This window comes from Rhinoraja longicauda, chromosome 14 (genome assembly GCF_053455715.1).
Source record: "Rhinoraja longicauda isolate Sanriku21f chromosome 14, sRhiLon1.1, whole genome shotgun sequence".
NCBI lineage: Eukaryota > Metazoa > Chordata > Chondrichthyes > Rajiformes > Arhynchobatidae > Rhinoraja > Rhinoraja longicauda.
Genome location: NC_135966.1, coordinates 17,366,453 through 17,510,631, shown reverse-complemented (window position 1 = coordinate 17,510,631; position 144,179 = coordinate 17,366,453).

Here is a 144,179-nt window from a genome sequence, read left to right as displayed (position 1 = left end):
ACCAAAATTCAAGAGACAGCACTTTCCCATATAATCTAATTGTTTAACCAACAATTAGGCATAGTGATGAAGCTGGTAGAACTGCTGCCTCAGAACCAGAGACCTAGGTTCGATCCTGACCTCGGGTGCTATTTGTGTGGGGTTTGCATGTTCTCCCTGTGACTGCATGGGTTTCCTCCAGGTGCTCTGGTTTCCTCCCATATCCCAAAGACATGTGGGTTTGTATGTTAATTGGCATCTGTAAATTTACCCTAGTGTGCTGGAAATGTACGAGAAAGTAGGATAACATAGAACTATTGTGAACAGCAGATCGATGGTCAGTGTGGACCCTATGGGTTGATGGGCCTGTTTCCATGCTGTATCTTTCAAACAAAATGTGTTATGATGGGCCCTTTTCTGATTTTAATCTTTGTCTGGTCATATCCAATTTCCAGTCTTTCAATTCTCATCCCTGACCCTTCCGAACCAACCCCAACACCCACGCCAACAACTTTCTTTTGAGCACCAGATCTGTGGAATGTAGTTGAACTTTGGAGACACTGTTTTGTACATGGGCATCTTTTTTTTCCCCTCTTATCATTCATCTCTATTGATTATTCACTGAATCAAGTTTCAATCTTCACAACTTCCAATAAGTGTCCTATCTAAACAGTCAGTCATTCTGAGCAAATGGTGAGAATTGGACCCAAGTATTTCCCATTGGGAAGAGAACCGAGAGTAAATGTTACAGGCTAAAGATATCAACATGAAACGTTAATTCAGCTTCTCGATACAGAGTTGCTGACTCGCCTATTAGATATTTCTAGTGTTTCCTGATTTTTAAATCCATATGATCTGTTTTCCATCTAAGATTCAAAAGAATAGTAGCTTTAAGAGAACGTTTACATGGGAACATGATGCATCATAATAAAGGTACTACAATTATTCCAAAGGGTGAAATAAAAAACAACCAAGCAACAAATAAATAGCAATCAAAATAAAGAAGAATATTTCAATAACTACAAATATTTCAGTTTTTCATAAGACGTAATTAATTTTCTGCAGGAAGCAGTAATGTTCAATATTTGAAACAAAAATAATAAGGAATGGAATAAGAATATTTTGAACTATCCCTTCTATTCTCTTTGAAATAATTATCTGTGTTCTTAGGGTACCTGGTGCATCATATTTTGATGCTTAATAATTCTTTTCATTGCCATCTGGGTTCAACTGAACAAAGCTTGCTGTGGATTTCATTGATGTCCCACTCACCACTATCTGCCCTTTTTCACTCATGTAGTGCAATTCACCAGTTGAAAACACAACTATTCCACCCAGGTGTAAATACCTAAGTTGACGTGAGACAGGTGTGTAAAGAAAAGGAGGCAGGCACTCCCCTTGAAGTCTACAGTGTTTTCAATGTACTCCATGCATGTGTGGTTATGCTATTGTCATACTGGTAGTTTTCGATAAAGGTAATGCAATTATTCTAAAGGGTTAATCCCTTCAATAATAATGTAGGAAAATAACTGCAGATGCTGGTACAAATCGAAGGTATCACAAAATGCTGGAATAACTCAGCAGGTCAGGCAGCATCTCAGGAGAGAAGGAATGGGTGACGTTTCGGGTCGAGACCCTTCAGTCTGAAGAAGGGTCTCGACCCGAAACGTCACCCATTCCTTCTCTCCTGAGATGCTGCCTGACCTGCTGAGTTACTCCAGCATTTTGTGATACCTTCAATAATAATAGTCATAATTACACCATTGAGCAGAGTCAACTGAATTTATGAAAGGAATATTGTTTGACTAATCTGCTGGAGTTAATTGAGAGTGTATCTATCAGAGTTAATAATGAGGGACCAGTGGATATGGTGCATTTGAATTTGAAGAGGCTTTTTATATGGTCTCACACAAGGGAGATTGCTCAACAAAGTTCAAGCACAATACACTGATGTGGATTAGAAATTGATTAACTAATAGATAACAAAGACTTGGAATAAACAGATTTTTCTCAGGATGACAAGATTGTATGGTACCATTGGGAATGGTGTTTGGGGCCCATCTATGCATGATCAATATCAATGATTTAAATGAGGGACGAAATGGTTGCTCATGAAATGATACCAATTCGGTATATGAGAAGTAAGAGAATACAATGAAACTATAAGAACGTATTGACAAGTAATGTGAATGGGTAGCAGGATGACAGATACTTTACACAATGGATATACTTGAGATGATCCACTTCATTAGAGAGGTTGGGATATGTTGATGTGCAATGTGATTTGGTTGCCTCATGCTCCGGTCATAAACTAACTTTGAGGTCAACTAGACAATTGGGAAACCTGGGAGTATGCTGGCCTTTATTGTTACAGATTTAGAGTACAAGAGTGAAGGTTTATTAATGAAAATGCAGTTTGGTTTTGAGATACAGCATTGAAAAAAGCGCTTTGGCCCATCAAGTCCGTGCAAGCAATGATCACTCATGCACTAGATCTATCCTACACTCTAGTGACAATTTACAGAAGCCAATTAACCCACAAACTGGAATGTGGGAGGAAACCAGAGCACCTGGAGGAAATCCATGCGGTCACAGGGAGAACATACAAACTCTTACAGACAGCATGTATAGTTGGGATCGAACCCGAGTCTCTGGCACTGTAAGCCAACAACTCTGCCACTGTGCCACCCTGTATGAAGGGTCTTTTGGGAGACCACATCAGAATGTTTGTGCAGAAATCTGGTTGTCTTACCTAAATCATCCAACTCGCTGTAGAAAGAGTGCATCAAGGATCCATTAGACTAGTCCTTGTGATTTCAGGCCTGTCACATAAGGGTACACTGAGTAATACTGAGAACAGAGTAGTTCCTAAGGGAAAGATGAAGAGCAGATGGAATCAGATGGGGGAGGGAATAAAGTGAGTGAAGTGTGTGGGTAGTGGATGGAGGCAAACCGGAGGGTGGGGGTGGGTGAAATAGATGACGGGGTGCAAGGGGATACTAAGTAATCCTTAAGGGACTGATGAATGGCAGATAGAATCAGATGGAGGAGGGAATACAGTGAATAAAGGATGTGGGTGGCAGGTCGATGCAACTAGGAGGGTGTGGGGAGCAAAATAAGTGATGTGTGTGTGTAGGGGGGGGGGGGGTGGGGTCAGGAAAAGGAACAAAAATGGAAAGAGTGCAAGGAGATTTGAAGGAGAGAGAGAGAGAGTGCACAGGAGGTAAGGGTTACCTGAAACTGGATTAATTTAATGCTCATACCATTGGGTTGTGGACTATCCTGGCAGAATATTTGGTAGTTGTTCTACTGAGGTGCTGTGATCTTGTTGAATATTGAGGAATTGAATGGCCATGGCATGGCGGTGTAGGGGTAGTGCTAGTGCCTTACAGCTCCAGAGACCCCGGTTCGATCCTGACTATGGGTGCTTGTCTGTAAGGATTTTGTACATTTGTACATTGTTCCTGTGACCTGCGTGGGTTTTCTCCGAGATCTTCAGTTTCCTCCTGCACTCTAAAGACATACAGGTTTGCAGGTTAATTGACTTGGTATAAATGTTTTTTAAAATGTTCCCAGTGTGTGTAAGGCAGTGTTAATGTGTGGGGATCATTGGTCGGTGCAGACTCGGCAGGCTGAAGGGCCTGTTTCCATGCTGTATCTCTTGACTAAAAGTAAACTGAACTCCTAGTCCTTGCCATTTATATTTATGCAAGTCACCTCTTGCTCGCTACTTATTCTGTGTTTGGGTTAATAACGGGAGTTGCAACAAAAGACTGCTTTGCATGCATGTGAATGGCTCACAAACTAAGTGCGGCAAAAAGCCCTGCCATCTCCGGAAGCCAATAGTGTAATTTCAGATCTGCAAGGTATTTCAATTGTAGAAAGGAAGAGCACTGCACCTATGTGTACACGGCTAAACATAAAATAGCAAGTCAATGAGGTGACGGGAAAGTAATGTCCCCCAAAAGAGAGAGAATTGCATAACAGAACTGCAGGGAAGAAATCTACTTAATATGGTCAAGGACAGGCAGCATGAGAAGGGCATTTTAAATAGTGTATATGCCACTGGTGATGATACATAAAATTAAAGGAATAGCTAAGGCATTGATATGCATATTGAAACAGCCTCTGACTCTTGCATCTTGAGTAAAGCTATGTTTCCTGATCAGAGGATCAGGAAGATGCCACTAGCAAGAGGAATATTAAAGTTAACGTATACTAGTGAAACCCGGAGAATATCGGGAGAAACAGAATGTGTAGTCCTGCATGTAGAAGAAACCATCTAAGCTTCTGATAATGTGAATAATCCAACTCTGCTGGGTTGAGAATGGATTGGAGAGAGTATTCAGCAAGAATACGTCATGACCAAACTGTATTTAAAGAAGCTTCTGACCTGTTCTGAATAATTGTTTAAGAATTCATGCAGGAATGTTGAAGGATGCTAAGCTTGTGTGTACTAAACAAATTGCCAATCCGATCCATTGTAAATTTACACCTACGACATATGAGTGACACAGGGGATTGGTGAATGCGTCACTGCAGCAACCACAATGCTACCTTGAGCAAGTGAGACTGTTCCAGCTCACTGGAGATAACAAGTGATCCTGAATAGTGGTAGATAATATAGGAAGGCCTAGAGCAAAAAATGCATTAAACTGAAACAAAACTGGCATTGAAATGATAACGCAGCTGTACTGTAAAAACAGCTTTGTAACTTTCCTCCATAAACATGGTCAACATTTATATCCCAGCAAAGAATCACGAGGGGTTTTAAATACATTTTTTAAACAGACATATAAATAATTGTACGTTATTCTGCTCACTGTTTGTATATATATATATATATATATCTATCTTCTATCTACCTATCTATCTATCTATATATAATACTAAAACTCAGATCTTGTGTATATATTTTTTTGTGGTTTGGCCTGATATATTCGTAACAGCGATTGCAGCAAAACGGCGGACCGTAGCGCGACGGTTTTCACACCGCCTCAATCGCCAATCTCGCGCTCGCTCGGCCGTGATATTTTCATTTAATTTGGTCGCGTGTTTTTTAAGTTACAGAGGTTTTAAAGCGCTGTCCCCCCCCCTTTTTCAGGGGGGCGCTGCGGTGCAGATTTAGTTTTCAGCTTGTGGCTTGTGACGGCTACATTGTTTCGAAAGGTTTCCAGAAAAGCACTGATTGTTTTGTTATTGCAAGTCAAGTCAAGTCAAGTCAAGTCAATTATATTTGTATAGCACATTTAAAAACAACCCATGTTGACCAAAGTGCTGCACATCTGATTAGGAAAAAAAAAAGAAGGTTATAGTGGTCACTTGACATACACAGAACAGGAGGACGGGCCCAACGGGCACACTTGGAGAGTAAGAGTGGGGCTGGGGGAGGAGAGAATGGGGGGTGTGGGGACGGGCCCAACGGGCCCGCTTTGAACGGGCACACTTGTTCTAGTATAATACTAAAACTCAGATCTTGTGTATATTTTTTTTTGTGGTTTGGCCTGATATATTCGTAACAGCGATTGCAGCAAAACTGTGGACCGTTGCACGACGGTTTTCTCACCGCCTCAATCGCCAATCTCGCGCTCGCTCAGCCGTGATATTTTCATTTAATTTGGTCGCGTGTTTTTTAAGTTACAGAGGTTTTAAAGTGCTGCCCCCCCCCCCTTTTTTCAGGGGGGCGCTGCGGTGCAGATTTAGTTTTCAGCTTGTGGCTTGTGACGGCTACATTGTTTCGAAAAGTTTCCAGAAAAGGATTTAGTTTTCAGCTTGTGACGGCTACATTGTTTCGAAAAGTTTCCAGAAAAGCACTGATTGTTTTGTTATTGCAAGTCAAGTCAAGTCAAGTCAAGTCAATTATATTTGTATAGTACATTTAAAAACAACCCATGTTGACCAAAGTGCTGCACATCTGATTAGGAAAAAAAAAAAAAAAGAAGGTTTTCGTGGTCACTTGACATACACAGATCAGGAGGACGGGCCCAACGGGCACACTTGGAGAGTAAGAGTGGGGCTGGGGAGGAGAGAATGGGGGGTGTGGGGACGGGCCCAACGGGCCCGCTTTGAACGGGCACACTTGTTCTAGTCTATATACTACTAAAACTCAGATCTTGAAGCGGAGTTTGTATGTATATTCCACTGATGAGGCTGAAGGCAATTCCGGCAAAACGGTGAACCGTAGCGCCACGATTTTTGAACCGCCTTAATCAGCATGCGGTTCGCTGCTGGAAAATGATATTTTTATTTAATTCGGACGCATATTTTTGAAGTTACAGAGGTTTAAAAGTGCTGCCCCCCCTGATTTATCGAAGTTTTGACAGAAGGGGGGCGCTGCGGTGCGGATTTATTCTTCATTGTGATGTCACAATGCCCCTGTGAGATGAACTCGAGCAGACCCCCCTTCCCCCCCCCCCCCGTGGTATTCAGCGTGTGACGTCACAATGCCCCTGTGCCCCTCCCTCCCCCTTCCCCCCTCCCCCTCCCCTACCTCCCCCCTCCCTCCCCCTCCCCCCCTTCCCCTCTCCCTCCCCCCTCCCCCCTCCCCCCTTTCCCCCCTCCCCCCCATTCCGCCCTCCCCTTCCCCCCTCCCTCCCCTCCTCCCTCCTCCCTCCCCTACCTCCCCCCTCCCTCCCCCTCCCCCCCTTCCCCTCTCCCTCCCCCCTCCCCCTCCCCCCTCCCCCCCTTTCCGCCCTCCCCTTCCCCCTCCCTCCCCTCCTCCCTCCTCCCTCCCCCTTCCCTCCCTCCCCTCCTCCCGGTTACAATGGAATCCCTACGAGGACGGGCCCAACGGGGAAAGAGTGGTACTGGGAAAAGGGGAGAGCCCCCTCCCTCCCCCCCTTCCCCCTCCCATCCGCCCTCCCTCCCCCTCCCTCCCCCTCCCCCCCCTCCCCCCTCCCTCCCCCTCCCCCCCCTACCCCCCCTCCCTCCCCCCTCCCTCCCCCTCACCCCTACCCCCTCACTCCCCCTTCCCCCCTCCCCTCCCCCCCTCCCTCCCCCTCCCCTCCTCCCTCCACACCTCCCTCCTCCCTCCTCCCTCCCTCCCCCTTCCCTCCCTCCCCTCCTCCCGGTTACAATGGAAACCCTACGAGGACGGGCCCAACGGGGAAAGAGGGGTACTGGGAAAAGGGGAGGTCCCCCTCCCCCCTCCCTCCCCCCCCTCCCCTCCCCTCTCCCTCCCCTTCCCCCCACCTCTGCCCCCTTCCTCCCCCCCTCCTCTCCCCCCTCCTCTCCCCCCCTCTCCTCTCCCCCCCTCTCCTCTCCCCCCTCTCCTCTCCCCCCTCTCCTCTCCCCCCTCTCCTCCTCTCCCCCCCTCCCCCCCCCTCCTCCTCTCCCCCCCTCCTCCCCCCCTCTCCCCCCCTCCTCTCCCCCCCTCCTCTCCCCGAAGCGGAAGTGTAGTCGCCGTCGCCTCTCCCGCTGTTTGATTTCATTTATAACAAAGACATTTATTTTAAATGAGGAATGTGATTTTCATTAAGTTTGATTTTATTTATTTTTAAAAAGCTGCTGCTCTATAGATAAGTTTATTTCCTTTTCAACAAAGAACTTATTTTAAAGTAAAAACGCGTTTTTTTTCATTGGGTTTCACCCTCCCTGTTAGCGCCCGATTGGTTGGATCTTTACGTGGTACCTCCCCTCCTCCCTCCCTCCCCCTTCCCTCCCTCCCCTCCTCCCGGTTACAATGGAAACCCTACGAGGACGGGCCCAACGGGGAAAGAGGGGTACTGGGAAAAGGGGAGTTCCCCCATCCTCCCCCCTTCCCCCCTCCCTCCCCCCTCCCTCCACCTCCCCCCTTCCCCCCTCCCCTCCCCCCTTTCCCTCCCCTCCTCCCTCCACACCTCCCTCCTCCCTCCCTCCCCCTCCCTCCCCGCCTCCCGGTTACAATGGAAACCCTACGAGGACGGGCACAACGGGGAAAGAGGGGTACTGGGAAAACAGGTGTCCCCCCCTCCCTCCCCCCTCCACCCCTACCCCCTTCCCTCCCCTCTCCCTCCCCCTTTCCCCCCTCTCCTCCCCCTCCCCTCCCCCCTCCCTCCCCCTCCCCTCCTCCCTCCACTCCTCCCTCCCTCCCTCCTCCCTCCCCGCCTCCCGGTTACAATGGAAACCCTACAAGGACGGGCACAACGGGGAAAGAGGGGTACTGGGAAAAGGGGAGGTCCTCCTCCCTCCCCCCCTTCCCTCCCCCTTCCCCCCTCCCCTCCCTCCCCTCCCTCCCCTCCCTCCCCCTACCCCCTCCCTCCCCTCTCCCTCCCCCTCCCCTCCCCTCCCCCCTCCCATCCCACAACGGGGAAAGAGGGGTACTGGGAAAACAGGTGGTCCCCCTCCCCCCTCCCTCCCCCCTCCCTCCCCGCCTCCCGGTTACAATGGAAACCCTACGAGGACGGGCCCAACGGTCCCACTTGGTTTAGTATATTACTAAAATTCAGATCTTGTGTTTATGTATATATATGTCACTGATTCCGGCTGATTTCGGCAAAACGGTGAACCGTAGCGCCACGATTTTTACACCGCCTTAATCACCACGCGGTTCGCCGCTGGAAAATGATATATTTATTTAATTCGGTCGCATACTTTTTAAGTTACAGAAGTTTTAAAGCGCTGCCCCCCCCTTATTGAAGTTTCTATAGGGGGCGCTGCGGTGCGGATTTAGTCTTCAGCGTGTGATGTCACAATGGACAAGCAGCTGCTATTGGGTGTCTACTCTTTACAAATTTACATTTATTTATTTTTAACCTTTTTTTTCAAGGTCTTCAGCTTGTGACGTCACAATGCTTGTGTGAGATGGGTGCTACATTGTTTGGGTCTGAGAATGGGGACTGGGGAGGGGGACAACAGGGGTCGTTGCGGAGGGGGCTTGGTGGTGGGGGAAAGAGGGGTACTGGGAAAAGGGGAGGTCCTCCTTCCCCCCTCAACCCCTTCCTCCCCACTCCTTCCCACCTCCATCCCCACTCCCTCCCCCCTCCTCCCCAACTGCCCCCCCCTCCTCCCCAACTCCCTCCCCCTCCCTCCCTCACATCCCCCCCTAACTCCACCCCCTCCCTCCTTCCCTCCATCCCTCCCTCCCCCACTACCTCACCCCTCCCTCCACCCTTCCATCCCTCTCCCCCCTCCCTCCTCCTTCCACCCTCCCTCCCCCCTCCCGGTTACAATGGAAACCCTACGAGGACGGGTCCAACGGGGAAAGAGGGGTACTGAGAAAAGGGGAGGTCCCCCTCCCTCCCCCATTCACAACCCCCTCCCTCCCTCCCCCTTCCCTCCCTCCCCTCCTCCCGGTTATAATGGAAAGTCTACGAGGAAGGGCCAAACGGGGAAAGAGGGGTACTGGGAAAAGGGGAGGACACCTCCCTCCCCCTTCTGTCCCTCACTCCACCCTCCCTCCCCCCCTCCCTCCCCTCTCCCTCCCCCTCCCTCCCCTCTCCCTCCCACCTCCCCCCCTTCCCTCCTCCCTCCACACTTCCCTCCTCCCTCCCTCCCCCTTCCCTCCCTCCCCTCCTCCCGGTTACAATGGAAACCCTACGAGGACGGGCCCAACGGGGAAAGAGGGGTACTGGGAAAAGGGGAGGTCCCCCTCCCTCACCCCTCCAATCCCCCCCTCCCTCCCCCCACCCTCCCCCTCCCCCCTCCCCTCCCTCCCCCCCTACCCCCTCCCTCCCCCCTCCATCCCCTCTCCATCCCCCCTCCCCTCCCCCTTACCCCCTCCCCTCCCCTCCCCCTCCCCCCTCCCCCCTTCCCCCTCCCCCCTCCCCTCCCTCCCCCTCCCCTCCCCCCTCCACACCTCCCTCCTCCCCCCCTTTCCCCCTCCCCCCTCCCCTCCCTCCCCCTCCCCTCCCCCCTCCACACCTCCCTCCTCCCTTCCCTCCCCCCCATTCCCCTCCCGGTTACAATGGAAACCCTACGAGGACGGGCACAACGGGGAAAGAGGGGTACTGGGAAAAGGGGAGGTCCCCCTCCCTCCCCCTTCCCCCATCCCCTCCCCCCTCCCTCCCCCTCCCCCCTACCCCCCTCCCTCCCTCTCCCTCCCCCCCTCCCCCCCTCCCCTCCCCCTCCCCCCTCCCCTCCTCCCTCCACACCTCCCTCCTCCCTCCCTCCCCTCCTCCCGGTTACAATGTAAACCCTACGAGGACGGGCCCAACGGGGAAAGAGGGGTACTGGGAAAAGGGGAGGTCCCCCTCCCTCCCCCCTCCAATCCCCCCTCCCTCCCCCCTCCCTCCCCCCTCCCCTCCCTCCCCCCCACCCTCCCCCCTCCCCTCCCCCCCCCTCCCCCCTCCCTCCCCCCTCCCTCCCCTCTCCATCCCCCCTCCCCTCCCCCTTACCCCCTCCCCTCCCCCCTCCCCTCCCCTCCCCCTCCCCCCCCTTCCCCCCCTCCCCCCCTCCCCCCTCCCCTCCCTCCCCTCCCCCCTCCACACCTCCCTCCTCCCTTCCCTCCCCCCCACTCCCCTCCCGGTTACAATGGAAACCCTACGAGGACGGGCACAACGGGGAAAGAGGGGTACTGGGAAAAGGGGAGGTCCCCCTCCTTACCCATCCCCTCCCCCTCCCTCCCCCCCTCCCTCCCTCTCCCTCCCCCCTCCCCCCCTAACCACCTCACTCCCTCTCCCTCCCCCATCCCCCCCTCCCCTCCCCCTCCCCCTCCCCTCCTCCCTCCACACCTCCCTCCTCCCTCCCTCCCCTCCTCCCGGTTACAATGTAAACCCTACGAGGACAGGCCCAACGGGGAAAGAGGGGTACTGGGAAAAGGGGAGGTCCCCCTCCCTCCGCCCTTCCCCTCCCCCCTCCCTCCCCCCTCCCCCCCTTCCCTATCTTCTGTGGGGGGGGAGGATAAGGAGGGTTGAGGGGGATGGAGTGGGGAGGGAGGGGGTAGAGGGAGGGGGGAGGGGTAGGGGGGTAGGGGGAAGGGGGAAGGGGGGGAAGGGGAGGGAAGAGGGGAGGAGGGGAGGAGAGGGTGCTGCACCAATGCAGGAGAGGTTTGGGTCCAACGGGTACACTTGGTCTGGTGTCATTTATATGCAGGCACCTTTGCATATAAGGTTTGATATGACTTGACTTGATATATGCATTTTTGAAATAACATCCTTATTCCTTTAATATTAATTTAATATTGATATTTACACATTGGTATTTTTAGAATAACCAGTACAATAAACAAACACATAGTCACGTACCTGTTTAATTTAAGCATTTTTGAATTACACGCTGCTTTTCAACCACGTGGCCGTGCGTAAAATCCGAGGTGCCTATATATTATAACATGCTGAGGCCCAGCAATCATCCCTGTGGCACGTTATTGATTACATCTGGCCATCTAGACAAAAGATGGGCACTTTCTTTGTTTACTCGGAGCCAGTCAATCTTCTATCCATGCCAATATGTTACTCCTACATGATGAGCAGTTATTTTCCATAATAACCTGTGATGTGGCAAACGCCTTCTGGAAGTCCAAGTCCAGTGCATCCTTTAATTTCCCTTTAACATGACAGATAACTTAGTTGAACGGGATTTGTATTTCCTTAAACCATGTTGGCTTGGCTGATTGCCTTGATATTTTTTTGTCTTAAGTGCCCTGCCATAATGTCTTTAGAAATGGCCTCTAACATTTTCCCAATGACAGAAGTCAAACTAACTGGCATGTAATCTTCTTGCTTTCTCTCTGCTTCTATTTTTGAATAAATGAGCTACATTTTTTGATCTTGGGATTTTTCTAAAATAAAATGAATGCATTAACTGACTCATTGGTTAGTTATTTTAAGAACCTGGGATAAAATCACAGCCCTCAACTATTTCTTCAGCATCATTTCTGTAATCATGGTAATTTTCCTGAGATCCCCTTCCCTTCCAATTCCCAGCCATTATTTTCAAGAGGTTATTAATTTCCTGGTATAGACCAAAGCAAGACAATTTTCATGGTGAAGACCAAAACAAAATACATTTGTAAATCATCAGCAATTCCCTTGTTTTCCGTTAATTCCTCAGATTCAAGTTCTATGGGACCAAATGCTAACTTTATTAACTCTTCTCTTTTAAATAGGTAGATAAACTCTTATTACCTGTTTTCATGTTTCTGGCTAGCTCTTACTTATTCTCTTTTTCTTTCCTTCTTAATTTTAAGTCATTATTTGCTCTGTTTTATATTCTGCCCAGTCTTCCACCCATTTTTTGTGCATTTTATATGTATCAAGTACATATGATTTAATGTAAACCATATGTATTTGATGCCAGTATATACATAGAATCAGCCCCTACGATCCACTATGTCTATGCCTATGTTCAAATCTCTAACTATAGCAATCCCATTTCCCAACGTTTTGTCTTGACTTTCAAGTAATTGTCCAGATATGTTTTAAATGTTGTGACAGTACCTGCCCCCATGTGTTTAAACATACAGGGGATAATAGGTTAGTATTTCTACAGCACTTGTCAGTGCAATAATCTGTGAAAAGAACTCTAAATTGTACGGCTTTGTGATCTTGGACTAATTGTAAAAACCGTACAAATTTGTTCAGGTCAAATTCAGGAATTGTAGTCTTAGAGTTACTGGTGTACAATGCCAAACAACTGCCAATGCCTCAACAATTGTAGGCAAAATTTGCAGGGGAAAGGATTTTCGCTATTGTCATCCAGCTTTATGTAGTTCAAGAAGGCCAACAACAAATGGTAATTAACTCCCACAATGTTTGGGAATCGTACATCAAGTTAATGTATGGAGTCAGCCTTAATATTCCACACGACATTGAATAGGATGCTGTGGAGGACCCAATACTATTTGTGCAATAAGTACAGTATCTTAAATGCAATTACCAAGGAGAAAAGCCTTAAAACTCACAAGGAAGGTTTACTAAAAATAATGTCAAGCTTAACAAAAAAAATACAAATGTGCTTTTTTTACTGAAGGATGTGATTTGTAGACAAAAATGAGCAGCAGTAGGTTAAAGCATCAAAGGAAAAATAAACAATGTTATTGAACTTGATCATATATCGGTAATGATCCAACCCCTATGCCAAATGCTTACATGCATTGATTCCACTTCATTAGCTATTGAAGAATGGTGGTGGGGTAAATGAAGTCATGAAATCATTTCATTGTAGATGAAATTGGTTGATTAGTTTGCAGGCCTGTAATTAATGATTCCAAAGGAAATGGAATATTGGAAATGAAAGAACTCATGCAGAATATTTGGGTATTGTGCATACAAAGAGTGGCCAGAAGATTTAACAATAGATTGAGATTAGTTTATTGTCATGTGCCATGAAATTCCTTATTCATATGAAGTTCAGAGTACACAGTATGCATAAAGTAATAATAAATAGAACAATGAGTGCCAAATAGCAGAATGGTTCAAAATTGTAGTGTAATCTAATGTAGTGCAAAAAATAGTAAAGTACAATAATGGAATAATCAAATGAGGTGGAGGTAAGAGTATGTGGTCGTACTTCTTGGAAGAGGATGTGCAAAGGATGGTGGGTTCAAGAGTCTGATAGCAGTGGAGAAGAAGTGTTTTCCGAGCCTGTGTCTTTTGCTGGAGGCTAGAAGTGAGAAAAGACAATGGCCAGGGTGGCAGACTTTCTTGAAGATACTTCCGGCCTTCCTGATATAAAGCGTCACAAAGATAGACTGGATGAAAGGAAATGATGAGATCCGCATGTCTAGGCTGTGTTTCCCGCACTCTGTGTGTTCAGGCAGTTGAGCAGAGCAGTTGCCATACCAGGCTGAAAGGCATCCTGTCAGGTGACTTTCTGCAGCTCATCTGTAGAACTTCAAGAGAATGTTGGTGGACATGTTAAACCTTTTCAGACACCAAAGAGAGTGAGTACACTGATGCACTCTCCTGATCACCGCATCAGTATGAAGAGACCAGGTTAGGTTGTGGGTGATATGGATGAATAGGAACTTGTAGCTGTTGACTGTCTCTAGAGCAGCTCTGGTGATGAGGACAGGGTTGCGTTCATGCCTCACTTCCTTAGTTCAGCAATCAATTCAGTGGTCTTGCTGACATGAAAGGATAGATTGTTGTTCTGACACCATGATACAAGATATTCAATCTCTTTCCTGTACTTCCTCTTATCGTCATTGTTGATCCGGCTAACAATAGTGGTGTTATCTGCAAATTTAAAGACCATTGTACTTGTCCACATAGACATAGGTGTTCAGCTAGTATAGCAAGGGACTGAGCAAATTACCTCGAGGGGCACAAGTGCTGATCATCAGGACAGAGGACATGTTATGACAAATTGTAACTGACTGAGGTCTGCAGGTCAGGAGATCAAGAAGCCTTTTGCAGACCGAGGCCCCAAGGCCAAGTTCCAGAGGGTTAGGGATGAAAGTATTCACTATTATGATGTCAAAGACGGAACTGTAGTTAGTGAATGACATCCTGACATAAGTGTTTGTCTTGACAAGGTAATCCAGAGCTCGATGTAGTGAAGGAGCATCCTCCGTAAATCTATTTTTACTTTATGCAAATAGCACGGATCTAGATTGTCTGGAATATTGGTGCAGATGTAACCCTTTATCAATCTTTCAAAGCATTTCATTATTTTGAATATTCAGGGTTGAACTGAATATTCGTGGTTTTACATCCTAGAGAAAGGACAGGCAGGTGGGCAGAGGAGGTGGGGTAGTTCTGTTGGTGAGGGATGGAATTCAGTCCCTTGTGAGGGGTGACATAGGGACTGACAATGTAGAGTAACTGTGGATGGAGTTGAGGAATTGTAAAGGTAAGAAGACACTAATGGGAGTTATCTACAGCCCCCAAACAGTAGCCTGGATATAGGGTGTAAGTTGCAGCAGGAGTTAAAATTGGCATGTAACAAAGGTAATGCCACTGTAGTTATGGGGGATTTCAATCTGCAGGTAGACTGGGAAAATCAGATTGATTCTGGACCCCAGGAAAGGGAGTTTGTAGAGTGCCTGAATGAATTCTTAGAGCAATTGGTACTAGAGCCTACCAGAGAGAAGGCAATTCTGGATTTAGTGTTGTCCAATTAACCAGATTTAATAAGGGAGTTCAGGGTAAAGGAACCACTTGGAGGTAGTGACCATAATATGATTAGTTTTAATCTGCAATTTGAGGGGGAGAAGGTTATACCAGGAATGTCAGTGTTGCAGTTGAACAAAGGGGACTATGAAGGCATGAGAGAGGAGCTGGCCAAGGTCGAATGGAAAAGAATCCTATCAGGAATGACAGTGGAACAGCAATGGCAGGAATTTCTGGGCATAGTCCAGAAGATGCAGGATCATTTCATTCTGAAGAGAAATAAAGATTCTAAGGGGAGTAAGAGGCAACCGTGGCTGACAAGGGAAGATAGAGAAGGAATAAAACTGAAAGAAAAGATGTATAACATAGCAAAGAGTAGAGGAAAACCAGAGGATTGGCCAACTTTCAAAGGGCAACAGAAGGTAGCAAAAAGGGCAAAACGGGCTGAAAAGATGAGGTACGAAGCGAATCTGGCCAAGAATATAAAGGAAAGTAATAGCTTCTTTAGGTATGTTAAGAGAAAAAGATTAGTAAAGACAAAGGTAGGTCCCTTGAAGGCAGAAACGGGTGAAATTATTATGGGTAACAAGAAAATGGCGGAAGAGTTGAACAGGTACTTCGGATCTGTTTTCACTAAGGAAGACACAAACAATCTCCCAGATGTACTAGTGGACAGATGACCTAGGGAGACAGAGGAACTGATAGAAATTTGCATTAGACAAGAAATAATATTGGGTAGACTGATGGGACTGAAGGCTGATAAATCCCCAAGGCCTAATGGTCTGCATCCCAGGGTACTCAAGGAGGTGGCTCTAGAAATCGTGGACACATTGGTGATCATTTTCCAATGTTCAATAGATTCAGGTTCAGTTCCTGTGGATTGGAGGGTTGTTAATGTTATCCCACTTTTCAAGAAAGGAGTGAGAGAGAAGGAAAACGGGGAATTATAGATCAGTTAGCCTGCCATCGGTGGTGGGGAAGATGCTGGAGTCAATTATTAAAAGAGGTAATAGCGGCGCATTTGGATAACAGTAAAATGATTGGTCCAAGTCAGCATGGATTTATGAAGGGGAAGTCCTGCTTGACTAATCTTCTGGAATTTTTTGAGGAGGTGACAAGTAAAATGGATGAAGGAGAGCCAGTGGATGTAGTGTATCTAGACTTTCAGAAAGCCTTTGATAAGGTCCCACACAGGAGGTTGGTGAGCAAAATTAGACCACATGGTATTGGGGGTAGGGCATTGACATGGATAAAGAATTGGATGGCAGTCAGGAAGCAAAGAGTAGGAATAAACTGATCCTTTTCAGAATGGCAGGCAGTGGCGAGTGGATTGCCACAAGCCTTGGTGCTGGGGCCGCAACTATTTACAATATATATTAATGATTTGGATGATGGAATTAGAAGTAACACTAGCAAGTTTGCAGATAACATAAAGTTGGGTGGCAGTGTAAACTGTGAAGAGGATGTTAGGAGGTTGCAGGGTGACTTGGACAGGGTGAGTGAGTGGGCAGATGCTTGGCAGATGCAATATATAGATAAATGTGAGGTTATCCACTTTGGCGGCAAAAACAAAGAGGCAGATTATTATCTCAATGGTGTCAGATTAGGTAAAGGGGAAGTGCAACGAGACCTTGGTGTCCTTGTACACCAGTCACTGAAAGTAAGTGTGCAGGTGAAGCAGGCAATGAAGAAAGCTAATGGCTTGTTGGCCTTCATAACGAGACGATTTGAGTATAGGAGCAAGGAGGTCCTTTGCAGTTGTATAGGGCCCTAGTGAGACCACATCTGGAGTATTGTGTGCAGATTTGGTCTCCTAATTTGAGGAAGGACCTCCTTGCTATTGAGGCAGTGCAGCATAGGTTCACGGGGTTAGTCCCTGGGATGGAGGGAATGTCATATGACGAAAGATTGGAAAGTCTGGGCCTGTATTCACTGGAGTTTAGAAGGATGAGAGGGGATCTTGTAGAGACGTATAAAATTACAAATGGACTGGACAAGCTGGATGCAGGAAAAATGTTCCTAATGTTGGGGTAGTCCAGAACCAGGGGCCACAGTCTAAGAATAAAGGGAGGGGCATTTAAAACTGAGGTGAGAAGAAACTTTTTCACCCAGAGAGTTGTGAATTTGTGGAATTCTCTGCCACAGAAGGCAGTGGAGGCCAATTCACTGGATGAATTTAAAAGAAAGTTAGATAAAGCTCTAGGGGCTAGTGGAATCAAGGGGTATGGGGAGAAGGCAGGCACAGGTTACTGATTGTGTGGATGATCAGCCATGATCGCAATGAATGGCGCTGTTGGCTCGAAGGGCCAAATGGTCTCCTCCTGCACTTATTTTCTATGTTTTTATTATGGTCAATATTAGAACTGCAGGGCAGTAGTCAGTCAGACAGGTGACTTTACTTTTTCTTGGGGACTGGAATGATGGAGGTTTCATTGTAACAGATGGGGACAGTACGCTGTTGAAATGAGAGTCTGAAGGTGCCAGTGAAGATTGTGACCAGTTCATTGGCAGACAACTTCTGAAACCATCCAGGGTTTCATCTGGGCTACTTTCCAAGAGTTTACCATTGGATTTTGTTCATGAAGATCATCATCATCATCATATATATACAGCCGGAAACAGGCCTTTTCGGCCCTCCAAGTCCGTGCCGCCCAGTGATCCCCGTACATTAACACTATCCTACACCCACTAGGGACAATTTTTACATTTACCCAGCCAATTAACCTACATACCTGTACGTCTTTGGAGTGTGGGAGGAAACCGAAGATCTCGGAGAAAACCCACGCAGGTCACGGGGAGAACGTACAAACTCCTTACAGTGCAGCACCCGTAGTCAGGATCGAACCTGTGTCTCCGGCGCTGCATTCGCTGTAAAGCAGCAACTCTACCGCTGCGCTACAGGCAGCAGAGGATGGGGGTCACTCTGTGGGACTTTGTTTTCCACTTCAAAAGAGGCATAAATGAGATTGAAGCCATGCTAGAGATGCATTATTGATGGAGAGTGCCCCTGATTTTGCCTTTCAGCCCATGAAGATATTCAGATCCTACCACACTCACATGCCTTCCACTTGATCAAGTGGTTATTAGTTGTAGATTCAAGATTCAAGATTCAAGATTCAAGATAGCTTTATTTGTCACCCACAGTCCAACAATAAAAGCATTAAATTAGGCAGATTACACAATAAAGCATTAAAATAGGCAAATTACACAACCCCAAAAACACACAAAAAAAGAAACATCCATCACAGTGAGTCTCCTCCAGTCCTCTCCTCACTGTGATGGAAGGCCACAATGTCTTTTCCCTTCCCCTGCCGTCTTCTCCCGCGGTCAGGCTGTTGTGGTTGCAGGCCGCGCCGGATGGTCCGCAGCGGGCCGACCCAAGCCCCGCGATCCGGGGCGGGCGAACACGCTGTCGCTGCCGCTGTTGCTGCATGTCGGGGCGGTCGTGGCTCCAGCAAATAGAAACTGGAACAATGACATTCTTACTTACTGAAGATACATTTAATGCAAAAGCAACACTGAATATACAATAGGTTTTCAGTTGTTCTTTGTGTTGTCTAAGCTAGATTATGATAGTGCAAAAACCAAAGTACATGCAGCAATCATAATGGTGCAGTTTGCAGTGGTTCAGAAGGCTTGAGTTGGTTTGAGAAGAGCTGGGCTGTTCTAGAGCATGATGGGTGAAGGGAAGCAACTATTCTTGAACTTGGATGCAACAGTCCTCGGGCTCCTACACTTTATTCCTGGTTGTAGCAATGAAACATAGAAACATAGAAACATAGAAAATAGGTGCAGGAGTAGGCCAATTGGCCCTTCGAGCCTGCACCGCCATTCAATATGATCATGGCTGATCATCCAACTCAGTATCCCATACCTGCCTTCTCTCCATACCCCCTGATCCCTTTAGCCACAAGGGCCACATCTAACTCCCTCTTAAATATAGCCAATGAACTGGCCTCAACTACCTTCTGTGGCAGAGAATTCCACAGATTCACCACTCTCTGTATGAAAAAAGACTTTCTCATCTCGGTCCTAAAAGACTTCCCCCTTATCCTTAAACTGTGACCCCTTTGTTCTGGACTTCCCCAACATCGGGAACAATCTTCCTGCATCTAGCCTGTCCAACCCCTTAAGAATTTTGTTAGTTTCTATAAGATCCAATGAGAGGCGAGTATGGTCAGGATGGTGTGAGTCTTTGATGTTAGTTCCCTTCTTGAGGCAGCGGTGCTTGTAGATCTCTTTGATGGTGGGCTTGTCAGCACCCATTATGGACCAGGCAATGTCCATGACTTTCTGTAGCCTCCTTCATTCGTGACTGTCCAAAACAGGCCACAATGCAACCAGTTAGTATGATCCCCATTGTGTAATTGTGGATGTTCAATAGAGTATTAGGCGACATACTGAATCTCTTTAGAAACCTGAGGAATTAGAGGCATCAATGATTTTTCTTTGTGATTGCATCAAAGTGCTGGGCTAAGGATGTGTAGGCCCAGGAACCTAAGAAGACTGATGGCTTTCACTGTTGTCCTGATAACATTGTAGCTCTCACTGTAATAATTCTCAGCTGAAGTAAATAGGAGTCAGAAACCACATACTCAGTCGACTTTATCTCTGATCTGTCATCAGAGCAGCACCATTCTCCTAAGGTGTCTGGCAAAGCAGGCTCCTTAAAAGTAAAAGAATCACGTGAACTTCCAGGAAACAAGACACTGAGAAAATCATTGTGATGATGAACGATCTAGGAACTGTTTCTGCTCATGAAGAATTTGGAGTTTTCTGCAGAAGTCATTATGAGCATGAGTGTAGTCAGTGGAAGCCCCACTCTGAAAATGAGGAATGAGTTTAGTTTATTATTATTCTCACAAGTCCGAGGTACAATGAAAACTTTGTTTGTTGTTGCTATCCAGTCTACAGAAGACGATATGTACATATTTACAATCACGTTGCCCACTGTGTACAGATCTGCTGGAGTAGAGATTTAAAAGAGTGGAGTGATTGTAATGAATGATTGCAGATCCATCTCTCGGCCAGCTTGCAGAGAATCACTTGGCTTCAGTGTCATCTTGGACACTTTGGTGAGCAGAAAATAGTGACAAAGATGACTGGTAGCCACATGAAATGATTCTATGATAAGGAAATTATGAGCCTCCATCATCTTGACCAGAGTGAGAGCAGTCCAAGCCTAAAGGACCTGTCCCACTTAGGCAATTTCAAGGCGACTGCCGGTGACTAGGCTGTTGCCGAACGTTCGCCGGGGTGTCACGGGCAAGATCGTGAGGTGTCTTCAATGAATCGTAGCGGATCACGGCTTGTCACGGGAAAAATTTCCAGATAGAAATTTCTCGGCGACAGCTGGCTTGTCGCTAGGTATCGTAGCTTATTGCAGGCGCTGTCGCGTGCTGTCCCCAGGTTTGCTAGGTTGTCGCAAATGCATTTAGAAGCACGTAATATTAAATTAAGTAAAGGCATTTGAAGATACCAGAAAATAGTTTTGTTTAACCAATTTATTTACCATCAGGACATTTGACAGGTAGATCGGAGGCAACAGTTTGACGGTCAGGTAAGCGTGGGAATTTTGCAATGTTTCCGAAGACGGTGTAATCTCATAGCCAGGTGCTAGTTTCACAAAAAAAGTAACTTGTATCGACCTGACTCGGCATTGTTGTGGTCATCGTCGTAGGGTAAAATAAAATTTTAGCGATCTGCTATGATTTTGACAGTCGCCGGCAGTCGCCTAAAAAATCGCCTAAGTGGGACAGGCCCTTAGGAATAGGTCCCGAGGTTGTCATGAAGAATATCACATATCCCAATGATGCCAGCCTTTGAACTCATGCTACCCACACCTTGTTCCTCAGATGGGTTCATGTGGGATGTTGTGCATCTGAGAATATTGATATCTGCGCATGGTGTCCTGAGGTCTATGATGCTCCATAAATTGACTGCATTGCCCTTGAGCAACATACTGCATCAATAAAGCAGTTAGAACTAAGACTACCAGGACACCCAGAAATTATTTCTTCAGTAGTTACATTTTTCGAAAGGCAGCAATTTCAGCACTGTCCAAACAATTTAGCAGGTGTGTGGGCAGTCTCCAGTCAGTTTCTCAGATGTCTTGTGGAGACTTCCTTCATTGACAAGAGACTTTAAATGGTGGTTTGAATGTGGAACACAGAAGGGTGTGTAGAAAGGAAATGCAGATGATGGTTTATGCTGAAGATAAACAAAAGATGCTGGAGTAACTCAGCGGGTCAAGCCGCATCTCTGGAGAAAAACAATAGGTGACGTTTCGGGTCGAGACCCTGCTTAAGACTGAGACTACTGTAGGGTGCTTTTAAATACAATGCGGAAACAGGCCCTTCAGCCCGCTGAGTCCACGCCAACTAGAGATCCCCACATTCTAACGTTATCCTACACAGTAGGGTCAATTTACAACTGTATCGAGCAAATTGCCCACAAACCTGCATGTCTTTGGAGTGTGGGAGGAAACCGGAGATCCCGGAGAAAACCCACGCAGGTCACAGAGAGAACGTACAGATTATGTACAGACAAGCACCCATAGTTAGGATAGAATCCGGGTCTTTGGCGCTATAAGGCAGTAACTCTACTGCTGTGCCACCATGTTCTTGTTTATTTTGTACACCTCATTTCTGGCCATAGAATCGCCAAGGAAGGTTGAAAATGAATGCTGCACTACAAATATCATGAACATCTGATGCTGGGAAAACATCAGAGACTAACCTGGATCCCGATCAGAACTGCCCAGCCCAATGCTCTGCTTGATGTAATTTTCAATTGGAAATGAGCAATTGTGTGATTTCCACTGGATTAAATTGATTTTTAGAATTGTACAGTGCTGAAAAATGTTGCACTCTCTGATCTTATTTCTGTGAACATATATACTCAATAAACATTCTTGCTAACAAAACATGTGGAAATAAATCTTTTTGTGGGAAGGAAGTGTTCGAGACAGCCTGAACATGTTTTTGTGCACATTCTAGTATACAATTACTTAAAATAATAAATATTCTGATGATGGCAAAATGTTCTTTTCTTAATACATGCATGTTCTTTAGGCAATTTCATTAGATAATTTTCCCCCATTTGAAACTTCAAAGAGAACTAACAGCATAGTGAAGTAATACGCTACCATTCAGCTTTGGGATTGTGATTAAATACATTTGAAGTCGAACTAAAATGATTTTCTCCGTTACAATTCCAATGTTGTTTTGCCCGGACTGTGCCAACAGCCATAAATTGTGTCTAATTCAGAATTAAGTCAAACATTTTGTACAGAGGCCAAAATGGCTGTTGTGGATAATGAGAAACATCATCATTATTGAGGCAAGTTGGAGGAGGAAGGTGGGCAGGTAATAACTTTACTTGTTCTAAATCTGTGCCATTCCTGACTCAGTGCTTGATGCTAACATTGCTTGCTTGATGTTATCCATCACATTGAACAGCAGAACTGCTTTGTTTTATTTTAACAAGATACTGCTCATGCAATTTGTTATTCAAAGATCAAAAGAAAAAAATGCAAATGTTCTTATTAACATTGTGAAATGCCCAATGAGTTTCTTTTAAGACTTAATTATTTTAAGACTCCCTGCAAGTTTGTAGTAAGAACTTCCTTGAAACTGCTTCAAGAAAATGAATGTTGCACAATGATGTATTGCAACAATAACAATGGTTTCAATATGCAAATATGTTTTCTTAAAGGCAAAACTGTAGAAGTGTGTAGTCTTGGGCTTATTGCTTCACTGCTGCCACAGAAGAAATTGAGCAGTCAAAATAACCTGTAGCTTAATATTACCTTCCCAAGGTTCATAATGTAGGCTTGATCTTCACAGTGGGCAAGGAGGACACCTGCTGAAGGGCAAGGAGGACCTTCTTTGAATGCTTATTGACGCAGTTTTAAATGGAGACCTGGAACAGAAAGCTGTCATTACATCCTGTCCAAGCTGACTTGTGACAAGAAGACTGAAGACCATTGGAGTCACAGCAAGATAGCAACTTGGATTGACCTTTGCCCTAAGAATGCTAATTGCCTGTGCCATAGACACGCTGTTGCACCAGACATGAACATACGCACATTCTTCCACTGGGATGTCAGCTTGCCATCATCAAGGTGGTGGAGACCAGTGGCATTAACAGTGCAGCTTTGGTACCCAGTGAGATCTGCCTGCAAATACTCGGGATGTTAAAGTTGCCATTTGAATTGGAATGTTCATGAATATCTTGGACTTTCACAAACAACATAAATACAATGAGGATCTGATTGAGAATAAAAATAATACTAAACAATGAAATTATTAAAACAAGTTGTAGTCATACAGCACAGAAACAGGCCCTTTGGCCCAATTCATCCATGCTAACCAAGATGCCCCATTAGATCTATTTGGCCCATAACTCTAAATCTTTTGCAAACAATTTATTTAATCTTTGGTCCTTTAATTTACTTGTGACATTAATGTCTTAGCCTTATCACTTGTACCAATGCTAAATTCTTGGCGTCTCTCTCAATTTAAAAACATTAAACTAACTTAATTCAAACAATAAAAAGGTTTGCTTACATTTCTCCACACATCTGTTTATTTTTCCATTATGAAATCAGAGCATGTAAAGATTAATTGGATGGGTATTTGCTGTGAAAATTATCTTATTAGGCTTTGGGGAAAGTGCAGGGGAATAGGATTGGCTTGTCCAACAAGAGTTAGTATAGACTTGTTGGGTTGAATGGCTTTCTTCTGTGAAGTGCTTCTATGCCCTTTGTTCATTTTATTAATACTATCCTCATTTGGTAATGAATTTTTAGATGTTACATTGCTGTAGACTAAAAAAATTCCCTGTTATTACAAAATTATATGATGGCACACGTATGATGCCAGTCATTCTGGAATTTCATCAGAATGACCCATTTATCTAAATAATTGTAAGCTGAAGTGAACCATTTGTTTCTGAGTTATAGAGGTAGCACTTTAAAGCAAAAGAGGAGCATGTTGGTTGTTTGATGTTGGATTAGACCAATTTCACGCTAGATTCAAATTATAGTTTATGATGTTGTATCAAGATGATTGAAATACACTGAAGAACGTTGAGCAAACTTTGCGGGTCGATGTGACAGCAGGTAAACGTGTGAAATCAATTAAAATATTTCTAACCTTTTTAAAAGCAATCAGAAGCATGACGCAGTAAAGCTCTGATAATCCAATCCACTCAAGATTTTGGTGGTGGTGAATTAGCAAATTTCCAGACTATTTGAAGTTTTCCCTATTAATTTCCAATTTATATTTAAAGTCATGTGATAGGAGAAGAATTAGACCATTTGGCCCATCAAGTCTACTCCGCACTTTAATCATGGCTGATCGAAATCTCCCTCCTAACCCCCTTCTTCTGCTTTCTCCCCATAACCCCTGACATCTGTACTAATCAAGAAACTAACTATATATATATATATATATATATATATATATATCTAAAACTCATGTATGTGAGTTCCCAAAAAGGAAACGAAAACGGTATACGATAGTGCAACAATTTTAGGGGCACCTTACTCACCATTGGCCTGCAGTGTGCAGTAGCAAGTTTCGTTCAAATCGCTGTTATATTTTAAAAGTTATTCACTTTATACTGTGAATGGGCCCAGCAGCTCCACCTGCGGAGTTGGGGCCCATTGATCTAATACTTGTGTTCATCTTGCATCACAATGGTAAGATGGCCACCAGATCCGTTCGTGCGCAGTTGTGGGAGGGTTGCCAGGGAGGACCGGCGCCCATACCGGCGTGCCCCGCACCTGACCTTCGTCTCCACAGCCCCATCCTCCTGCTTTCTCCCCATAACCTCTGATACCTGTACTAATCTAACATCTACCTATCTCTGCCTTAAACATTACCACTAACGGCCTCCGCAGCCTTCTATGGCAAAGAATTCCACAGATTTTTCCAACTTGCATGAATTTGTACCATCCAGCTCATCAATTAAGAAAAATTACTGGTAACTTCATATACAATAATTACTTAATGGAAGACATCAAAGTTCTGTGTATTTAATTTGAAATATTAAATTACTGTTTGAGCTCCCTGGGCATTTTAAAAAAAAATCGTGACACCCAGCCTTTAAAGGTCAAGTAAGCAACAAGGAAAGGCAGGCATTATTTTGCCTTCATATCAAGTGCAAGCCATTAACCTCCTCTACAAGGCGATATGGAGCCCTTCCAAATCTGAAGTCATCAGATATCTGGGGAATAATCTTTTGCACCAAGAGCCTCTTTCCAACTTGAAGAAATCTCTCTGTTAGATATCAATTACTTCATTTTCAGGATATTGCTCTGGGAATTCCAGTGTCTCTTGGCTGACAAATTATCCTTCTGACCCCAATTAGTTAACCAAGGAAAGAAATGATTTCAAAGTATAAAGTATAGCCGTGGGAACCATCACATGTCTAAAACATTGGATAATGAGAATAAAGACCAGGGTGGGTGATCAGCAGTCAGAGAACTCAAATTATCTTCTCGAACTGTAATTGCAGAAGTCAATTGGATCATCAAAGTTGAGGTAGAACATTTGTCCTGGACTGAGTGCAGCTTTGTGTACAAGAGATCATTTCTCACAAATTTGATGGAGATTTTAAGAAGTAATCAATAAGGTTAATGGGGGAAGGATGGTGGGCACAGTCAAGATGGACTTTGACAAAAGCAAGGCTCTTGGTAAGGTTCCATATAATTGGCTGCTCTGGAAGGTTAGGTTGCATGAGATTCAGGGAAACCAGCTATTTGAATATTTGAATACATAATTGGCTTGATGGTAGGATGCAGAGAGTGATGGTGGAGGTGTTTCGGAGTGGAGCCCTATCACTGCTGGTGTGCCTCAGAGGTTGGTGCTGGGTCAATTGTTGGTTGTCATCTATATCAATTATTTTGGGGACTGGAGCACCTGGAGGAAATCCATGGGGGTTGCAGAGAGAACATGCAAACTCCGCACAGACGGCACTCCAGGTCAGGATTGAAACCGGGTCCATGGTGTTTGTTTGTTACATATATTCTTTTGATTCTAGCCTGGTCAACCCAGAACTCATAATTTATTAGGACATTACAAATATAATAAATGCATGCTCTTTCAATAAAATACCACAAGAAACTACCAAAAAATACATGATTAAAAAAAGCCCGACAAAATACCATGCTCTATAATGTTCTGTACTTATAGAATCTCACACAGCTTTATCTCTTAACAGTAAATGTAACTTCATGTAATTCTCTCTAAAGCAACTCACTCAGGGGATTACTTGAAGAAGCTCCATCCCATCTATACAGATGGTCAATGCCTCCACAGTTCCCCTTATAAACTGCCTTTTAGCTTTAATTATTACCAATTCTAGATGATTGTGAAAGTGAATAGTTGCAGTGAGCACTTGAATAAATGTGTTCCCATTCAGCCAGTGCATTCCAGATTCCAACCACCCTTGGTAAGAAAACATTCTTCCTCAAATCTCTGTTGACCCTATAACCTCTTGGTATTAACTGACGTCAAACAAAAGACTCTAAATGAATGTTCAGTACAACTTAATTTTTATTTGCATTCAAGCTACTTAAGCATGCATAAACTACTGACTTCAAATAATTTCTCATTTGATTTACTGTTCCAACTTAACACTTCTTACACTAAATCACAAGACTCATTACTTGGACACAGAGTGTAAGAAAATAACTGCAGATGCTGGTACAAATCGAAAGTATTTATTTCACAAAATGCTGGAGTAACTCAGCAGGTCCTTCTCTCCCGAGATGCTACCTGACTTGGACACAAATACTCCCCAAATGGATGGATAAGCCTGGTTCATTCTACTGGTCGGGGAGCAGTCTTCCCTGAGCGTTGCCCTCCTTGTATCAGCTGCTCCTGGGTTGTCATCACCAATGTCGCGGACTCCCCTTTTTTTCCCCTTCAATCTTCTAAAAGAAGCCCTTGTTCTATCCCAAGGCTCTCACGACTCTGAAGTCAATCGTTTCAAGTTCTCGCTCATCCAAAGGCAAAATTAACAAAACACATCTTCTTTGCTTATTAGGCTAGAGAGTTCTTAATTATCTTGCCTGTTCATATTTTCCTTCTCAAAACATATTCCCTTTGCAAAATGGCTGTTCTTAGACACCTTATCTCAAAGACACACTACATGGCCATGAAGTTATCTTCAGCTATGTGGCCACCACATGTCAATAACATGATCCTTTTCACTCTGCTTCTTTGTTTTCATGGTCCCAGCAACTTTTTCCCCTTGCTTGCAACATCCTCCCAAAGCCTGCTGGGGCACTTGACATCAAAGCTTCATCCACATCCTTTTTAAAAAAATTTTTTACGCCTTACCCTAAACTTTTGCTATTTAGTTTTAGATGTGCCTGCTATGGAGAAAATGTTTCCTAGTACCTATCTTTAACAAGTGCCTGTTTCTAGCAGGTTCTGTCTCAAACTTCTCTGCTCCAAGGAAATAAACACACCCTATTCAGTCTCTCCTCTCGCACCTTAAACATCCCAAGGCAACATTCTGTTGAATATCCTCTGCACCCGCTTCAGTGCAATCACATCTTTCCCACAGTGTGATGATCAGAAATGCACACAGACCTCCAACTGTGGTTGAGCTAATGATTTATAAAGTTCTACCAGAGACTCCCTGATCTTCACATTCACACGTTATAGGAGGAGAATTAGGCTATTTGGCCCACCGAGTCTACTCGGTCATTCAATCATGGCTGATCTCTGCCTCCTCATCCAATTTTCCTGCCTTCTTCCCATAACTGTTTATATATATATATATATATATATATATTTGGAATTTATTTATTTTATTTACTATATTTGGAATCCTTGCCTTTCCAATGCAGATTAATTCTGTTCCACAGAATCTTTTCCAATAAATTCAATGGACTCAAAGGCATGTAATTGCCTAGTTTATCCTGGTTGCCCTTCTTGAATAAGGTTACACATTTGTTGCCCACTGATCATCTGGCACCTCATCTCTGGCTAGTGAAGATTTAAAACTCCGTATTGTCTTTTGTTCCGATCCATCAACTTGCAAGGTGGGTAGTAGACATCAAGGAATACGCTCAAGCCTCAGTGCACAACATCTTTAAGAACACTCGTATAGCTGCAAAACAATTGTATAATGAGTGAATTGTCAAAATTAACATTGCAATACAATAACCATGATCAAGCAATCCTTCTGCAGCCTGCACTGTTACAAGGAAGCTTTGCAGTACACACAAAACTAACCTTTTGCAAGCATGAGCAGACCTAATACTCCCAAGCTTCACATCGAAATAAAGTAAATGTCAAACACAAACCTTATGGGTAACAAGAAGTCAAAAGAAATCTAGAATTACAAAGTGCAGTTAGGCTTCATTGTTTATTTCTTGGAACAAACCAGATTTGTTTCTTTCAGTTATATTGAAAGATGGACATCAAGTTCTGCACAGCCAAATTTCTAATCCAAATCCTCCTGGCTTTTATGTATCAAACTTTGCACTGATGCTCTTAACTTTAGAACTGAAAGCATCGTTGTGAAAAGGGGCAGAATAATTGCTACTACAGCATTAAATGCTTATATTGTTACATAAATGAAAAGTTTATTCCTTACTGCAGAAGTCAGCAATTGCTTCTGGTGCAAATTTATTGGTTCATAATAAATTGCAGATGCTGTCTAGTCTAGCGGTTCAAAATTAAAGCACTTTTTTTTATTAAAGAATGGAATTAGAAAGCCTCATTACCCAGCATACCATCTCTTCAGCAAATTTCCCAGTTTCTTTGTCACATTAAATGCAAGAAGCTCACACATTTTCTTTGCCTAAAACAATGGCAGCGATATTTATAGTACTGATGGAAGCATGAAATTACTAATACCCATTAATAGATTATCCAAATAGACAAATCAATGGCAAATGAGGCAGCAAAGACAAATGCTAGGTTATCCATTTTCCATCTAAAGATGAATAAAAAAAGCCCAGAAATTGATTTGCACATTACAGGGACATATTTTACAATATGTCAATGATTATTTTGGAGACAACCTGCTGCTAGACAACTCAATAAACACATCAGCCACTGATGATTGCCCCTTGTACTATTTTTTTGTGTACTGTTGATTGCAGGAATACACAGAGAAAAACTGGCAACTTTGGGACAGGGCTAGAAGCATGGTGGTTTGACAATAGACAATGAGGACCATAAGCTGGAGTTATCATTGAGGACATTCAGGGTATGCCTGGAATTCACAGCCTTGGATGATGTTTCAAGGCCCAAAAGGACTGGGACATTGTATCCCAATGTTAGAGGTTTACAGCTTCTTAGCCCTCTTGCCACTGTGAAGATCCGACCACAACCTGGTTCACCTTCTATCCAGGTATAAGCCAATGGTCCAGAGGTTGCCTGTGACGACAAGGTCAGTGAGGAGGTGGTCACAGGAGGCCCGTGACTCTTTACAGGGCTGTTTTTGAGGTCACAGACTGGGACACACTCGGTAGTCCCCATGGAGAGGACATTGATAGACACACAGACAGCGTTACCAGTTACATACATTTCTATGTGGATGACATTGCACCCGAGGAGACTGTACACGGTTTCCTCAACTACAAGCCCTGGGTCACCAGAAAGATCTGAAGGTGAGACTGAGACGGGGCAAGGATGACTACAGGAGGCAGCTGCAGATGAAGCATCAGCAGAACAAAACGAGGGATGTGTGGAGTGGTATGAAGAGCATTACAGGCTACAAGATGACCAGTGGCCTGCGGAGGAAAAGCAGTCAGGACTGGGCCAACGAGCTAAACCTGTTTTTTTTAAAAACAGATTTGATGGAGGGGTGTCTGCCCACCCTCCCCCCTGCTCCCTGAGAGACTCGCCCCCTCAATCCCCCTGGTCCACTTCTTCTGCCCTTTCTTTGTCGCACCTGACCATCAAGGCTGTGCAGGTGAGGAAAGGGCTGAGTAGACTCCACCCAGCCAACGCCACAGATCCCGATGGTGTCAGCCCTAGGGTACTCAAGGCGTGTGGCAGCCAGGTGTGCAGAGTACTCCAGCATATTTTCAACCCGAGCCTGAGCCTATAGAGGGTTCCTGTGATGTGGAAGACATCCTGCCTGGTTCTTGTACCAAAGAGGACACGTGCCAGCTTCTCCAATGACTGCAGACCAGTGGCACTGACTTCACACATCATGAAATCCCTGGAGAGGCTGGTGCTCACTCACCTGTAACCCCTGGTTAAACCCTACCTGCACCCCCTGCAGTTTGTTTACCAAACAAAGGTGGGGCTTGAGGATGTCATCATCTACCTGTTTCATTGTTCCTATGCTCACCTGGATAAGCCAGGAAACACTGTGGGAGTCATGTTTTTTTTTTAATATCTCCAGTGCTTTTAACACCTTCCAGTCTGCACTGGTAGGGAGCAAACTGACGAAGATGCAGGTGGATGCTCCATTGGTGTCCTGGATAACTAACTACCTGACTGGGCGACCACAGTATGACAGGCTAGATAACTGTGTCTCGGACATGGTAGTGAGCAACACAGGGACCCCACAGGGGATAGTCCTCTCTTCCTTCCTGTTCACCATCTACACCACGGACTAGATATAACTTGGACTCCTACCACCTGCAGAAGTTTAGGGATGACTCTGCAATTGTGGACTGATTCAGTGAGGGGAGGGAAGCTGAATACAGAGGTGTAGTCAATGACTTTGTTGAGTGGTGTGGGCGGAATCACCCGCAGTTCAACACCGACAAGACTAAAGAGTTAGTGGTGGACTTTAGGAGGAGAGGAACACCCCTGTCCCCTGTCTCCATCAAGGGTGTGGATGTCCAGTTTATATCATATCATATCATATATATACAGCCAGAAACAGGCCTTTTCGGCCCACCAAGTCCGTGCCGCCCAGCGATCCCCGTACATTAACACTATCCTACACCCACTAGGGACAATTTTTACATTTACCCAGCCAATTAACCTACATACCTGAGTCCAAATACCTTGGAGCTTACCCGGTCCAGGAACGCTGAGGGACAGAACCATCTGTACTTTCTGAGGAGGCTCCGCTCTTTCAATGTCTGCAGTAAGATGCTGCAGATGTTCTAAGATTCAGTGGTGGCCAGTGCCAGCTTCTTCGCTGTAGTGTTCTGGGGTAGCAGGGCGAAGGCCATGGACTCCAACAGAATAAACACTCATCAGGAAGGCTGGCTCTGTCCTGGGGGTGTATTTCAATTTACTGGCGATGGTCTTGGAGGGGAGGATGCTCCTCAAACTGCAGAACATCTTAAAAAACAGTTCACCCCCTCCATGCCACACTGGCCAACCTGAGGAGCACCTTCAGCAACAGACTGGTTCCACCAAGATGCAGCACTGAATGCCCCAGGAGATCCTCTTTCCCTGTGGCTATCAAACTGTACAACTCCTTCCCCCTTCTGTTGTGGGATAGACTGACTCCTCATCCCCATACCCCCCCCCCCCCCCCCCTCACCCTCACCAATCTTTACACATCCACAATTCTGGACCTATCATTAAATATTTCATGTATCTTGTTGTACTTTATGACTGTTGGCAGACCGATTTTCCTCCTGGGAAAAATAAAGTTCTAGCATATCGTATCGTAAATGTTGGAGGTTAAGGTAACCTAATTCCCCGGGCAACACTTCGTAGAAGCTTTGCATGAGAATTAATATCATCCCATGTGCAGTTGTGGGGAAAGAGCCCGGAAATGGAATAAATGGATTGCTCTCCCAATGAGGCACAATCTTTCCATGATTTTTGGATTGAAAATTATATCTATAGATACTGACAGAGTTATCAAGAACATTTACAGAAATTACAATTACATTCTTAAATTATTAGGACAAGAGGGTTTATTTAATTAAACATATTGAATGAATTCAATTACAGAGATACTTGATCAGATAAATTAAATATTTGGTTATTTTATAGCTATTTTATAGCAAAGAAGCATGGATTGTTCATTCTTAGCGACAATGTACCGATTGCAGTAGAGAAGAAAGGTATTTCTTTCATTTATATATCTACTCACTAAAACCTGTAAAGATGGAAAGGTAATTGAAGTTATTCTGAGATAAGTCATCAGGCCAGCTCAATTAATATAACAACACAACTATTAAATAACTTTTCAAATTCAACCACGCTGTACCCATGAATAGAATTTGTTTAATTATGTATCTACCAGTTGGTTTTGCAAGAAAATAACTGCCGATGCTGGTACAAATCGAAGGTATTTATTTCGCAAAATGCTGGAGTAACTCAGCAGGTCAGGCAGCATCTCAGGAGAGAAGGAATGGGTGACATTTCTGGTCGAGACCTTCTTCAATCTGAAGAAGGGTCTCGACCCGAAACGTCACCCATTCTTTCTCTCCAGAGATGCTGCCTGACCTGCTGAGTTATTCCAGCATTTTGTGATACCTTTGATTTGTATCAACATCTGCAGTTATTTCCCTACACACGCGAGGTCAAAATCAGTTAATTTGTTGCTAATTAACTGGGTATTCCTCACCATTCACAGGGTTGTAAAATGGTCCAGTGGCTGCCAATTGCAGGTGACTGATATTGATATAAAATCTTCTTTGAGAACAAGGAAAAGTGTTCCTCCTGTCACTTCCAGAACAAGGCAGCACAGTGGCGCAGCGGTAGAGTTGCTGCCTTACAGTGCCAGAGGCCTGTTTCGATCCTGACTATGGGAGCTGTCTGTACGCAGTTTGTATGTTCTCCCTGTGACCGTGTTGGTTTTGTCTGGATGCTCCGGTTTCCTCCCACATTCCAAAGACTTGGATTCTATAAGAAAAATGTCTCCAGTGTGTAGAATGGAACTAGTGCACAACTGATCATTGGTCGGCACGGACCCGATGGGCCAAAGATTCTGTTTCCACACTGTATTTCTTTAAAAAAAAGTAGTGATTCAAGAATTTACATGAGGGCCTGCGCAAGTGATTGTAATTGTAATTTTCTTATGGGGAACATTGCCTGTCTGGGGCTGCAGATATCGAAAGTTTATCCCAAGGACGTAATAGAGATAGAGACTTTAATTTTGGGCCTCACTGTTTGAGAGTGTTCTGAAACACAGCACTGAGTCCAGGCAATAAAATGAGCTCAAACTAATTTTTCAACACTAAATGAAAACTAATCAGCAATGATAATCATTGGATTGTGCACTGCTTTTATGACCAGAAATAACATTACTCTTACAAGAATTGTAAGTTGAGTCATGATGCCAGGATCAAATCTGACTAATTATTGTCTTTTATTATAGCCAAAATGATGCATTTCAATCTAAAGAGGTCTCTCCATTAACAATTCAACATTAACCTTGAAAACAATGTTGACATTCCAGGTATATAGAATAAAACCCAACGGATTTTTGATTTTTAATTTAATTATAATAAAGCAAATATTTTTTACATAATATAATCAAAAACCACTCAGAGCCACTGCCATCCTCTGTCAGGGAAAATACATTGGATTTGACCTTTCATTGCCATTGTTTTAAAGCAATATGTTATTTGTGTGACTTTGTCGTGTAATCACATACTTGTGGCAATCAACCTAGTCTCTTTTATATTTTTGCAACCCCATTAGTAAGATTACTTGTCACCTCGAAGGCAACCCTTCATCTCATGGATTAAGAATTGATTTAATGCTAAATGTGGCTTTCCACCACCTTAAAATATCACCTAGGCTCAGCTTTTCTTAATGAGCACTTTTTAAAAACTTTTGTTTCTACTTTATGCTGCACAGTTGATGCCAATTGTGTTAAAACAACACAATATTAAAACCCTTAAATACATTATCCATTGGGGATGAATGGAAGATCGATGGTCTATGTGATTCGGTTGGCCAAAGGGCTCATTTCTTTGCTGTATTTCTTTTCAAAAAAATGCATTCAGCTAGTTACCTTCTTATCCAACATGCTACTGTCAAAGATGAGTATAAGCACAGTATTTTGAAGGTACTTTGTGTTTTACGCCAGTTATGCCCTCAGATCCAATATGGCCTATGTGCTTCTAATGGCCACAAGGAGAAGGATTCGTTCACCAGTCTAGTGAGCTAGTGGAACCAGAAGAATCCCTTCTAGTTTGCAACAAAAATAATGTAATAAGTGATATAATCCAGTAAAACAAAAAACAAATCTAAACTCAAAGTACTATAGTTGTATTGTGGTCCATGTGCACATAATAATAATAATAATGCATTACATTTATATAGCGCTTTTCATACACTCAAAGACGCTTTGCAGGGATTTAAAGAACATAGGGGAGTAAATAAATAGATAAATAAGTAAACGAACAGAGAAAGGAGACAGAGGGTGAGGTGACCTTCAGTGGTTGAAGGCAGTGCTGAACAGGTGAGACTTCAGTGATGTTTTGAATGTGGTGAGTGAGGAGGAGTCTCTGACGGTTTGGGGTAGTGAGTTCCATAGGGTGGGAGCAGCGATGGAGAAAGCCCTGTCCCTCCAGGATCTGAGTTTGGTCCGGATGGGGGGGGATAGGAGATTTGCAGCAGCAGAACGGAGGGTGCAGGTGGGGGTGTGCCTGTGGAGGAGGCCAGTCAGGTAGGATGGGGCCAGGTTATGGAGGGCTTTGTAGGTCATGAGGAGGATTTTGTACTGGATTCTCTGGGGGATGGGGAGCCAGTGGAGCTTGTAAAGGACGGGGGTGATATGGTCACGGATCGGGGAGTGGGTGAGTAGACGGGCAGCGGAGTTTTGAATGTATTGAAGTTTACTGATGATTTTTGAGGGTGCGCGATAGAGGAGGCTGTTGCAGTAGTCCAGACGGGAGGTGATGAAGGCGTGGATGAGGGTTTCTGCAGCTGTGGAGCAGAGGGATGGACGGAGACGGGCAATGTTTTTGAGGTGGAAGAAGGCTGTCTGTGTGCTTCGAGCTACCACAAGTTACTAACAAGAGGCAAAGGTAGGAAAGTAAGATGAAAGGAGAGATTGGTGTCATAACATAATGGGTATGTGTGTGAGAGTTGATTTCAGGGGCACTCAATGGTATTGGGCTTCAGGGCAGCATCAGTTTAGTTTTGTTTAGAGATACAGTGCAGAAACAGGCCGCTCGGCCCACTGAGTCCACACCGACCAGCGTTCCCCATACACTAACACACTAGGGACAATTTTCAATTTTTACCAAAGCCAATTAAACTACAAACCTGTACATCTTTGGAGTGTGGGCGGAAATCGAAGCAGCCAGAGAAAACCCATGCAGGTCACGGAGAGAACATACAAGCGCCATATAGACAGCACCCGTAGTCAGGATCAAACCCAGGTCTCTGGCGTTGTAAGGCTGCAACGAAACCTCTGCACCACCATGCCGCTAATCGGTTGAGATGTAGTTCCACACATCAGAACACTTATTTTATCATGAAGTTTATCCTTCATCATTCATAAGCAAATCTTTGAAGCTAATTCTCATCACCTTTTCTTCAATTTTACTAGTTCCTGGCACCAAGAGTACATTTCCTCTTCATAACACCATATCCACCAAATTTGGCAAGATCAGAACCTACAAATCTAGACTAGCAATACCTCTGCATCACATTACAGCCTTTCCACCGCAACCAATGCACACATTTCCAGTTGTGATGAAGAATAAAGGCTGGAGACCTGACACCAATTAGTTCAGTAATGGTTGGCAGGCATGCGTATTGATCCACTAATGATTATAGCCTGTGCATTAATTGGATAAAACCAGCAATGCCCATTCAAAACAATGAGACATTTGCAATAAAGTCACCATTGACTGCTATTTCCCAGCTGTAGGACATAAATAGGCACAAAAAAAATAAGCATGGGTTTAGAACTCCTAATTAGGATCAATACAAACTGTTACTTTTTCACCTGTCTTGTGATGGAGGTTTCAACTCCACAATATTCTGTAAAAGAGTCGAAACTGCTTATGCAATTAATGAACCAAGTACCTAAGTCTTCCAGCCTCAGAGTATACCATATTTCAATTAGCCCCAACAAAGAGTGCAGATTTTTGTGGGAGTGAAACAGTGATCTTCGTTGTAAGATAGATTCATAAAAATTGCTTGGACAACCTGTCAATCCCATTCTCATTCCATTTGCAAGTTTGCAGGTGACACTGCCATCTTGGTCCAGATCACAAACAATGACAAAATAATGTATAGAAAGGATATAGAGAGCATAGTAATGTAGTTTCAAGACAACAACCTGCCTCAATGTCAGCAAGAACAAGGAGCTAGTTATTGACTTCAGTAAACGAGGTTGTGTATATGCCCCAGTCAGCATCGATGGTGCTGAAGTGGAGATGGTCAAGAGCTTAAAGTTTTGAGGCACAAATATCACCAACAATCTGTCCTGGACCATCCACATTGAAGCTGCAGTAAAGAAAACATCCCAATGCCTCTACCTCCTCAGAAGACTAGGAAGTTTAGCATGTCCCCAGCAGCTCTTTCCAATTTCAGATGCACAGCGGAAAGCATCGTATCAAGATGTATCGCAGCTTGATTTGGCAACAGCTCTGCCCAAAACTGCAAGGAATTTCAGAGAATTGTGGATGCAGTCCAGTGTATCACACAAACTAGTCTCCCGCTCTTCCTCATATTGACTCCATCTATACTTCATACTGCTTCAAGAAAACAACCAACATAATTAAGGTCCATTTACACCACAGTCATTCCCTCTTCTGCCCTTTCCTGTCAGGCAATAGATATAAAAGCTAGAAAGCACAAACCATAAGACTCCAGAGATTCAGAATTGGAATGGTCCTCTCATTAGCTTAGTGTGTAGTCCCAATCTCCCAACCTACCTCGACACTGCAATTGTTGCACTTTAAAACAAATCTGTTCTTTTTTTGTAACTAATGCTATCAAGCTGTAAAACTATATTCTAAACTCTGATATTTTTCTCTTTGCACTACGTTATAGTAATATATAGCTTGATTGTACTCATATATAGCTTAATTTGTCTGCAAATAAGGTTTTCCCACATCAAATAAGTTTTTTCCACTGTTCCACACATGGCAATAATAAAGCAAAAATAACCGATAATAATAATAACTTTTGGCAAATGTTGCAATCTTAATTTGGATTATCCTGCTAATGCCTGTGGCCTTTGGTTTAGTCCAGACTGAATGCGAGAGGAAGAGACTGATGGCTTTAAGGACTGTCATGAAGCTAGGAGATGCATGATTAAAATCAGCGAGACCACAGCATGCTGAATGATCTGTGCGGACTGATGATCCAAAACTGGTGGTTTGTTGCCTATCTTCAACCCAGAAAATAAATTCAATGAGGACCCTTCTTTCATACTTCCTTTTTCTAAATTGGGATAATTGCAAGAATATCTTGCATTTTTCAAGCTGATGACTCTGGTATTTCTTCTGGTTAATATATTTGATGGTTACCTTGAAGAATGCTTTGCCAAAACATCATCCAGCTAAATGTTCTCCAGTATCCATAAGGTAAGACAGCCGTGTGGTGTCTTTCATCATACCTAGATTCTCAAACCATCCCAGACAAAGTAATCTTCTTTATGATACCTTCATTCTCCATCTTATTCATCCACTCAAGCCATTGGCTTCCAGGTTACAGTATGTGCCATCTGCAGACACCAAGACTTTCTAACCAATACTTTCCAAACCCATGGACTTCACACCTAGTAAAACAAAGGTAATAAATGCATAGACACTTGGTCACTTCTAATGCTCTTTCAAAACCATTAGGTATCCTAACCTAGAGAAATACTATGCTTCAATCATTGTTGTGGGCTCAACATTCTGGCAAAGTATCCCTCACAGTCTTCCTTCATCACACCAAGGAGGCATTTAATCACCATCTACTCAAAGCAAAGAATGTTGGTTTGGTCAGCATAGTCCAAACTCCAAAATCCTTTTTTTTTTTCTAAATGAGGAAAAATAAGAAATTAGCAACTGCTGGTAAATTTGCTACAGGTGAAAATAATTCTGTAGCAACATCCTAGCACTAATTGTTGAATGATAGCATAAACTAGCTGTGATCATGTTGAAATTCAATTAGGTAGCACATTAGGGTAATATGCTAACGTTTGAATCATGTCTCTAGGCATCTGGAGAATTTATCAAATTGTCAATAACTTCAGTAATATTGCTCTATATAAATGTTTCTTTCAATTTTTATGGAAAGATTATGACAGAAGTTAAGGTATTATGAACCAGAAATCAATGGCATGTGTATCAACAAATCTTGTATCAAGAAATATAGCTTGAATGCCTTACAATCAAGCTGGAAATTTCTATTCTAATAGGACTAATCACATTTTTATATATTATCTGTAATGAGTTCTTTCCTTTTCTGATTAGTAACAAATGCAATTAACCTTTTTCATTTGACTCTTAATTGAACAATTTGTTTCACAAATGACAGATAATTATTTTAGTCAGTTTAAAAAAAGGTATTAAGAATAATGAAATACAGATGGGCATTGAAATATAGAAAATTAAGCACATAAATCAGAAGTCCTATGGTTTCGATTGAGATAGTTCAAAAGAAGGTAGGGTTTGCAATCTTTGAGGTCAAATAGCAAGTATGTTCCAATGGTGTCAGTTCTATCAGGTGATGATGATCCAGTGTACAGGTAGAGTGAACACCTGGTAGAGTGGTGCCACAACGACAATCTCTTGCTCAGAGATGTAATGCTGAAGCTCTTTAAGATGCTGGTCAGGTCGCATTTGGAGTATTGTGAGCAATTTTGGGCGCCATATCTGAGGAAGGATGTGCTGGCTCTGGAGAGGGTCCAGAGGAGGTTTACAAGAATGATCCCAGGAATGAGTAGGCTAAGATATGATGAGTGTTTGACGACACCGGGCCTGTACTCGCTGGAGTTTAGAAAAATGAGGAGGGACCTCATTGAAATGTACAGAATAGTGAATGGCTTGGATAGAGTGGATGTGTAGAGGATGTTTCCACTAGTGGGAAAGTCTAGGTCTAGAGGCCAGAGCCTCAGAATTAAAGGACGTTCTTTTAGGAAGGAGATGAGGAGGAATTTCTTTAGTTAGAGGGTGGTGAATCTGTGGAATTCTTTGCCACAGAAGGCTAGAAGGCTGTGGAAGCAAAGTCAGTGAATATATTTAAGACGGAGATAGATTCTTGATTAGTACAGGTATCAGAGGTTATGGGGAGAAGGCAGGAGAATGGGGTTAGGAGGGAGAGACAGATCAGCATTGATTGAATGGCGGAGTAGACTTGATGGGCCGAATGGCTTAATTCTGCTCCTATTACATGATCTTATGCTCAATATCAACAAAACCAGGGAACTAATCGTTGATTTCAGAAAGGGCAAGTTGGGTAATTAATTGCAGTTTAAATTTGTTTGCTGGCTGTGGAGAGAGGTAGCAATTTCAAATTCCCAGCCATTCGCATCTCGAGTGACTTGTTCTGGGTCCTACACATCGATGCAATCCTGAACAAGGCTGCAAAGAATGATGAACTAAATCCAGTCCATCATGGGCACAGCCTGCCCCAACATCAAGAGCATTAACGTGAGACACTGCCTCAAAAAAACACAATCTATCATCAAAGATCACCATTTTACAGACTATGGTCTCTTCTCTTTGCTACCATGGGGCAGGAGGCACAGAAGCCAGACGTCCTACCCCACAAGGTTCAGGAGCAGCTACATCCCTACAACCATCAACTTCTTAAACCAACCTGCACAATCCTAATCCTACCATAGCAATGGATCACCACAGTTCACGTCTTTGCCTTTGCTTCGTCTTTGCTTCACCACGGATTTGTTTTCAATTCTAATTATTTTCACTCTAATATTATATTTTTGCATGGTCTATCTTTTAGAAATATTTATGTGCAGTTTAGGTTTAATTTAGGCACTGTTTGTCTTTATATTTTAATTGAGACTCATGCCTAAGATGCTGCTGCAAACAAGATTTTTTATTGTACCTTTAGCTCATGGTACTTGTATATTTGACAATAAATTCAACTTGACTCGACTCAACTTGACTTGACTACTCCTTATACGACAAACCTGTCATCCCAGAAATCAATCTAATGATTCTCTAATGCATTCACTATATTACAAATGTCCGTTTCCTTTTCATTCCAAGTGCTGTCTCACCAGGGCCCTAAACAACTACTCGAAGACATCTTTGCTCTTATTTGCAAATCCATCTGCAAGCTAAAATATGCCAGATGTGACCACATATATTGCTTTAAAAGGGAAAGATTGGGGAAAGCGAAACCAGAGCTGCCTTCTTGTAAAAGGAGAAGGAGAATATTTCAAAACTTTTGTCAGATGAATCATTCAAATGAGACCCAGTTTGAATAAAGTTAGCCAAGAGCAGAGATGAAAAAAATATAAGACAGGCAAAGAGAGAATACAAGATGAGAATAGCCATGAGCACAAAAGCGAGCACAAATTCATTCTATCACCATGCAGAAAGGAAGTGTGCAGTAACTGAAGGGCTGGGACCAATTATGTGCTCAGAAGGCATGAAGGTAGAAAGGATGGCTGAAACAAATTAAAGTGAGATTTTTATAAGGGGTTTGGATAGGCCCCTAAAGAAAATATTTTGAAGGTTTATGGGTAAGAACAGTGAAATGGGACAAATTGTATTGGTGAGTAAAGTACTGGGGATAGATTTGTGGGCCAAGGACCTCCGCTTAATTATTCTGTATTTCTGGAGACATATATACATTATGCAAAATGCAATACTGTTCTTTAATCTATCTTGAATCTTCGAGACTGCAGAAGAAAGTAATATTACGTGTGATAGTATCAAGGAAATTGAATCGTTATTCATAAGAATTGTGAGCAGATATTTAATTCTACTATCAGAAAATCGTATTTCCATTGCCCACAGAGCAAGAATCAATGCTATCCTTAAATTTGTATTTTTAAACTGTGTTGGAAGATACACAGCCTTAGAGGGAGTACAGAGAAGGTTCACCAGATTGATCCCTGGGATGGCAGGACTTTCATATGAAGAAAGATTGGATAGACTAGGCTTATACTCGCTGGAATTTAGAAGGGGGGATCTTATTGAAACATAAAATTCTTAAGGGGTTGGAGAGGCTAGATGCGGGAAGATTGTTCCCGATGTTGGGGAAGTCCAGAACAAGGGGTCACAGCTTAAGGATAAGGGGGAAGTCTTTTAGGACCGAGATGAGAAAACATTTCTTCACACAGAGAGTGGTGAGTCTGTGGAATTCTCTGCCACAGAAGGTAGTTGAGGCCAGTTCATTGGCTGTATTTAAGAGGGAGTTAGATGTAGCCCTTGTGGCTAAAGGGATCAGGGGGTATGGAGAGAAGGCAGGTACAAGTTACAAAGCTGGATGATCAGCCATGATCACATTGAATGGCGGTGCAGGTTCGAAGGGCCGAATGGCCTACTCCTGCACCTATTTTCTATGTTTCTATGTTTCTATACCTGGTTAAGCCAAAAAATATAGAAATATATTTATTTAGTGCCTTTCCCAACATGACTCCCAAGATAAACACAGAGTGCTGGTGTAACTTAGCGGATCAGGCAGCATCTCTGAAGAAAAAGGATGGGTGACTTTTCGGATTGGGACCCTTCTTCAGACAAATGATTTGGAGGCAATTAAGTCAATATATCTTTCACTGTTCAAAGAAATATTAGATTCAATAAATATCCTTTTCCTGTTTGATGATAATTATTATTTCAGTTCTTACTTGTCAATTGGAGGCCAAATAGTGGAGAAGTTTGCTATTCATTTAAGTATTTTTATTTTAACTTGCGCTGAATAAAATTTAACTCTACGGATCAGGCAGGAACATCTCCAGCACTTTGTGTTCCATACTAAATCTATATCATTACCCCTATCATTCATCTAGATTTTAAAAAATCACAAATTTTATGGTTCCTTGTACACACCATATTTTTTTGCAAAAACTATCTTGCTGAGATCTTTTCAAGATATCATTTAATTGAAGTTATCAATCCACAGATTGTAGACGATTGGACAACCAGACTTGCGTGTGACACAGAGTGAATTTTATTTTGATGACTGTGACATTCAATTGTTTGTCAAGTGCATCACAAAATGAGAGATGCCCCCATGCTCTCGCATATCTGTTCCCTTTTTTTATTAAATATGAGACCCTGTAATAGTGTAGGGGAAGGTTATACATATGGGATTACACTTTCAAAGGTTTAGGAATTTCCACTGAGGGCCAGATTATTCTGCAGATGCACTGCAGCCTCTTAACGAGACCGAGCACTTAGATATGTCAGAGTCAGGACACACTCACATTATTAAACTCACTTTCCATGACTTCTTCCTTCTCATCTGCCCTTGAAGACGTGTGTCACAGTTTAAAACATATAAATTGCCAGAGCCTTTGCTCAAGGGTAAAGGGACATGGGGAAACTCAGTCTGCTTGCAGATACTTTTGCCGTACTGGAAACTGAAGTTTGCAAGGATATTTCACTGTCATATCTCCACAGCCTTACCCTACATTTTCCATTACCCTTGACTAAAGAGTTCTCCTTGGATTTACGAATGTGTTTTTTACCTGTATGCTGGTTTACCTCCATTAGTTAAAACCTACCTGTCAGCTGTACTAATGTGGTCTCTGAATTACAAAATATTTGGAGCTTTAAAACTACCCTCATTAAAAAGCAATTACACGTACAAGAGTCTTATAATCCATGTTTTGTACGTATTTTTCAGTATGCATCAGTGTTATAGAGCTATGCGGCAGAAACAAGCCCTTTGGCCCAACTCGTTCATGCTGACCAAATTGCCGAATGAAGCAGTGCCACTTGCCTGAGCCTGCCCCATATCCCTCCAAATATTTCCTATCCAGGTATGTAACGTCATAAGGAATAGGTGTAGAAGTAGGCCATTCGGCCCATCAAATGTATTCCACCATTCAATCATGCCTCATCTATCCCTCCCTCCTAACCCCATTCTCCTGCTTTCTCCCCATAACCCCCGATACCTGTACTAGTCTAAAATCTATCTATCTCTGCCTTAAAAATTACCACTGACTTGGCCTCCACAGCCTTCTGTGGCAAAGAACTCCACAGACTCACCACCCTTTGAATAAATACATTTCTTCTCACCTCCTTTCAAAAATAATGTCCTTCAATACCTGTCCAAATGCCAACTATATTCTGCACTCTGTATGTTGAATTTTGCTCTATCTATTGTACTTGTTTGACTTAATTGTATTTATGTATAATATTATCTGATTTGATAGCATTCAAAACAAAGCTTTTCACTGTACCTCAGTACACATGACAACAACAAACCCAATCCTAATTGTACCCACCTCTACCACTTCCCTTGGCCACATTCAATACACCCACTACCCTCTGAGGAAGAAAGTTGCTCTTCAGATCCTTTCTAAATCTTTTCTCTCTCACCTTAAACATATGTTCTCTACTTTTAGTCTTCCCTCCCCTGCAAAAAAACACTTTATCTATGCCCTTAATGATTTTATAAACCCTTATAAGATCACCGTTCAGCCTCTTGCAGGGGAAAAATATATCCTGCCTATCCAGCCTCTTTTTATTACTCATATTTTTCAGACCTGGTAATATCCTTGTAAATCTTCTTTACATCTTTTACTAGCTAAATGAAATAAAGTTGCCCCAGTGTGTTAGGAATTGAATAGGATTTTGACTTTCCAATATTACAGAAGAAAGCCTGCAGGGAGAGCTGATGGAAAGAGAGAGTCCGTTGTGCTTTTGCTCAAAATTGAGGAGTAAATTTCAAATCAAATCAAACATATTGCATCTCAGCATATTCACCAGGTTAATGCTTAGACTCTCTTTGATCTACTAAGCTGCGGTATTTGGGCGTCCTAGACAGAGTAAAACCTAAAAATGAATTTGAAGTGATTGATATAAAAGTAATAAATACAGGAAAATCATGCAAAAATACTTTAAAGCTGCAAAATCGAGCCATTCACAGTGTACAGATACATTCCTTTTATCATAGAAACATAGAAACATAGAAAATAGGTGCAGGAGTAGGCTATTCGGCCCTTCGAGCCTGCACCGCCATTCAATATGATCATGGCTGATCATCCAACTCAGTATCCCGTACCTGCCTTCTCTCCATACCCCCTGATCCCTTTAGCCACAAGGGCCACATCTAACTCCCTCTTAAATATAACCAATGAACTGGCCTCTGTACACTGTGAACCACTCGATTGTAATCATGTATTGCCTTTCCAATGACTGGTTAGCATGCAACAAAAGCTTCTCACTGTACCTCAGTACATGTGTTAATAAACTAAACAAAACCAAACAATATAAAAGAAAAAGAGGGCTACAGAATTTAGTCTTCGAGTTTGGTGAGAAAGCTGCTATTTCAGAGTTGAGTGCTTTTTACATTAAGTCGTAACAAAGAACTGCAAATGCAGGCTTATACCAAAGATAGACACAAAGTGATGGAGTAGTTCAGCAGGTCAGGCAGCATCTCTGGAGAAAAAGGATGGTTGACATTTTGCTTTCTTCAGACTGAAGAAGGGTCCCGACCTGAAACGCCATCCATCCTTTTTGCTCCAGAGATGCTGCCTGACCTGCTGAGTTACTCCAGCACTTTTCACATTAAGTCCGATTTTTAATATTTATATATAAAACGACAGCATTTGCTAAATCATTGGCTCCTCCCCTTCTACACCTTGGAATTGTAACATTACAATGGTCGCTTATTATTATTTAGGGAGAATTAGTTCACTAAGCACTACTGATATCAGTTAATTGAACACCTACTCATCCAGTTACTTTAAAACAACTATGATAAGGGAGTAATCTTCCTCTTGACAAATTCTTAAGCTGGGTGTAGTTATTTGTAACAGAAAGAGGCTGAAAGTGAAGTTATCATTTTATTAAAGCAAAGGACATACTAATATCTATTATGAAAGACAAGGTCACAGAGCTCCTGGACAATCATTACTTGAAAAGGCAATCTGAATTTATGAAATGAAAACCATGCTTCATAAACCTGTAGTTCTTTTGAGTTTTAACTAGTCAATAAGAGTGAGCCAATGTATAGGAGGCACAAGAACTTTCAAAGATATTTGATTAAGGTGACACACAAAATATTGGTATTAGTATTCATTTATTATTGTTATGTGTACAGATATACAGCAAAAAGATTTGTTTGCGTGCTATCCAGTCAAATCATGCTATACATGAGTATAATCAAGCTATACATACAACAGATAGTGAAAAGAAAAAAAACACTGGAGTGCCGAATATACTGTCAGAGTTTATTACATACTATTTTTACTATTTTCACATTCCATCTGTTCTTTAGGTCACAAATCCTCAGCTGGATCTCAGCCATCAGGTGCCTAGAGAGGTATTTCTTTTCCTCAAGACTTGGAGTTTTCTTTGTGTTTAGAGTTAATTAGTTCCTGGATCTCTGGTCATTCTCATAAAGAAAGATCAATTTCCTTTGGGCCGATGCCAATTATTGTTGATTGCAGAACATGAGTACATTGAGGATACTCGGCAGCTCCTCCTGGCTGGAGTCGACAGGTTGTGAGTGAGTTGACGTCTGGGATTACAACTGCCTTTGTCGGAATTAGAAAGCTCAACATTGATCATCTTGCATCAATGTATCTGTTGACCTTGGTGCTTTAGTGCCAGGTGAATGGAGACAGTAGTTAGGATTGGATGGTGGCCAGTCCAGCAGTCTGGAAAGGCAAGAGGCTCGGGAGTCACCTGAAACACAGAAAGTTAACAGATGAAACATACTGAATGTCTTTCCATTGAAGTGCAATTCATGAACATAAGGATAGAATAAATTGCTCCAGTTTCCTCCCACAAAGATGTATAGGTTTGTAGGGTAATTGGCTTGGTAAAATTAGGTTTAAAGGATTTAATAAGATAGAGATTAACAACCTTTAAATGTCTAAAGCAGATGAAAAGTAAATACATTTATAAACTGGTACAAATCTACATATTCATATTATCTAGAATTAATTGGGACCCTCCTTACTGGCATAAGTGAGGCAGGGTGGGAAAATATCTATTTAAAATTGGAGGACATTGACCTCTATCAAAGGACAATAGTGACAATCCTGCAACCTGACACCCCACTTACACTGTCGATGCTCCTAAGATTTAGGAGCAACGCAGTGCTATGATTTAGGAGCAACGCAGTGCAAAATGCAACATTTCTATTGATGAAGCTTAATTTAGTTTGAAAAAGGAGCAACTGTCTGAGTTTCCCTGAAATAAAATTACCACCTTAAAGGTACAGTCACTTTTTCCACTGTAGTCATAAATATCTAGATTGTAGAACTCACAGGAGCATCAGAGGTCTTCCAATGCTCTACAATCAAAGCACATCCTCCTGAGGCAAAGCTTTCAGTAAAGGTCTTGAATTGGGCACTTGGGTCTATATATACTGCTCCAGATGCATTGTGGGCATGACCTAGTTCTTTGCTGGTGCTGCCTGATTAATCTACCTTCCGTAATAGCCACCTGCAATGCTTCTTCCTCCTTAAGGACATAAATCATACAAAGTATATTTCTTAATGTGAAGCCTATTGTGTGACACTTGGACCTGAACTCAGTGATGGTGTTCAACTAAAATGCTTCAAGGATAATGCAGAATATAAGAGAATAAAATGGTTAAATATTTCTGGAATATCTGCAATGATTCTCAAGGCACTCCAAAGTCTCTACTGGCAACTTAGAATGAGCACTACCTCTATTAATCTTGATCAGCATTGCTCTGGCAATCTTCACCTTTTAAACACTGGCATATATTCTCAAAGATGAATGAGAAGGAGAAAGTCCTTCAATTTCAGATGGATGATATCATCTCATCGTCTCTCAGCCATTTACTGCAACTGTCACTGTGACGGTAAGTGTTTCTTCTGGCGATCGTGAAACTCAAGAGAATTTATGCCAGTGCTTCCTTGTAGAACTATGGTACACTCGGAAATGTGCAGCAAAGCAAATGCGGAATTTGTCAATTTTTGCTTCCTCCGGCAGGATTTCAGAATTGACGTCTTAACCCAGTCCGTGCCTCATCCTCACTCACCGCAAATTATTCCGTGAAGGCATTTATGGGTTCAATGATCCATTTCAGTTGGCTCACTGCTGTGGTTTCTCTTTGTGGTGGAGAGGCCCAATAACCGGCCTTGGGCAACGGTTGCTAAAGCCACATACCCAATCTGTTTGGTGGCTTTCAGAAGTTCAGTGATGCCTTTCCAGCTGTTTACAAATGTCTCTGCCAAAGGACATTTGTAAAGGTTAAAATATCTTTGAATTATTGCTAAATATGTACGGAGTTTGTACGTTCTCCCTATGACCTGCGTGGGTTTTCTCCAGGTGCTCCGGTTTCCTCCCACACTCCAAAGATGTATAGGTTTGTAGGCTAATTGGTTTGGTAAAATTGCAAATTATCCCTAGTGTGCAGGATAATGCCAGTCAATGGGGATAGCTGGCCGGCATGGACACGGCATCACATTGTATCACAAAACTAAACTAGACTATAGTGTTTTAGAAATAAAAAATTTAGGTGAAGTCGAATTTATGCCATATGCACGAGTATGGTGAGATACAGGTACAATTGAAATCTTGCTCACAACAGCACCACAGGCACATAGACTCAGATCACACACACAACATAATCACACATCCATTTGATATTAAATAATGACAACATTAACATTAATTAACACATTTAATCAATTATTAATCTATTAAAATATTAACATTAATTAACATCAATTTTTAAAAAAGACCAGCAACCTCATTTAAATGAGCTGCACTAGGTACGTACATCAGGCATGTCTGGAGTGATGCTGAGGGACCAGATATGAAGTGTGTCTGACCCAGCAAACTCTGCTCCAACGTTGAACTTTGCTCTTCCAGAGGAGCAGATATCTGATGTGCTGGCATCTGTACTTCTGCGCCACAAAATGTACAGGCAAGAGAGTCGGAAAACTGTGACCATGCCATACAGGAAATATGCATAAAACCACGAGGGGAATTGCACATGATCTATATCCTTCCATTCCCTGCATACTTACCTGAAAGTGCTTAAATACAACTATTGTATAAACGTCCACTACGTCCCCCCTCGGCAGCAAATTCCAGCCACCCTCCACTGTCTGTGTAAAAAAATTGCCTCACACATCTCCATTAAACTCTTACCATCTGACCTTGTGCTCTAGACCCTCATATTTCCACAACTGGTAAAAGTTCTGACTCTCTACCTTATCCATAGCTCACAATTTTATATCTTCTATCAGGTCTCCCCTCATTCTCTGACACTCCAGAGGAAGCAATCGAAGTTTGTCCAACTTCAGTTACAGCTAATGCCCTCTAATATGGGCAGCATTCTGGTAAAACTTTTCTGCACCCTCCAAAGGTTGCATATCCTTCCTGCAATGGAACAGCCAGAACTGCACACAATGTTATGTCACTCGGTCAATGCTAAGTCATCCAGACCTTTCTCAGCACCTACAGGAAATAGCTTTGTATCATTTAAATAACAGTGAAGCTTTTATGTTCCTTCATCAACATTGATACATTTCCATTTCCATCTAATAATTTCTTTATTCCCTCACCGCACTTGTTTATATCCTTTTGGAAATCTTTCATGTCCTTCTCACAATTTATATTGCCATCTATCTTTGTATTATCAGCAGGCTTGGAAACAACATATCCAGCCCTTCATTTAAATCATTAATACAGATTGTAAACAGCTGTGGCCCCAGCATTGACCCCTGAGTCATCTCACTATTTACAGTCGCTAACTTGGAAATGACTCTACTCAATGCTTTCTGTCAGTAAGCAAGCCCTTCACACATGCCATTAGCTCAATACCATTAGCCTTCATCTTGTGCTGTGACACATTATGTGGCATTATTCACATTATCCAGAATGCAGCATGCCTGAATCCCTATAAATGATGCACAAAGTTTCACACCCCAGGTGCATAGCTTGACAGTCTGATCACAAAAAAATACGGCATGAAATAAGTGTGCATATAACTTGGCTCTCTTGAATGAGAGTTAATACTTAACACCGCAGAATGTATTCTGAAGCCTATTTCTTTTAGTGCATCCAAATACATGTGAAGAAAACAACATCAAACATGTTGTAAATAATACATTTTCTTACAGCCCAGTAGTATGAATATTGATTTCTCTCACATCAGGTAGCAAGGTAAACCCTGATCAAGAATAGACCGAGGCTCACCAATGAGGTATTTTATGGTAGTAAAACATTCAAACCTAATTTAAACATAAATCTCAACTTCGTTTTCACGGACACAGTCTGAATGGCATTACTTAGAAAAAAACAATAACAATTCAGTGAATAAACTGTATTTTTCTTGTTAATCAATTTCCACTCTTATGAAATATGTATAAACAGTGACATTTGTAACTCACTAGAGCTGAATATAAACCTAGATTTGCTACTGGTCATTAGGTTTAAAAACTTTGTGAAAGTGTCTTAAGCCATTTGAACTAGAGCTGCTCAATGCCACTAAGGGAGCCATTATACCTTTAAGGAAAGTTTCTGGCATCTTGATGAGGTACACGTCTCTTTGGCTGTGACAGTGAAATCAAGTCACGTTTATTGTCAGTAGACACAAAATGCTGGTGTGACTCAGCAGGTCAGGCAGCATCTCTGGAGAGAAGGAATGGGTGACGTCTCGGGTCGAGACCCTTCTTAAGTTCAGTTTGAAGAAGGGTCTCGACCCGAAACATATCATATCATATCATATATATACAGCCGGAAACAGGCCTTTTCGGACCACCAAGTCCGTGCCGCCCAGCGATCCCCGCACATTAACACTATCCTACACCCACTAGGGACAATTTTTACATCTACCCAGCCAATTAACCTGCATACCTGTACGTCTTTGGAGTGTGGGAGGAAACCGAAGATCTCGGAGAAAACGGTAGAGGGCGGCACGGTAGCGCAGCGGTAGAGTTGCTGCTTTACAGCGAATGCAGCGCCGGAGACTCAGGTTCGATCCTGACTACGGGTGCTGCACTGTAAGGAGTTTGTACGTTCTCCCCGTGACCTGCGTGGGTTTTCTCCGAGATCTTCGGTTTCCTCCCACACTCCATAGACGTACAGGTATGTAGGTTAATTGGCTGGGTAAATGTAAAAATTGTCCCTAGTGGGTGGAGGATAGTGTTAATGTACGGGGATCGCTGGGCGGCACGGACTTGGAGGGCCGAAAAGGCCTGTTTCCGGCTGTATATATATGATGATGATGATATGAAAACCCACGCAGGTCACGGGGAGAACGTACAAACTCCTTACTGTGCAGCACCCGTAGTCAGGATCGAACCTGAGTCTCCGGCGCTGCATTCGCTGTAAAGCAGCAACTCTACCGCTGCATCATCTACATCATCCATTCCTTCTCTCCAGAGATGTTGCCTGACCCGCTGAGTTACTCCAACATTTTGTGTCTACCTTCAATTTAACCCAGCATCTGCAGTTTTTTTCCTACAAGTTTATTGTCATACTAGACCAAGTGGACCCGTTGGGCCCAAACCTCTCCTGCATTGGTGCAGCACCCTCTCCTCCACCACTCCCCCCTCCCCTCTCTCCCCACTCCCCCCTCCCCTCTCCCACCTCCCTCCCTCCCCCTCCCTCCTATCTTCACTCCCCCTCCCCTCCTACCCCCTCCTCACCCTCCCTCTCACCCCCCCTCTCCTCCCCTCCCCTCTCCCCCTCCACATCCAGTCCCTCCCTCCACCCCCTCCCTCCACCCCTCTCCCACTCCATCCCCTTATCCCCCTTCCTCTACCATCCCACCCTCCCCCTTCCTCCACCCCATCCCCGCTCCCTCCCCTTCCCATCTCCCTCCCTCCCCCTCCCTCCACCCTCCTCCCTCTCCCCCTCCCCTCTCCCTCTCTCCTTCCCCTCTCCCTCTCCCCTTCCCCTCCCCTCAACCCTCCTTATCCCCACCTCTTCCCCCCTCCCTTCATCCCTCCCCCCTCCCTCCATCCCCCCTCCCTCCCCACCCCTCCCCCCCTCATTCATTCCATCGCTCCCTCCCTCCCTCCCTCCCTCCCTCCCTCCCTCCCTCCCTAGGAGAAAGAATTATAACACCGATTTCAATGAAACTTTTCCATTAGCACCAAAGGGACGACGGTGAGTAAGGTGGGCCTAAAATTATCGTACTATCATGTACCGTTTTGGCTGTAGTTCAGGAACAAACAAACAAACAGAGTTTTAGTATATAGATGCACAAATACAGTGAGGAATAGGTACAATGATAAATGACCTTGTTGGCAGCATTATCACAGGCACATAGACAAGCACGTAAGTTATAGATAAATCACACATAAAATTCTGCAGGACAATAAAAGAAAAGACTGCAAAACTATAGTTTAGTTTAGTTTATTATTATCACATGTACTTAGGTACAGTGGGAGGTTTTTGTTTGCGTGCTATCCAAGCAAAGAAAAGACTAAAAATTAGATACAGTTCTTCAGACTGGTTAGGGATAATGGAAATGAGAGATATAGACGGTGATGTGGAGAGATAAAGAACAATGAATGAAAGATATGCAAAAAAGTAATGATGATAAAGGGCAGCGCAGCGGTAGAGTTGCTGCTTTACAGCGAATGCAGCGCCGGAGACACAGGTTCGATCCTGACTACGGGTGCTGCACTGTAAGGAGTTTGTACGTTCTCCCCGTGACCTGCGTGGGTTTTCTCCGAGATCTTCGGTTTCCTCCCACACTCCAAAGACGTACAGGTATGTAGGTTAATTGGCTGGGTAAATGTAAAAATTGTCCCTAGTGGGTGTAGGATAGTGTTAATGTACGGGGATCACTGGGCGGCACGGACTTGGAGGGCCGAAAAGGCCTGTTTCCGGCTGCAGATATATGATATGATATGATATGAAACATGGCATTGTAAGTTGTTTGTAGGGTGAAAATGAGGGATAGAGAGAGAGGGAATGCCAGGGCTACCTGAAGTGAGAGAAATTAATATTCATACCACTGGGCTGTAAGCTGCCCAAGCGAAATACAATAAAATACAATACAATATCCTTTATTGTCATTGTACAAGTACAACGAGATTTTGATTGTCGCTTCCATATCGTTGCTATCAAGTCAAATATTAAATAAATCATGGCGGACATGTAAACAACAAGAAGGGGGGGGGGGGAAAGGAAAAAGAAAAAGGGGGAACAAGCTAAAGTGCAAAAAAAGGTTAATCCAGGGGTCAGTTGTGTCAGATGACCCTCGGGGCAGAGACAGATCATGGGGGGCTCTCAGCAGGACCGATTCAGAGCAGCTATAGCTCTAGGGATGAAGCTGTTCCTTAGTCTGGAGGTGCGGGCGTAGAAGGCTTTGTAACGTCTGCCAGATGGAAGTAGTTCAAACAGACGGTGGCATGGGAGTGTGGAGTCCTTGTGGATGCTGGTGGCTTTCTTGAGGCAACGTGCGTTGTAGATGTCCTCCAGGGCTGGCAGCTGTGTCCCAATTATCCTCTGCACTCTGCCGACGACCCTCTGAAGAGCTGCCGTGCAGCTGAGATGCCACACATAGATGCCGTACGTCAGAATGCTCTCTGTGGTGCAGCGGTAGAAGGTCGTCAGAAGCTATTGTGGCAGACCGACCTTTTTTAGTGTTCTCAGGAAGAACAACCAGCACGCCAGGTTCTGCACCTCCGCTCTGTAGGCTGATTCATCGCCGTTGGAGATCAGCCCGATCACCGTTGTGTCATCCGCAAATTTGACGATGGTGTTGGTGGCGAATGGGGGGACACAGTCATGTGTGAAGAGGGAGTAGAGGGTGGGGCTCAGTACACAACCCTGCAGTGTGCCGGTACTCAGGGTGATGGTGGAGGACAGGCGGAGGTCTATTTTCACTGCCGGAGGGTGCTCCGACAGGAAATTCAGGATCCAGTTGCATATATGCGAACTGAGGCCTAGCTGATTCTGTTCCTCCAATTTGTGTTTAGCCTCACTCTGACAATGGAAGAGACTGAGGACAGAAAGGTCTGTGGAGGAATGGAAAGGAGAACTAAAGTGCCTAGCAACCAGGAGATCAGGTTGGTTCATGAGAGAAGGTGTTCTGCGAAACGATTGCCCAGTCTGTGTTTGGTCTCGCTGATGTACAAATGTGGCTAGTGGTGGGATCCCATTGGAGATGGTGGAAATTTCGGAAGATTATGTGTTGTATGCGACAGCTGATGGGGTGGAAGATAAGGACTAGCGGGACTCTGTTTCTGTTGCGACTAGGGGGAGGGGGAGCAAGGGCGGAGCTGCGGGGTACTGAGGAGACATGAGTGAGAGCCTCATCGCTGATGGGAACCCCCGTTCCTTAAAGAATGAGGACATCTTGGATGTTCTAGTATGGAACACCTCATCTTTCGCGCAGATGCGGCATACAACACATACAGCACACAATCCTCCAAAATTTCCGCCACTTCCAACAGGATCCCACTACTATCCACATTTACCCATATCCACCCCCTTCCGCCTTCCACAGAGACCGTTCCCTCTGCAACTCCCTGTTTACCCAACCCTTCCCACCCAAACCACAGAAGATGCAACACCTGTCGCTATACCTCCTCCCTCGACTCTAGCTAAGGACGTCGACAGTCCTTTCAAATTAGGCAGAGGTTCACTTGCACCTCCTACAACCTCATCTGCTGTATCCGTTATTCAAGATGTGGATTCTTATACATCGGCGAGACCAAACGCAGACTGGGCGAGCGTTTCGCGGAACACCTTCGCTCAGCCAACGTGAACATTTCACTTTCCTCTTACATTTGACTCACGTGTACAATAGCTTATCTCTGAGAACCATTCACATCCTTAAACTTAAATAAACCCAGGATATTTAGATCACAATTTAATCTATAAACCTTTGTAATGACCTTTCTCTTGAAAATCAGCTGGTGCAGAAAGCTATCCATAGAAATAACTTGCTAAATGGTATTTGTGGATCATCTTTTCATCACAATATTTAAGGGGTCTTCATTCAGGAACTAAGAATACCTAACTACTTTAAACATTAAATATTTTTGATCAATTTAAATCTGAGCGGTAAATTGCAAAAGTGATTCGAAAGAAGTTACATTTTTGCGTTATTACAAATATATTTGACCTAAGGTGATTAGTATAACCCTAATGCGAATCACTATCTACAAATGATATTTAAAATTACAAGCCTCAGGTCCAAAGACAAACTTATGCCCTGCTTAAAATAGTATTCTCATTACAGATTCATGTTTGTGAATACAGAGCAAAAGTTAAAAATGTAGCAGCCTAATCACACTTGTCCTACATTGGTTTATGACAAGAATAATATAAAATGTAATTTGATGGGTAGTTGTTTGCACCTGACTCTTGTTCTGATCCCTGTCTTAAATTAAACGCGTTTGAGCTGATGCTAATTTGATCTTTCTTAGATTAATTTGTTGCAATATGTACTACTTTCAACTGGAAATCAGCTTCAAGAATGAATTTTGGGCGTTTCCAGTGCTTGGGATAATACATGTTATGAATACTAATAAATGATTTCTAAATAATATATAAGAACATAGAGATGGAGGAAAAATTATAGGAAACCAATGGTATGTAGAAACCAGAATGTAGAAAGATCTGCAGATGCTGGTTTACAAAAAAAGACACAAATTGCTGGAGTAACTCAGCGGGTCAGGCAGCAAAACTGGAGAACATGGATAGGTGAAGTTTCGGTGTCAGGACCCTTCTTCAGAAAGAAGTAGGGTCCAGACCTGAAACATTACTTACCCATGTTCTCCAGACTTGCTGCCTGACTCCAGCATTTTGTGTCTTACATTACAGCACCATTTTGTTTGCATCTAGAATTGAAATTTGCCCTAAGTTACATGCACTAAACATGTCACAGCTACATGTTCCATTCCACCACTGATATGCAGTTCCGTAGTAATCTATGGGACCAAAGTCTGATTATAGAATATAACGTGCAGTCACATTTATATCAACCAGTTAATGCATGAAACCATGGATAAGGAATGGTGGCTACCTCTCATTGCTACCACAGACCGATTCCATTTTTCCTCATATCCTCCCAAAAGTCCGAGTGATGAAATGGCCTGTTAAAATTTGTACATAATGTAAATCATACTATAATGTTAAAATGTAGAAGCTAAAACTACAGAGACTGGGATGACTGGGTAGCTGAGAAAATGACAAATGCCTGACTGCGGAATTACTTGTCTTTATATGAATTGGGAATCAGAACTACATCAACTAAAAATCCTTTGAGGGGCAACACATTTTGTCCCTTGATGTAAATGTGTAAAACTGCTGTCCTATTTTCAACATCTTTTCAAATATATGCAGACATATGCGTGCTTGCTTTACTGGATTCAGAGCACTAGTTTCTGGGTCAGCACAGCTGTAAACTCTTCAATAGCCTTGTGGATTGCTGTCACTGTGCACTGTGAACTCGTTTTGATGAATTGTTAACATATATAGGCATGGAGTACAATTTTTAAATTATAAAACTAGATTGGTTTCTTTATAGCTTTCAGCTGTTCCACTAATATGTTCCACCAATATCTGACTCCATCAAAACCCCTTCATGACATTAGTTGAAAAGCTGGTGATATTGAACGTAAAAAAGTTTGCAAATTGCATCGTTCCACACTTTCTTCATTCCATAGAAATATGCCAAATAAGTCTACATTGGAATTTATTATGGAATAGGAAAATGCAGTCAGTAAATTAAATAAAAATTACAATTTGTGATAAGTGTTTTTTGACATAAACAAGGTAAAAGTAAATAGGTTATCAGTTTGCTGTTAAATCATTTCTATCTTCAGGGTGGGTTATCTCTTGTTTCTATATTTTAATAATTTGAGAAGTTGCTATTAACACTCGAAACAAAGATGTGGAATATTTCATTAATCTGCTCCCTCCTTATGTCACATCTCAATTCATGGAAGGGAGAGTTCTTAAAATTGAATTACGTATATTCCTGATCTAAGCATTTTTTTAAGCAGAGGACAAAATACAAATAAACAACATCAAAAAAATTTACTGAGAAAACGCACATGCAAGACAATGTTGTAACAAAGAAGAGAGTGTAGTGGGTCTGGACGCAGTAGGAATCAGGCAAGACACCAGGTAGGTATTAACAGTAATTTAATTCAGCAACAGAACATCCACACTCTCTTCAGTCTCAAGCACGAGTTATCTCTCTAGCCCCTTCAGGCAAACCCCGTAGCACTAGTCCCTTCCCCAGCCCTGTCCAACCCGTGCCAAGGGGATGATGATCCAGGGAGTGGCTGAATCCCCGGGTACCGCCACAACAGCCTAGATTGATAACCATCATTGAGAAGGACACAGTTTTCTTAGTATTAATGTATTAGCTGTTGTGGACATCACTGGAAATTGCCTTCTTCCTCAAGATACAACTGTGTTGGCACCTCTTCTAGGTGTGGCCTTTTGGTGGGGCAGGACATAGCTGGGAACCATGATGCAGGAATCTATAACATGGGCTCAAAACAATGCCTCTGTGTGTGTGAGTAATTCAGTCAATTGCTGGACAAATCAATAGATCAACTCTTCCAATTTACTACCAGATGTTTGTGAGGAGACACTTGCAAGATCTTCTAGTCCAGATGCCTTTGTTGTTTGATGTGATTCGCAGCTTGATGTCTCTAGCTCTGATCTGAAATGCTCTTTCATATTACAAATTATTTTATGTTTCAAAGATATGTGCAATGTAAGATAATTGCATGTTTTGTCTCTTCTTTATAACATTACTGAGTTTGATACATTTGCTCTTAATGTCAGTAGTCAATAGTCAATAGTGCCTTAATGTCACATGTGCAAAACACGGTGAAAACTCTATATCGAGTCGCCAGAGTAGGCACTCTTTCCAAAGTCCGGTCCACATGCTAGATCTTATGGTGCAGCACCTGATCCAGGCAAGAGCCTGGATCATTCAGTGTACCGACGTTCCTCTTCTTGCCCAGCCACCTTTGTGCCCCGGGGGTGCCTCTTGCAACCGTCCTTAAGGGCGCGGAAGGTAACAACCCAGTTCACTTTCGTACCGGCTTTGATTTTGCGCGATCATTGTCTTTGTCTCCCTTTTCTTCGGTGTTCTGGTCTTTGGGGACAAGCAGGGGCCGGGCTCGGCGGCTTCCCCCGTATAGATCACGGCCCGCCGGGTGGTCCTGCGTCCTGCCGAGCAGCCCGCCGGGTATTCCGCTTGGGTTCTTGGTCCATGGCGGGTGAACCAGGCCTGGTGTCGGGTATTACCACAGCTCACCGGGATCCTCCTGCTGCCTCACCGGGAATATTTTTATATCTATCATTTGGGATCAATTGTTTCACATGGCACTAACCATAATGAAGGAGTACTAAAACCACACATTGGTTCGAATAAGTAAAGTTGGCAGGCAGATCTACTTCCCTAAAGTAGGTTAATGAACCAGGTGAGCTTTTCTAACAATCCAATGGTTTGTTTCATGGTCACCATTTCTGAAAGCGCCCTTTCACTATTGTTCTGGACTTTTAATTAATACTAGCTGGGCGTGGGGCCCAAATCTCTCCTGCGGGCCCTGCAACCCTCTCCCAACGTATGACACTCACCCATTCCATCACCCCTCAACCCCTTTTAAAACTCCCCCGGGGCCGGGAGCGGGCGAGGGGGGAGAGGAATGGGGAGAGGGAGCCACTCACCGTGGCCCCGGGCGACAATTGCGGTGGCCAGCAGCAGGAGACCTCTTGTCACCCACCCCCCCCTCATTGGCCACCACTCTCCCACCCCCCTCCCTCCCGAGCAGCAACCCTCCCCCAATTGCGCACGTGCAGATCCGGCGGCCATCTTGCATAAGTATTAGATCAACGTGCCCCAACCGCGCAGGCACGTACCCGTTCTGTGCACGCGCGAATCCGGCAGCCATCTTACGTAACTATCAGATCAACGGGCCTCAACTGCGCAGGCGCGGACGTGTTGGGTTTCCATTATGACGTCAAACACGTCTGACGGACAGTTTAAAGTTTAAAAAGGTGATTTTTTAAGTTTAAAATGTGAAAAGCTTTTAAAATATAACAACCATTTGAACCGCAGGACAATGGTGATTAAGGTGGTGCTAAAATTGTTGCGCTATTGTGTACTGGTTTAGCTGTATTTCAGGAATGTACTAAAATGCAATATATATACACATATACAATATGAGAATTTTAGTAATATATATAGATAATTTAAATTCCTAGCTGTCAAAATGGAATTTGGACTTACGTCTTGGGATAACTAGTCCAGCACATTTCGATGATTACTTGATACATTTAAGGATAACATTTTTAATATAATTTTAATCTAATTCTAAAAATAAAACAGATAAAATTCAATTGGTATGCAAGAAAGTGATTATTTTTGTTGAATTTGTAAAATAAAAACTGAGATGCGCATCTTTTGAAGAAGAGAGTGAAAGCAAAATTAAAATAGCGGATTGTGAAATCTCTATTGAAGCCTGTTGGATGAATGTAGTTGGAACTAACATTTTGATTGCTAGACTTGGCAATAATGTTATATTGCCATCACCACATGTCGCAGCTTTGTTTGTTTGTCTTGAAAAATAGAAAGAAATGCCACAGGTGGCCCAGGGCTATTGGGAATCTTTGCAACATATTTGTCTCTGACGAATAGATTTTGTCGCCTTGGCTCCGTGTGAATGTTCCCCTTTCAGCTGATGAAAATAACATTCTTGTTTCTTGCTAACACCCTCGATTCATACGTACTGCAATAAAGAAGGGACAAAAACATAATTATCTTAGATTGGGCATATGTTTCAAACTTAAAATGATTTCTAATACGAAAGAGTATTTCAGATCAGAGTTGGTAACATCATTAAGCATTGCATTGTACAGCAACATAAATTCAAAGCTCTATAATGTATTTACTTTCATTTATGTCATTGAAAACATCTCCCCTACCACGCAACTTCAGTCCGGTATTCTTAACATCAATCCTCTGTCTAAAAGACTGCAATAATAGACATTGTTCAAATTCATTCAGATATAAAATTGTTGTCCAAATTGTATTAATGCTGACCAAACCACATCTTACTATAGCTCACCAAAGTTCAGAAAGACTCATATTATATCTATGTTGGATGCAATCAGTTGGCTTAACAGTGCATTCTGTGAATTAAAAAAATAAAATATATATATATATATAAAATGAAAAGATATACTTGCTTTACTTGCAAAGTTGGAAATAAATATTGCCCTTGTATCAGCTTTGATTCAATGGTATCCACTGCCAATTGTGAGCCAATTTTGAGCTCCCTGGCACATAAATTCAAGCCAGATTGATAGATCACTGTAGTTTTGATAGAATGCTGCAGGACAAATAGATAGCAAGACAGTCAGAATCTTTTGATTCAATATCAAGGATTAGAGGACACAGGTTTAACGTGTTAGGAACAAAGTTTAAAGGGACATTCATGGTACGTTTTTACAGAGGATGATTGGTGTCTGCAACTCTACTGCTAGGGGTAGTGGTGGAGGCAGACATGATAGTGTCATTTCAGAGGCTTTTCGTAAGGCAGATGGGCATTCAAGGAATGGAAGGGTATGGGTCACATGCAGGCAGATGAGAGTAGTTTATCTAGGCAGCACATGATGTATATGCTTTCAATGGAGGAGAGGACTGTGTCCATGATGGACCGGGCTGACACTACCACTCTCTTGCATTCCTGTGTGTTGGAATTGCCATACCAGGCCATGACGCAAGCAGTCAGGATCCATTCTATAATAGACAATAGACAGTAGACAATAGGTGCAGGAGTAGGCCATTCGGCCCTTCGAGCCAGCACCACCATTCAATGTGATCATGGCTGATCATCCACAATCAGTACCCCGTTCCTGCCCTCTCCCCATACCCCCTGACTCCGCTATCATTAAGAACTCTATCAAACTCTCTCTTGTAAGCATCCAGAGAATTGGCCTCCACTGCCTTCTGAGGCAGAGAATTCCACAGATTTACAACTCTCTGAGTGAAAAAGTTTTTCCTCATCTCCATTCTAAATGACTGGGCAGGGTTTAGAAGTGGGAATTGGATATAGGGATTGCACGAGGTATTGGCCACTAAGATTAAAAAATGACAATGCTGATGGGCTGGAATACAAAGGGGAACTGGTGGACAGAGATTGTAAGGACGGATTGGTGAACAAAGATTGGTAAGGAAATCAGCTGGATCAATGCTGAGTAAGAAATAGAAGTGTTGGTGGCCTATGATTGATCAGAAAATTATTTGTCAGGGATCAATAGGAACATAGGTGGTCTGGGATCAGTACCAACATTGGTGTGCAGTAGATGAACAAAAAAATAAATACAATAGCAGTAAATCCCTTTGTCATAAAGGAAGCCACCTATTCCCGGAATCCTGGCAATCATTTACTCTGCAGTGGTTATCTCATTGCTGTTTGTCACATCTTGTTATATGAAATCTATTGAATTTCTTTGCAGTGTTACAGAGATTACATCTCAGAGGTGCATCAATGGCTATGGGACATTTTTAACTGAGCCAAGGCCTTTTCTAATCTTAAACTCTACATTTGCAGGTACATGTAATGTTCCCGAACACAAAAAGTGTTAGAGAGGTACCTGATAAGGATAAAATGCAATTTACAGCTCCCATATAATTCAGCAAAAAAGAAATTATAGAACATCATACCATTAAACAACATAGGTGGGTAAAGGTCACTCACACTGATACAGTTTTCAGTTGGGTTGGTGAAATATAGGGGTAAATGTTAATGGAGTGAAACAGGTTTTAAGTGAGTGCGATCAGTAAGGGGTGTAATGATGAAGCCTTAGTTAAATACTTTATTTCCTCTGTTCCTTGAAAATCACCTCCAGTCCACACAGTTCCTCCTCAGGATACAAAAATGCTTCTCCAATCAATCCCTTCGCAACCACCTCTGTACCAACATCAGTTTCCAGTTCAGCATAAATGTAAGTCACACAATTTTTGATAGCAATGGGGAAAGCAGTTTGCTTGGATAATTATGTCCAGAACTAGAAATCTTCAGCGACAATGGTGACCATAAAACTACTTGCTTGTCAAAATAAAAACATTTGGTTCACTAACATTTGCTCACAGAAAGAGATTTGTCATCTTTACCCAGTGAATCTGAAACATGGTGCCAGACCCATCACTCTGGTTGACTCGTATCTGAAATTGTTTTCACAAGCCATTTAGTGCTGGGGACAGAGAAAGTTGGATATAATATGGTGGCCTTTTAACATTCTGCATGAAAGAAGGTACTGAAATGATGCCAGTCTCTCACCATATTTAACAAAAAGATGGTGCGCAATTCAAACCAACTGGAATTGTGTAGTTACTTGGGAGACACTCAACACCTCTGGTTAGAAGCTGACACAACATTATATAATTACCTAAATGATTCTACAACATTTAATACGGAGGACCAGGTGCAGGGATGCCTTTTCCTGCACTTGTTAAAATCTGCCGATTTTTTAAATGTTCCAAGATTAGTAAGGATAAATGGATCAAAGCAATTTCTAGTCATAAATTTCTTTGGCAAGTGTTACTTCTGATACAACAATTGAATGGATTAATGTGTTTGCAACTAAATTTGGGATGTTGACTTAATTTTCATACAAAGGAGCAATAGTTGTCTGAATGAACCAGTGTCAGGGCCGTTTTTACAGCATTATGGGCCCCCGGGCAAAGCAGTGTACTGGGGCCCCTACCGTTACTCTCCCCCACCCCCCTTTCCCTACCAGCCCCCCACTGTCGTGCCGGAGAAAAGCACTTACCGAAAAGCACTTAGCGATGGACTTAGGCTGCTACATTGTTGCGAAAAGCACTTACAGATCGCTGTGAGAAGCACTTAGTGACCGAAAATGTTGCGAAAAAAGCACTTATTGAACCTACATTTTTAAAGTAGTATTTATTTATTGCAAGTCACGTTACATACACAGATCAGCATGGGGCCCCTATGCTCGTGGGCCCCCGGGCAAGTGCCCATCAGGCCCATGCGTTAAGACGGCCCTGACCAGGGTTACATACTAAGTGCAGTGATTTCCACAGCCTCAAGATGACTTTCCAGGTAAATGTCCTTGGCAGTATATCCTGATGTAGTTTAGTTTATTTCGTTTAGAGATACAATGAGGAAACAGTTCCTTCAGCCCACTGAGTCCGCAACGACCAGCGATCCCGCACGTTAACACTATCCTACACACACGAGGCACAATTTACACTCATACCAAGCCAATTTACCTGTTTCCTGTATGTCTTTGGAGACTGAACTCGGTGGAAACTGAACTCGGAGAAAACCCACACAATCATGGGGAGAACGTACAAACTCCATACAGTCAGCACCCGTAGTCGGGATCGAATCCGGGTCTCCGGTACTGCAAGCGCTATAAGGCAGCAACTCTACCGTTGCACCACCATGGAAGGTGTGCACAGAGTCTCTAAGGGAATGGGCAAACTTATGCTGGAGAAAATGCAGCAGCATCTAACTGACTGAATAATGGAAGGTGAGCAAAATACGAGAAGAAGACGAGATGAAGCAAAGAAGAAAAAGCCCTGGCAAGGGTACAGAGCAATTGTTCAATTGTTAAATGTATAGGAAGGAACTCCAGGTGCTGGTTTAAACCAAAGATAGACATAAAATGCTGGAGTAACTCAGTGGGACAGGCAGCATCTCTGGAGAGAAGGAATGAGCAACGTTTTGGTTCGAGACCCTTCTTCAGATGCTTAAATGTGGTATTGCTAATCCCCATTGGTATTTATGTCCTGGAAGTATTGGACCAAATCCCATTAGAACAGTTTGTGAATTTAATCTAGTTAATTAAATAAATCGATAATTTAAAAAACAGATTCATGAATGGGGAATGTAAAATAACTTTTTTTTTAAGAAGAGATCTTGGTCCATTAAAGCCCTTTACGAAGGAAAACTGCGTTCCTTACTGTATCTGGTCTAAATGTGACTGCAATATGATTGACTCTTAAATAGTTGACCAAAAGGTGGCAAAACGGCACAGCTGGCAGAGCTGCTGCTGCACAGCACCAGACATCTTGTTCCAATCCTGACCTGGGGTGCTGTGTGTGTGGTTTGCACGTACTCCCTGTGACGCATGGGTTTCCTCCAGATGCTCTGGTTTGTAGATTAACTGGCATCTGTAAATTGACCCTCATGTGTGGGGTGATCGATGTTTAGCGTAGACTCAGCAGATCGAAGGGCCTGTTTCCATGCTGTACACTTAAACTAAACTAAACTAAACTGCTCAGCTCAAGAATGATTTGGACTAAGTTATGAATGTCAGTGACATGCATGTGTCATGATTAAATCAGCAATGATCATACTGAATTAAAAATTACGCTTGAGGGACTAAATGGCCTAACCTTTCTCCTAGGCTGTTGTTTGTAAATTTCAAACTAATATAGCAAAGGTATAAAGGGATAAACAGTCAGAGAACTCTTAATCAGGAATAATTAAACATTTAAATTATTTAAAAAGTCCATTTAACTTTCTTTTCCCCCTAATTTAAAACTTCACTCGCTGACTATGAGAATGTGTAATTTAATGGTAAGAATGCAACATTACTTTGAAGATTGACACAGGCAGCATCTCTGGAGAAAAGAAATTGGTGACGTTTCGGGTTGAGACCATTCTTCAGACTGCTGCTTCCGATCACATTGAGTTCCAACGGCACTTTGTGTTGTGCTCCGGGAAGAGCAAGTTTGTCTGGGGAGAAATGTGTTTTTAATCTGTGTATTTTGCAAGTAATGTAGCGGACAATAAATTGAATTGACTGTCATGAATGCTTTCTAAGAATGAAGCAGATAACACGGAATTTAAACGCTAGTAATCTTGTGCCAATTTTTAAGCAGTTTTAATTATACTAGCTGTCAGTTTGAAAGTTTTACTTTATCTCCAGACTGGAGATTATTAGCTATTTGAAATTAACACTGTCAATCAACCATAATGATACCTCTAAATCTTTAAGGAGACTAATTAATCACCAAGCAGGGGCAATATAGCTTTCTGGCACAACTATTGGCCTAAGATTTCCTACAGACCTTAACCTAATCATTCTATCCAAAATGATGGCCATTCCCTTACTTACTCAGGCTATTTTATAGCCAAATTACTTGCCAATTTCATCAGCATTTATTGGAATATAACATAGACAGAAATCAGTGTAAGTGATGAATGTTGATTTATTATAATAGAAACAAAGCCAATGAAGCTTCAAGGTGTTGAGGCAGAGATTACTGAAATTAAGGAAACAAAACTTCATTTAAACTCAGGATGGTGAATGAAATGTAAGCTGCAGTATAAAATTAATAATTAATTCATCCATTCCATGCGAAGCTTTTACTGCTCAAATTTCTTCCCTGACGATTGACTTACATCAGACGACTGCAGGGAAGGGAGATCAAAACACTATGGAAGGACACTGAAGAAGGGTCCCAACCTGAAATGTCACTGAGGCTGAAGAAGGGTCTCAACCTGAATTGTCACTTATACATGTCATCCGGAGATGCTGCCTGACCTGCTGAATTACTCCAGCACTTTGTGTTCTATGCAAGATTCCACCATCTGCAGTTCCTTGTGTCTATCATGGAAGACATTTAGAAACATAGAAACATAGAAACATAGAAAATAGGTGTAGGAGTAGGCCATTTGGCCCTTCGAGCCAGCACCGCCATTCAATATGATCATGGCTGATCATCCAAAATCAGTACCCATTCATGCTTTTTCCCCATATCTCTTGATTCCCTAAGAACTATATCTAAGTCTGTCTTGAAAACATCCAGTGAATTGGCCTCCACTGCCTTCTGTGGCAGAGAATTCCACAGATTCGCAATTCTCTGGGTGAAAATGTTTTTCCTCATCTCAGTCCTAAATGGCCTACCCCTTATTCTTAAACTGTGACCCCTGGTTCTGGACTCCCCCAATACGGGAAACATTTTTTCTGCATCTAGCCTGATCAATCCCTTAAGAATTTTATGTGTAGGAAGGAACTGCAGTTGCTGGTTTAAACTGAAGACAGACACAAAAACCTGGAGCAACTCAGCGGGACAGACAGAATAAATTCATTTATTTATTTATTTATTTAATTTTTTAAAAAAAATTATTTTTTATTTTTTTATTTATTTTTATTTTTTTATTTTTTAAACGGCACTTGCAATATGTTAGCTCTCATTGCTGTGCAATAACTTGCTGTCTTGATTGCACTGTACACTGCCTCGACCGTATTGTAATTGTTTTGTCTATATTGTATTAGAGGTCAGTTTGTTTAATTCAGTAGTCAAGTCAAGTCAAGTCAATTTATTTGTATAGCACATTTAAAAACAACCCACGTTGACCAAAGTGCTGCACATCTGACTAGGAAAAAAAAGAAACATACAGTGGCAGGCAGCCAAACACAACGGCGCGGCCATCTTGAACAAAATGTTAATTCAATCACCCACAGTCCAACAATAAAAGCACTAAACAGGCACCCAAATTACCCAACCCCAAAAACCCCCCAAAACACAGTCCAACAATAAAAGCATTAAATAGGCATTCAAATCACACACCCCAAAACCCCCAAAAACACAGTCCAACAATAAAAGCATCAAACAGGCACTCAAACCACCCAACCCCAAAAACACACAAAAAAGAAACATCCATCAAAGAAACATCCATCACAGTGAGTCTCCTCCAGTCCTCTCTCTCCTCACTGTGATGGAAGGCCACAATGTCTTTCCCTTCTCCTGCTGTCCTCGCCCGCAGTCAGGTTGTTGTGGTTGGAGGCCGCACCGGACGGTCCACAGCGGGCCAAGCCCAAGGCGCGTCGCGTCGCAGCCGCTCCCGCAGCCTCCGAAGACGGCCGGCTCCGCCGATGATAAGTCCGATCCGGGGCGGGCGAACACGCTGCTGCTGCCGCTGTTGCTGCACGTCAGGCGGTCGTGGCTCCCGACATTGAAGCCCCCGCCCAGCAGAGAAATATCCCGCGGCCTATCTTAGGCCGCGCCGGACGGTGAAATGTCCGCGCCCCAAGCCCCGCGATCCGGGGCGGGCGAACACGCTGCCGCTGCCGGAGCTCCCGATGTCGGCATCCACGCGGCCCGAGCCTAAGGCGAGTCGCAGCCGCAGCCGCTCCCGCAGCCTCCGAAGACGGCCGGCTCCGGTGGTGGTAAGTCCGATCCGCGGGCTCTGCGAACCAGAGCCCTGGAGGCCGACAGCTCCAGGAGTTGGGCCGATGGTAAGCCGCAGCAGGAACGGAGACACGGCCCAGAAAACAAAGGTCGGGTCTCCGTTCTGAAGGGACATCTATTTACAGTGTTAGTTTCCCCCTCCCCCCCACATACACACATAGTACACAAACACAAAAACACCACATCACAACTACAATTAAGACCAAAAAAAACCCAACAAAAACACAAAGACAAATGGACCGCAGGTGAGCGGCAGCTGCTAGGGCAGTGCCGCCATTTTGTCAGTAGATTAGGTTTAGCTTGTTATGGATAAAGGTTTATCCTTTGTACTGTCTGCTGTGTGTGATTGCATCATCTGGACTGCTTTAATTTCGCTGTACTTTGTGTAGTGACAATAAAGGTTTTTTACAAATTTACAAATGTTTTTTTTACAAATTTTACAAATTTTTACAAATTTACATCTCCACGTTTCCATAAGATCCCCACTCATCCTTCAAAATTCCAAAGAATATAAGCCCAGTCGATCCATTATTAAGTAACTACGCCATAATATTAGGAATTTCTGGATGAGAAAGGAGAAATGTTCTCTTTTTTTCATACATTTTATTTCCTTTGTGTGCTCGATAATATGTTAATAGAAAGTTGAAAACTTACTTTCTTTCCCAGAAGTGCTGTGCCTACTGCCTGCAAGTCATCAACCAACCAAGCATTATTCAGTTCTCTTCACTGGACATATCAAATTGAGGACTGGTATGCTCTCCTGCATTTTGACATAAGGACATCTTAGAAGATGGAGAACATTGACAATTGTCTGGAGACATCGGCTGGGCACAAGCTCTCTCCTATCCCAATAATGGTGCCAAAGTCCCATGAATTGGAACCCATTTTTAACAAACCATTCTCTGAGCCATGCATCTACCTCCCTAATCCTATATATACTTTGCCAATTTTCACTTGGCTCAGGTAATAACCCAGATATTATCACACATATGGTTTTGCTTTTTAATTTTACCCTGAGTTCCTCAAAATCACTCAACAGAACCTCCTTCCACTTCCTATCTCTGCCATTAGTCCTACATCAAATGGATCTACCCCCTCCCACTCCAAGTTCTTTGCCAGCCCTAAAAGGATATCCTTAACCCTAACATGAGGCATAAAACAAAGCCTTTGGGACTCATTATCTTTGTGGCAAAGAACAATCTCTGTCTCCTTAACTGTCTATCTTCTGTGAGTACTATGTTCTCCTTCCACTTGGATGGTTCCTTGTGCCATGGTGTAATGGTTTTCAAATCAAGGTGTCCCACAAGAGATGCCTGCTGGTGGACCGATAGACCCTGGCACCTGATTGAGTGATTGTAAGATACAAATTGGCAACAGGCCCTTCGGCCCATGAGTCAATGCTGACCATCAATCACCTGTTCACACTTGTTCTATGTCAATTTGGCATTCTTTGCAATGTTTAGCCTCCAATCCATTGTAATTCTCAGCTTCTACCATACATCTATTTTGTAATCTTTTAGACTGCATTGTGTGCTTTGTGTCCTGATTGTATATATAATTGTGAGAAAATTATTAGCATACATTATTAAAGACGCTAGTGACTAATCATTAAATAAATAGGAGTTTAACACAGAGAGAGAAATATGTAATGGGTACATCATTTCTAAAGAACCCAATTGATTTTTTGAGATATAAGTAAAATGGTCGATAAGAGAGTAGAATTTTATTTATATTTCCTTGCAAAGCTAGTTTCAATTTTAGAGATATCTCAACTGGACCTAGACAACATTCAGGGTCAGGCTGACAAATGACAAGTAACACTCACACAACGAAAGTGCCTGAAGAGTTTATCACCAACCTTTGACATTCAATGGTATTACCATACAGAGTCCTGACCATCTATATCCTTGAGGTCACCACTGACCAAAGACTCAACTGGACCAGCAACAGTAATACCAACACTAAATGTAGGAGGTGGGTATTCTGTGGTGACTCAATTCATGGTGCTTCAAAGGCTTTGCACGAGGCACTAGTCAGGGGCATGTTGAGGTACTCTCCAGTTGCCTGGTTGAGGGCAACGTCAACAATTCTCAAGTTGCTTGACACCATCCAGAGCATAGCAGACCACTTGGCATGCAATCAACCACTCTAATCATTCATCACTGCTGCACAGTGGCTGCAGTGTATTCCACCTGCAAATAAACTACACTTTCCATCTAGGGTTCTCTGATAGCACCCTTCAAAGCCAAACCCAAAAAGAACAAAGGGAACAGATGCAGGGCAACATCACATTTGCAAAGAGCTATCAAAGTTAATATGATACTGATTTTGAAATATATTGCTGGTCATTCACTATCATTGAGTCCAAATCCTGGAAATACATTGTTTATTAGGATTCGTATATTCTTGTCATGCAAACCAAGATACAGTGAAAAGTTTTTGTTTATGTGTTATCCAGTCAAATCATGCTATACATGGTTGTAATGAATCCATACACAAGTCAAACTGGTAGTGCAAAGAGCAAAATATAACAGAATGCAGAATATAGTATTCCAGCATTAGGGTATTCCAGTGGAAGAGAAAGTGCAGGTAAAAACGTGCATGGTCCCGAATGAGATCACTTGGAAGATTTAGAATATACGCTGACATATGGAAGGACCTTTCAGTAGTCTGATAACACCAGGAAAGAAGCTGTTCATGAATCTAATGGTGCTTTCATGCTTTTGTACATTCTGCCTTATGGGAGAGGGGAGAACAGAGAATCAGCAGAGTGAAAAAGATCCTTGACTATATTTGATACCTTTCTGAGGCAGCCTGAGGTGCAGATGAAGTCAAAAGTTGAGGGTGGCTTATATGATAGACTGGGCTACATCCACAATTCTTTGCCATTTCTTCTGTTCTTGGGCAGAGCTGTTGCCAAACCAAGTTGTGATGCGTCTTGATAGGACGCATTCTACAGTGTATCTGCAGAAGTTGGTAAAAGTTGTTGCCGATTTTCTTAGTCTTCAGAAGGAGTTAGAGGCATTGGTGTACTTTCTGTGGTGTGGTTTCTTCAGTGTGGTTGGTCTTGTTTGCGTGCCTTCACCAAAATAACTGCAGTGGTACAACAAGGCATTGGGCCATCACCTTCTCAAGGTCAATGACAACTGTTCAATCGCTGCTGGAATTGCCAGCAATTCTTGGATGTGAAAAGATGAAGGAACAAAAATAAATATGAGAGTGCATGGAAATGAAAGCAATCTGTTCATTTGGTTTGGAAATTGATCAGGATGGAATAGACAGAGAACTGGGATAATGAGCATGTACTCATATTAACCTGGATTTGACTGCATTGACTGCAATGAAGAAATAGAGAGCTGTATATCTCAGTTGGTTGTGTAAGATAGCACAAATAGAAAGCTTCAAAGGAAATAGATTAGGTAATTAGACAAAACCATGACAAATGTTTTTTTAGTGTGGCCCACTCATGTACTTTGCACTTCAGAAGGATAAATCAGCAATTTTTATTTGGTGAGAAAGTTGGAGGTGCAAGTAGAGAAATCACAAAAAATTAGCAGCCAGCTATAAAAATAATTTAAATGGTTGATGGAATGCTAGACTTTTATATCTCAACAGGGTTATAATGCAAAGATATTAAAGTTGCACAAAGTTAGAAGATAGCATTGAATTCCAGGCATCACTTCTCATACATTGGCATCAGTGGTAGAGTTTCAACAGATACACCACACACTCTGGGTGAAGACATGTCTTATCATGTCAGACCAAAATGACCATTTCTTGTAAACTGAGACCGTGACCCCTGGCTCCAGATAGACCGTTCTCCAAACTCACTAGTCCTTTCATCTCCCAATCCAGGAAAGACAATCTTCCTGAACCCTGTCTTTCAAACCTGCTGCCCTTGTTCATCTTGGTGGCAGGTTTGGGAGGTGCAACTGAAAAAGCCTGTCTGGGTAGTTCAGTGTGTTATTGGATACTGTGGAAAGGATTACACTTTGATAACAGATTGTACGGTTAGTTCTGTAAACCCTTAAATTCAGAAGATTAAAGGGTAATATAAATGGAGGTGTTGAGGCGAATTAAATGATTTGACAGTAATTATATCATTCCAAGGAAGAATCAATATGCCCAAAAGAGTATAATCTTAAACTTAGAATTGAAAAATAGTATCAGGAGTCTCCGGCATTAGTCCTCTCAAGCTAGAAGAGAGCCAATAAGAGTATTTTGAGGCTTCAGAAAAACCTAATGCAAACATATAAAGAGTCTACAATCCATCCTACAACCTACTTGTCTTGTCAAACACCACTTGCTCTATATGGGGTAGAGTCTACTGATATTTTGTTTAGTTTAGTTTAGAGATGCAGCATGGAAATAGGCCCTTCAGCCCACCGAGTCCATGCTGACTTTCAATCATGGGTTCATACTAGCTCCCAAGTCATCCCACTTTCTCAACCATTCCCTCCACACTAGGGTAATTTTGCAGAGAACACTCAACCTACAAACCCACACCTTTTTAGGATGTGGGAGGAAACTGGAGTGCTAGAGGAACCCCACGTGGTCAAAGGGAGAACATGCAAACTCCACGCAGTGCAGGTTCAAACCCAGGTCTCTGACACTGTGGGGCAGCAGCTCTACCAGCTGTGCAACTGTGCCACCGTGATATTTGATTATTGTGAACAAGTTATTACTAATGTCAAATGTCCACCAATATCAAAAAACACTTCTTCATTTGCATAGCCTACTTAAAAGCTAGAATTTAAGAAACACAAACATTTGATACACTTACAAATCATAGAGTCATCTTCTCAGTAAAATGGAAGAGAAGTATTCATTTAATAACTCCCCATCTCCCTGTTGTCCTACGCATGGATGACCATGCTGATTTAAGGGGATGTATTGCTTTTCCTAGCCACCTTTTTACTCGTAATATATCTGTGGTATCTCTGAGGAATTGCCTGCCAGTTCTATTTCTTGTCCTCTTTTTGTCTGTCTAATTACCTTCTTAAGTGTCCTCTAATATTTCTTATACTCGTGGAAGGATTCACTTGATTCTGACTGCCTAAATCTGATGTATGTTTTTTTCCTGACCAGAGCCTTAACATGGCTTGTTAATTGAGGTTCCTGAAACTTGCCAACTTTGCCTTTCAACCTAACATGAAATTCTGCCCCTGTACACTTGCTCTCTCCCTTTCAAAAGCCACCCACTTACCTGCCATCCCAGTACCTACAAATAGACTCTCCCAATAGACCTCTGAAAATTTCCACCTAATACCTCCAAAATTTCCCTTATTCAAATTTAGTAACCTTAACTTGGGGGCTAGTGATGCTTCTCTCTATATCTATTTTAAAACTAAGATAATTATGGTCAGTGGTTCCAAAGTACTCCCCAGCTGACACTTCAGTCACCTGCTCTGCATCATTCCCTAAGAGAAGATCTAGCATTGCATCCTGCCGAGTAGGAGTTTCCACCTCAGGTCATAAGTGATAGGAGCAGAATTAGGCCATTCAGCCCATCAAGTCTGCTCAGCAATTCAATCATGCTGATTTATCTCCCTCTCTAACCCCATTCTCCTGCCTTCTCCCCATAACCCCTGACACCAGTACTAATCAGGAATCCATCTATCTCTGCCTTAAAATGTTCCATTGTCCTGGCCTCCACAGCCTTCTGTGGCAAATAATTCCACAGATTCACCACATTATATATTTTGTTTAAGGAAGCTTATATGAACATATTTAACTGATCCCAGCTATTCGAGCCCTTTAAATTATGGAGGTCCCAGTCAATATTAAGAAAGTTAAAATCTCCCAATAATATTCCCCTGATATTTTTACAGCTTCCTGCAATCTCCCTACACTTCTGCTCTTCAAATACATGCTGACTTTTATGAGGCCTATAATTCAATCCCATAAAACACCTCCTTATTCTAATCCAGTATTTTAGCTTGCTCCAAGTAAGATTTATCTTCAGTGGTCAGCATGGCAAAAATACTTGGCTTAGTCATGTCGCGTTCTGCTTCCTTTGTTTCTGGTCCTTAAATAGCAGAAAATCCCTTTAACCCTGTCAAAGGAATAATTGTCAGGCTTGCTAAGCCTATGCGCTAGATTAGTTGATCGCCTCCAGGTGGGAAAATGGCAGTTGGCCAGACGACCATCTAAACCAGATGAAAAAATAAGATTTAACACTCAATTTCAGATTCCCCAGGAGTTGTAGAACTTAAAAGCCTTTGGCATGGTAAGTAATGAAGACTGTTCCTCGCGTTGGCATGTTCCCCCTTTGGGCTCTACAGCATGTGTGGCCACAACCATTCTTTACTGCTCACCACATGATTGTTTCCGCTACATTTTCACAAACCATCCTTTGCCTTTTCAATTGTTCCTCCAATGACGTTCTGAACTGAATACTAGTGCAAAAGCAAAAAAAAAAACTATATCTCTGTTCAACATTCTTGTGTTAGAATTTGTTTTGTAAACAATATCAATGACAGTATTCAGATTTTGTGTGCATAGTGTAAGGCAGACATTTCCCCCCAAGTTTTGCCTCAAAATCTGATGGTTCTTGGGCCGAAATAGACTTCTGTTGGCTTTAATGGATTTGATGGCATTGCTGTACAACGCATTAAAAAGTGAAAATTGTGTTCGGTGATACACCACCCATGACATACGGAAATGCTCCCATGAATTATGCACTTAAATGATTGCAATGGATCTTGAACACAGAGCTTTTATTCGCAGAGCTATTGCTGGACCAGCAGTGAATCAATATTACTGACATAAAATGATAAAGCTGAATTCTGTTGAAGAGTCACATTCAAACATTGATCTGTATTTTCCTCTCTATAAACGGTTCAAGCAGCTGTCCATTTCAAACTTATTTTAGCACATGAAGGTATAAATGACTAATGGTCATTATTGTCACTGAATGATTAATATGCTCGAATGACATTCATCTATTCACCATTTTAATGAACAGCTTAACCTACACAAAGTAAATAACGGACAGAGGAAAGCCATTGAAATGTGTTAATCATCCAGCTGTTATCATCACTGAAATAATTTCTGGCCCATGATGTTATTTGTGAAATGTGTACTCTTTGTATTAACCATATAATACATTGCACACTGCAATCATTACACAAGCCATAAAACATAAAATGTGGTTTGCATGAAGGGTAGGCTGGATTGAGTGCTCCCCCTCTGTGGTTTTCAATCAATTACTCTCACAATATTTCCGTGGAGTTTGACCATTCTCTCCTAGGTTACTGCATGCTTATAATCGACTCCACCATGAGTTCATAAGTAAACTGTAAACTACTTTTCACAATTACTGAATGATGCTGGTACGGCAACTCGCCCATAAATTTACCATCTGTGCATATTGTGCATCGCAGTGTTAGACAGTAATGAAATCCTGAACGTGCAGAACGCAGATTAATTGCCTAAATTAAGAAATACCCTTCACCACTCCAACATTATTTCCAATTTCAATTCTAAGTTCTGGTATTTTTGTAAGTATGCTGAGAAGAATTCTGAAGTATGCCCCTAAACTGTGCTCATAGGAAAAAAACAAAAAGTAATCTGGACAAAATAGAAATTTCTTTATGAAAATTACTGGGGTGGAAATTCTATCACGGCATACAACATATTTATGTGCCATGTGATAGAATGTTATATGAATGCACACTAGTCTCTGGGAAATCATGTTGTGTTCTTCCATGAGTATAATGAGCTTAGGCACAGAGGCTGCTTGGTATACTGCAGTGATATCAATCAACGTATTAAAACTCCTTTCCTTAAGTGGATTAAAAATGGTGACAGTTCCACCTGAATGTTCCTGGAGCCATTCTGCTGTAATTTGTAATGGGCTCCAGATCACTCTGTTCCTACCAAGGTACCCACTCTCTGAAGGTAAGGGCAGGAGATGAGGGCAGGAGAGATGATTAGTGATTATATCATCATCGTGAAAAATCTGCTGCTACGTTGTATCTTTGGTGCATTCTTGGATTGCTTAGTGCCAAGTAAGTTTGAATGTGGACTAATTTATGAGCAGTCAAACATGCTAGATGTAACATTCAAATGGACATGCAAGATTGCTGCAACTATTAAATGTGAAGGATGTTGCTTTAGTTTATTTTTAGTTTAGAGATACAGCGCGGAAACAGGCCCTTCGGCCCACTGAGTCTGCACCGACCAATGATCCCCACACATTAACACATGCTAGGGACAATTGACATTTATACCAAGCCAATTATCATACCAACTTGTACGTCTTTGGAATGTGGGAGGAAACCGAAGATCTCAGAGAACATCCACGCAGATCAGGTACTGGCAACCCTTTCCAGATATGGACCACCCTCGGATTGAAAAAGCTGCCTCTGATCTTTTAAATATCTCCCCTCTGATGTTATGTCCATGGCCTCACATTTTAGAATCTGTGAACATTCTTTCTCTTGTCACATTTTACTCTCAGCATACCAGCAGAATCTCGTGAGATTTTCCTTTACCTTGCCTGCCAGCTCCATTTCATGTCCTCAATTTACCCATGCAGATTGCCTTCATAAGTGTATTCCTACAATTCTTAGACTCACAAAGGGGTTCGCTGGCTCCCGACTGCCTCAATCTGACATGTGCCTCCTTATTCCAGATCAGGGCCTTAATGTCTCTTGTTAACCATGGTTTCCAAAATTGCCAGCATTGCCCTTCACCCGAACAAGAACATCTGCCCCTGTACACCTGCTAGCTTACTTTTGAAAGCCTCCCACATACCAGCCATCCCCTTAACTGCAAAGAGACTCTGCCGATGGACCTAATGAAAATTCCCACCGAAAGCCTCCCAAATTGGCCTTGCCCCAATTTAGGACCTTAACTTGTAAACCAATTCCTAAACTTTGCACATGATCTACATGGAAATTGATTTTGATGGGGAACTGTTCCACCATTGCAATGGGAATCAATCAATACAGATCAGAGCAGTGCGATGTATAAATTGTAGGAAAGAATGGCTTGCGGAGCGAAACAGAGAATAGCAAGCCTAATTAGTAGCTGTAATTGTTTATCTTCTAACATTTCACCGGAAGGGAAACAATTACAGTAGAAAACCAACAAGAAAATCCACATAACACTAAAAAGGTTAACCAAAATGTAATGTATTTGAAACTGTATTTATGCTACGAGCATCAAGAAGAAATTAAACATCAATTTCAAAATTAAAGGTCAATAATCAAGGCACTGATACATATATTGACAAGGTTACTGACTATTCTATCATGGAAAGAGATACCTGTGACCAGAAGATTAGTACAGAAACAATCACAAGAAACACATAAAAGATTATAGATAAAAGGACACATAACACATAGATGAAAATGTGTTCTGGAGGGATGCTGAAAATATTATCACAAATGGAATATAAAGTCTTCCAAATGAGCAAATGTCAAGACGACTAATTTTTGTGGCAGAAAGCTCCCGCTGATGCGCTGCTGAGGCCAACAAGGACGGACCCGGCAGCCTCCGAGAATAAGGATCGACCCAGAATCGACCCGAAGACGGTCAGGCAAGGAGAGGGACATTGGTTGGCAGGCCGAGCTGGTCGAGGGAGATGGTGGAGGCCCTGCAGCAGCCTGGGGCTTTCCTGGGCTTACCTGAATTGGGGGCACTCCAGTACATCCAGCATGTGAACAGGATTTCAGACTTTGGACTTTTTTTATTTATTTTGTAAATGGTGTCAGAATATAGCGACACAGTGCATATGTGCCAATAAAGAACCATTGAAGCATAGTGGCAAACAAACTAATACTTAATGGAGAGATTGGCTGAAATTGTGCATGAATAATCTATTCACCATGAACTCTCATAACCATTGTTAAGGAAGATTCTGTAACAATCTCAAGAAATGTCTAAGAATTCACACGCATACTTTAAAAAGTACCAAATTAATCAATTCAATCTACCTAATGTAGAGACAAATAGTCAAGTTGAAGTAAGATGGTATGTAGATAAAAGTATTATGGACTGATGAGGAAAAATCCACATGTTTTTACCTTTGGTAGACCACCCAGGGAGGTTCAGCAATATTAATGCAACTTCACAACTCAAGGAACTGTCAAATCTGAAAGATGTGCAGATATGTTACTTGGTTATTATAAATAACCCCCTAGGATGGCAGAAAGAAGTAAAGGGAAGTTAATGGACAAGTTAGATGTAGTTGTAGAGGATAATGAGAGAGAGAATAGCATTGATGCAGAGAGCTGTCATGAGCCCAGTCAGCTGAGTGGCCTCCTGTTGTGTGGTAATAATGCCACAAAGTCATCCATAACAGAGGGATGGATGACAAACAATATCCTCTGTCCGATTCACAAGATGTATATTTTGAATTGGTAGGGGTGAAACCTATCACTGAATTAAAACTCTCACATTTATGTCCAGCTGAAAAAATCCACCACTACTGGACATTTAACAACCACAAATACTTCAGTACAAATTCCCAGCAATCATATGAGATAAAAAATATCAGCAAGAATATTTTGATAACTACATGACTACAGGCAGTTCAGCAAGGGTTGTGGAATTTGTATTTTGTTATGATTTCAGTATTGGCTTTGTTTTATCATCAGTTAAGGAGAGATAAGCTATGACTGTGGAGATAGATTAGCACAAGGGTTTCTGGACAAAAAGAGCCTCAGCAATAAATTGTTTCTGTTGCTTTACAGCACCATCTGTTTCATAAAACTCTCTTGCCGTGCTTCTAATTACAGAGATCAGGCAGTGATTAGAAACATCGTGGACACAGGAAATTTATCGCTGAGCTCTCACATGCATGACAAAGAAAGGAAAGAAAACTACATTCAGTAGAAGAAGGCATTGCAATTACATTTCGAGTTACAAGGTTTCACCAATTCTTGCTAGAAAGACAGGTCCCACTAGACTCTGAACACAATGCTTTATTGACCATGCTGGGCCTGCTATTAAACCCTCCCACTATGGCAGCATTGAGAATACAGAAGTAGGACATACTTCTGTTCAAAACGTCTATAGCATCAAACAAAAATGCTGCAACAGACTTTTACTCACAATAACTTTATGTAGAAACAATAGAAGACAAATAACTTACAAGTGGTAGAAAACAATTTCCCTTTTACTGTTTTGGAATCAGCTAGAGACTTACAAAGTGATCAGAATTGAGACAAATTGAGTGGATGCCCTGATTCAGACACAGCTCTGAATGAAGTCAAGGCACTATTTCTTTGTAAATGCAATGAATTAACCTCTAACCAAAGATGCATAAAATAGACCCATGGGATATTGATACTGAAGGAATTGCACAGCCAGGTTATGGATGAATTCCATACGCACAGCTCTTGGGTATAGTGAATGTAAATTGAATAGCGAGAGCATTTGTTAGCTGGCCTGATGTAACCAAAGGTGTACAAGATGCAGCTAATAGATATGCAGTTTGCCAAGATTGCACAAAGCAACCTGTGAAAGCACCAGGTGTGGAATTGTTCTCCAATTTCATTGCATTATGTCCATGTAGATTATTAAGAAATAAATTGCGTCCACATCTTTAGCATTGACAGTCATTATCAGTAATTCTAAGTAAAACCGAGGGGATTACATACAATCATGGAATATCTGATCGAGAAACTAAAATCTTTTTCAGTCAGGATCTTCTAGAGGATAATGGTCCAGTGATTATTTAATTTTGAACAATTTATAAAGAGTAACAGAATTACTAATCATTTCACTCTCTTCACCATACAGTATCAACTTGGGAAGGTTGCACGATAAATGAGTCGATGCAGAAATAGATGCAAAATTAACAAGGACTCATTGATTTGAAGCAGTTTTTCCTAAGTTATCAAATAATACCACAATCCATATTAGCACTCAGTCCATCAGAGCTGCTTATACAACAGAGTTAGAACAGGGCTAAGTTTCATTCGGCCTAATGTGGACGAAAGAAGGACAGTTCAAACAAAAGCACCATGACACAAGTCAGAAGAAGAGGAGGTTCAGTCTGCACCACTGAGACATTCTGCAAATCAAATATAGAATATGGAACACTGATAAATGTTGAGCTAGCCGTGGTTGTCAGGTGTATCATGTGAAGCTTGGGTAAAGGTTCAGGAAACCCTATACAGATCACATGGTGTGAGTGCCCATTGTCAAGGAGAAGAATGTAAAAGATTGAGTGTTTAAACTTTATTGAGAACAGAGCAAACAACACTGGAGCCATCTTGTAATGTGTCAATTGACTTGTAACTCTTGGTGACTTGTGCACAGAGCAGAGAAAAAGTTTGTTTAGTTTAGCAATACAACGCTGAAAGCCCTGAGGCCCACCGAGTCCGCACTGATCAGCGATCCTCATACACCAGCACTGAACTACACACACTAGGGACAATTTACACATTTTTACCAAAACCAATTAACCTACAAGCCTGTCCGTCTTTGAAGTGTAGGAGGAAACCACGGCATCTGGGGAAAACCTATGCAGTCACAGGGAGAACGTACAAACTCCATACAGACAGTACTAGTAGTCAGGATGGGACCCGGGCCTGTGGCACTGTAAAACAGCAACTCCATTGCTGTGTCACTATCCCGCCCCCATTTGAACATTTGTACATGTTCCCCAAAAGGGTTTTTATAAACAATCCATAATGTTTAATGATCATTACTACAAAGATTAATCAGTATTATCCCCACCTCTCCAAATTTCAGATTATAAACTAAATTTAATGTTCACATCTGTATAAAGGGGGGTTCAATTCATGTCTCTCAATTCAGGAAAATAACAAGGGTCATAGAGTGTCATAGAGTGATACGGTGTGGAAACAGGCCCTTCGGCCTAACTTGCCCACACCGGTAAACATGTCCCAACCACACTAGTCCCACGTGCCTCCAAACCTGTCCCTCCAAACCTGTCCTATCCATGTACCTAACTTTCTTAAATGTAGGGATTTTCCCTGCCTCAACTACCTTCCCTGGCAGCTTGTTTCATACACCCACCACCTTTGTGTGAAAAAGTTACCCCTCAGATTCCTATTAAATCTTTTCCCCTTCACCTTAAACCTATGTCCTCTGGTCCTCGATTCATTTACCCTGGGCAAGAGACTCTGTGCACCTACCCGATCTATTCCTCTCATGATTTTACCCACCCCAATAAGATTACCCCATATTATCCTATGCTCAAAGGAATAGAGTCCAAGCCTACTCAACTTCTCCCTATAGCTCAGACCCTCTAGCCCTGGCAAGGGCTGGCACTTGTTAGTTCAGGTCTCTGAAACACTAGCCAAGCAATTTAACCACTGACATGATTAAAGCAAAGCAACGAATTATATTTTTCTTATTTAATTCGTTCATTCATGAAAAATTCTACCTGAGGATTTGAACCAGTCCCAACATTTAATAATTAAATTTAATAATTACATTTAGGTTTAATGTAGTTGATTGGTTTTCCTCTTGGATAGGCTACAGTAAACTGTGTTTTAATTATACTGTCTGAGCATTGTAAATTTACATATTTCCCAAAGTGTTTTAGTCCCGTTCCGGGAACTGTATGAAAAAAATGCTTAATGCTACAGCCTCCAATTTATAATTGTTTAAAAATATTGTGTTAGTGATATTAGGCCGGTGAGTTTGGATCCGGATGTGAGGGAAATCTTTATGCAGAATAGAGGGCGTCCCATTGAAAAAAGACACAAAGTGTCGAAGTAACTCAACGGGTCAGGCAACACTCTGGAGAACATGAATAGTTTGACATTTTGGGTTTCAGGTCGGGACCCTTCTTCGGATTGATTGTAGGGTGATGGGAGGAAGAAAGCTAGAAGAGAGGAGAGACAGGACGAAGCATAGCAGGTAATAGGATGACACAGATGAGGGTTTTTCATTTGCTAAGCAGATGGTTGGAACAAAGGACAGTGGGACTTTCCCCATTGATACTAGATGGCCTTTCTACATTAAGAACCACTGTCCTTGTAAGTGCATCTACTTTATCCATCTGATCTATATACATTCTCTGACATTCATAACATCTTATGTGAAGCACATGGCTCACACATATTTCATTCCCATATAAGATTTATCTTTTGACCTCTAACTTCTCCTTTGACTTTCCTTTCACTCTGCATGCTTTGCTTTACATTTGATTCCGTATCAGGTCATAAGCATAATGTTTATCTTGAGTTTGCATTTCATCTTTCACTTGCTTCTCAATGTCTGTTGTCATCCAGAGAGCCCTGGTTTTGGTTGTCCTCTCTCTCTTGTGAACTGGTGTAGTCTGTGCAGGTTATCTTTTCAATATTGATCCCTTGTCTCACTCATTAAAATTTACTGTGTGAGTGTTTGAGCCTTTTTAAGTCCTTTTAATTTGCCCTGTTCCACCTGAACAGTTATTGTTCCTTGCACCTTATCACAAAAATGATTAATGATATTGCTGCTGACACCTCCCTCAGAACTATACTCCCCACAACTAAATCCAATGCTTGTTCCTTTGTTGAACTACCTGATGAAACACTATTATCTCTGCACATTTTTGGCAATCCTTTACCACAATTTCTCTTTGCTTGGATTTCTCTTGTTCTATATTGGGATATGTGCAATCCCCATGATTAATATTCTATTGTCAGTGAATCTTTCGCAAATGCTCACACTGATATGTTTCAACACAGTAAGGTGTTGCTGATGGAACGGATTAGTCATGATACCGAAAAAGGGAAGGAGGCACAAGGGGATGAAAAGCCTGCTGCTGTTTTTATTCCTTACTAGACGGGCATGGACCCGTTGGGTCCACGTCGCTCCTGCGGGCCCGACAACCCCCGTTGGGTCCAAACCTCTCCTGCAGATTGATAGATGTGCTTTTATTTGAACCAGTGTCTTATTACTGACTGGGAACATATGCCTGCAGCTCACCAATCCTGTTTGTTTCACTCCATGCGTTTGCTTTTACTGCCTGCACGTCAACACCATCCTGGCCTGGCTTGCAATTCTCTCTCGTGTGATGTTTCTTCCATGTCAGAATTACTGTTCTCAGAATAGTGTGCAACTAGCATCTTGTCACTAAAGCTGTGTGTTACAGAAAAGGCTTGAATGGGTATAATTCAATTTGGAACTTCTTCTTTACATGCAGGAACCTTGATTGTACTCCAATGGATCATGAGATAATCACCTGAATTATCTTGCGTGTTTGACACTCACCCTATTCACACAGCGCCACTGGGCTTCAGATAAAAATTAGTTCACTGTCTTATGCACCAGGGTGCAATCAAATTCCCTGACGCAAACCGACTGTTGTATTGACATTATAACACAAGCTCCCAGTCTCCTTCTGATCGCTGTTGATGATTCATCTGAGAACAGTGGTATCAATGGCAGACTCAAAGATCGAATATAGACACAAAATGCTTGGAGAAGGTAACAACAAAGCAAACAGAGATAAAATGTAGTCAGGGACAGTCAGACTGGTCAGAGAACCTGGAAGGGGGAGGTATGGAGAGAGAGGGAATCCAAGGGGTATTTGAAGTCAGAGAAGTCAATATTCATACCGCTGGGGTGCAAGCTGCCCAAGCTAAATCAAGTTCGAATTGATGCTATGCTTTGCCACACAGTCATGGGTGGACAGGGAATAGAGCAGGGGAGTGAGCACACAGCCCCAAGGAACACCAGTCAAGGTGGAGGAAACACTATGACTAATTCTCACCGACTGAGGACTGAGGTCTGATGATCAGAAAGTCCAGAAGCCAGTTGCAGATGGAAGCCCAAGTCCAAAATCCAGGAGTTTAGAGATGGGTTTATTTGGTATAATGGTATTGAAGGCTGAGCTGCAGTCAAAGAATAGCATCCTGGCATCAGTGTTTTTATTGTCAAATTGATCCAGAGCTGAATGTAATACAAGACAGATAGCATCCTCCGCAGACCAATTTGCTGTTGCAAAGATCTACTGTTAGAACTATAGGCCACTAGTCATTGAGACAGGTCACTTTACGTTTCTTGCGGACTGGAATGATGGAGGTTTTCTTGAAGCAGATAGGGACAGTAGACTGTTGAAGATGTAGGTGAAGGCTGTGGCGCACAATTTCAAAACATGTCCAGGCTGATTGCTTTCTGAGATGTTACCCTTGTGAGAGCAGATCAAACCTTTCACTGAGATAGATGGGTCAGAGTCAGAGGAGGATGGGGCATATACTTCTTTGTAGAATTTTGCTTCCCTGTTAATGGGTGAAAAAGGCATTCTCGTCTGGTAGAGATGCATGGTTGCCAGCGGTCGTCTATAGTTTAAACTCATGACCTGTGATCATTTTCAGGCCCTGACATAGTCGCCCGGCATCGGCTTGATTGAACCGAGTCTCTGGCTTGCACGTTTGCAGCTGCTTGTCTCCCGATGACCGGGAACACTTGGGAATGCTCATTAAAGCACAGGACAGCAATACTGAAGACGAAAACATCTTGTTCCACTTTGCACTTATTGACAGCATCGCCGTTGCAGCTCGGAGCGGTGGAATCGGAGCGATCGGCAAACAGCGACTAAAGCTCGGGCAGTGGAACCTGAGCTCCTGTCCTGGACCATCCTGATGGGCTTGTGACATTATGTGCTGTCAAAGTGATTTGGGAAAAAAAATCAATGTCCCCACTGATCAGAAATACTTAAATATAGTTGAATTAAATAGAGACGATGCAAAAAAAAATTGTTAAAATAATGCCTCTTCCAACAAGTATCTTACATTAATGAAAATATACATCGTCAAATGAAGAAAAATTAACCAATCTTTTAATAAAAATTGAATATTTTGATGAAGTCACATTCAATGGGTTGAATGGGACTGGGCTGTGATGGAGACAAAAAGTACCAAGCCCTTTTGAAAAAGTCTTTACATCGGTATTGAATGCTCATTAAAGTGCAGAAGAACTGCTGAAGAACCGAACATCTTGTTTCTCTTTGCGCTTATTGACAGCATCACACAAAGCAGGCCAGTAATTTGTATTATTCATCAACGACACTGAGCTTCATTAACAATATGAACTATTATTTTTTTTATTATATATGATTTGTTTCCAATTGCATATAAGAGCATCTTTCCACCAGAATGACACTTTCATCTCGTAGGCTCCATGTAGGATTGTCTGTCAAATTTAGATGCCAATTAAGACTAAAAAGGAACAGGTCAGCAATGATTCCAGTCTATTGGGGCTTTGAACTAGTCAAAATATACTTTTAATTGTAGATCCTGATGGCCGTTAAAATTTATACACTCGATCTACTCTAGATTTAAACATTGTTCCCAGAGATAAAAGACAATCATTTCTATTTGATATGTTTGCGTTTCCTTAAATTTGATACGTCCTCAGCCACTGAAGTTCAGTTCAATCATAGACTGCAACAAAGAAATAACAATTCTCCCGACCTGAACAGTACTTCCTGAACAAACTTAGTGATGGGGAAAATAACTGAACAGCAATAATAACCAGATTTCAGGTATGAGTTTGTGATTGTCAAATTAACTTTTATTTTTCTGCATGGCCCTGCTGAGATTTGCCATTATTTACAAATGTATCAGTACTTTTCTTCGTTTTTGTTGGGAAGCAGAGATGGGCGAATCCAACTCTAATGAGATAGAGCAATGTGTTTCTGGCCTCCCGAGCATTCAGCTCCTGCAACCGTGCTTTGTTAATCCTGGGCAATTTCAGTAGGTGGGAGCCTCGGGAGGCAGGAAGAAAACAGGTTATTTTACGAGAGCCTAGCAAGTAATTGGGAGAGCCAGGGGAATTGCATACAACAGGAGGAAGGTTAACATTCAGTTATATAGGCCATTGATACACAACGTCTGGATTACAGTGACAATATTTGTCTCCTTATTTACGGAAGGATGTCGATGTGTTCAAACGGAGAAGAAGAAGGCTTACAAGTAGCTAGAATGGTTGATTGGGATCGAAAGTTGAACAGGCAAAGCTTTTCGGGATTTAGAAAAGTGAGACGTGGCCTCATTAAAACATATTATATCCTTGTGGGTTGGCAGGGTGGGGGGGGGGGTGGGGGGTATTGACAGGGTGAATATAAGAGAGAATGTTTCCACTTGTTGGAAAATCGAGAATTATGGGTCATTGAGGGGGTGCCGCAAGATGGTTGCCTCGCCAACGGCCTGTCTTTGTCTTTTTCATTCTTTGTGTTTTTAGTTTGTTGTAAAATGTATGTTTTAGCTTATCTTTAGTTTTTGATTTTGTATTTGTGGGGGGTGGTGGGGGGGGGGGTGGTGGGGGGGGGGGTGGTGGGGGAAACTTTTTTAAATCTCTTTCCTCGACAGAGATGCAACTTTTTCCATGTCGTATCTCCGCCTGCACTGTGGGCTAACATCATGGAGTTGGCGGCCTCTTGTTTGGAACTTCTAGAGGTCCAAAACCGCGGAGCTTGCGGACTTTAACATCGTGGAGCGGGCGATCCCTTTGCCAGGAGTCGGCCTTTGGTGCTCCAACCTGCGGGAGCTGCGGACTATAACATCGTGACGCTCGCAGTCCCTGTTTAGGGACTGATTTCGGTAACTCCAAGCCACAGGAGTTTCATCTGTTCTGATGCGGGAGCTTAGACCGCCCGACATAGGAGCTCGATTGCCGGCTGCAGATGGTTCAACTCCCCCGACCGCGGGAGGAAAGGAGGAAAGAAGATACGACTTTATTGCCTTCCATTAAAGTGGGGAATGTGGAGGGGCCGTGGTGGTGAATGTTTATGTCAAATTTTTATGTAGTTGTGTGTCTTGTTGCTGTTTTGGTATGACTGTATGGCAAATCAAATTCCTCGTATGCTGCAAAACATACTTGGCTAATAAATTACAATTATGATTATGATTATCTATCTATTACTAAAACTTTCATCTTGTTTGTTCCGTATGTTTGTTCCTATTATTTCTGTGTCACGTTGTTTTGTTATGCCCTTCTCAGCCACAAAATAAAGTACACGACCCACACAATTTTAGGCCCACCTTACTCACCATTGTCCTGGGGTCACATTCATCCAAGTTTCATTCAAATTTGTCTGATATTTTTCAAGTTACAGAGATTTTAAAGTCTAAAAATTACCTTTTAATTTTCGGCGTTGAGGGGGGGGTGGAGTGGGTCAATGGGTGAGGGGGGGAGGAGGGGGGATAAGGGGGGATTGAGGGGGTATGGAGTGGGTGAGTGAGGGGGGGAGGGGGGAGGGGGAGGGGGGAGGGGAGGTTGCTAGGCCAATGCACGAGAGGCTTTGGGTCCAGGGATCCCCGCCCGGCAACGGGCGTTGTCAGTTGGAGAGGGTTGCCGGGCACCAGTTGGGATAGGGTTGCCCCAGGAGATGCCCGCAGGAGAGATTTGGACCCAACTGGTCCACCTCAGTCTAGTGATTGATTAAAAGTAAGGGGTTACCCATTTCTAACAAAGATGAGATAAAAGTTATATCAGAGGGTCATGAGTCCCTAGACCTTTTTTCCTCCAAGGATAGCGGATGGACAGTTTTTGATTATGTTATTTTAAGGCAGAGGTGGTGAGATTCTTGATAAACAAAGGGGTGAAACGGATAACTCAGTGGGACAGGCAGCATCCCTGAAGAGAAGGAATGGGTGACATTTCAGGTTGAGACCCTTCAGACACTGTCCCACTGAGTTGCTCCAGCATTTTTTGTCTATCTTTGGTGTAAACCAGCAGCTGCAGTTTCTTCCTACACAATAAGCCAAGGAAAGAGGTTGTAATAAATCGCCTCTAAAAGGCAGTAGGAGCATGGGAAGAAAAGATGATTTAAAAACAAAATAGAAAATGCTGGAAATGCGCAGTAGGTCAGGCAGCACATGCAGAAGGAAAGCAGTGTTTATGTTTCCAGCTGAAGATACTTCATCAGAAAATAATGAAATCCTGGTTTGTGGAAACACAAAACAGGCAGGCATCAGTGTTTGCTATACAAAACATGTAATAAAATCAGAGTTTGCTGGGAATAATCAGTAGGTAGACACAAAATGCTGGAGTAACTCAGCGGGTCAGGCAGCATCTCAGGAGAGAAGGAATGGGTGATGTTTCGGGTCGAGACCCGTCTTCGCCTGGAAATAATCAGTAGGTCAGACAGCATTCAGAGAAAAGGAAACAGTGGCTGGCTAAAGTCAAAGACATTTCAACAGAAGAAGATTCTTGTGGATCAAGGCAGGTTTAACAAAGAAAGATAAGACAAATCAAAATAAACAATTCCCTTTATTCTTGGGTTTGAAGTAATATGAAATTAAATATTTACTTATTTTACATCCAGTTTAAATAATTGGGCTACAATATCTGCCCTTCTCATTGAATATAATTTAAACAAGTAAATTTATATTTGGCACATCAAGTGGTTGTGAACAGTCAGCAACACTTCCCACTACAACAAAGAGATTATTCTTAGTTGATTTGGAACATCAGTACTAAAAATAATAGTCTATTCAAAATAATCTTATGAATATATGGTGAAGTTAACTTTATTGCAGGTCAGGATTTAAATGCCACTTCAAATCAGCATCGGTGAATGATAATCCACTTCCAGCTTTCACTGCTAGGCTGAGCCCATGACTGGTGAGAGGTGAGTGTGAATCAGAGTTTCCACTTAACCCGATCTCACACTGTGTTCTGCAGTTGATCTGAACTAGCTCATTTTTTTCTATGGAAGCCTGTTACTTAGACAGACACACAGAGACAGATAGATAGACAGACAGACAGACAGAGAGAGAGAGAGAGAGAGAGAGAGAGAGAGAGAGAGAGAGAGAGAGAGAGAGAGAGAGAGAGAGAGAGAGAGAGAGAGAGAGAGAGAGAGAGAGAGAGAGAGAGAGAGAGAGAGAGAGAGAGAGAGAGAGAGAGAGAGAGAGAGAGAGAGAGAGAGAGAGAGAAAACAAAAGCGTTGCTATAAAATTGGTTCTTCCAAACACACAGGTGATGCCACATTCTAAATTTACCATCATTGACTGGGTGTCAGCCAGGTTCTTTGTGCAATAATAACAATATTCTCATCTTTTCCACTTCTTTGTTATTCCACTTCTTCAATATGAGAACATTAGAGATTGAAGCAAGTGAAAATTGAAGCAAAAGTAGGCCATCCAGTGCTTTCTTCCTGCTCTGTCATTCAATCAGAATAGGAATTACATTTTACCACAGTGCAACATTTCTGCATTATCCCAAGATCATTGCTTTTTATAATATCCAAAAATCTCTGCTTTTCATGTACTGAGAAAATGAGCTTCCACAGCCCTCTTGGGAAAATTCCAGAGGTTCGATATAATTTTTTGTTTTTAGAGATACAACGCTGAAATAGGCCATTCGGCCCACCGAGTCCACATCGACCAGCGATCCCCGCACATTAACACTATCCTACACACACGAGGGACAATTTACAATTATACAAAGCCAATTAACCTACAAACATGTACATCTTTGGAGTGTGGGAGGAAACCGAAGATCCCAGAGAAAACCCCTGCAGGTCACGGGGAGAAGGTACAAACTCCGTACAGACAGCACCCGCAGTCAGGATCGAACCCGGGTCTCCAGCCCTGCAAGCGCTGTAAGGCAGTAACTCTACCGCTGTGCCACCGTGCCGCCCTATCTGGGTAATGAAATTCCTTTTTCAGCCCAGAAACCTATGTTTCCATGCAGCCGACCAGAGAAATCATCATATTCAGATCTACCCTGTCAAGAAGACACAAGAGATTGCAGATGCTGGGATCTGGAACAAAAAAAAAAAAAACCACGGGAGAGACTCAGAGGCTTCCTCCTATCCAAGGAAATAAATGGACAGACTACACTTTAGGTTGAAAACCTTTCTCAAGCCAGACAGACGATGTTTTGGGTCAGGACCCTTCTTCGTGTCTTGAAGAAGAGTCCTACCCTGTCATCCGCCCATCTCCTTCTAAGATTCTGTCTGATCTGCTGTGTACCTCTAGTGGGTTTTTTTTTGATCTGTCACGACATGTAAGAATTTACAGCATCATGATTCCGGATACAAATAATCAAAGGTGTTTCTAATAAACCGGCTGACCATATGGCCCCTACTCTTAATATGTCTCTAAGCACCTGTCGTCAGTCAGAATGATATTGTTCCCAGAACTACATCTCCACAGTGTGCCTAGACTTGCCGGTCTTTCGTGGTGAGAGAATGTTGGTCAGGATCTGATCTTAATCATCTTTCAAGTCTACCTTTAGCATCCATTATTGCAGTTGTGCAACCATGCAGCAGCTTGGCTGCTGGTGGAGGGGATAGCATTGAGAAGGAATATCACAGGCAAAAGCACAGGGTGAATAAGCATTTATGGTTCTGAAATTTTTTTGAACATTGTCGTCCTTTTTTTCTCGAATGGATATCACTTGGGTAATATGCATTGGCTGGGTCTTCTATTCACATTTTGTAATCAGGTATTATTGAGATGATCAGTGACAGATGAAGGCAATGAAGGGAACTGTGGCATGATAGTAAATTACTTCCTCTTTGTCTTTATTCTGTCATGGAATATAGATACCTCAGGCTCTTCAGTATTTAATTATCATGCCCAATTTCCTTTGTAAAGGCAGCCAGTGTAAACTGTGCCTGGTAATCTTTGGCATGTATGATTAATTAGACAAACTCTTTGCAGTACCATGTTGAACAATGGCTGCTCTCTTGACTATCATCCCTTAGATATTCAGCCTGTTTCGAATACATTGTCTTAAAGAGGACATGCACACCGTGTTCTTAAAAAGGAAATAGTGGCCACACTGTGGTGCAACAGTTCTTCTTTCGTATGTCAACTACAACAATCAAAAATGGCAATTGGTGCTTCAGAGTACCGTAGTTCACGCTTTGCTGCAAATTTTGCCAGTTCCGTAGAACTACCCAGGGTGGACGACGAGGATGTAAAGCAGCTCCCACCCCGTGCAACAGTTGAGTTGCGGCCTTACTGCACTAGAGACCCAGGTTTGATCCTGACTACAGGTGCTGTCTGTATGGAGTTTGTACACTCTCCCTGTGACAGCATGGGTTTTCTCCGGGTGCTTTGGTTTCTTCCCAATCTCCAAAGACATACAGGTTTGTAGGTTAATTGGCTTTGGTAAGTTGTAAAATAATTGTCCTTACTGCGTGTAGGTCAGTGGACAGGTGATCACTGGTTGGCATGGACTCAGTGGGCCGAAGGGCCTGCTTCTGCGCTGCATCTCTAAAGTCTACAGTCTAAAGTGTAAGAACAACAACACCATATCCTACACTTTATTAATTAAACATGCGTTCTCAACAACTCAGTCGTTATATTATGTTATTACAAATTGACCCAGGTATAAAGGAGAAAAGTAGAAACAAGGAATTGCAGATGCTGGTTTACAAGAAAAGAGACAAACACTAAATCTTTCTGAAGAAGGAACCCAACCCAAAATGTCACCTGTCCATGATCTCCAGGGAGGCTGTCTGACTCGTTGAGTTATTCCAGCACCTTGTGTCTTTTTCAAATGTAAAGTTTTCCAATCATGTGGTAGTTAAGGTCGAGTGATTTCCTGATGTAAAGGTATGGCTGTTGTATCAATTAAAATTTCCCAACTTCTTCTGCAAATTTCTTGAAGTTTTCACTTTGGAATAATGCTCTATTAATCATTTTTATATGCAAAAAAGAATGATTAAGGTTTCAAAGTAGAACTGTTACTTTTAATAATAAAAAGACAGAAAATGCTGAAAATATGCTGCAGGCCAGGCAGTAACAATGGAGAGGGAAACAGAGCTAACACTTGAGATTAAATACTTTCATCAGAGGTGCTGCCTGACCTACCCAGTATGTTGAATATTTCCCTATTGCATTTTAGATATCCAACCTCTGCAGTTTGAAGAAGGGTCTCAACCCAAAACATCACCCATTACTTCTCTCTAGAGATGCTGAGTTACTCCAGCTTTTTGTGTCTCTCTGCAGTTTTATGGTTTTCTTACAATTTCTGTGATAGGAATTAACCACGTGTTGATGAGTCCTGTTGACCTACAAAAGCAGCATGAACAATAATCCAACACTTTTGGGAATATTTACATTTATATTGTATCTTGTAGATTTGATATTGTAGTTGTTTGACACAATCACATTTGTGTCCAACTAAACAATTCCTAGGATAGACACAAAATGCTGGAGTAACTCATCCGGACAGGCAGCATCTCTGGAGAGAAGGAATGGTTGACATTTCGGGTCGAGACCCTTCTTCAGACTGAAGAAGGGGTTCGACCCGAAACGTCACCCATTCCTTCTGTCCAGAGATGCTGCCTGTCTCGCTGAGTTATTCCAGCATTTTGTGTCTGTCTTCGGTCTGAACCAGCATCGACAGTTCCTTCCTAACCAATTCCAAGGGACTATACTAGTTCTCACAGCACTTGTTCAGTTTTTCTCAATTCCTTAAATGCCTTTCTGAGCAACATCTTGAATGTGTTCCAACAGCAAATGTGGGATGACAATGTGATTAGTTTGTTGTGCAAGAGTTGTGATAAGTTTCCATGGCACAGTGATGCAGTGGTGGGGTTGCTGCTTTATAGCGCTAAAGACCCGGGTTTGATCCTGACCGTGGGTGTTGTCTGTACAGAATTTGTACATCAATGGTCAGCAGGGCGCAAACCCAAAGGGCCTATTTCCACATTGTATTTCTAAACTAAACTAAACTAAAAACATGGAACTGAAAAACTTATCACAAAATTTGTGCAATTTTTTTCAAAGTACATGTGACATCAATAGAGGATACCTCTATGACCTTTTTTTCCTATTTTTGTAACTAAATTGATGATATACATTACATTAGGACAGAACAACATCTTGCTTCGTTGAAGCATCAATTTTGATTAGTATCATTGCTTTGGACAATGTGTTCAAATTCACACTGTCAGCTTGCTATTCTTTGACCTTTTCTTCAATATTGAAGTCAATTGAAGGAATTGCATATGTGATATCCACAATATGAAGAGTTGACATTGTGTCAAAACTGATGAGTATTGCAGTCACCTGAGATTACATTGAATGTCATGTTAACACTTTTATACGTGAATGTCTTTTACCATGAATGCACCCTGGAGCTGTCAAACATGCAGCACTACTTTCAGGAAATACCCTCGCATTTCCTAGCAGACTTAGAGTGCAATAACAGTGAAGATTATTGAATGTTGATCCATTTTTCACGTTAACATATGCAGCCCCATCGACCAAAATGACAAATCAAGTCTATCTGTGACTGACCACCCTGGCAAATGGGATGAATAACACAGAATAACACAGGATAATTCAATTTTTTGTTGACCTCTGCATTGGCTTCAACACTTGCTACATAGTCTGGTAAGTTCTAACACAGTGAATTTCCTGAATGACAAACTCTTTAAAAGTGTTGAGTTTTATATATGTCCTATCCTGTATTCACTCAACAGGGCATTCAACTTTTTAAGGATTGCTGCAATCAAATCAAAAGTATTGTTCTGAGTTTGCCTTATTTTGATTGTTCTCCTTTGGCAGATTCAAACAAAACATTCTACCCTCGAGTTTATCTTCTCTTGGGATTCTATTTACAGTTAAACCTTGTGGTCTTAGAAACTCAATTTGCTTTATTCTCTGGAAGTGACAATGCAAACTCAAACATGGATTTAAAAATTTGCTTTGCAAAGGCTTTCCACTGAAGTTGCTTCAATGTGCATCCTTCAAAGCCTGATGTTTTCTGCTCTTGTTCAAGATCAACAACCTCTGCTGTGTCAGCTCTACGGTCAGAGAAATAAGGAACTGCAGATGTTGGTTTAGAAAAAAAGACATAAAGTGTAGGAATAACTCAGCGTGTCAGGAAGCATCTCTGGAGAACATGGATAGGTGGTGATTCGGCTCTGGACCCCTCATCTGTTCGAGTTGATGGATGGGATGGAGCAGCTTCCTGCTGCTCAGAGCAGGCTCACATACATGGTACACAGATGGGATCAGCAAAACGAGTTTGACCCAATGACGCCAACAAACATCAAAGCAGTTTTGCATCAGGATCTAATATCCCCCACTGCCTGCACTGTAGGCATTCAGCATGTGAGTGCAATATACACAAACCATGCTATTTGTCAAGAGTTAGAGAGTTGTGAAGACACTCTAGTTCAGTTTCCAGATTGTACTTCTATATATAAGAATTTGTGCAGCCCAGTGGTGGTGCTGCGGTAGAGTTGCTGCTTCACAGCGCCAGAGACCGGGGTTCGATCCTGACTACGGGTGCTGTCTGTACAGTGTATGTACGTTCTCCCCGTGACCGTGTGGACTTTCCCCGGCTGCTCCAGTTTCCTACAACCCTCCAAAGCCGTACAGGTTTGTAGGTTAATTGGCTTTGGTAAAGATTGTTAATTGTCCTTAATGTTAGTGCTAGTGAAGGGGGATCAATGGTCGGCACAGACTCAGTGGGCCAAAGGCCTGTTTCCAAACTACATCTCTAAATTAAACAAAATTGTTACATTTTTGCCAGAGTATTCAAAAAAACCATGTAGAACTTCCAGCATGGGAAAACACTGATTTACCCAGGTGGGACTAGTGGAGATGTCGCATGTTGGTCGGCGTGGTCAAGTTGGGCTGAATGGCCTGTTTCCATGCTGCATGACTCTATAACTATCCCAATCATTTAAACTTCAACTAAGAACTCTCAATTTATATGATCCTTCCTAAATGCTCCTGTGCTCTTTGCCTTAGTTACTCCATAAGGTACTGAGCTTCATATTGTGGCCTCGTAAGCCTTTGATTTGTAGGGAAATTGGGAGTCGTTACTGTATAAAATCTCTTGCCATCTGAGGAAATTCTGTAATGTTCAGTGGAATTTTAATGTAGACAGCTTATGTTATCATATTTTTTTGCCAGTGGACACTAATGGGGTGTGATGCAAACCCCCCATGATACAAACTTGATGGGAATGTTAAAAAATGAGATTAGTGGAGTTACCTAGGATATCAGAGAGATAGCCTAGGTACAAATATGGTCAGAATACTCACAGGCTGAGAACAATGAAACATTATTGATGCACACATCACAGATGAGTGAAATCTAATCATTTTTAATGACAATTCCCTGAACTGCCTCTAGCCATAGTCATAGGGTCATACATCATGGAAACCAACCCTTTGGCCCAATTTGCCCATGCCGACAAAATGTCCCATCTACACTGGTCTCACCTGCCCATGTTAGGCCCATATTCCTATAAACCTTTCTTATCTACCTGTCCAAATGCCTTTTAAGTATTGTTATAGTGCCTGCTAAGATCACCCCTCATGTTCTTGCGCTCCAAGGAATGAAATCCTAGCCTGCCCAACGTCTCCCTATAGCTCAAGTCCTGCCATCATCCTTGTAAATCTTCTCTGTATTCTTTCCAGCTTAACACCATTCTCCCTATAGAAGGGCGACCAAAACTAAACACAATCATTCAAATGCATTCTCATCACTGTTTTGTACATTTGTAAGATGCTGAGAAGTTAAATATACCTTTCGCCAGCAAAGGGGTGAGAAGCCTACTGCTGCTCCAAGCAAAACTTGACTGTACGTAGTTGGAAGCAGATTATACCATACCTCTAATTCACTACAGGAAGCCCCTGGCCAAGAAAGGTGTACAATATTGCATATTTACTCACATCACCTACACCTTTTTTCCAGAGATGTTGACTGAACCGTTGAGTTACTCCAGCATTTTGTGTCTATCTTTGGTGTAAACCAGCATCTGCAGTTCCTTCCTGCACTAGTACGATTCAGTTGTCCACAGATACTGTAACATGGAGAATGCTGAAGATATGCATTATCCCTGTGAAGACAAAAGATGTTCAAATGTGGACAGTTTATTGCTGAGAGAGAGGCAACCTCCATCTCAAATCGGTCTGGTGATATTGCAAGACGTCACATCAATATCTTCTGCAATGGATAGTGAGACCAACTAGATTGAAAAAAATAGAATGCATGCTCAGCATTTCAAACAGCATCTGTACGGAGAGAAACAGTGCGGATGTTTCAGAACAAATACCATATATCAATATTGGAAAAACAAGAAAACAAAAGTATGTTTGTTGCAGGGAACAGGGGGGTTGGAGAGAACAGAGGGGGTGTTTGTTATACAGTGCAGAACAAAGTTGTCAAGTTAACAATTTCATAAGCAAACAGCTCAACAGAGAATAAAATAAAAACAATATAAATTGAAACAGAAATATACACCTCCACGTGTTAACAGAGGGCAAACATGTAAGACTAATTAGACTACCCATAATTGTTACTCTTCATACTGAGTTCAAAGAAGTGCCATGTATCATAGAGTCATAGAGTGAAACAGTGTGGAAGCAGGCCCTTCGGCCCAACTTGCCCACACCGGCCAACATGTCCCAGCTACACTAGTCTCACCTGCCCGTGTTTGGTCCATATCCCTCCAAACCTGCCCTTTATCATATCATATCATATATATACAGCGCGGAAACAGGCCTTTTCGGCCCACCAAGTCCGCGCCGCCCAGCGATCCCCGCACATTAACAGTATCCTACACCCACTAGGGACAATTTTTTACATTTACCCAGTCAATTAACCTACATACCTGTACGTCTTTGGAGTGTGGGAGGAAACCGAAGATCTCGGAGAAAACCCACGCAGGTCACAGGGAGAACGTACAAACTCCTTACAGTGCAGCACCCGTAGTCAGGATCGAACCTGAGTCTCCGGCGCTGCATTCGCTGTAAAGCAGCAACTCTACCGCTGCGCTACCGTGCCGCCCTGAACCTTTATCGATAAAGGTTTTCAATGGGGTGTCGAAGTCTCCACAGGTTACCCTATTTGATGGGTTAATTTGGAGTTTCCCATAGTTATAGTCACAAAGAGAGTCATAGAGTCATACAGTACAGAAACAGGTCCTTCGTCCCAACTTGCTCATGCTAACCAAGATGCTCTCTCCACATTCGTCAAACCTGCCCGTCTGTGGCCTATATCCCTCTAACCTTCCCTATCTGTGTAGCTGTCCAAATGTCTTTTAAATGGTATTATAGTATCTGCCTCAACTACCTCATCTGGCAGATCGTTCCGTATACCTTCCATCCTCTGTGTGAAAAAGTTGTTCCCCAGGGTTCCTATTAAATCTTTTCCCTCTCAAATTTCATAAGTCAAGTCAAGTCAAGTCAAGTCAATTTTATTTGTATAGCACATTTAAAAACAACCCACGTTGACCAAAGTGCTGTACATTTGATTAGGTTCCAATAGAAAAAAAAAATGAAAACATACAGTAGCACGTAAACAGTTCACAGCGCCTCCTCAATGAGCCTCAAACGCTAGGGAGTAGAAATATGTTTTGAGCCTGGACTTAAAGGAGTCGATGGAGGGGGCAGTTCTGATCGGGAGAGGGATGCTGTTCCACAGTCTAGGAGCTGCAACCGCAAAAGCGCGGTCACCCCTGAGTTTAAGCCTAGACCGCGGGATAGTGAATAGCCCCAAGTCGGCCGATCTGAGGGACCTGGAGTTAGAGAGGGGGGTTAGAAGATTTTTGATGTAGGGGGGGGGAGTGTCCATTTAGGGCTTTATACGTGAATAGGAGGAGCTTGAAGTTGATTCTGTACCGTACAGGGAGCCAGTGGAGAGAGGCCAGAATCGGGGTGATGTGGTCCCTTTTATGGGTACCCGTCAGGAGTCTCGCTGCGGCGTTTTGGACCAGTTGCAGGCGGGACAGGGAAGATTGGCTGATCCCAGTGTATAGGGAGTTGCAGTAGTCTAGGCGGGAGGAAATAAAAGCGTGAATGATTTTTTCTGTGTCGTCGAATTTGAGGAAAGGTTTGATTTTAGCTATGGTTCGAAGTTGGAAGAAGCTGGCTTTTACCACAGCGTTGACTTGCTTATCAAATTTTAATGCAGAGTCAAATATCATGCCGAGGTTTTTGACATGCGGTTTGACTAGGCAGGATAGGCTTCCAAGACTGCCTGTTATCAATTTGATGGAGTCGGGGGGGCCGAATAGGATGACCTCAGACTTGCTCTCATTTAATTGGAGGAAGTTCTGTGCCATCCAACATTTTATGTCCTCAAGGCAGTGTGAGAGGCTGTTTAAATTTGACTGGTTGTTGGGTTTCAGGGGGAGGTAAAGCTGAGTGTCATCGGCATAGCAGTGGAAAGAAATGCCGTGCCTTTGAATGATTTGGCCAAGGGGGAGCATGTATAGAGAGAAGAGAATGGGGCCTAGGATGGAGCCTTGTGGAACTCCGCAGGAGAGGCTAGCTGGAGCAGAGGAATAACTGCCTATGTTGATGGCGAAACTCCTATCTTTGAGGTACGAAGCGAACCAGCTCAGGGCAGTGCCATCAATGCCAACCGCGTACCGGAGACGGTCAATAAGGATGGTGTGGTCCACTGTATCGAATGCTGCGCTGAGGTCGAGAAGGAGCAGGATTGCACAGTCGCCGGTGTCGATGGCGAGAAGCAGGTCGTTGTGTACCTTCAACAAGGCAGACTCTGTGCTGTGGTGGGCTCTGAAACCTGACTGGAAACTTTCCAGGATGGTGTTTTGGTGCAGGTAGGGCACTAATTGGTTAAGGATAGCCTTTTCAAGGACTTTTGACAGGAATGGCAGTTTGGAAATGGGTCTGTAGTTGCTAGGCAAGGTGGGGTCTAGGTTAGGTTTTTTCAGTAGGGGCTGGACCAGCGCGTGCTTGAAACTGGTTGGAACAGTGCCAGTGGCCAGAGAACTGTTGATAATAGAGAGGATGCTGGGACCAGCTATTGCAATGACATCCTTCAGAAGGGCAGTGGGGGCAGGATCAAGGGGGCAGGTTGCAGGTTTCATAGTGGAGACAAGCTTTGCAAGGGAGGATAGAGTGACGGGTTGGAAGCAGTCCAATTTAGATGAACAGACTAGTGAGACAGCTAGGTCACGGGTGGGAGGGGAAATGTTCATTCTAATATTCTCAACTTTGTTGGTGAAAAATTTAGCGAATTCTTCGCACTTGGCAGGGGACCCAACTAAGCTGGTACTGGGGGCGGGACATATGACAGAGGTAATTGTTCTAAATAGGACCTTGGAGTTATGAGAGTTTTTCGAAATAAGGTCGGAGAAGTATTGTGCTCTAGCAGACTTTACTGCTTCCTGGTATTTGAGAAGATTGTTTCTCAGAATTTCGAAGGAAATTTGAAGCTTGTCACATTTCAATCTCCTTTCTGATTTTCTGCACTCCCTTCTTAGGGCTTTGGTGGTGTCATTGAGCCACGGCCGACCTTTGGGCTTAGGCTTTTTCATTTTAAGGGGAGCGATAGAATCCAGGATGGAAGAGCAAGTGATATTAAATAAAGAGGCGAGATCCTCAGTGCTGAGATGGGGGGGGAGAGGCCTCAATAGTGCAGATGTTGGGGGCAGCTGTGAGAGCCTCGGAGAATTTACTGGCAGTCAATGAATTTATGTCGCGGGAGTAGCGAACAGGGAGATGAGATTTTGCGGGAGATAAAGGCAGAGATGCATCAAAAATGATAGCGCTGTGGTCCGATAGACAGGCTTCAGTAGTTTCAATGTTGTTGATTGGGAATCCGGACGATAAGATGACTAAAATCTAAACAAATCACATGTTTTGGAACTATTCAGGATTTATTCCTTGTCCAGGTTTACTTGATTAGTACGGGTGTCAGAGGAAATGCGGAAAAGGCAGGAGAATAGACAATAGACAATAGACAATAGGTGCAGGAGTAGGCCATTCAGCCCTTCAAGCCAGCACCGCCATTCAATGTGATCATGGCTGATCATTCTCAATCAGTACCCCGTTCCTGCCTTCTCCCCATACCTCCTGACTCTGCTATCCTTAAGAGCTCTATCTAGCTCTCTCTTGAATGCATTCAGAGAATTGGCCTCCACTGTCTTCTGAGGCAGAGAATTCCACAGAATTCCACAGATTCACAACTGAATTTTTTTTTCCTCATCTCCGTTCTAAATGGCCTACCCCTTTTCCTTAAACTGTGGCCCCTGGTTCTGGATTCCCCCAACATTGGGAACGTGTTTCCAGCCTCTAACGTGTCCAACCCCTTAATAATCTTATATGTTTCGATAAGATCCCCTGTCAATGGGGTTGAGAGGGAAAGATAGATCAGTCATGATTGAGTGATGGAGTAGACGATGGGCCGAATGGCCGAATTCTGCCCCTATAACTTGTGAACTTATGAACATTGGTTATGGACCTAGCATTGACGCAAAATCAAAATTAACATCACCCATAGCCCCTTCCATCCAATGTCTGAATCCTTCTCTGCAAGCTGTAGCACATTCTCTCAAGTAAGATCAGGCACCCATGCATCAAGTTCCCAATGTTCTTTCTTTCTTCACTGTATAAGAAACTGAGTAAATCTGCCACCACAGCGAAGATCCCTCTATGTCTAACAATTTGCTTATTGTATAACAATTAGCTTATATAACAATTAGCTTATATGTTGTCAAGCATGTCAATGGGAATCCTGCATTCTTTGTCATTGTGACTGAAGTCATTTGTTCAGCCACCTCTGTTGCATCTTCCCTACCCATCACAAGGCTTTCCACCATGATTTCCACCAAGCATTCCCTGTTCGTTGGTCCTATTCCAATTTCTTTGGCATAAATTTCTGCTGCTCTTTTCTTACCTTAACAAAATACAGTGTTTTTATGATCCATTAGTTATCATCATTATGAAGGCAGGCAGCTGAAGAACTGAAATGTTCAATGGTTTATTATAAAGTCAAATATCATCCTCCAGATTCAGTGCAAGTCGACCAGTGACCTTTACGTACTGTATATGTCAAGCCTGGTGTTATGTGTTCCATCGCAAGGTGTCAATGCTTAAATTGTAAATTTAAACTTAGTAAAATAAGCTGTTTTCCTGTTCATTTAATTGGTACATAAACTGCATGCATTTGAGTTGCATTGTTCATACAGTTTTTTCCTTGCATAGTCAACATCTATTGCAGTTAGAATAGATAAACATAGACTGCATTGATGTCAGGTTCAGAATGAATATGCATAGGCTGTATTCTGCAAATATGATGCCGTTACTTTAAAATATTACTAAATTATCTCATTCACAAGAATGGCAGCAACAAGGAACTGGCTGCCAAACTTAAAAATATCTGAAGTCTAACTTGAGTTCAGGATGCAACTCTGTGCTGGGGGACTTCAATGGCCGCCTTGGACCGGAGGATATCTGTTACACCTATTACCTTCCGCCGACCCGAGGCAACTCGGGCAGACAAACACAGAGAGGTCGGGAATTCTCCCTGCCACGGGTACCATGTGATCCCGTGCTGTCTGCTCCATGGTCAGATAGCCGGCGACTAAACCGTCTCCCCCACCTGGTTTGCTTGGTGAGGAGGGGGCTGTGGACCCCCAGCAGGATCAAAACCAAGACCTGTCAAAGGGCACATGAGCTCCTAACGAGCCAACGGCCATCCACACTTCAGTAGAAGTTGCGATCACTGCCGCACATAGCATTGTAAGGAATGATGATAAAGGACACACACCAAACTCCTATACTTCCAGCGGCAGAAGTCCGCAGGAACTTTGCAGCAGGTCGAAGTCCTGGCCCATTTGGGCACCGTGACGATGGGTCTTTAAACCCTGGGCACACCCCGGGGAGGGATCAGTCTGACTTCAGGCCTAAGGCCGCTGCACCTCTTCTAAAGTGCAAGAAGTTATTAATGTTTTCAACTTTCAACGCTTTAACAATTCGTGAAGAGTCAAGGTCTACGGAGATGGCAGCGTGTAGTCGGAGATGCAGGGTTGACGGCCTGGGCTTTCAAGAGCATCGTCGTGTCCACCGAGACGTCGAGATCGAGTTTGACAAGGCGGATCAAAGTTTGACAAGGCGGATGATATGGACCTCATCACATCGTCAGCGTGGAGAGGGCCTATAAACAACTCTGCTCAGTGGGTCTGCTAATGAGTCGGAGAGCAAGGAACATGCTACAGGGTGTCCACTCAGTCAGTCCTCGAGTCCTTATGCTGAGTTTACTGGTAACCCTGTCACCACTGTCGCAGTATGCTACTCCCCTCACAACAGCAGCCCCGAGGCCGAAGTGGAACAATTCTACTCTGTCCTCCAAGTTGCGATGGAGCGAGTACTTGCGCACAATTCTCCAGCTGTGCTCGGGGGCTTCAATGCCCGCCTTGGACCGGAGGATGTCTGTTACGCCTATCACACTGGTGACTGAATGGTTAACACCTAGCCAGCCTTCTCCAGGAGTGTAGTCTCCTAGCAGTCAACACCATATTCAAGAAGCGACGAGGAAAGCTGTGGACACATCAGGACCGGTGCACAGAAGAAAAGCGCCAGCTAGATTACATCATGGTGCAACGCAAATGGTGCAACAGTGTCATGGACTCTGAAGTTTACAGCACTTCAGAGACTGTGAGCTCGGATCATCGAGTGGTAACAATGTGAGTTATGCTTAGCCTGAGGCAGCCTAAATCTACAGGCCTCAAGGAAAAAGTGAACTGGAAGTTGTTTTCCTCTCAACCAGATCTACAGGCCCAATACACAGTAGAGGTGGTGAACCCCTTCCAGATGCTGGAGGAGGAGAAACGAGAAGTGGAGGAGAGGGGAGGAGCTGAGGCGAGGGAAAATGCTACGGCTCACTCTGAAGCAAAGAAGAGTCTACCCAAAGTGAAGTGTGTGAAGAGAAGTCGCAACTCTGAGCACCCGGAAGTTGTTGCAGCAGGGAAAGTAGTTGTTGAATGCCAAAAGGCCTACACTAGGAGCAGGAATGAGCAGCTCAAGGAGGACCTGAAGGCATCCAAATCCCAACTCTTTGAGGTGTGCGACAAACTGAACATAACATAACATAACAACACTTTATTGTCACTCGGCACAACACCGAGCGAAATTTCAGCAGTCACACAAAACACAGCAAAATGAAAAGAACACAGGACACCCGACCCCAACACAAACATCCATCACAGTGACTCCAAACACCCCCTCACTGTGATGGAGGCAACAAAACTTCCCCTCTCTTCCCCCCGCACCCACGGACAGGCAGCTCGACCCCTACCGAGGCAAACGACACGCACAGCCCCCGCAAGGGGATGGAAGGCCCCCCGGCCGAGCCGCCCCGGGCACCAAAACGTCCCGCGGCCACACCGGGCGATGTTAAGTCCAGCGGCCGAGCCGCACCGGGCACTGAAATGTCCCGCGGCCGAACAGCGCTGACGATGTTAAGTCCAGCAGCCAAGCCGCACCGGGCACTGAAACGTCCCGCGGCCAAGCCGCACCGGGCACTGAAACGTCCCGCGGCCGAGCCGCACCGGGCACTGAAACGTCCCGCGGCCGCACCAGGCGATGTTAAGTCCAGCGGCCGAGCCGCACCGGGCACTGAAACGTCCCGCGGCCGAGCTGCGCCGGCGATGTTAAGGCCCGCAGCCGAGCCAAGCCGGGCGATGGAAGGCCCCGCGGGCGAGCTGCGCCCCGAGGAAGAGACCTAATAAAAGAAAGGTTTCCCCCTGCCCCCACCCCACCCCACACCACCCCACACCCCCACCACACATACACAGCCAAAAACAGAAACAAAAACCATCCCAACACCGACACAAACAAAAAAAAAGAAAAAAAGACAACAGACTGCCAGAGAGCCGCAGCCGTTAGGCGCAGCCAACTCCTCCCAGGAGGAGGAGGTTGCGAGAATGATAGAGGGAGTAGAGGCTGCCAACAATGGCAAATGGTATAGCGAGGCATGGAGGGTCGTGAACGAGATCAGTAGCAGGAGGAAGGCCAAGTCAGGTCAAGTCAACGGAAATTCTCCAGCGGACTGAATCAACGTGTGGTTCACCCACTACAAAAATCTACTTGGGTCACCTTCAACTATCACTGAGGAAGGTGAGGAGATTGAGACTGTCCTCATGGATGTACAGATTCACGATGGCCCCTTTACCTTGGAGGACCTGTGAAAAGTGAAGACCTCGCTGAAGCAAGGGAAGAGTCCAGGCCCTGATAACATCCCTCCAGAGGTGTTGAAAAACTGTGAGCTCGACGACATGCTCAAGTTCTGCAACGCAGCGCTAATGACGAATGACAAGCCAACACAATGGTCACAATCCAACATCATCCCCGTCCCCAATTCTGGGAGCCTGAACAAGACCGACAACTATCGTGGCATCAGCCTGACACGTGTCTTGGCCAAGGTTTACAACCACTTGATTCGCAACCGGATTAGGGATGCTATCGACCCAAAGCTACCTTACAAACAGAATGGCTTCAGAGAAAAGAGGAACACGGTCACACAGATCCTTGCCCTCCGAAGGATCATTGAGGAGCAGAAGAATAACAACCTGCCGGCCTTCCTAACCTTCATTGATTTCAAGAAGGCGTTTGACTCGATTCATCGATGCAAAATGATGAGGATTTTGAAGGCTTCTGGTATCCCTCCTCGGCTCTTAAGAGCCATTGAGGATATGCATGGGCACCATGGCCAAGGTTGTCACCCCAGATGACGAGAGCAAAGTGTTTGAAATCCTCGCGGGGGTCTTACAGAGAGGCACGCTGGCACCCTCTCTCTTTGTCATTGTCCTTGATTATGCAATGAGGCAAGTGCTCAAGGAACACGAGGAACTCAGCTTCACAATCACCCCAAGGCATTCGAGAAGAATCGGGGCAATCAACTTGTCAGACCTCGACTTCGCTGATGACATCGTCCTGCTGTCAGACCAAATTGGGAAGACACAGCAGCTGCTCGGCAGGCTCGAGATGGAGTGCGAGAAAGTGGGGCTTCACCTCAATGCCAAGAAAACGGAGTACAAGGCGTTCAATGGTGGTGACCATGAGCCTGTTAAGACCAGGGGCCACAGTTTAAGAATAAGGGGTAGGCCATTTAGAACGGAGATGAGGCAAAACTTTTTCACTCGGAGAGTTGTAAATCTGTGGAATTCTCTGCCTCAGAAGGGAGTGGAGGCCAATTCTCTGGATGCTTTCAAGAGAGAGTTAGTTCGAGCTCTTAAAGATAGCGGAGTCAGGGGGTATGGGGAGAGGGCAGGAATGGGGTACTGATTGTGGATGATCAGCCATGATCACATTGAATGGCGGTGTTGGCTCGAAGGGCCAAATGGCCTGCTCCTGCACCTATTGTCTAGTCCATTGTCTATTGACCAGTGGCGGAAAGTCGAGGATTTCAAGTACCTGGGAGCGAGGATGCAGAGCTCGGAGAATGATATCAAGGTCCAGAAAGTGTTCTCAATAACATGGGGAAAATCTGGATGTCTCGGATGTCTAAGGGTCTCAAACTGAGATTCTTCCATGCAACTGTAGACAATATTATTGTACAGGTGTGAAGCATGGACTCTCACTCGAGCACTGCCCAAGTCTCTCGATGGTATTTGCACCCGAATGCTCAGAAAAGTTCCAAATGTCAGTTGGAGGGACCACATCACCAACACCCAGCTCTATGGGGAAATTCCACCTCTGACCGAGAAGATCAGGTCAAGAAGGATGAGGCTCGCTGGTCATTGCCACCACCAACCAGAAATACCAGCCAACGAGGTTGTACTGTGGGAACCCACCCATGGAAGACGAAACCTGGGACGACCAAACAAGACGATGCTGAAGACGTTGATGGAAGACGCATATGTAGAGACAAAAGAGGAGCTTGCCAGCTGTATGGAGGACAGAGATGTGTGGTGCGTCCGTCACCGTGCCCGTCGGAAACCAGCACCACTGCGTCGCTAATGTTTTCAACGATTTTAATTAATTAATTAATTTTAAAACTTTAAAATAGAAAAGGAGAAATGGGCATCTGAACTCTCAGAAGGGAAGATTCACTCAGTGAAAGTTAACTACTCAGGTATCAATCTTTGGTCATTGGTAAAACATTCCTCTCTGATCCTGGTTTGCGGTTGCTGGGGAAAGTGCCTGGGGAGGGGATGGTTTGGGTGGGAAGGTACGAGTTGACCAGGGAGTTGCAGAGGGAACGGTCTCTGCGGAAAGCAGGAAGGGGTGGAGATGGGAAGATGTGGCCAGTGGTGGGATCCCGTCGGAGGTGGTGAAAGTGTTGGAGGATTATATGCTGTAAATTGTACTAAATTGTAACAGCTGCTGACGACATTCTACCGCTGCACCATAGAGAGCATCCTAACACATGGCATCCCTGTGTGGTACTTCAGCTGCACGGAGGCAGAGAGGAAAGCTCTTCAGCGTGTAGTCCATAGAGCTCAGAGGACCATCGGAACACAGCTACCAGCCTTGGAGGGCATCTACAACACACGATGCCTCAGAAAAGCCACCAGCATCCACAAAGACTCTTCACACCCCTGCAACAGTCTTTTCGAACTTCTACCATCGGGCAGACGATACAAGGCCTTCTACGCCCGCACCTCCAGACTCAGGAACAGCTTCATCCCCAGGGCCATAGCTGCTATGAACCGGTCCTGCTGAGCTGGATGGTCACATCGCACAGTGATCCGGCACAGATCTACTTGCACTTTATTCTGTTTTAAAACTGTTACAATTTGTTTCATTGGGTTGTTTAAATTAATACTGACTAGCTAATTAATTTATTGCATCGTATGGGAGGCGCATTCCCAATCTCGTTGTACCCCTGTACAATGATAATAAAGATATATTGTATTGTATTGTAAACGTAATTGTACTAAATTGTACTAAATGTAAATTGACCCTAGTGTGTGTTGGATGGTGTTAATGTGAGAGGATCACTGGTCGGTACGGACTCGATAGGCCAAAGGGCCTGTTTCCGCGCTGTATCTCAAAACTAAAAGAAAAACACTTTGGTGGATATTGCAAAGTAGAGTAAAAAAAATACAAATAATTAAAATTAACAACTCAGATTGAAAAGTCCGTGCAAAGGGTAAACTAAGATTTTTTGTTTTCTTTCAGAAAATAGACTTAAAAACCTTTCACTTTTCCAATTGTACTGTTCAATTCACCTCCACCCCAAAGAAGACATTGGACATTGTCTGAGAAATTAATGCACCACAGTGTGCTACAATGCTGAGAACTATGTTCTGCATTCTGCATTCTTCCCCTTTGCTCTATTTATTGTATTTGAGTTTGAACTGATTTCACCCAGCAGATTGTTTGTTATCTCCTGGCTGTTTTCTCATCAATAGGCTCCCTATTCCCTATTAACCCCTCATCAATGGGTTAAATCAATAAATAAACCACTGCTGTTCCTCTACTTTGGCCTGAGACAAAGCTGTCAAGTAGAATCCTCATGATACAATTTGCCACTGAGACATGCAAATTCCATAAACTAGGGTACTGTCCGAATCATCTCTATCCCAATGAGGACATTGGACTTTGTCTATCTATAATGCACCAAAATGCTGAGAACAATATTCTGTTCTCTGTATCTTCCCCTTTGCTTTAACTACTGTACTTGAGTTTGACGATTGTATTTACATATGGTATGGTATCTGATCTGTTTGGATAGCATGCAAAATTAAGCTTTTCACTATACTTCAGTATATGTGACAATGATAAACCTATCTGGATGCCACGTGAAAAGAATACATGTACAGAAATGATTTACACGGGGAGTAACAGAAATACAAGGAAAGAATAAATAAGCCGAGTCTCTTTCCTATGATGATGGAGTCTGAAAAAGGGTCTCGACCCGAAACGTCACCCATTTCTTCTGTGCAGAGATGCTGCTGTCCTGCTGAGTTACTCCAGCATGTTGTGTCTATTTTCAGAATGATGGAGTGAGTTTTATTAGAGCAGACAGAGAGGAAGTGGTTCAATTTTTGGGAAAGAACAGAAGTAATGACCCTCCAAAACAAAATAATTAGGGCATTCAGAAGGCAATTCTTTCCCACACTATAGTAAGAACATGAAGTTTGTTAATACAAAAAGCGATTAAACCAAATAGATTGGATGTGTTTAAGTGGAAAGCAGATTAATAAGTAAGGGGAATGAAAATGCATGGTTAGAATGGAGAGATGAGGAAATTGAAAGTCTAAGTGGAGCATAAGCACCAACATAGACTACTGTTCTGAATGGCCTGTTTCAATACTGTATATTCTACGCAATACGATATTATTCTAAAAAGAACGATGAGTTGATACCAAAAAACTATGGTACTCTGTTCAAATAAGAGATAGATCTTACACGGTGATATTAAGGGAGAAATAAAAGTATCTTCTGCACATAAAAAAAGAACTGCCACGTTCAGCAAATTTTGAAATTAGTTGCTGAAGATATGATGGTATTTGGGAATTTAATTGCTCCTTGTCTTCTGGAGTGGCTCAGAATCTCACAGATTCCAAACTACTTATTTACTAAGATGTGTATGTATATGTGCAATGAAAATGAAACATCTGCTTCTTGATTCATAAGTAAATAATCCCGTCATCATAAATTCACAGGATGACACATAATCCTACACTATAAAAGCAAAATAAATCAAATGCTGAGAATCATTTTTTCTAAAATAAATCAGAGACTTCTGCAAATACTTACACAGAAGCACAGAACATAGGAGTAGGAGGATACCATTCAGGCCTTCAACTGTACTCTGCCATTCAACGTGGTCAGAAATAATCGTTCAATTTCAATGACCTTTTCCTGCTTTCTCCACAAATCCCTCACTCTCATTAGTTCTGAACTATTATTATCCTATTTAGTTACAACTGAAGATGTGTCTGAATGGTAGCAACATCGCCTAGTGGTCACCCCCAAGAACAACACCAGTCAATTGTAGTGCAAACCTTAGGGATTGTAACATCTAGTCCTACTAATCAATCCTAACTACTATTTTTCAGGACGAGACGTCAAATGCCTTCTGTAGTGGAAAAATTCCCAGCTCAAGCATTCTTGGGTGAAGAAAATATTCCTCAGTTCAAAGCTCTGTGATTCACTCCTTATACTTAGACTGTGACACCTGGGGCTGGACTTCCCACCTTCCCAGCCCTCAGGAGCATCCTTCCTCCTGTTAGTCTGTCCAGTCTTGTTAGGATTTTACAGGTTCATATGAGACCCTCTTTTATTCTTCTAAACTGCAGTAAAAAATAAGCCCAATCTTACCATTCACTCATTACACATCAGTCTTTACATCCCAGGAATTGTTACAGTGAATCTTCACTGTACTTTCTTCATTGCAACAATAGCCTTCCCTTGTTAAGGAGACCAGAACTAATATAATATTGAAGAATGTTTCAACAGATGCTGATAAAATTCCTTCTCTCCTGAGATGCTGCCTGACCTGCTGAGTTACTCCAGCATTTTGTGAATAAATACCTTCGATTTGTACCAGCATCTGCAGTTATTTTCTTATACTGATAAAATCTTTACAGTCATGAGAGAACCAACCATTGTGATAACATTGAATAAGTAGAGAGGTCCCTACAATAGAGAATATCTCAAATTATCTTCACTTTCTTTCCAGTGTGTTGTTATTTTCCTCTTTTCTTTTCCTGGAGAAGACAGTAAGTTCTATTCTCCTTCTACAGATATGTTGGTTATTATATGGATAGTAATGTATCTTAACATAATATACCAGCTATTTGTGGACCTGGACAGTTGTCAGAATCACTGTTCATTATCCTTTCACGTCAGTTCTTAACCTAGTTAAATGCAGAATGCTGAGTGCACTGCCCACATAGTGCAGGAAGAACCCTACCCACCAGAATGATGGTGAGCTGGGGTGGAGCATTAACTTGTGTTGATTTCAAAGTTTTATATGTTTTTGACCTTCAACACCATTTAAAGACTTACAATTTAATTTAGTTTTGAGATACAGCGCGGAAACAGTCCCTTCGGCTCACGGAGTCTGCACCAACCAATGATCCCTGCACATTAACACTATCCTACACACTATAGGGACAATTTACATTTATACCAAGCATATTAACCTACAAACCTGTACGTCTTTGGAGTGTGGGGAGGAAATCAAAAATCTCGGAGAAAACCTAGGCGGTCACGGGAAGAACATAAAAACTCCGTACAGGACAGCAGCCATAGTCGGGATCGAACCTGGGTCTCTGGTGCTGTAAGGCAGCAACTCTACCGCTGTGCCACTGTGCTGCTCCATATTAAAAACAATTGTTATAAATAATCTAAACAAGTCATTTTATATCATATGAGACACTTAGAAGTAATTTAAAAATAATAAGCTGAATCAAAATAATTAGCAAAAGAAATATTTACTTCCAGTCTTGTCTCCCAATCTGAAGATTTAAGATGTCCTTGAAAACTGACATTTTACCATAGTTTCAGCACAAGTTTTTAGATATTTATTTGACGTAGTAAAAATTATCTAACTCTGGTCAGTTTTGGCCATTTCAATGCTCTCTCTTGAAGTCGTGTAACATGAAGCCTTAATTAACCAATATCAACTCTATGCTATCTTCTTTATCTATTTCAATATCAGCATCTATTGTCATATTGCCTCATATGCAGTTTACCTCATGTACCCCTTTATCATCTCTGATTTTAAATTCATATCATGAAATGATTTCTTTTAAAACAATAATTTTAAGGCAGAGAATTATTAGGGGAATTAGAAATAAATGCCAATTACACAAAGGTATTACAAAGTCTTGTAATCATTTTATAGAAACCACAATATGAAGGAATTTAAAAAAAGGAAATACTGAAGAACACAATTGGTTAGGCAGAATTTATGGAGAGAGAAACAACGTGCCTTTCAGTTCAATAAGAGGTTCTGATAAGGTTAACACAGTTGCTTTTCTTTCGGATGCTCCTTGAATCAATATTTCCAATACATTTATGTTTTTATCACAGATACCCAGCAAATGCAGTTTTTGATTTTCACTTATATAAAGGAATCTTTAATGTTGAACAGAACCATTGTTTGGTTTTGTCCCAATGATATCTGGCTGACTGCATCTTCACACAAACATGAGGTTATTAACCCCATTTACACTTCAACCTATGTTTCTTAGTCAATGACACCTAGTCACACTGACACCTAGTCAATAAACACCTCCATTTGAGCATTTCCTTCAAATTCCTCTGTACACTTGACAAGACTCTGACAAGAGAAGACTCTGCAAACATTCTCCAGCCCAACAACTATTCAAGATCTTCAACTTTAATTGAATGACCAGAAGATGGTTGTGCATTCAAGTTTCAAATGATTTGCTGCCGTAAAATGAAATATCACAACTGATACACATTCTTTTAAAAATGTTGCTTATGAGTCAGAAAAGGACTCCGATACACTTTTCACCATTAGAAAATAAGATTTGTGAAGTAGCAGGTAGAGTAGAAACATAGAAACATAGAAAACATAGAAACATAGAAAAATAGGTGCAGGCGTAGGCAATTCGGCCCTTCGAGCCAGCACCACAATTCAACATGGCTGATCATCTAAAATCAGCACCCCTTTCCTGCTTTTTCCCCCCATATCCCTGCGGTTGGAGCTCCCGAATTCGATCTGCAGCAAAGGGACCGCCAGCTCCACAATGTTAGGCTGCAGTGCCGACGGAGATAAGATACGGCGGAATCGCATCTCCGTCGAGGAAAGAGATTTAACAAAGTATCCTCCACTCCCCCCCCCCCCCCCCACATAACACAAAACTAAAGATACCACTAAAAATTACATTTAACAACAGACTAAAAACGACAAAAAAAGAGAGGACGAGACAGACTGTTGGCGAGGCTGCCAGGTTACTGCGCCACCCGGTGTCCCGAGATTCACCAATGAGGTAGTTAGTAGTTCAGGACTGCCTTTAGTTGTTGGCAGGATGGTTCAATTGCCTGATAACAGCCGGCAAGACACTGTCCCTGAATCTGGAGATGTGTGTCACACTTCTACGCCTTTTGCCCAATGGGAGAGGGGAGAAGAGGGGGTGGCCGGTGTGCGACTCATCCAAGATTATGCTGCTGGCCTTGCCGAGGCAGCGTGAGGTGTTAGTGGTTTCAATGGAAGGGAGGTTGGTTTGTGTGATGGTCTGGGCTCCGTCCACAAATCTCTGCAATTTCTCGCGGTCTTGGATGGAGCTGTTTCCAAACAAGGCTGCGATGCATCCTGATAAAATGCTTTCTACGCCACATCTGAAGAAGATGCTGAGAGTTGTTGGGTGAACTTCCTAAGCCGTCTAAGAAAGTAGAGGCATCGGTGTGCCTTCTTGGACATTGCTTCAACGTGGATAATATAGAAGACAGCATAACATGGGAGAGTGGTTCTGAATACTTTGAACACTGAATTAGGGCCTTTAGAGGTGATGTGAAAAGGGAAAAAAGTGCTACACTGAGAAAGTTCATGAGGTAATCCAGCTACATGCTTAGACGTAAGTGTGAGTAGATAGCCCTGAAGACTGACACCAGGAGTCAAATCTTGAGGGCCTGTGTGCAGAGTCACAAAATGTTTAGTGACCAAACATGAATCACAAAGATCAGAATGTGTCCTCAAAATCTGCAATGGAAGGTCAATAGATGCAAGCCTCCTGCTATCATTGCTGAGGATTTACAGAGCTCAGGCTCAGTAACAAGATGCCACAGCAGAGTAGTGAACGGTTCAATCAGATTTCCAGGCATGACCTTAAAGTTACAGATCCATGAGGCACTTGTGTAATCAACTGAAAATATTCTAGGTGTCATTACTCTCCCTCTCCCTCTCCCTCTCCCTCTCCCTCTCCCTCTCCCTCTCCCTCTCCCTCTCCCTCTCCCTCTCCCTCTCCCTCTCCCTCTCCCTCTCCCTCTCCCTCTCCCTCTCCCTCTCCCTCTCCCTCTCCCTCTCCCTCTCCCTCTCCCTCTCCCTCTCCATCTCCCTCTCCCTCCCTCTCCCTCTCCCTCTCCCTCTCCCTCCCTCTCCCTCTCCCTCTCCCTCTCCCTCTCTCTCTCTCTCTCTCTCTCTCTCTCTCTCTCTCTCTCTCTCTCTCTCTCTCTCTCTCTCTCTCTCTCTCTCTCTCTCTCTCTCTCTCTCTCTCTCTCTCTCTCTCTCTCTCATCAAATATTGGTGAATTGAGAGTAATGGGGGTCTTACTTGAAGCTGAATCCTGAATATAAACACGAATGTTCCTATTGGTCACTAGGGGAGCCTTAAGTGGTTAAATGGCATATCCCAGCTACTGTTTTCTTGTGTTGTTGTGTTCGACAAGACATTGAATAGCAAGAGGACCCAAATTTAACATGAGAAACATAGTTTGGACATTGGATGTTTAGAATTTGGAACGCACTGCCAAGGGTAGCAGTGAAGCAGTGAATAATTTACAGGGCAGTTGGGAATGAGTCACGGAATGTGACTACAGCCAGTACAGACTTAACAGGCCAACTGGGCTTCCATCTGCGCTGTAATTCTGCTTTGAAGAGCGCAAAAACCAAGCATCGGTCTGGTGATTTGTGACACCAGACTGACAAGAACCAGAGGGAATCTTTGCACGCTTAGCTACAAAGCATACCAATTAATCGTTTGGATGATGTGTGACAACAACTCAAGAATAAACGATCTAAAACTTAACTCAAAGTGTCTTCTAGGAAAACATAGCTGTTGATTCTAATAAGCAAAATTCAATAACTGCAATCAATTTCAGAAAATAAACAGCAAAGGTGTCTGCAGAACTGCCATATCTCTGCTGATGAGTTTGAAGTGTGCACTGAACAAGGTGATTTTAAATCCAACCATCTGATGCAAGGATTAGGCCTGCGCTGTTTTAATTCCCTGGCTTCATTAGTGGCCTACTAATTTGTTTCAGCTTAGCAACCAGCAAAAGAGCAAGGAGCTGCTGCCATGCTCTAGAAAATAAGTCATTGTTTGATGAGGGAAACAAGAAGTGCAACAATGTGGGGGAGAGGAATCAGGGTATGTGGGGGTAAAGAGGATGGAAGGGTAGAATCTAGGGTAGATACTATCTAAACTTTCAGAGGGTAAGGGGACGATGAATTAATAATTTACAGTGTCACCACATTCAAACAGGATTCTGTATTTCTGTATTAGTCGGTGACTCTTGAGCAATTTTATCTCTGTACATACCTTACACTTCCTTATATCTGTGTCTCACTCTCCCCTGACAGTCTGAAGAAGGGTCTCGAACCAAAATGTCACCCCTTCCTTCTCTCCAGAGATGCTGCCTGTCCCGCTGAGTTACTCCAGCACTTTGTGTCTATCTTCCGTATTTCTGAAGCTGAGTGGTAAAGACGCATCCGCCTCCCTAGGTTACTGTTGGGAGCCAGTATCATAACAGTAGACAATAGACAATAGGTGTATTAGCAGGCCACTCGGCCCTTCGAGCCAACACCACCATAACCCAAAGACGTACACCACCTCCAAAGACGTACAGGTATGTAGGTTAATTGGCTGGGTAAATGTAAAAATTGTCCCTAGTGGGTGTAGGATAGTGTTAATGTGCGGGGATCACTGGGCGGCACGGACTTGGAGGGCCGAAAAGGCCTGTTTCCGGCTGTATATATATGATATGATATGATAACCCAATCACTGCAGTAAAATGTCAGCTTTAATTCTTCCTTCAGTGAACATACAAATAACTTTTGGATCGAGCCAATGTTAAAATTGTTCAAGAGTCACCGACTAATCCAGTGATACATGTAAGTGACATTTTAAAGATGAGTAAAAATTTGGAGAACATCCATGGTTTTTTGATTCCCAAAAGATAATTGAAGATTTTTTATGAACGCCCACGACCTAATTTGCAGGAACAAACACAAATTACTGTATTCTCTTTTATTAATGTTAATGTTAATGGATAATCAGCATCATCAGCCCCATTTTCTCATCCAACCATTTTAACAAGATTATTCTATTAATTTCTTAATTGAAATGTTTTTGTGGTTACTAATTACATTAAACAAAATAACATCTCCTTTTTTTCCTCCAAATTAGTGAAATAAAGTCAACGAGAAAAAGTTAAGCAAAATCCTCTCTGCGCCTCCAACACACACACACACACACACACACACACACACACACACACACACACACACACACACACACCAAATGATGACAAGCAAATGATAGCAAATAATCAAAAGATGACGCTCTATGGTTATAGCAGGGCTTACACTTTATCTCTTCCTCCAAGGTAAACTAGATAGCATAAATGCATAGAGTAATAAGGAGGGCATATGGGATGCTTGCTTTCAGAGATCAGGGCATTGATTATAAGAATCAGGAAGTCATGATGCAACTTTATAGGACTTTAGTTAGGCTGCATTTGGAGTATTTCATGCAGTTCTGATCGCTCCATTATAGGAAAGGTGTGGAGGTTTTGGATAGAGTGCAGAAGAGGTTTGCCAGAATGTTGCCTGTATTAGGAGGGGTATTAGCTACAGGCAGATGTTTGACAGATTTGGATTGTTTTCTCTGGAATGCCAGTGGTTGCAGGGAAACCTGATAGAAGTATAAAAAACTATGAGAGGAATAGATAGGGTAGATAGCCAAAACCTTTTTTTTCCAGGATGGAAAAATCAAATGCTAGAGGGTATAGCTTTAAGGTGAGAGGCAAAGTTTAAAGAAGATATGCAGGGCAAGTTTTTTGCACAAAGGGTGGTGAGTGCCTGGAAATGGTTGAAGCAGTTACAATAGTGGCATTTAAGGGACCTCTGGACAGGCATATAGGTAAGCAGGGAATGGGAGGATATGGATTATGCACGGGCAGATAAGAGTTGGTCTTGGCAACGTGCTCGGCAGTGATATTGTGGGCAGAAGGGTCTGTTCTTGTGCTGTACTGTTCTATGTTCTACGTTAGATATGTAGAAGTTTAAAGAGATTTGGCATGCCACTGAATACTCCAACAAACGTCTACACATGCACTATGTCTTATCGAAACGTATAAGATTATTAAGGGGTTGGACACGTTAGAGGCAGGAAACATGTTCCCAATGTTGGGGGAATCCAGAACAAGGGGCCACAGTTTGAGAATAAGGGGTAGGCCATTTAGAACGGAGATGAGGAAAAACTTTTTCAGTCAGAGAGTTGTGAATCTGTGGAATTCTCTGCCTCAGAAGGCAGTGGAGGCCAATTCTCTGAATGCATTCAAGAGAGAGCTAGATAGAGCTCTTAAGGATAGCGGAGTCAGGGGGTATGGGGAGAAGGCAGGAACGGGGTACTGATTGAGAATGATCAGCCATGATCACATTGAATGGCAGTGTTGGCTCAAAGGGCCAAATGGCCTCCTCCTGCACCTATTGTCTATTGTTTATTGTCTATTATAGAATGGATCCTGACTGCTTGCATCATGGCCTGTTATGGCAATTCCAACACACAGGAATGCAAGAGAGTGGTAGTGTCAGCCCGGTCCATCACGGACACAGTCCTCTCCTCCATTGAAAGCATATACATCATGTGCTGCATCAAGAAGGCGGCATCTTTCATCAAGTATCCACAATATCTGGGCCATGCCCTCTATTCGTCGGGCAATAGATCCAGAAGTTGAAGTCCAACGTCATCAGGTTCTGATTCAGCTACATTCCTACAACCATCAACTTCTTGAACCAACCTGCACAACCCTCATGTAGAAACAAAGAACAGCAGATGCTGGTTAAAACACAAAAGGTGCAAAGTTCTGGAGTAACTCAGCAGGTCACGTAGTATCTCTGCAGAACATGGATAGGTGGCATTTCAGGTAGAGACCCTTCTTCAGCAATGGTATTCTACCGACCACCTCTTTCTCTACCATGGACTTGGTTTCTAATTGTATTTGCGCTACTGTCTTGTTTATTGCACAGTCTCTTTCTTTGTAGAATTTATGTGTAATATATGTATACTTTAAGTATAATTTATGTTTTATGCATTGTTTGAGTCTATGTGCTTGTGACGTTTTGCTAATTAGATTTTTATTATACCTCTACCCCACCGTACGTGTGCATATGACAATAAACTCAACTTGATTTGACTTGACTATTCATCAAGGTATCTGGCTGTTTCGAACATTTTAAATGACAGGAGCAACTAATCAATGTTTCATTAAAACTAGAGAAACCGCAGAGTCTACAGCAACTTCCAATTATACAGCTGTTGATCATGAATATTTGATAACTCTTACAAAAATGCATTCAAATGAAGACAATTCCATATTCTATTTTTATACATTTAACCTTGTTATGTGGAATTTACTGCAAGGATACAGACTGCTCTCCAACTTTACATCATCAAAACTAATCAGTAGTATCCTCAGTCCTTATTCCCCCCATTGATTCATCTTGATTGCCCAAAATAGCATCTATGATATTTGCCTCAACTACTCCAAGTGGTATCTAGTTCTTTACTCTAACCACTTTATTGGTAAAAACGTCTCTCCTAAATTCCTTTTTGGATTTATTTGTGTAAGATTTGAGAAGTTTTCCCTCATTCTGCAATCAACAAAACCAAAGAGCTGCAGTTTGGACATTTTATACGGGACTGGGGCTGATAGCAGAGAAAGGCTGCGGTCAGTTTTAACAAGGGATATCACAATCAGTGGGTCCCAAGATGGCCGCGGGACCTCGTGACCAGCCACAAAAGCAAAAACCCCACAGCCCAGTCTCTAGGTTTCTGCAAAGCCACGGCCAGAACAATAGATGGATATTGGCCGTGCAGAAACCCACGAAACCAGGTCGAAGTCCAGACACTGGGGCGCTGACATCAGCATACTCACAATGCCCCAAGCCGACCTACACAGTTAATCCCGTTAAGGGGGCACAATAGCCCATAGAAACCTACCTGGCAGGTGATGGGAAACCAGTTAAACCCATCACCTCAACGAAAAACAGATTAACAGACCGTCTAGCCATCACCGGTACCCCCGGACATAACGCAGAACAAAGAGAAATCTCGAAACCTATCTTTGAAACAAAGAGATCCCGAGATCTGGCAGGAGATAGGACGGGTCAGGATTAGTATAACTGGCCACGATTTTTGGGTTTTAAAGGAACGGCAGTCAGAAGTCAGAAGAAGAAGTCTCACGGCAGAAAAACTCACGCAAGAAACACACGGGAACCGAAGCACAGCACGGAAAAAGAAGGAAGACGGAAGGTAGAAACTCACGGAACAAGCACGGCACTCACGGAAAACATCGGAGGAAGCAGCACGAACAGCCAGTAACCCCAGTAATAGCCCCATGGTGAGCATGTACCCCGATCCTGCACATCCTGGACATAGTTTAGTGTAGAGGGGAGGGTGGTTTAATTAACGTGGGTGTAAGTGAATATGTGTTGGCCAATTTTACGATGTGTCGTACGTTCCCCATCTTACAGTCAAGTATATGTCTTATAGAACATTGCGTGTATGATTCAGAGACGAAGTATTCATGTAATTATGCATATGTCTAATAGAACTGTGTAATAGAACTGTGTCAAAGTATTCGTGTAATTGTGCATATGTCTAATAGATCTGTGTCAAAGTATTCATGTAATTATGCATATGTCTTATAGAGCTGTGTCAAAGCATTCATGTACCATAGTCCCAAGCGCTCAATAAAAGCCTTTTCCGTTTAAACCCTGGTCTTCAAATCTGGTCTGGTTGAATTTTCTGCACTATCAACGCTCCTGCATCTAAGTCCAGTGTCTAGAACCGTAGGGGGTGAGTGGGTCGAACCACTCACGGGAAACCAGTGTGCGCGGCCTGGTCGAGGGACCAGAGCAAGGCACAGGGACCTTAGGTCGGGCGAAAGCTCGGCGCAGAAACCCCTTACATTTGTGACAATCTGACATTTATCGCCCTTGGCTTTTATCTACATTCATCCTGTCAAACATTTTCATGATATTAAAGATTTCTATGATGTCACCCTTGTAAGGTAAATCGCTACTAAGTACAACTGTAAAAAAGTCTTATTCTCGAGTTGGCCAAATGCAAACATTGCAATTCATTTAAGCATTAGGCATAGAGATAAATAACACAATTATGCTATTTTTCCTTGGGTAGATTTATCACGTTCACTAATATTTCAAATGTAGTCTCTAATGAGTGTTAAAGAGAGCTGGAAACCATTATGGCCACTCTTCTCGTAAACTGCCCTGGATGATTCAATGTGGCACAATTAGCACTAAGAATAAAAAAATGATAGGAAATCCGAGATGGTAGATATGCATGTTCTGCCTTGTGCGCTGTATGAAGAAGTCTATAAAAGATGTGCACTTAATTCGACCTGAAGTTGGCTTGAAAGAACCCTAATTTCAGTAGAACAGTAGAATGCAAATATTCCATTATATAGGGTCGTTGCTTTGGCATGAGGGTTTGGAAGAATTTGATCTCATCAAAATATTTACATTTTTACAGGGCTTTTATAGGCGAGATGCGGACAAGATGCTTCCTTGTTTCAACAAGATAGAACCAGAGGTTGCAGTTTTTGCCTGAGAGGTAGGCAGGTCAGCTTTTGATAAGAAGAAATTTCTAAACTTTTGGAATTCTCCACCTTAGAGGTTGTGGGGTTTATTCATTATTTTTATTCACAAGAACGTTTGATAGATTCCTAGACATTAAAGGGAATCAGGGTTATTGGAAAAATGATGAGAAATGTTAGAAAATCTTGATGAATGGTGGATCAGGCTACTATTCCTTATGTTCTACTGCATCTTTAGGAGAATGACCAAGGAGACATTTTTGCTTCCAAATGTAAAATTGTTTATCAGGTTGGTTGATTATCACATTTTTCAACCCAAGTATTCCCAGGGTTATCGTTTTCAAAATGGGTCTTAAGTCCACAAATCCAGTCTATAGACACCTTAATCTCTTAGATTAGTTTAGTTTAGAGATACAGCGTGGAAACAGGCCCTTCGGCCAATCGAGTCCGCGCCAGCCAGTGATCTCTGTACACTAACACTATCCTACACCCTTGGGACAATTTACAATTTTTACTGAAGCTACTTAACCTACAAACCTGTACGACATTGGAGTGTGGGAGGAAACCGGAGCACGAGGAAAAAACTCACGCACTCACGGGGGTATCGTACAGACTCCATACAGACTCCTCCACTAGTCAGGATCGAACCGGGGTCTCTGGTATCATTCTTGTAAATCTTTTTTTGGCAACTTCATTGCCTCCCTGCGTGGTAGAACTTAATATGGTAAACTAGGTCAAGTTGTATTCAAATCTGCAGGAAGATTGGGTAACTGGCCATTCTTTAATAGGGCCACTCTATTTCCTGTGCAGTAGAGGCAAGTTATTGCCCACAGATCCAAGAATTGACAAAAAAGGTTTAACGCAACAGAATGTCATATGTGACTGAAGAGCTTTGGACATTTCAAAATCATGACGACAGAGAGAGAATGAGAATGAGATGTGCATTTGCTACATTTTAATCATATTTTTACTCTTTGATACCTTCTGCCTTTAGACTATCAACAAGTCTATAATATTCACAATATAATTATAAGTGTAGGCTTCACAGACAGAAGCAATTGAGTTCAATTCCATTTGAAAAGTGTACTTGAGCTAAATAAACAAACAAAGAGGATGCAATTGAATACACCATAATAAATGACAAATAAAAATAGGTCTAGCACGGTGTGTCTGACGGGTTTGTTTATTCACAGTTGGCACTTAATGCAAATATGCAATTAGTTGGTTTCAACAACAGGGATCCAGTTGGTGAAGATTCAAAGATAATTTTTTTCATTTGAAATACAACCCCATTTTAATGTGTGACTCCATGTTAATTATTAAAACTGTCTTTGACTACCTGGAATGTAATACACAATTTTGTATTAAAATTGTATCAAATGGCTGACACAAATGACAGAAAATGGGAAAAGTGTTGAGTTCTGTTTGCTCAGGCCAGGAGAGGGGAAGGTACAATTTAATTTAAAAGGGGAAGTGTTTCAGGCGGCACAATGGCGCAGTGGTAGAGTTGCTGCCGTATCGCGTCAGAGACCCGGGTTTGTTCCTGACTACGGATGCTGTCTGTACAGAGTTTGCACATTCTCCCTGTGACCACGTGGGTTTTCTCCATGTGCTCCGATTTCCTCACACATTCCAAAGACGTGCAGTTTTGTAGTTTAATTGGCTTCTGTAAATTATCCCTAGTGTCGGATAGAATTAGTGTATGGGTGAGCGCTGGTCGATGTCGACTCGTTGGGCCGAAGGGCCTGTTTCCACGCTGTATCTCTAAAGTAAAGTAAAGAATCTCTTACCATTTACACCTCATTGTTACATAAATGTACTTCAATTTCTCATTTTCAGATTAAACTATTCAAGTGACAAAAATGTACATACAGCAGTTTTTCTTCCCTTCTGTGTTATAAACACATTTCAGGAAAACGTGAATACTCAAGAGTATTATTTCGTTTCAAAATATAAACATTTTAAAAAGCTGCTAGGATTAGCAGTTTTACTTTAAAAGTAAGACCTTTCAGCCATAATGGTGGTTTCATCGAGAAAGGTGTCCTAGATAGTCACCAGTTGTCATGGCTCATCAGGTCATCAATGGATCCACCCCCAAGACAGTCAAGTATGCTCAAATAGTTCAGCTCACAGCATGGAGGGATGAAGAGAAATGAATGGGTATTAATGTGACAATTGTTATATCCTAAGGATCCTGTAGTTTCCCAACCACAAATAAAGGTATTTAATAACAGGAAGAGGATTTCTGATCATTTGTGGTACTAAAATCCTTAGCCAGGACTATTACTCCATCATTGTGATTTGATTACCAGCCTATTGGATAAGCAGAGCAGGGCACCAGTCCTACCAAGTCTAACCAAAGTCCAATCATGTTTAATCCACATTTTCTGCCAACTGATGAAGAGGGGTCTACACCCAAAACATCACTTGTCCATTTTCTACAGAGATGCTGGCCGACCCATTGAAGTACTTCAGCAATTTGTATCTGTGATTAGAATTTGAAACCTAGTTAGTCCGTTGAATCTTGTTGGCTTTAGTAATCTGTTCTGGTTAATGTGTAAATCTGTAACAGCCAATCTCTTTGCTCTTCCATTTCATTTAGTTATTCATTTTCTAATGAGTTTGTGACCTTTTTATTTGCACCACTAAAATGCATAACTTCATACTTTACTGCACTCGAACATTGAATCTGTTATTTACAATCCCCATTTCCCAAATTTATTAATGTCACCCTAATATTATCACAAACTTTCACATTATTAACTACATCCTACAATTTGGCATTATCCCAGAATTTTGAAATTGCACCTTTGTCATGCAAGATCAAGTGATTTCTGTAAATGATAAATGATAAGTAATTCTGTAAATGATCCTCATGGAACACTGCATCACAACTTGCTCCATTTCCCACCGGCAATACCTCTTTAGTTTCTCTTTATATCCACCTTACCGTCCATCGATGCTAATGCACATGGGAGTAGCAGGTGTTTTAATCAGCCAACTCTTCTAAGATAATTAATTCATAAAAGGAAAATCAAAAGAACTTGGATGCTGTGACTTTGTAATAAAACCAGAAAATGATGGAAACACATTTTGTTATCGACCTGAAACATCAACCCATTTATTTTTCCATTGATGCCGACAGACCTGCTGAGTTTCCAACGGTTTCAGTTTTAATTCATGAAAGAATATTTTAAGAAGGCAATGTGATCAATAACATTGCCTTAGAAAATGTTAACAACCTGAAAAGCCACATTTAACTGAGGCTACACGAGGGGCCAATGTGGTAGGAGAACCGTAGCAAACAGACTTTATTCCATGCAATGCTATGAGGCCATAGCAACTATTTTGGATTATGGAATAAGCATATGGATTTTATTCCACATAATGGTGTCAGGCTTAATGAAGTAGTCCTCATTTGCAAAGATACATAGGAAAGCGTTTTCTCTGCCAGCTGTGACAATGAAGAATCAGTGTGGGGAATGTGGTGAGCTACAGATTAAGATGACCTCTCTGTCTGTAGAAGAAGGATGGGGAGGGAGGGGGTAGTTGGGTGATTGGATCTCAAACTGTTAAGTAGCTGAGACCATCAAGGAAAGGGGCAAAGTCTGAAGAAAGGACGTCAGAGAAAGTAAAACAAATGTATTTGAAAAATGCCATGGAAATATTAGAACCTGGGATTGGGCATGCAATCAAGTAAGACTGGAGATAATTTGACATGCCAATTGACTCCTCAATGGCAAGGGCAGTGAATTGGTGGTTATGGGATCGAAAATCATCTAAAATTCTTGAAATGACCGACTTGTCAGATGATTAATACTACAGACTCCCTGGTAGTGGACCCAATAGTCTTAAACCAACACCAAAGCAAGTCCAACCAACACTCCACTGAAGTCTGATTCTGCATGAAGGGATTGCAAATGATTATTTTGTGTAAATGATGCCATAAGTGCACAATACCACTAGACACATCCGGGAAACTCTGCAACTGTATTTCATTTGCATGAAACAACTGGAACAATTTTTCAAAAATGCGCTCTCTGCACTCAAAGGATCAGGATTCAGAATAAATTCTGAAGAATTCTGAAGATTCTGGGATCCAGGGAATAGAGAATAGACTTCATGGAAGGAAGCAGAGGGTGAGAGGGGAAGGTTGTTTTTAGACTGGAAGCCTGTGACTAGTGGGGTGCTTCAGAGACCGGTGCTGGAACCATTGCTATTTGTGATTTTTATCAATGATTTAGATGAGAATTTATAAGGTATGCTTAGTAAGTCTGCAGATGATACTAATGTACAAGGCATGGTAGATAGTGAAGAATAATTACAGCACGATCTTGCTCAGTCGGGCAAGTGGGGGGATGGTGAATAGAGTTTAGTGCGGGTAAGTGTGAGGTGCTGCATTTTTAGAAATCAAACCAGGGCAAGACCTTTGCAGTGAATGGTACGATCCTGGAGAGTGTTGTAGAGCAGAGGGATCTAGGATTGCAGGTATATGGTACTGTAAAAATGGCGTTACAGATAGATAGGGTGATCAAGAAGGCTTTCAGTAAACTGACCTAAACTCGGTTGCGGTATTGAGTAGAGAAGTTGGGATGTTATATTACAGTTGCACAAGACTTTGGTGAGGCCATACTTAGCGTATTGGGTTCAGTTTTATTCACCCTGCTACAGGAATTCCCTTTTAGACACAAAATGCTGGAGTAACTCAGCGGGTCAGGCAGCATCTCAGGAGAGAAGGAATGGGTGACGTTTCAGGTCGAGACCCTTCTTCAGACGGGTGTAAACCCATCTCTACACGAAACGTCACCCATTCCTTCTCTCCCGAGATGCTGCCTGACCCGCTGAGTTACTCCAGCATTTTGTGTCTACATTCGATTTAAACCAGCATCTGCAGTTTTTTTTCCTACAGGAATTACCTTGTTAAGCTGGAAAATTGCAGAGAAGATTTACAAAGACATTGCCAGGACTTGAAGGCCTGAGCAATAGGTAGAGGTTGAGGAGGCTTGGAATTTATTCCTTGGAGCGCAGGAGGTTAAGGTGATCTTGTAAAGGTGTATAAGACCATGAGGGAAATAAAATGGGTGAATGCACAAAGTTATTTACCTAGAATAGGAATCAAGAACCAGAGGACATAGGTTTAAGGTAACACGGTTGGTGGATATAGAAACATAGAAACATAAAAACATAGACAATAGGTGCAGGAGAAGGCCATTCAGCCCTTTGAGCCAGCACCACCATTCATTGTGATCATGGCTGATCATCCACAATTAGTAACCTCTCCCCATATCCCTTGATTCCACTAGCCCCCAGAGCTCTATCTAACTCTCTCTTAAATTCATCCAGTGATTTGGCCTCTACTACCCTCTGTGGCAGAGAATTCCACAAATTCACAACTCTCTGAATGAAAAAGTTCCTTCTCACCTCAGTTTTAAATGGCCTCCCCTTTATTCTAAAACTCCAGAGGAGGTAGTTAAGCAGGACAGGTAGACAAAATTTAAAATACATTTGGACAGGTAGACGGATAGGAAAGGTTGAGAAGGATATGGGCCAAATGCGACAGATGGGACTACCATAAATGGGACAATGTGGTCAATATGGGCAAATTGGGCCAAAGGGCCTGTTTCCAAGCTGTATGACTCTATGATTCCACAAAACTCCCGACCCAAAATGTCATCTTGTCCATTTCCCTCCAGAAATCCTGCCAGTTCTGCTGAGTTCATTCAACGGTTTGTTTTCTGTGCAAGATTCCACCATTTGCAGTCTCTTGTATCTTCAGAATAAATCCCCTTGTTTTGTATTGCATCAACATCGGTTTCATCTTCAGGACAGGATTTTTTTAATTAAAATAAATTAAAACAAAAAACTATGTTTATATTTCATATTTTTATTAACATCTATGCACATTTATATATTACAATGTTATTCTACATTTCCATTTTTGTTAAAGTGCAATATTCTAAAACATTCTCAGTGTACCCATCTCGCACAAACTTATTAAAACAATGGTTTCATTGTTCTTATTGATGGAAAACATCTATATACTAAAACTCTCATTTGTTTGTTTGTTTGTTCCTGAACTACAGCCAAAACGGTACATGACAACGCGACAAGGGGGTTGAGAGGGATGGAGGGGGGGAGGGGGAGGGGAGGGGAGTGGAGGGAGGGTGGAGGGAGGGGGTGGAGGGAGGGGGTGGAGGGGGGAGTGGGAGGGAGAGGAGGGAGGGGGAGGGGAGGAGGAGGGGAAGGAAAGGGGGTGGAAGTAGGGGGCGGAGAGGGGAAGAAGAGGGCAGGAGAGGTTTGAGCCCAATGGGTCCACTTGGTCTAGTATAATCTAAAAGTGGATGAATAAAACCTTTAGAAAAGAATAATAGGAAAGAATATGGGAAGGCAGCCACCAATAATAGTCAGTTCCAACTGGAGAGTTCACAATAACAAATGTGAAAGGTTAAATGGTGTCGTTCTGTGCCATAATTTCTATGATCCAAAGACTCTAGATTATAGCTGGCAATAATTTTCTGACAGAGAACCAAACTGAGGATTCGGTTTGCCAGCACCCTGTGACAGCCTGAGAGCTGATAGATCTTGAAGCCACATCAAATAAAATCCCTCCGATCGCTTCGAGAAATTAAGATGGCAAAAAGTGTCAGAACACCAACAATCCAGGGGCTGCCCACCAGTTGGCAGCCAGCTGGAATGTGTGGCTGCCACACGCATTTCTTTGTGTAGGAAAGAACTGCAGATGCTGGTTTACACCGAAGATAAGCACAAAAAGTTGGAGTAAATCAGTGGGTCAGGCAGCATCTCTGGAGAGAAGGAATAGGTGACGTTTCGGGTCGAGACAACCTCTTCAGTCTGAAGAAGGATCTCGACCTGGAACAAACATTTCCTTGGTAGCTAAAAGTCATGAAGGGAAGAACTAAGTAATCCCTGGAGAATCTCAGAGGAAATCTGCTGCTTGTGGAAAGTTGAAAAACTCATCCCTCCGAGTCCTACTTTTTCTCTGCAGTATTTTCTGATGAGAGTGATGTGAGCAAATCATATTACCAGTTTAAAATTGCTGCTATTTCCCAGTGATGTTATTAGGGTCTGAAATGGATATGACATATAAAATCTATTGGCCTTGGGCACGGGTCCTTGCTGCATTCTCTATATGCAGAGCAGAGGACATTGGACAGTCACTGCCCAGTGGCTCCAGAGCAAGTAAGTAACCTGAGCAACTATGATAGGCCACCCACTGATTTAATCCCAAGTGGTTAGGCTTATTTTAAAAGCACTTGTAGACTGCCCTCAACAGATACCATAACATGACATGAACAAAACAGAAAACACTCTTCTACTCTGTCTCAGCCAATTATCTTCGTTCTGACAAACGATTTAATGGCTTTTATTTGGAAAATGCAGCTGCTTTTTTGAGAGACTACTTTCCATTATTTTGAGAGATAAATTCTGATTCGTGTGACTGCTAATATTTATCTAGTGTTAGATAATTTGCCTAAATCTTCAAGCAAGGATGGCCCAGTGGTACATAGTAAGTGCCTCAAATGTACAGTTTTGCTGATCCAGGTTCATTTCTGACCTTGAGTGACACCTGTGTAGAGTTTATATGTTCTACTTGTAACTGCATGAGTTTCCACTGGATGCTCTGATACCCCAAATGCATGCTGGGTGGTAGATTTGAGCGTGGCAAGGTGGCACAGGGGTAGAATTGCTGCCTTACAGCGCTTACAACACCAGAGACCCGTGTTCGATCCTGGCTACGGTTGCTTGTCTGTACGGAGTTTGTACGTTCTCCCCATGACTGCATAGGTTTTTTCTGAGAACTTCGGTTTCCTCCCAAAGATGTACAAGTTTGAGGTTAATTGGTTTGGTATAAATGTTAAAATTGTCCCTCGTGTAGGATGGTGTTAATGAGCAGTGATTGCTGGTCGGTACGGAGTCGGTGGACCAAAGGTTCTGGTTCCGCGCTGTATCTCGAAACTAAAAAAAATGTTTAAAAAACGAATTGGTTACTGAGTGGGTGGCAGGAGAGTCTGAAGAAGTTGATGGGTATGTGAAATGAATAGATGCCAGGGAGGTAAGTCAGGGAATGAGACTGTTGGGATTAACCAGAGAGCTGGCATAGAATTGATGGGCCAAAGAGTCTTTCAGCAATGTGTTGTGAACTATGATATCATTAGGTCATTCAAGTCATTCAGCGGTAGAGTTGCTGCCTTACAGCACCAGAGACCCGGGTTCGATCATGACCTCGGATGCTGTCTGTACGGAGTTTGTACGTTTTCCCTGTGACCACATGGGTTTTCACCGGGAGCTTCGGTTTGCTCCTGCATCCAAAGATCTGCAGGTTTGTTGGTTAATTGTCTTCTGTAAATTATCCGATGAGAGTAGGAGAGAATCATGTATGGTGATCACTGGTCAGTGCAGACTCGGTGGGCCAAAGGACCCGTTTCCATACTGCATCTCCAAAGTAAAGTAAAGTCTCTTACCATTTACTCCTCATCGTAACATAAATGTACTTCAATTTCTCATTTTCAGATTAAGCTATTCAAGTGGCAAAAATGTATATAGTTTTTCGTCCCTTCTGTGTTATAAACACATTTTGGGTAAAGCTGATATTTCCCAGTCATATAATGTATCAAACTCAGGAGCATTATTTAGTTTCCAAATATAAACATTATAATGTTTTCATCAAAGCAAATGATCTTTTGCAGACCACACTGGAGTCTGATAGCTATGAAGGGAAGTACCAAAAGAAGCAGAGATTCCTGCTCCAACACAACTCACAGATCAAATTCAGCAACATACTACTTTCCACTTTATTGATGATCTTTTGTTAAAGATTTAGGGCTAGAATTGGATCCAAAACCATCAAAAGGAAAAGGCTATTCCAGAAAAGGCTATTCCATTATTCACACAGCAATATCGGCTTAAAGCACAACAGTTTTATAACTTCCCTCACTAGTCATCACATCAGTCATCAGATGACTTGAATGGAACAAATTCAGGAGTGTTGTAAAATGAGCTGAAAACTGGCTACCATCAGTCTCATGCTACGGTACAAAGTCAAGGTCAAAGGTGTTATTCGGAATATGCACCAGATTTGAACTAGAATAATGAAATTCCTATTAGCTGCAATATTGCAGACACATTAGACACAACAACAACACTAAATATACCACAAATTATAATTTATTCAAAGTAAACCAGACTACGACAGAACAAAAATACAATGTAAGTCGTGCAAGCATAATATTAGAAAGTCGGTAGTCAGTGCTGAGGTGGGGTTGTGGTTAACATTGTGCAGAATGGTTCCAGTTCCTGATGATTGATGGGAAGAAGAACTGGAAGTAACAATTCTCAAGCTCCAGCATCTTCAACCTGACAGTAGCAGCAAGAAGAAAAGATGGTCAGGGTGACGTGGGTCTTTGATGATATTAGCTGCTTTCTCGAGCTAGTGCATTCTATAAAGTAAAAAGTACCCCAAGGTGTACTTGGGGATACTATGGGTATTTTTGTGCTTTGTATCTTTTAAACAGGCTTGCCACATCGATCCAAATGTTTTTCATTATTTCCTCCTTTTTTATGAACACCACGATGTGTATGATTTTGACAAGCAATCTTCAGGGGAAGCTTTTTAATTTCCATTTCTGATCTTCAATCAATCTTCGGCACATCTTTGGGTTTCACTTTCATCTTCCAGCTATGTCCATCAAAGTTTCATCAAAAAAGATGCAAACAATGTGGGAATTCACCAAGTAAGAGTTTCGAGGGTAAACCTGAACAATTTAGAACATCTACACATTAGACTACATTTCTGTCTAAACAAGCACAACTGTGGAGGAATTCAAGTACAATAGGAATAAATGGGGTTTTCTAATACTAAAATCGCAAGGAGGAAATTCTAACCCGGCCACATTAGGGACAATTAATGGTTAAGATGTTTAGATCTCTAAATACTGGTTAAAATATTGTGCATGAAGAGAGTTTAATTATGTTGAACAACCTTATAATTTTAATTAAGTTTTCTCTGTCAGCTCTCATGGATAATTTTAAAGCACGATCAATCATACTTACTTTTTTTTTTTAATTCACATTAGATTAACCTGTCTTAATCATATAAGACTTCTGAAGTTTTCTTACAGAAAAGTAATAAAGTCTAGATTCTACATGAAATACCAGATTTTACATGAAAACAATTTTTTTTCACTGTGTCGTGGCACACAAGACAACAATAGAGCAATACCTATACTGTTCCAGTGGTATCTGCAAGATTTATTTCCAGGTGGCTACGCTTTCAATTTATTTCATTGATCTTAAAGGACTTTGACATGGTGAGATGATGAAAGATGCTATTCTTTCTGTCACCTCACAGTGTTTGCCAAATTACTGAGAAGATACGGCTTTATTTGTAAAACACACGAAGCCCCTGGTGTTTATTTTGATGTAGAAAGCAATTGTTTCACTTGCTCGAACATTTGGGTGGGAGGCACTGCGATTTTCATGCTGCTGCCTATTTGTTTAAAGCAAATCCAGCTGTCAGTGCACTGCAAATTATTCACTGATACTTCAATTAATATGGGGCAATTAATATGGGGCAAGAAATTCCGACCATCCTACTTGCTGAATGTGGGCGGCAATGTGGCACAGCGGCAGGATTGCTGCCTTACTGTGCTTACAGTGCCAGTGACCTGGGTTCAATTTTGGCTACGGGTGCTTGTACGGAGTTTGTATGTTCTCCCCATGACCTCCATGGGTTTTCTCCAAGAACTTTGTTTCCTCCCACACTCCAAAGATGTACAGGTTGTAGGTTAATTGCTTTGGCATAAATGTAAAAATTGTCCCGAGTGTAGAATAATGTTGATGTGCAGGGATCGCTGGTCGGTGCAGACCCGGTGGGCCGAAGGGCCTGTTTCTACACTGTTTCTCTAAACTAAAGACTAAACTAAATCGTTTGCAGTCCTGATGCAGGATATCACTGGGAGGAAGAAGTACTCTTTCCTAAAGCAGAATCCGAAAGATCTCCAGAAAATGGCAACAAATCCTTTCACAAATTATTAGTTTTCTCACTTACTATTTAAATGATTGACATTAGCAGAATTAGCAAACCACCCCACTACTTTAAGGTACTCCCATCCATAATCCTGCATCTGCAAAATTGCAATTTGTTTCCTTTCACTCCCACCAATGTATAAAAAACAACTTCCCAGTGTATGTGAAGTTAGATTTTCCTGAAATTGGCAGATGATGCACTATTTCAGAAGCTGCTCACATATCTCCACCTGCATCGTCCTCCTGCTTACTGTTAGCAGTGTGAGGTGAATGGTGTAACTCGTTGGTCTACTGCTTGAAGGAAGGAACATCATTTATTGCTGCAGTGTTTAAAATTCTTCAGGCATTTAAAGATGGAGAACTGCTTTTGAGGAGCAAAAGTGTGTAGAGTTCAAGATATGAGGTTACAACAACCTCAAGGGTACAGCTCCTATAAAGGCTGTGTGATTATATGCATTGAGGTCACATTGAAGATGTGAATCATAGAGAAATACATAGGTGCTCAGTAAGCAAATTTTAAAAAAAAATTAAAAATATATATCAAATGTAATTAAGAACTGTCCTTTAGATCATCTTCTAGCACCATGCACCTATTTCTTAAAAACAAACAGTGGCACTCCTTTCAAGCATCTCTTAGCCTGGGGCTATGGTTGTTCATTTGCGGTTCTAAGTTTACGTTCCAAGTTTATGGTTCTTCTGAGACTACTGAGAATTTTCTGGAGATTATGGGTTCTGGATTGAGCTTGCAACTATCTTACAACAGTAGATCCTGCTGAAGTATTTGAATATTATCCAATGGGAAGTTCACAATATCAACAATAAACACAATTCTGATGGAATCCAAGGCCACTCATGATCATGAACATAAGGCAGAAAATTGCAGAAAACAGCAAATTTCTAAATGCTACTTGATATTCCACATCAATGTTTAGGTTAATGTTAATTATCAGTGAATCCACTCATGAATTGAGAGGATTTTTTTTTTTCAGACTTTTTCATACTTCCAAAACCAGTATTGCTTTGATTTTAAAAGTAATTATTGGGATCAATAATAATTTAATGAAAAATGCCAAAGCCAATACATTGATCTTTTACTTCTGAGCTTTCACTTCTTAAAAGAAGTGTGGATGAAATCAAGGCTGTAGAACTCTTCTATTAATCCTACAGAGAACCTCACCTGATATTTCTCTAATTAAGATGAGCAGTGGAATACCTTAGCTTCTTTCTAATGAGATTAAAGCTTGGAAGTGATGAAAGAACACTGATGCGAAGGCACCCCAATGAGTTCACAATGGTGTGGAAGATATATTAGTACTTAGGTATATTAGTACTTTGTTATGTTGCCTAAATATTCCTACATTTTTAATGTTACGGAATTCAAGAAAAAATACGGCTCAAAAAATAAAATATATCATTTCATGCAAAAGACTGCATCCATTTCCACTGAATGTATTTAACCAATCATTTCAAAATTCAAAACAGCAAGTATTGCAGCTACCCCTCACATCTCCAGTAGTCCGGGTTCGCTCTCCATGCAGTCTGTGTGTAGTTTGCATGATCTCCCTGTGTTCACATGTTTAATTTGTTCAGGTTAGTTTAGTTTAGTTTAGTGTAGTGTAGTGTAGTGTAGTTTAGTTTAGTTTAGTTTAGTTTAGTTTAGTTTAGTTTAGTTTAGTTTAGTTTAGTTTAGTGTAGTGTAGTGTAGTTTAGTTTAGTTTAGTTTAGTTTAGTTTAGTTTAGTTTAGTTTAGTTTAGTTTAGTTTAGTTTAGTTTAGTTTAGTTTAGTTTAGTTTAGTTTAGTTTAGTTTAGTTTAGTTTAGTTTAGTTTAGTTTAGAGATGCAGCATGGAAATAGGCTCTTTGGCCCACCGAGACCGCACCAACCAGCAATCCCCGCACATTAACGCTATTCTACAAACACTAGGGACAATTTACATTTATACCAGGCCAATTAACCTACAAGCCTGTACATCTTTGGAATGTGGGAGGAAGCCTAAAATCTTTGAGCAAACCCACGTGGTCACGGGGAGAGCGTACAAACTCCGTACAGACAGCACCCGAGGTCGGGATTGAACCCGGGTCTCCGGTGCTGCAAGCGCTGTAAGGCAGCAACTCTACCGCTGCACCACCATGCTGCCCTGTGTCAATGTGTTTGCATGTTCTCCCTGTGACTGTGTGTGTTTCCCCCAGGTGCTCCAGTTTCTTTCCAAATCCCAGCAATGCGCTGGTCAGTAGGTTAAATGGCTGTTAATTTCCCCTTCTGCAGGCAGGTGATGGGGCAATTGGGAGGGAGAGGAGGCAATGTTAACAAGCATGCAGGAGAGCATAAATAATGTGAAACGAATGGGGAAATTGCATCGATAGGATTGCTTTGAGAGTGAGCATCGACTCAATGTGTTGAATGAATTCCTATGTCATGAGAAAAAATTAGTAATATAAAATACAATATATAATTCAATACGACAGTTACTGTGAACATTAATAATCTATTCCACAATCCTTGTACAGAAATTATCCATTCTTCTCAGGCAGACCCTTGGGGTTGAAGATATGCCAATTCACTTTGACACCCTCATAATTGCTCTCATTTAAGATTAGAATAAAAACCTTGGACCTTTTCTTGCAACACTTAAATTTAATGTAAAATCCTAAAATATTGTAATTGGTGTCCCTTCACTATGAGGTGATTAATTAATCATATCTCATTGCATAATATCGCGTTTAGTATAACCCATACTGTGGTTTGCTTCAGACATGCTGTCCTTGAAGTCAATTCTGAAAACAATCTGTGAACTCCTCATGTGGACTATCTTTACCAATCTGATTTTACTGATCTACATGTTGATTCAAATTCTTTGTGATTACCACCATACCTTTTTAGTTTAGCTTAGATTAGTTCAGAGATACAGAGCGGAAACAGGCAGAACAAATGGATGATCAGCCATGATCACAATGAATGGCGGTGCTGGCTCGAAGGGCCGAATGGCCTCCTCCTGCACCTATTTTCTATGTTTCTATGACCAGCGATCTTCACACACTAACAATATCCTACACACACTAGAGACAATTTACAATTTTTACCAAGCCAATTAGCCTACAAATTTGTTCGTCTTTGGAGTGTGGGAGGAAACTGGAGCTCCTGGAGAAAACCCATGCAGATCATGGGGAGAACATACAAACTCCATCAAGACAGCACCCATAGTCAGGAACCAACCTGGTTCTCTGGCACTTTAAGGCAGTAACTCTACCACTGTGCCACAGTGCTGCCCATATTCCAATTATTTCTTCCTTTTGTACTCTGTTCTGCTATATGATTATAGAGCTCCTCTTATTGAGTTTGCAGAATCGTTTTTTTTTAGTTGTTCCTATAGGTTTGATATGTACATATACCATGACTGGATCCTTATCCTCTCTAGGCTAGAACAGATATCCTAAATCCTGGAACTGGCCATCTGCACGCATGCTCTATGCCCAGAGAACAGTGTCTACTCTCCTCGCTGTAGCACAAGTGCGGCACAGTGGTGCTGCTGGTTGAGTGGGGTTGCACCTTCTCCTTGTGAACGCATGGGTTTCCTTTGGGTACTCCGGTTTCCTCCCACATCCCAAAGACACGCAGGTTTGATGGGTAATCAGCCTCTTGTAAATTGCCCCTAGTGTGTAGGGAATGGATGCAAAAGTGGGAAAACATGAAACTAGTGTGAATAGACGATCGATGGTCGGATGGACTCAGTGGGCCGAAAGGCCTGTTTCCATGCTGTTACCTTCAATCCCATAATCAATGTGCCGTACTGATATCACATTATTGTTTTATCATGCAATTAAATGGTGTCCTGCACCAGAGTATCATGATCAGTCAGATCGTCCATCCTGGAGTGCCCACTATCATCCAAAAAGGTTAAACAAAATTAAACCCATTGCACAATTGTGGTAGCTGAGGCTCCTTGTTCTCCTGGTCTCTTCATCTGCCTCTCTAGATCTCCTACTCCCCTCACCCTGAGCACTGATGACATTTTAAAAACTTACTTTTTGAAGTGTGACCACCTCCAGACCATGTTGTCCACACTGATGCACTCCAGTATCTACAGCTTGGCCTCCTTGAGCCACAACCACTTAGTGCTTTCCTGTTTGTCCTGTATTCTACTGGCACCTATGAGCTCCTGCATTCAACAGCCATGACACAACATCTGTCCTGCCAACAGTGAATTGACTATTTTATTTTACACAGTTTTCCAGGGAACATAGGTTTGAGGTGAAGGGGAAAAGATTTAATAGGAATCTGAGGGGTAACTTTTTCACACAGAGGGTGATGGATGTATGGAACAAGCTGCCAGAGGAGGTAGTTGAGGCAGAGACTATCCCAACATTTAAGAAGCAGTTAGACAAGTACATGGATAGTATAAGAAAATAACTGCAGATGCTGGTACAAATCGATTTATTCACAAAATGCTGGAGTAACTCAGCAGGTCAGGCAGCATCTCGGGAGAGAAGGAATGGGTGACGTTCCGGGTCGAGACCCTTCTACATGGATAGGACAGGTTTTGAGGCATATGGACCAAATGCTGGCAGGTGGGACTGGTGTAGCTGAGACATGTTGGCCAGTGTGGGCAGGTTGGGCCGAAGGGCCTGTTTCCACACTGTATCACTCAATGACTCTATGACTAGTTTTTTTTCTTTTTATATATATTTTTGGTGCAACTTGCAAGAAAGAACAATTGGATCAATGGAGATAAGTTGTTCTGGGTTTTGGTTTGCAATGGACACACATGGTTAAATTGATACTTGTTTTGTAAAACAAAATGTTGTGCTTATTCTACAAGCCCACCATCCATCTTTCTGAAGGTACTGATCATTAAGTGTGGTAAATCATTAAACTGCTGTACTCCATAAAGTAAACATGCTGTTCAAATTTATTAAACCAGCCACAATGTGAAGTAAAGTCTTTAAGTCTCTTAAAGTCTTAAAGTATCTTTTTAATTCTATTGTCTATTGTCTATAAACTCTTCCACATCCTTGAGTCATTTTAAACAGCAAAATTAAATACAACACGAAACCTAAATGTATTCCACATGAAAACAAACAGCAACTGAAAATACCTTTCACAAAACTTGGTAATCATGGAAATGGAAGTATGAGAAACTGAATTAAATTAACATTGAAAGAATAAAATCTAAGAGCTTTACCACAAGGCCACAGCGCATCACTTTGACTGGTCCAGTTTTGGAACCCAGGCAACATTGCAAAGCTATTGCAGGCTTGAACCAAAATATCAGATGATCAATGAAATTTGTCCCTCAGGTCACAATCGCACATCTGGTCAAACTGCCTGTGAAAGTCATCCGTCTCAATGCAACTCTCTCGACGTAAAAGAGGAATATCGATTTCATCTAAGAATATTCTTTCGATATGTCCATTGGAGGAGGGCTGGAATGTGAGGGGCTTTCTCAATACTAAGGAGGGTGAGGAACACTTCCAGTGCCCTTGTTAGGATGTGCTTAAAAGCCCGTCACCAACGAATGACTGCTGAAATACCTGTAGAGTTTTTACATCGGTAACACCAAGCGTAGACTAGGCAACTGTTTTGCCAAAAAGGCACTCAGTCCACCAAGGCCTGCTGATTTCCCCAGGTACTAACCATTTTAACTCCGCTCCCCTTTCCCGTACTAACCTGTCTGTCCCTGGCCTGAGTGAGGCCACATGCAAAATGGAAGAGCAGCACCTCATATGGCCTGCTAACAACCCAATTGTATGAACATTGAATCCTCCAATTTTAGGTAACTAACTTACAAATACCACCCCCAATCACCCCAGCCACTTTCTCCCCCTCTTTGCCTTGGGCCCCACTTCTCTCTTTCCCTCCACCCCCACCCTGTTCCCTTTCACCTATTTTATTTCCACTTTGCCTCTCTATTCTTTGCCTGTTCTATCCTCATCTGATATTTTTTGACTTTTCATCTTTGTTCAACCATTTACCAATTTTTTAAAAAACTCACCCCGATCCAACTATTACTTGCCGGGATTTGTCCCAGCCCCCACCTCTCTTCCAGGATTACTCTCCTGACTGCAATCACTGAAAGAGGCTCCCGACTCAAAATTTTGTCAATCCATGTTCTCCAGAGATGCTACGTGACTCGCTGAGTTAATCCAGCACTCGGTGTCTTCTTTTTTTGTAAACCATCATCAGCGGATATACTTTTAAACTGCTTTTGGATCCATCAAGTGCAATGTCTGACAATTACTGCCCTCATTTTACTTAGCACACACTGCGATGAATGTGTAATATTTTCTAGTCCAGAAAACTAAATACCCAATTCACTATGTACATTACATGCACGACTCTACAGTTGTACCGGGCCCTGGTGAGACCGCACCTGGAGTACTGTGTGCAGTTTTGGTCTCCAAATTTGAGGAAGGATATTCTTGCTATGGAGGGCGTGCAGCGTAGGTTCACTAGGTTAATTCCCGGAATGGCGGGACTGTCGTATGTTGAAAGGCTGGAGCGATTGGGCTTGTATACACTGGAATTTAGAAGGATGAGGGGGGATCTTATTGAAACATATAAGATAATTAGGGGATTGGACACATTAGAGGCAGGAAACATGTTCCCAATGTTGGGGGAGTCTAGAACAAGGGGCCACAGTTTAAGAATAAGGGGTAGGCCATTTAGAACGGAGATGAGGAAGAACTTTTTCAGTCAGAGAGTGGTGAAGGTGTGGAATTCTCTGCCTCAGAAGGCAGTGGAGGCCAGTTCGTTGGATGCTTTCAAGAGAGAGCTGGATAGAGCTCTTAAGGATAGCAGAGTGAGGGGGTATGGGGAGAAGGCAGGAACGGGGTACTGATTGATAGTGATCAGCCATGATCGCATTGAATGGCGGTGCTGGCTCGAAGGGCTGAATGGCCTACTCCTGCACCTATTGTCTATTGTCTATTGTCTATTGACTCTATCAGTGTATCATTAATCTTTAAAATTTCACAAGAAACCAATCTTAAGTGCAAATCAAGACAAGCACACACCTATGCTGTAGCTTTCTGAAGAAGGGTCTCGACCTGAAACGCCACCCATTCCTTCTCTCCAGAGATGCTGCCTGTCATGCTGAGTTACTCCAGCATTTTGTGTCTACCCATGCTTTAGCATGTGGACTACAGAGTTTAGGATTGAAAAAAAAAATCTTGTGAGATTGAATTGCCCTGACATATGTTCCTGAGAGGATAAATATTTATCAATCGCTCCTTGCATCTTTCCGAAGTGTGCTGGTCTTGATCTCTTTCAGGGGATGCAGACTGGTTTAGAAACATATTCAGCACTCGAGACAGCTTTGACATCCAAGAAAGTTCAGCTTCACTCAATATAGACTATCCTTCAGATTGCTTGTTTTGATGGATTCACCAGCGTGTGCTTAAAGACCAGGTAGAAGAACTACTGGATATTCAAACACTGGGGAAATAACAAGAGGCTCATTTAAAAATAAATTGAAAAATAGAAATAATTATATTGCAAAAGCAGAACAAGTCTGAGTGGTTTGTTTGAAGAGATCACAACTACTGCAAGGCAAATATATGTGGACTTATATCATCATATCATATCATATATATACAGCCGGAAACAGGCCTTTTCGGCCCTCCAAGTCCGTGCCGCCCTGCGATCCCCGTACATTAACACTATCCTACACCCACTAGGGACAATTTTTACATTTACCCAGCCAATTAACCTACATACCTGTACGTCTTTGGAGTGTGGGAGGAAACCGAAGATCTCGGAGAAAACCCACGCAGGTCACGGGGAGAACGTACAAACTCCTTACAGTGCAGCACCCGTAGTCAGGATCGAACCTGAGTCTCCGGCGCTGCATTCGCTGTAAAGCAGCAACTCTACCGCTGCGCGTACCGTGCCGCCCAATAATATCCTCCCTGACCCAATAAATTTGAGATTAAATTGATTTTCAAAGAGACAAGTAAGGCTGAGTTTTTTCTCTCGCATACAATTGCTAAAGGATATGTTGAGGAAGTGGCTTCAGATGTAAACATCCAGTATTTTAACTTACAATGAAGCCTAGTTTCACTTGGAATAATTAGAACTAACAGAGTTAGACGATGGAGTTGCCTTTCTCATTAAGCTTCATAACCCTATTGAACAATCCCAAACTAACTAATCCCAAAGAACATAGAAAATAGAACAAAGAACACAGGACAATACAGAAACAGGTCCTTCTCCATTTACAGTCTATGCCAACCATGATGCCAATTTAAACTGCAAACCTGTCTGCACATGATGTATAAGAAAATAACTGCAGATGCTGGTACAAATCGATTTATTCACAAAATGTGGAGTTACTCAGCAGGTCGGGCAGCATCTCGGGAGAGAAGGAATGGGTGACGTTTCGGGTCGAGACCCTTCTTCAGACTTACGTCATGATGTATATTCACATATGTCACTGATGTCATGATGCACATGATGTATATTCTTTCATTCCTTGTCTGTTTATATGTCAGTCAAATAGCACTATCATGTCTACTTTTGCCACCTTCCCTAGTAATGCATTCCAGGTACCTACCAGTCTGTATAAAAAAATTGCTTTGCAGATCTCCTTTAAACATTCCCCCTCTTGCCTTAAACCTATGCCATGGTATTTGATATTTCCACCCTGGGGAAATGAATCTACTCTATCTATGCCTCTCACAATTTTATATACTTCCATCACATTGCCCCTCAGCCTCCGATGCCACAGAGAAAACAATCCAAGTTTGTCCAACCTCTCATTATAGCATTAAAGTGAGAGGTGCAAGTTGCAAAGGAGATATGCGGGGCAGGTTTTTAGCACCGAGGGTGGTGAGTGCCTGGAACATACTGCCCGGGGTGATGTTGTGGCAGATATGATAGTGGCATTCAAGAGACTTTTGGATAGGCATATGGATATGCAGGGAATGGAGGGATATGGATTATGTGCAGATAGATAAGAGATTGTCCTGGCATCATGTTTGGCACAGACATTGTGGGTCCAAGGGTATGTTCTGGTGCTGTACTATTCTATGCTCTGTGCTCTAACTGCAACTCTCTAATTCAGGCAACATCCTGGTGAACCTCTTCTGCACTTACACCAAAGCCGCCTTATCTTTCATATAATGAGATGATCAGAACTGCACAAAATATTCCAAATGTAGTCTAACCAAAGCTTTATACCGCTACAACAGAACTTTCTGACTTTAACAAGTGAACAATTTTATTTACAATTTATTCATTTTAATAATAATAATAATAATGCATTTTATTTATATAGCGCTTTTCATATACTCAAAGACGCTTTACAGAGATTTAGAGAACATAGGGAAATGAATAAATAGATAAATAAGTAAATAAGTAAACGAACAGAGAAAGGAGACAGAAGGTGAGGTGACCTTCAGTGGTTGAAGGCAGTACTGAACAGGTTTACAAGTTTACAACTTTACAAGTTTGGGAACATTTCCAATTGCCCTTGATAAGTTGGTGGTGAATAACATTGTTCAATCTCTCTGACTGCATCCAATGTGCCACTCTGCTGCCATCTTTAGTTGGTCTATCCTGCCATCGTGTTGGCACCTCTAATGGATCTGTTCTGGCACAATGCTGGCACCTCAAGTAGGAAGGGCCATACCTGAAAATAGCAATTAAAAAATGCATCATTTCTATAACATTCATAACAATGTTTAGAGGGATATGGCCCAAATGCAGGCAGGTGGGACTAGTGCAGATGGGATATGTTGGTCGGTGTGGTCAAGTTGGGCTGAAGGACCTGTATCCATGCTGTGTGGCTCTATGACTCTATGACTCTATAACATGTTACTCTGAAGGTATGTCAAGATGTTGCAGAACTGGACGACAGGAAAGGCTTCCCAATTTGAACACCAATTTACAGACGTCTGTGTATTACAGATTACTTTGCACAGTAGTCTGCACAGGGAGTAAATTTGAAAATATAGACATTAAAGAGATAGACAATCTAAATCAGGATCCTTATGGAATAGATAAGAACTTAATTTGAATTAAGTGAAATATATAGGCAGAGTTGGCAAAGCAAACTTTGTTGGCAAGAGTTGGCAAAGCAAACTCTCCCTTGTACATGATCTTACTCAGCAATAATATCAGAGTTTAGCATTCTGAAAGGATGCTAAGGTGTTTAAAACAGGGGCACAAGACATTATTTGCACTGGCAGCACAAATGCATTTCCTTGCAAATAAGCCAAAATTAAAGAGGTCAGCCATCCATGCTGTGAAGGTAGTCTGTGGCCGCTACTCATAAGAATTTCCCAAACTTCATATCTCTCAATAGCATGGGCAATCCAAAGGCATGTTACTGGACATTTAAAATGTGAGCAGAAGGAAGTGTTGGTGGAATTATCATTATAGAGCTACAAACAGGATGAAGGCCGACTGCCTCACATGAGGACATGTATTTGTTGAAGTTTAGATGCCCATTTCCTTTTCTCAATTTAGTTTGGTTTAGTTTAGAGATACAGAATGGAAACAGTCCCTTCGGCCCACCATGCCTGTGCTGACCAGCGATTACCCTTACACTAGTTCTATCCCACACATTAGCGACAATTTACAAAAGCCAATTATCCTACAAACCTGCAAATCTTTGGAATGTGGGAAGAAACCGGAGCACCCGAAGAAAACCCACTGGTCTCAGGGAGAAGGTACAAACTCTGTTCAGAGAACACCTGTAGTCAAGATTGAACTCAGGTCTCTGGTGCTATAAGGCAGCAACTCTATCGCCGCGCCACTGTTCCGCCTCTGTGCTTTCTATACTCTACAAGACTGACATATCTATAGAAAAGTTGCAGCCTCTGCCCAAATGTTAGGGATTAAAATTAAATTTATACAATTATGTGGAATTAGCGACTATTAATTCAAAACTAGGACCAGTCTTCAGAAAAGGACATAAAGTACTGGAATAACTTAGCGGGTCAGGCAGAATCTCTGGACAACATGGATAGGCATAGTTTTGGGTTGGGATCCTTCTTCAATCTGATTGTGGTGGGTGGAGGTGTGGAAGAAAGCCGGAGAGGAGAGATGGGACAGAGCATGGCAGGTGATAGGTAGACATAGGCAGGGGTGGGGGGTTGATAGGCAGATGGTTGGAACAAAGGCCAGAGATTAATACCCAAGGTATGAACAAAAGTATTGAAGAATTGCAAATGGTGAAGCCAGAGGATTGAACGCAGGTGGATGGAAAAGGGGAGGGGAGAAATAGGTCAGAGTCCAGATGGGGCACATGGGAAGGGGGGGGGAGAGAGAAAGGAGGGTGCGGTCTCCAGAATATCTGTGTTAATGTTATTTGAAAACAGTAATCAGTTTGAAATTTAAACGACAGCTCTGCAAACAGACAGGCTGGCTGCAGCTATGAATGAGACTTGATCTCCTATGCCTTTCAAACTGATGCAGGGTCCCAACCCGAAACATAACCCATTCTTTTATCCTGAGATACTGCCTGACCTGCTGAGTTACTCCAGCACTTTGTGTCTAACTTCAATATAAACCAGCATCTGCAGTTCCTTCCTACACTCTTGTTCTCATATGCATCAGCTGAATGTAAGACAGCGGGTGTATGTAGACAATAGACAATAGATACAGGAGTAGGCCATTCGGCCCTTCGAGCCAGCACCACCATTCAATGTGATCATGGCTGATCATTCTCAATCAGCACCCCGTTCCTGCTTTCTCCCCATACCCCCTGACTCCACTATCCTTAAGAGCTCTATCTAGCTCTCTCTTGAATGCATTCAGAGAATTAGCCTCCACTGCCTACTGAGGCAGAGAATTCCAAATGTAGATTGGCTTACATAAAAAAACGGAAATCTTCAGTTTAAGTTATTTCACATTATTGTGCTAGAGTTGAACGAAACTTTCAGACCAGATTTATTTGTCACTCAGCACATCAAGCATAGCCAAGGGCATATCTGTCTGGCTTTCAATAAAAAGGGTATATGTGTACTCAATGAGTCAGCTTTCACAATAATGTCTGGGTTCTCTGTCCTCAAAAGCTTCTAAACTCTTCATATGAATTACTAAGTCCCAGCAAAGGTGTTTGGATATTCAGAGGTGTCTTGGCAGCTACAATATGTTCCCTTTATAAATATGTAATTCCTCAAAGTACAACCAAGTTTACAGCCATCTCCAAAAGCATTTGGAAATATTAATGCTCAGATCATTGCCACAGAGAAGCCCATTAATTATCCCTTCAGAATTCTGATAAACTCAGGATGTTTCTCTTCAAAAGATCTTTATATTATAATGGAAGAACATTTAAAAAAATGACATGTCCTTAATGATAAAACTGGTTTACTAAATGAACCAATTCATGGATTTATAACAAACAATAGGATAAAGATGGAACAACAAAGCTGTGAGTTGCAAAATCAGTTACATTTAAAAAGACATGAAAAGTCACGCGTTGTGTCTCTCACATGAAAGGTAATGTAATTGTATATCTAACCCACTGGATTGTATTGAGAGGAATGCGGCTGACACAAAGATAAGATAACACAATTTGAGCTTAATGTTGGGTACTCAAGGCAAATTGGTCCAGAAACATGGAATCAACAAGGAAGCGCAAAATAAGAAATAAAAATGCTGCAAATAGGTCAGGAATCATTTGTAGAGGGAGCAACAGTATTAATATTTCAGGGTGATAGCCTTGCATCAGAAGTAAGGAAATTTGTAAATCAACTATGATCTAAGGGTAGTAGTTGAAATAACAAAGGGAACGAATATTATAGGGTGGAAGATGGACTGAATAACACAAAAAAGGTGGTGGTACCAAATGAGAAGGCTTGCTAATTGAAGCATGCCTATTTGGAAGAAATGTAAACAGAAAAAGATTAATAAGGACATTACAAAAAGGAGCACGTGAATAAGGTTCTTTAAACAAGAGCGAAGAACAAAGAGAACCCATGGAGAGATGTTTTTTAAAGTGTGACGACTAGAGTTTAGGGCATGCATGTTTCCATTAGAGTGAAATGCAAGGCAGGTGGGAGTAAGGAAGCTTGGATGTTGAGGCTCTGGTCAAAGAAACGGAAGCATGGGACAGGTATAGGCGACTGGGATCCAGTGTATCCCTGGAGGATTTTCGTGAACTGTGGAGCAAACTTAAGAAAGAAGGAGGACAAAAAGGGGGCAAGAGATAGCTCTGGCAGACGATAATCAGGAAAATCCAAAGAGATTTTATGTATATTAACGGAAAGAAGGGAACTTGAGAGAGACCAGGGCCCCTCAGAAACCAAAGTGCTCATCTCCGCGTGTAGCCACAGAGGATGGGCAAGGTCCTCAATGAGTATTTCTCCTCTGTTTCTACAGTGGAGACTGGGGAACATGGGACTGTTAATAGAGATGTCTTGAATACAGTCCGTATTATGGTTGAGGGGGTTCTGGAAATCTTAAGGGGTATGAAGGTAGATAAATCTCCCGGGCCTGATCAGATATTTCCAAGGACACTGTGGGTAGCTAGAGATGAAATTGTGGCACACTGGCTGAGATGTATAAATCATCATTAGATACTGGCAAGGTGCCAAAGATTTTTGGGTGGCTAAAGTTGTGCCTCTCTTTTTGAAGGCATGCAAGGAAAAACCTGGGAAATTTAGACCAGTGAGCCTCACATCTGGAGTTGGCAAGTTACTAGGGAAGATTCTCATGGCCAAAATATATATGCATTTTGACAGGCAGGTGCTGATTTGATTCAGTTGGCATGGTTTTGTATGTGGGAGATCATTTCTTACAAATCTAATTGATTTTTTTGAAGAAATAAGCAAAAAGGTTGATGAGGGCAAAGCTGTGGAATTTGTCGAGATGGACTTCAGGAAGGCATTTGATACGGTTCCTTCTGCTCTGGAAGGTTAGATCACATGGGATCCCGGGAGAGCTAGCGACTGTATAGAGAATTGGCTTCATTGAAGGAAGCAGAGGGTGATGGTGGAAGGTCATTTTTCGGACTAGAAGCCTGTGACTATTGGTGTGCCTCAGGGATTGGTGCTGGGCCCATTGCTGTCTGTGTTTTATATTTGAATGAGAATGTAGAATGCATGATTAGTAAGTTTACAGATGACATTAAAGTCAGCGGTATCAGAAATAGTGAAGATTGTTATCCATAATTACAGCAGGATCTTGATCAGTCAGGCAAAGGGGCTAAGGAATGGTTAATAGAGTTTAATGCAGATAAGTGTGAGGTGTTGCATTTTGGTAAATCTAACCGGGGCAGGACCTACACAGTGAATGACAGGGCCTCTAGGGAGTGTTGTAGAGCAAAGGGATCTAGGAGTGCAAGTACACAGTTCCTTGAAAGTGGTGTTACAGGTAGATAGGGTGATCAAGAAGGCATTCAGTACATTGGTCTTCATCAATAAGGGTACAGAGTTGGATTTTATGTTACAGTTGTACAAGATGTTGGTGAGGCCGCATTTGGAGTTTTGTGTTCATTTTCAGTCACCCTGCAATAGGAAGGATGGTGTTAAGATGGAAATAGTGCAGAGATGATTTACGAAGATGTTGCCAGGACAAGGGCCTGAGCTCTAGGACGAGGTTGGGCAGACTAGGACTTTATTCCTTCGAGCGCAGAAGGACGAGGGGTGATTTTCTAGATGGTTATAAGATCATGAGGGAAATAGATGGCTTGAATGCACAGAATCTTTTACCAGCGTAGGGGAATCAAGAACCTGAGGACATAGGTTTAAGATGAGAGGGTAAAGATTTAATAGGAACTGAGGGGTAACTTTTTCACACAGAGGATGGTGGGTCTATGGAATGAATTGCCGGAAGAGGTAGATGAGGCACGTACTACAACAATGTTTAAAAGACATTTGGACAACTACATGGATAGGAAAGGTTTAGAGGGATAGGGACCAAACATTTGCAGCCTGGATTAGTGCAGATGTGGCATCTTGATTAGTGTAGGCAGGTTTGGCTGTAGGGACTGTTTCCGTACTATACAAATCAATGACCACTTTAACTTTGCCTACCCAATTAACAAATTATTTTTTCTCTAAATGTTTATCCTCTAATTAACCTAAAAATTGGCACTGTTTAATATTCAGCCTTTCCCTTTACTAGTACATTCAAAAGAAATTATAACTTTTGCCATACTTCCAAAAAATGAAATATCATTGCCTGATTTTAATCACACTACTGAATTTCAGAATTTGTGTAACTGTGAGAAAATTAAATCTGCAATTATTCAATCCAAATTCAGATCATCCGGATTGTTCAAGATCACATGGGAAACCTAGATATTGGTTAAATGCAAAACTTACTGAAACTAACAGAATGGCATTTCACTTCCAGGTTTTCTCATTCAATCAATATTTTTAAAGGGACTGTTTCAGAAAGCAAATTGGAGAAACTGTTCAAAAAGGCAGAAGGCTAAAAATGGAAATTAGACATTCAAAGGCTGCAGCCTGTTTTGAAAATGTCTCTCAATGTGTTGCTGGAGGCTATATGGACCCAGAGGAATCTCTCGTCTAATCACCACCAGTATTCGTTAGCAGAAGACTAGCAGTGAACTATGGCTAGGTCAGCAGAGAGATGATCCTGAGTTGAAGGCAAAAATAAAAAATCAGTGCTCTGTTCAAAACACTTCCATGACTTACTGAATGTCTGATGCATTCACTTGAGTGCATGTGCCAAACACTCCTTTACACAGATTCAAGTGGAGCATTCCTTGCCAGCTCCCTCATGGGCTCCAAAATCAAAAACTGCAGCCAAAGGCTTTGCAGTAATCAGAGCAGGGACATGAACAGCCGGTCTCGACCCCTGCTCGAGCTTCAATGGTTATACCAATTAGGAACTCAAGAAATAGTGTGAGTGGAGATGTACATGTAGTCGCATGTACTTTGACATTGCTCTGCTCTTATGTTCTTGC